The following is a 131,486-nucleotide window of genomic DNA, read 5'->3' as shown; positions in this document are numbered from 1 at the left end:
TTAATTGTTTTACTAAATGTTCAATAAGACAGAGAAATAATAGGATCAGAGTGCAATTTGAACCACCATTGTTCTATGATTAATCTGCAGACCATCACGAAATGTAAAAAAATAACAGAGTACTTACAAAGGGAACTTTTGCAGGACTACACAGTGGGACAGTTACATGCATGCTGTTATTGTCTTGTGTGGCAGGTGTAGTCTGGTCACTATAATCATTACTATTAGTATTCCTCAGTGGTTTTATATGTGAATGAACTATGCTGGTTATGAAACTTGGAACTGCCTGCAGACCTTTGACCTTACCAGTCAGAATGCTGACTACAAGGGGAACTCTTGTTGCATTTCCCACTGGCAAAAATACAGTTTTGCAGTTCCAACGAATTGCAAAACTGAACTGTGCTTAACTGAGACGTGACATCATTTTCAGACCAACTTCCAACACAAATCTAACAGCATGAAGCTTTAATATGGGGGCCAAGTATGGCCTCCAGCAAGTAATTATAATGTGAGTTTCTCTGGATTGCAAGTCAATAAGCTTACTCATTTCTGTCAGAAAAACAAAGGTATTTTTTTTCTTAGAATCTGGAAAGAATGATGTTGTAATGAGGTCTTGTGTTTAATTTTTTGGTGCAGCTCGCATGTCACTTTGGAGTGGTCCATAATGCTGATGCACTGATATATGTAGGATTTATACTATATACATACATCCTTAGTATATTGGTTTTTACAATCAAATTCTTCTTCAGCACTTACGAAAGGGGAAAATGAATAAATTAGTTGCAAGCTTGACAGTTCATATTTCAAGAAAGTCCTTCTAATTTGTTTTTCTTATTTATGTTTTAATCTACAAATAATATAATTAAACCACCCTCAACCCAAGATTTGGTTATTTTGTGGCACACTGAAGTAAATAACTCATTGTCTTTGGATTTTGTAACAGAAATAAATATTTTATTTAATTGACCTTTGACAGATTTTATACTTGGAAGTGTTTTGCTAAACTAATTTTAAACACCAAAAGGATTACATATTAACCATGTATTTATTATATGACACAAGCTGTCCGCAAGACAGACGTGAAAGAAGGTATTTTTCCCCACTCCTAAAGTAAACATGTCACACAATGGATTGCATCTCCTGCCAGAGAGCCACTTGTGATTGTGCTCTGGAGCGCCCTTTTGCATGGCTTTTTGTCAACTGTCACCAAACAGTGTAAAATCATTGGCTTTGTTCACTTGCGTGTGCAATTAAACAGCAGAAACGCCAGCTCGTAACAGAATGATGGGAGTCAGCTTGGCACAAATGCCAGATGCAAAAACATGATGTCAAACGGCCTGGAAACATTTTACAAGCTCACGTGGATTCGCCTTCTCGTTTGCATATCAATAGTCATAGACAGTACACACTCACACACACACACACACACCCACACACACGCACATGCATAATTGGTTACACAGGGAGCAAAGCCAACTTGCACCTCTCGTTGCCGTGGTAACCAAAGAGACTGATTTTTCTAGAAGCACTTACACACATCCCGTCTGTTATTTAGTTGTTTGTTCATTCATTCCTCCATTTAGCCTCCCTCCTTTTAATAACACTCTCTTCCTCCCTCTCTCAGTGGCTTTTCAGCCTATTTCCATTCCCACCTCTCGTCCAATAAGATGCCCTACTAGCATGCATATGCAAATGAGGAATACTTGACACCAATTAAGGAGAATTAGACAACGAACAGCATTGTGTCCAGCAGCTGGATTCATGAGATAGATGCTTCTATCCAACAAGATGGAATCTAATGCTTGTGTTTTACACTTTTGATGGGACTGAATGGGTATTTTATTTTCTTAGAGGGAAATTCAAATATTCCAGGAGTTCTTGCTTGATTTGATCCTTTTTCAAGTACAACAGACTTTAAAGTACGTATAGCAATGGAAAAAGTATTCACTCCCTAACTATTTCTTTTGTTTCTGTTTTTTTTCTGTAGCAATAGCTTTAACTTAAGAAATCTCGCATAAATTTCCCCTTTGACCTCTTTCTTATTGTTGAATACTGTACTTCAACAAGTGAGGCCTGCAATACTATCGATGACCTCTTGGAGTAATTTTGACTGGCTGAACATTTCCAGGAACATGCACTGTTGTTTCATGTGTAACCCTTTGTGGGTAATGGTTTTCAGCATGATTTGCTGGAGCTAGCTTTGTAAACATTTCCAGACTGATATGTGTCAGTGAGTATGTTTTTAATTTTGCTCTTGAATTTCTTTAGTTCAGGGCTTTAAGTGTTACCTTTTATATTTGTATGCCTATTTCATATTATCAGATGGGTTGTATTTAAGTGAATATTAAATTTTACAGAGCTGGGGATAAACAAGTTCAGGCAACACTGGAGAAAATTGACTAAACTTTCCAAAAATGTGTTTAATTTTGGATGATAAGGAGGATAAATACAGCAGAGTGTTGTTAATGAAAATCTCTCTTAGAAACTGTCTTGATATTAAAGTTTGTTTGATGAGCTGAAACATTGAAATGTGACAAAAATGCTAAAACAAAAACGTTCCTGTCTATAAAAATCTGTAAGGGGGCGAGTGCTTTGGACGTGTTTGCTTACTTGAACCTCAAACAGTGCCTTATGGCTTGTTTTATTCATTTTTTCTTTTTTGCACCCCATCCCTTTGCACACACACCCACCCATACACACCCCCACATACACACACACACACACCAACTCATCCCCTGCCACCACAGTTTTCTCCAGGGTGTATCAGGTTATCGCTGCTCGACAAAGCAGGAAACAGGAAGTACATTCTGCTCTGTAGACAGAACTCTGGAGATATTCGATGGCCAAACATCACACACGTTTATGCTAAGCAACCATACAGTGCCTCTGCACAAAAGTCATGAGAAGGACATCCAAAAGATCATTTTCATGACATTTAAAAATAAACGTCTTGGAAATTCAACAAAGAATAATTGAAATGTTAGCTTTCAAGCTTCTTTCAATAACTTAGGCAGCGTTCAAGCAATCTTAGCAAATAAAGTAAAGGCTTTAATACTGGCTGCTAGTCCCTTCTTTCCCCAGGGAAAGAAATGTTAATGTCCACCTACACATGCAAGAATTTGGAAAAGACTCATCCCAGAATTGTGTTCTTTAATTAGAAATTTTAAGCAGTAGATCTGCTTTTGATAAAAATTATAATAAAAGTGTGCTTTGCAAAAGTTCCAGAATACCAGAGAAATATGGACAGTAAAACGCATTACTTTGTAAAAAATGTACCTATTATTGTTTGACCGTTACTCAGACATTCAGCAAAGGAGATAAAGATGCCTCCCTTTTATGTCAGCATTCTGTCAGGTCGAGTCTGTGAAAGAAAAGAAAACCCGGGAGACGACAAGCTCTGATAGTCCTGTGTCAGCGTCCAGTAAGACCTCAGACCAAGGCGACCTGAAGGCGTCAATGGATGGACGCTAGCAAGATCCCCAGTCATAACCTTTAGTTTCATATGTTATGCCTATCAGCACACAAAACAAAGAGACACACATAAAACATATTACATTCACAGTACAGAGAGAGCATAAAGTTCACGGGGTAGTTAAGGTTAAACAGTGAGTGCTGATGGTGAATGGAGGGAAACACAGAGACAGACTGGTACATACACTGTCTCAGGAGGGTAATTAATATGTAAGATGAAGTAGATCTGCCATCTGAGTGTGGTGGTCTCCATCCTGCTTCATATCTTCAATTCTTTCATCACAGTTCTTCTGCAAGGTCAGTATGTGCTGTAGCAATATAAAACAATGGGAAAAAATGGGAAAAAAAAAACAGGACTCAGCATGGGATGTTATACGTAGTGTCTGAAATGAATCTGCTACTGGAAATATCCGGCCATTGTGCTTCGGTGGCTGTGAAACTCAGAGCAGATTGGGTGGCAAGTTGTTCTGAAATGATAACCTTATTTAATCGTATCGAAAACATTGAAAAAACACTAATAGTAAGTTAAAGGATCAGCAAAATATGTCGGCAATAACACAACAGAGACAAGAGAACAATGAATGACTAACCATCTGCTTATTTTGTTCAACTGTAATCTGAAACTTATGTTGAATCTGTATCTTGTACTGAGAGCAAAGGGGACGGTGTTTTCAGGGTCTTCACTTAGAAACGGCTATTTTCTTGCTTATGTGCAGAAAAGACTTGGAGAAAGTTTGGTTATGACTTATGCTCAGTGGCCACTTTATTTGGTACAGTTATATTACCCGTTAATGAAAAACCAAATCACCCAATCACATAGAAAAAGCAAAATGCATCCAGACAAGTAGATGTGACATTCAAACCGAACATCAGAATAAAACACAAATGCGTACCTATATTAAGTATTGCCTGTCTATGCTGACTAATATTGACCAGTTTATTGGTTTTAATTAAGAAGTTATCTATCATTAGTATGTACCAATTAATAGTAAAAAGGCTAATGTTAAGTGAAAAAAGTTTGCTCTTCAACTAAAGTGTTGCACAGAACCCACTGAAATTGATAACATTGTACAAATTAATTTGACCTTTGGCACAATTTTTGATCAAATATTTGCAGTAGGGTGAAACAAATAACCAACAAGTTTATGTGTGGATATGTAGAAAGGTTTCTCCCATCCCCTGAAGGTATTTTTAAGATGGAGCCTCTTTTATAAATGGTTTCCCAGGTGGTTCTGTCCAACCAACATCTGGCAAAATTATGCTGGGGAATATTAAACATCCATCTCAGGTTAATGGTACCAGTGGGAGTACAACATTTTCAAAGACTTCCCGTGTTCAGGAACATATTGCATGGTTCAATGCTTAACCAGAAATCAGGAAAAAGAAAATCCTCGGCTGCATTCTCGGACACTTGCTCATCCCAGGAAAACCTCCTTTTCCCCCAAAGCTCATGCTGATCAGATGTTTGTGTCGTGTGATTTGGTCTGTGTCAAACTGAAAGGGGAATTTTTACTTTGTTGTTGGATTTATGAACACCTTAATTTGAGCACTGGTAAAAAAAAAAATCAAGACATTAAGAAAGTATAACTTTAACTAACAAGAAAATCACATACTTTGTTATTTTTTGTAATGTTAAGGTACAGTACTGTGACTGCAAAGCTGAAACAAGATCAGCTTCCCTTCAAAGCACCAGAACTCCTCCACCTGAGATGAAAAGCAGAGATCTGACCTCTTCATTCCATATCACATATGTTTCTTGTCGAGCTTGTCTCACCTTGAAATCTCATTCATGAAAGTCACAAACAGGGATGAAAAACGTCTGCTGTCTACTCTGAGCAGGTTTGCCTTGAAGTTGAGAAAGGAAACAAAGCTTGAAGAAAACTGTCCTCAACATGTAAACTTAGTGTCTCAAGCATTGTGAGGATTATATTTTATCATTATTTATTTTTACTTACAGCTAGAACATCTCACACAAAAAATAATGCAATATGTGCAAAAACAATGGAATACGCTCTTCTAATTCCAGATATTGAATGATTGAAAATAAAGTAGGAGACTGCAGCATGTCCAGATCGTCCACTTGATTAGGTTTTATGACAACAGCACATAATACACTTACCGTTAAACATTTTGACTGAACATGCCAAATAATGTTGTGAACATGTCATAGTATAGCTTCTTCTAAGTCAGTGTTTCTCAACCTTTAGGGCCAGCCCCCCCTATCCATTATCCAGGTCCCTCACTGCCCCCCATCAAAGAATTTCGTAGGCTATTTTTCATTGAATGTTATTTTATTATTAATATTACTATCACTACTGTTGATGTTTTGATTTTTATGGTTGTTTCTGGAGTTATTGTCAAAAATAATTTCTGAGAGAACAAAAAAAAAGCCATGTGAATAGAAATTATTATTACAGGCATCTAAGAAAAATGCAATGAATGGACAGTCAACTTAAAATCGGTAGGCCTAACAGCAGCAACATTAAAACATGGATAGAACTCCAACTATATGCCAATCCTAACTCTTCTTCTCTTCAGTGTTTCTGTCAATTTCTGGTGGTGCAGCTCTGTGCTGCGTTCAGGACAATGGGACATCCATTTTTATCATCCATAAAATTTCACCCACACGTCATTTACTGTGCAAACCAGTGCTTTCAGTGGAAAAACAAAAGTTCCAGATCATTTTAATGCTATACAAATATGGGACAGAAACATGGATTATATCTTTGTATAGGCCTGTCTATTGATTTATAGATTAATAGTTTTATTGGACAGAAATTACACAGAACAAAGCTTGACTGGTTCTTAGTCAAATCCTAATGAGTCAGATTGAAAGTGTCATGGAGTCACTGAGCAGCCTCATGACATTAACACTTACATGAAAAATAATATTGAAGAAATAAATATATAAAATAAAATCTAATTAAAACCATAAATAAGTGATAAGGTCCTTACTGTTATCGTCTGTAAAATATATTTCTTCTTAGTGTTAGCTGTGGTCCCAACAAACCCATGGCACTTTAACAATATTATTTTACCTTTTATCTGAGAACAATGACTGTTTATTCTTGCCATACAGACCTCTGTGTTAATTATTGTTCAAAACGTCTTGCCATACCAGTTTATTCCTCTGTATTTACTTTAGTTTCTTAGTTTGTTCTTGTATTTTGTTCTTCATTCATTTCCATTTAGTTTTCTTGGATTAGTTTTATCCTCTCGTGGTTTATTGCTCTCTTCTGTCCTGTTGCTGGTTTTATTTTATTGTTTGTATTGACGCTCACCACCAGTAATCTTCACTCATCATGTCATTCACCTGCTGCGCTGCCTCATCACCATGTGCTTCACCTGATTTGCCACTCATATTGATGTTTCACTATTCACTGTCGGATTCTCTGATCCTGATTCACATCTAGTTCGTTGCTCCGTTCTACATCCCGGTTCTCCTGTTACAAAGTTTTGCGCAACGTGCGCGTCGTCTTTTTTTTTTTATTTTTTATTTTTATCCCAGTTATATCCATAAATAACTAAAGATTAAAAAGCTGACAGGATATGAGACCATGATCTGAAGGCTTTTACAATTTTTAGTCATTGGTGTCTCTACCAACCTAGTATTTTATTTCTTTAGAATTTCTTTAGAATGTATAATGACTGATTTTCTTATGAACCTCAGTTTGTAACGTTGTGGACATCAAGCATTCAGCATTTCTGCATTTTACATTAACATCTAAGATTTTCTGTGATTTGCTTTTACGCAGCAACGGGATTTGCCAAACAGGAGGAGTGGACCTACAAAGAGGATGATTTATTTAAAATGTAATTTTATATTAAGAAAAGAACACAAACCAAAACAATGGACAATAGGAATGTTTCAAGCATCCTGTACAGGTTCATTTGGTTCTGTAGCATCACAGAAGCAGTGACCTATAGAGACAAATAGTCATTTCAAGCACCTCCAATTTGTGCGGAGCTACTGAGGAGCCAACCATATACAAGGAAATGACTTTGGTGTCTTTATTTGTGCAGAGTGCAGTATATTCTGAAGAAAAACGCAGAAATCAGATTAAGACTCAGCAAATGTAGTGACGACCTGTGATGGGCGTACCCTGCCTCTCACCCCTGACTGCTGGAGTCAGTCACCAGCCCCCTTTTTGCCGCCAGAGGGTATAGAAAACAAATAGATGGATGGAAGATATTTTTTTTTCTTCTTGCATGAGCTCCCATCTTGTTCTTTAATTGAAAAATAATCAGTTCAGAGACGTTTAAGGATTTAATCTTAAACAGATGAACAGATGACGCTTCAGCAGGTGGGGAGTTATTGTGACATATGATGAACAGACGTGTTTAAAACCAAAGCATCCCTGAACTGCTCCATCAATGACAAAACACATATGTTTCTTATTTTCCTTTTAATCTAACTTGAATAACTGAAGAAGAGCAGTATGTTGTCCAAAAACAATGCCACAGCATTATTTATTAAAAGCTGCTCTCTACCTAAATCTTCTAACAAAATTTGTCTAAAGGTTACAATATGACCCCCTGACCTTAGTAATTCACAGAGTGACAATTTTGTTTCTTGTTGGGATAAAAGGAAGCTTCCAATCCCATCACCCAGGATGTTTTGTGACACTTTGTCAAGATTTAGGGGGTAATTTAAGGATTAGGGTAGACTTCTCTGTTTGATTGAAGAGTTGTTATTGATGGATAGAGGCAGGTTAGAGTGGAGCCAAGGAAAGAGCAAAAAGGCCTCTTCCTTGAATTATTGAGAGTAAAGACTTCCTGGAGCCAAAATGTGTCACTAATAGGCCTGTCACGATAGCAAATTTTGCTGAACGATTAATTGTCTCAAAAATTATTGCGATAAACGATAATATTGTTTGAAGACCTTTTTACACTGAAAATGACGTAATAATGCATGCGATTTCCTGCCAAAGATAGATACACTTTATTTTCAAAAGAACACTTAACGCTGGAACTGATAAACAAAATAAACAAAACAACCAAAAACAAAAATAAAATGGATTCTCAGTCTCCATTAACAAAAAATGTACTTGAAAAAAAACTAAACAACATAAAGCCAAAGTGGAAATAAATACTGCATTCAACCAAAAGAGGGCAGATTATGAAGTCTGTATATTATGTTGCCCTTCATTACATTTAAATAGAGAAGATGGGCACATCGACTACCTGATGCAATAATTCACACTACATGATTTTTTGCTCCTATTTTTCCCCATACAACAATCTTAGAACGTTGGTCTTTCTAAGATTGTGTGGTGTGTTATGGTAGATCGTCGTTGCCGCTCCAAATCAGGGTTTTCCCCGACTGGGCTAGTTAACTCAGCCTTTTGAATGTGACAGGTAGCCAATCAGAAAGCACGGATTGCTTTCTGAGGGGAAATTACGTCGGGGAATCCCAAACAGCTGACACGACGCAACCCGAAGTCCAGCGGACATCTGAGATGATATGTGTAAACAACATTAATGTTTATTCAACATGCAAAGAATATAGAAATGACAAGGGGAGGAGTTGGAGCGAAATTGCTACCGCAGTTGATAAACCCGGTAACTTTTCAGCTGTTCTTCGTTAACGTGACGTAAATAGGTTCTAATGATTTTCATTCAGTCAGGACTTTACGCTGACACTAGCCACATGCATTGCATGTAGATTGTAGTAAAGCATTGATTAATGCCTGGTTTTAAAATTAGTTAACTGGACTTGTAGCCATTATTTTGTGCCCATTGTTGGACACCACACGGCAGGAACGAACCCGATCGAACCGTTATACCTAGGATTTCTGTAGGCTAATGTGTGGTCTGTCAGGTTTTAAAAATGGGCCGACAGCTCTAAGATCGTGTAGTGTCCGCTAGGCTTTACACTAAGGAAATGAGGAAGGGAGGAGTCAGTGGAGAGCACCGGAGTTTAGCCCCTTTTCATTCAGTGTCATTAACAGAAAGAGAAAAAGGCCGGAAGAGACGACAATGCCGATAATTAAAATGACGTCGATAGTTTTAATTTATCGTACAATTAATTGATTTATCGTTTATCGCGACAGGCCTAGTCACTAAGCATGAAATACATGATCCTAAAAACGGGAATATTACGGCTAGATTTTAGTTCAGAGCAGGATAGTCAGGATAGTCATGGAAGAGCATCATTGTGATTACGCACTAACAGGGAAGTGTTAGAACGGGACAGGAGATTCTTAAAGAGACAGAGGTCATTTTCAGTGTGTCAAATTCCTTTAAAGTTATGATTGATATTTACAGTACTTTTAACAACTCAATGTAACATATTTACTTGATTGTACTATAAAATAGCACTATTTACCTACTAAATACCTTATACCCCCACTTTAAATGTACTGGAAGATCAATGGCCTGTTTTTACCTCTGAAGGTCCAGAAAACCCTGTAGTGTTCATGAAATCATGAACGTTTTAGAATATCCACACATCTAAAGGTAAAAATGGATCATCAGTGGATCTTTTGGTAGCCTTTGTACAGCTGAATTTGTCCAGATACCTAAATCTTGTATAAATCTTTATGTGAACAGAAGAGATGTCAGAGTAAGACAGGACACAGGACTTTGAATTATCTAGAGTACACTATATGCAAAGTGGGACGGTCAATGATGCCTCTCTCAGTATGCTTTGTGAAATGTTATAGAAGAAATGCTGTATCACTGTACAAACTTAACAGTGGGAATGCCAATACTTAAATGACATTCAATGTCAACATGCTGCAGCAATAAAAAATACATTTATTTGAATTACTTTTATAAAGATTTTCTTTGCATTGAACAATGTAAGAATGAACAGGAAATAGGGAGGAAGGACAGCGGGAAGACATGTAGCAAATGGCCTGAGACTGGGAATCTAACCCAGGACATCCACGCTCCACCATCTGAGTCACATCTGATCACCCCACAGTCACTTTTGATAGAACTCTATTCAGTATGCTGATAGGTTTTAAGTGTGTTGCATTATTGCAGTATCATTTGGCATTGTCTTGCAAGGACAAGAACGGTGCTCCTTGAAAACAACATCTTTTTGGTGTCAATATTGCTCACAAATCTATATAATGTATAAGCTCCTGCTGATGATCAAGTTACCCTACTGCACCCTCAGCAGTACAGACTCTTAAAGGTGAGTCATTATTTCAACATCCATTTTCAGTCCCAGTTCACAAATGCTGTCTACTCTTTAATGCTTCATGATAAAACATGCATTCAAATAGGTCTGCCAATGATAAGGTAGAGTTTTTACTTGCTTTTTTAGGGTTCCAGTCATTAATTATCTTCGAAAATAATTTGATTTTCAGAAACACACCACTTACTGAAATTCTGCTTTCTACCAGAAAATCCTGCGTTAGAATGCCCAGCCATCTATTTGTGACCTTTAAGCTCAAGCGCACTTGTGTTATAACACAGGGCAGTGATCCAGAGCACACCATCAAGTCCTGCTCTGGATAGTTCAAAGAAACAAAACAGAAGGTTTTGGAGCAGCCTGAATTAGAGTCTGAATTTAAATCTGATTCAGATGCTTTGGCCCTTTGATGTGACTGAATACAAAAAAAATGTCCAAAGAAGAGTGGGTCAAAGTTCTCCCACAGTGATGTAAAAGAATCATTGCCAAATATTTTCACTAACACAAAAACTTGATGACACAAGGGTGGTGTAATGTTCATTCTTTCATTATTTTTCTTCATAAACAAAATAATTTGTGTTTACAAAAGTCCCTTTTGTCTGATTTTAGAATCTACTTGGTGAGGTGAAATGTTTAATTGTATTAAAATGTATAAAAACAAATTATTTGTGCTGTAATATTAAGTACTTGTTCCCCACCACTGTACAAGCATTTTAAGACTATTATCAGTGTTAGATGTGTAAGAGCACACAGAGGCTGTTGTGCTACATTTGTAGAACAGCGTGTTTTTCTTTTTTTAAAGATATCCTTTTCTTTTGATGAAAGAAGACTTGGAATTAGGCATATAATGGGTTTGTTTACCCCTTTGCACCTGTGCTTTAGTCATTCTAATTACAACCATTGATGGGTGTCTTTTCCTGCATCTCTGGAAATGTGAGTTAAAGGTTTAATTAGTCTTTCATGACCCTCATCAGAGCCAGTCTGCCTCAATAATGCCTGCCTCAATCAAAGCAAATAACAGCCACACACAGGTGCACACAGATGCAAAAGGATACCAGGGGATTGTACGCATGCGCACCCCCACGTAAACACACTTACACATGCTCCTCTGGGTGAAGAGGCCCCTCCACCCAAGGATTATTAAATTATTAAGAGGTCTATCCCTCTAAGAAAAAGTGTTATTGATTGATTATCGCAATAGGTTTAATAATTTATTTGTTTTAATAGCACAGATATGGAAAAGGATGAGAAAATGAACAGACCGGGAAAGGGGTGGAGCAGTGGGAGGAGGAGACGGAAAGGGAGGATGGAGGCGAGGGGAGGAGATGTCATGTGGAAGCAAAAGAAGAAAGCAAGCAGTGAAGAGATGATAGGTGAGTAAACCAGAGTTAATAGGTGATGAACATGTCAATTCCAAGCAACAATCCTTTCCTCAAGGTTTATAACAGAAATCATTAATCCTACTTTCATTCTTTACTGTCACTATTGATGCTTTACTTTAAAGGTCAGTTTATCTTGTTTCAGTCAAGCCACCAGTCAATCAAAACCAGTCCTAACTAAAACCATGGTTTGCTGTTGCTTCTGGGATAAACATGTCTGCAGTCTCTGTCCTTGCTCAATCCAGCCATTTTGAGTTCTTCCCTTACCTCGGGTATGCCGCCTTTATCATTCAAATTAGCTACCATACCTTTTATCTCCAAAAGTCCTTGTTCATGTCTGAGAATTTGAATTGCTTGTGTCATAAATTCAAATTACCATTTCTTTTTAAAACCCTAATATGTCAGATGCTGCTACAAAAGTTGATTGAGAGTTTATAAAGTAATTTTAGAGCTTACTGTGACCTTTGTGGAGCACTTTGTATTTAGTTCATCCCTTAGTAAGGGTATACATTTATGTAAAAATTAAAAAAAATATACACAAAACAAATATTATAAAGACAGAGCATACACTGTTAACATTTAAGTAATAAAAGTGATTAACTTAATTAAATAATATTTAAGGAGATATCCAAGAGGAAGTACTAAAATGATATTAATCAGAATAGGATAATTGTAAAGATCTAACATCTTGGCTAAAATAAGCACAAGTCGATTTTCTTATAACTGAATATTATGAACACTTCTTTGCTGGATTTCATAAGTTATATAACAAATTACAAATACAAACATGTGAAAACCACATCTACTGTATATTTGATTGATCAGTGATGAAAAAAATAATAATCTTCAGTAATTAGAATAATAAAGCCTGATTACTCTTGTTACACATAAAATAGATGCTCTACAATGAGCACTGAATTTATGTCAGCATGGCAGAAGAGTTCAGGTCTTAAAGTTCATGAAAATTATTACAACAACACTGTTGTTGTTCTGGAGCAATTTTACCGAGCCATTATGCTCTGACATTTTCTTAAATAGCTGTTTTGATTGTTTTCTTGTGTGTGTGTTGCCTCTGAATAGAGAACGTGTGTTTGTGTGTACATCGTCCCCCCCATCTGTTTTTGTCCTTTATGCTTTTCCATCAGGCCCCTGTTTCAAATCTCCCCACTCCGTGCTGGCATTCATGTGAGCCAATAAAATATATTTTGTGAATTGTAAAAATAAGAAGACGCCAGGTCAGCTGCTCTTACCTCTGCCCTTTAAGTTCGTGGCATTTTGTTTGCTGTGTTAAAAATGCATGAGCAGACTTTACAGGAGAGGAACCTCACTCTGGAGGACTTATTGCTTTTCAGAAAATTCAAGTTTTTTTTTTTTTTCTTTTGTGCACCCACTGGTTTGTGGAAATTGAGTTGAACAGAAGGGACTTGCTCTGTGGTTTCAAGTTTGACCTTATTAATCTAGGCAAAAAAACATTTTAAATGGTATTGTGTAAAACTTTGCTCATTGTTGTCCAAGTTCACTATCTTAAGAGTTCAGTTTTTCAAGCATAACATAAATAGGTTTATGGTAAAAGTTTATTTTAAAATTCTAAACAAATTTCAAGCTCAATTTCAGGTCAGGCGTCAGTGAGTCAGTTTTCACTTTATTATCTCTTGGTTGTTTATGTTGCATTCAGACTAAGGATTGACGAACTCAGGTAAATATTTTCATATTTAATAAATTTAAATATGTGTTCAGATGAGGCTTGTTGTTCAGATAAAAAGTTTCTTTTGACAAGCAGCAACCCTTAAGCAGGTATTAAATACTGTTCTCACCAAACCAGCATTTCTGCAATAAAAATGTCTTTTTGATGTTGTGATGTAATATTGATCTGATGTAATATTCTTATCTTAAATATTGTGTAAGCAGAGAGTCAAAGCTAATTATGAAAGTTTTAAACATCAGTCTGTGTGTAATTAATCTGCATAATGTTTTTTCTGCTTCAATAATAAATAGAGTTTTCAAAAATATTCCAATTTACTGAATATGAGTTATAGAGGATTAAATCATTCCTTTTTTTATACAATGGCTGTAAAGAGTGACTCAGAGATGGGTGGATCACTTTTCAATATAAAAACGACTGAAACCCTGTTCTGTAATGACCGCCCCAAATAACAAAAACAAAACCTCTGAATAACTGAAATAACTGCGGTGTACACGCTATGCCTTTATTTGTAAAGTCATGCTGATATTTCAATCTGGAGAGACTCAGACGGAAAAAACAGCGATTAAAAAGGTTTATTGACATGCATGAATTTAAAGTTCTTTGGCGTTCGGGCCCCGGCTGAGGACATTGAGCTGTGAATTGCGATCAGCTCGGATGAGCATTCCCGATGTAGGTTAGGAATGTCATCCCCCGGGACCCGACACTGGTGGTGGAGGTCGGTGAAGGATGGGAGCCTGAAGAGTGGAGGTGGAGAAGGGGTGGAGGTGGGTTGAGCGCAGTTGGAAAGCGGAAGATGCCATGGATGGAGGTCCTTATCAACTGGGCCTTGGTCGGTGATTGGACGTGACGTGGCTTGGTCCAGCGTTGATAGGTCGGCGGTGATGAGCGGGACGCGCCGACTGGATGATGCAGGTGGGGCTAAAGAGTCTTCCAGTTTGAATTTGCGCCTAGGCTTCATTAGTGTTGCTCTGCTGTTGACGTGTTTAAATGATCTTTCCAGGACTAAAATATTATTCAGTCCTGGAACCAGGAGTCTTTGCTGAAGCTGCCTTTCTCCCTTATTTGTTTTCTTTATGTAATTTACTCTACAGTAATAAAGTATTGGTGTTCAGAAGTTACCAGCGTTTCGCACAGACAGTGTTACTATTGCAGACCTTGGTGTGCAACAACAAGTAATACATTTAGTTTGCTAAAACTTTCCAAAACTGGGCCAAATACCAAACTGTAGTTTCTTGCTGAATTACGTCAAGTGATTTGGTTTTTTCTAAGCCGAGACTGAAAATTCAATACAGTTTTGCTGCTTAGAAGAGAGTTTATTAATTATACTTGAAGGACCTGCAGAAATATATTTTATTTGGAACTCACTAAATTAATCTTTGTATTTATCCATCTGGGGAATCAGCATTCCTGTGCCAGTGCAAATATCGAACTCTTAGGTTATAAGTTTAATGCTGTAAAATGTTTTTCACCTGCAGGTTGGGCTTAGTCAAACACTGACTACAGGCCTGTTTCTAAATGTAACAGGCCTGAGGTTGCACCGAGTCTGACCTATTTCTCAAAGGGTTTAAAATCTGCACAAGATGTTGAATTGCTTACAAATGGCCTGATTATTCAGTCTTCAAGGGGTTGAATTTCTCCCAAAAGGATGACAGATAACTAAAATAAAATAAACATTACAGAGCATTTACACATGAGAGGTTTCCATTCAGTGGAGCTGTTAAGCCTCATATTAAGTCCCAGTAAAGTCATGGTGGTTCAGTTGCCCAACTGTGAGCAATGTCAACTAACGGCTCCGTCGAGGCTGCCGAGTTGAAACCCCAAATACTCTGCCGCTCCACTCTCGTCCCTTAACCACATGTCTCAGTCATTCTAACAAATCCTAAACATTCACAAGTCCTGCAATTTATAAAGCAGATAACCATTTTGCCCTTAACACTCACCATGCTCACACACCCGTACACACACGCAAACACACATGAGCAAACCCCTTTTCCCTCTGCAAAGGGTTGCTTGTGTGATTGCATTATTGATTGACTTGGATATGTTTTTTTTTCATTCTCTTCCTTCTTAAAAGCATTTAGCAATCTGGCAATTAGTTAGAGCTTAATGTAGGCTGTCAAAACAGTGCTATTGATCCAGCGGGGCAAGGAGAGATTGATCAGTCAACTCATTATGTTGCTGGTGCTGCCTCGTCATAAACACTCCAGATGAGACTCCATCAAAAGCCCATCCCCTGCTCACTGGCTCTGTTCTGCTGCTTGCTCCGTTGCTCAGGGTCCCTGATGTTTTCTGCTTCTGTTCTTGGCTCCTGATGCTTTATTGGACTGTCTGTACCTGGACTCGGTTCTTTCTGTTTTTTTGTTGTTTTTTTTTCTGTTTTTTGTTGTCATTGCAATTTGTTCTTATTAGATTTCCTTCGTTGTTTTAAGCTATACTTTACCTTGATCTGACACCTTCTTCTTTCCCCCTTCTTTGTTGATGTATTTACATCTTGTCCCTTCTAGTTCCTCTCACATCTCTCTACATATCACCTGATGTAGCAATAATCTAAAATAATTCCTCTAAAATTATGTCTGTTTGACAACAGGAAATAAACAAACATGTAAAATTAAAGTCACAGTAAGGACTGATTTGGTTTATAGTATCGCTATAATCTATACATTAAGTAATCTCCCAAAAACAGACTTGATTCAATTTGCGGAAGCATACTGTCATAATCTTATCAAGTGTTCATTTCAATGGTAAGGACTTATGGCTCATTAAGTTGACACATGCTGCAAAATACTAAGGGCTGACATTAATAGTGTTCTTCACATAAGGAATATTGATCTAATTGAAAGGATCTGCACGTCTAAGCTTGAGAGAAAAAATTAGCCCTCTCATTTGAGGGATAAAATGAGAAGCTTCTGATTAAAGAAAACCAAGATTTTTACATATTATGTCCTGTGAATCCTCAGAAACAATGCCAATTTAAAGACAACAGCAGAAAAATATTAATTTGTTTCTGGCTAAAATAAGTAACAATCAGAAGGTCTCAGAGAAAGAAATCAGAAAGACTCAGGAAACAGTAGGTGGGTAAAGGTCTTCAGAAATTCATAAATGTAAATATTAAACTGGTACAGAAATTCACTTGAATCCTGAGTTTGACTAAGCGGCCCCTGTAGATCCTTTACTAAGAAGTCTTACTGCATTCTTTTGAACAGACTGTAAATAAAACACAGTCGTATCTCACAAACAGAATTCCTGTGACGATACTAAACCATAATTTAGCCTTTTCAAATGCCAGCAGGATAATTCTGGGTGCTACTCTTTCTTATCTATCTTGTCTCCTAACAAGGAAACATGAAAATTACAATCTTAGATCTCTGGGTGTTCTGCAATTTTTTGTTCCCAAAGTACAAACGTAACTGGGAAAGAAAGCTTTCAGGTTTTAGGAACCTACAATAATGTACAATCAAAGCTTCAACTTCAAACCCTTGTTATAAAAAAATACGGACATTTCATTGCAGTTCCACTTTGTCTATTTGAGTATTTTCTGTGAGCAAATTTTGATGTGTATTGCTTGTTTTTATTACAACTATGCTGCTGCTGTCTTTTTCAAGTCCCCCTTATAAAATATATTTTTAATATCTATGGGATTAACCTAGTTAAATAAAGGTTAAATAAAATAAATTACACCTAGCAGATTTTCTTAGTTAAAACTAACCAGACTTGTCAAGACTGAGAGGAACATAGAAAATCTCCTAAGCCAAAAAGGTTTTGCTTCAGAATCCACAGAGCTTCATTTAACATCCATTACTAAGTCAGTTTCTTGCACACGTTTGTTTTCTGAGATCTTTTTATGTGCTCACTTATTTTGATTATGTTTGTAAAGGAAAAATCTGCAATTTAGAACAAGGTAAAAATAGAAAAAAAGCCAGTCTTTTTCATTTGCAGTGAATTAAATTATGTGAGACATATATCAAAAATTAGAGCATCGTCAGGAGAGTCTTGCATTACAACAGCTGTGTCTGATCTTAATCTGTATTCAGCATATTTAGCCGTTCATCACTGCTGCTCCATAACTTGTTTGCTTCAGTAAACATAACAGACCCAGCAGACAGAAAAACAGGAGAAAAATATTAAAAAATATGTCTGTTTTTGGGATCAAGACCGGACGTCTGTTAATACCAAAGTACCAATATTTTTTTTTATATCTATTTCTTTCTCTTTTCATTCTGATATAACTCATTGCATAACCCGCTCAACTTTTTCTCTCATTTTCCTCTTCAACTAGCACCATTTCTCTTTTTCTTTGTTTGACCGCTCCCTTTTTTTTTCCCAATCTGCCCTCATTCCCCAACAAGTGTCTTATATTTCCAATGATGATTTAGCTCATAAATCTTGATAAAGCCACTGGCTGTTCCGTTTCGGTGGAACAAGAAACCCTTGCAGGAGCAGGAGGAGACTGAAGATGAGGGATGGCTCTTGCTCATAAATTTGTCCTCTCTTTCAGAGTTTTACACGGTGTCCTCAGAGAAAAGAGCATTTACTGCCTCTTCAGAAAACCTTTCTTTATGAAGAAAACTACATGGGTGTTATTTGTTGGCATATCAGTATAATGCACCCCGTCCACTTGAAGCTTTATCCATGTGCGATTTTATATTAACTAATTACTGACTGGATTTTTAGATGCTTTTTAGACATACTGTATATCACAGATGTATTTTAAGGGACACCTGATGGAAGCAGAAATCACACATTTCCCTGTGTGCAAAATGTTGTGAAGCAATGGGATCATCATCCTGTTGGAGACTCCAATGGTCACTAACACTTGGTTTGTCAACAGTGTCACACTTTTCTTTTAAAAATTACCTGATATTTCTTTTATTTTTTTAATGGCTGGTGTGTGTGTCAGTTCCTGTCCCACCAAAACCTTCCTATAACATTAATGCCTGAATCATATTGTTATGGATTCATCATGTTTTGCCTTTTACATGCCAAAAATATAGCTCCCTTTGTCTCCCAAAACTCTGTCGTCCTACTTTAATTCTCCTGGGGAATTATAGTTTCTCTTTCATGTCCCTTGTATCAGTGTTATTTGTATATCACTAGACTTTATGTTGTTGCCAAAATTTTGATTTGAGTCCGTCCATCCATTTTCTGTACACCCTTGTCCCTAGTGGAGTCGGGAGTGGTGCTGGTGAATATCTCCAGCGAACATTTCGGGCGAGAGGCAAGGTACACCCTGAACAGGTCGCCAGTCTCATTGATTTGAGTCCAAAACAATAAAAAACGATATTATTTGTGGTTTTTAGCTCCACTGAGCTAGTGAGAACATATACATTGTAAATAAAATGGCCCCAATGAAACCTTGAGGAACACAATTCATTTTTTCTCACCAAGATTTATAATTTACCAAAAAAGATCAAGAGTAGTGTGACTTGTGGTTCATGAGGACATTCTCATGTAATTAGTGCAGATCTTATTGTTGCACCAGTCTTGATCACTCAGTAGGTGTCTCACAGTCAAACTATAATTTCTATTTCTAGTCCTGACTAAATACATAAGGCTCTTCAAGAATCTCTATAGGCAGAGAAACCCTCTCCTACTTAGGGTTTCTTTGAATATGTCACTCTTTGGAAGTCTCCTTCATGTATGATAAACACCTGAATGACTTTGATGCTTCTACTGAAACACTTTTGTCTTTTGGACTACTCAGTACCTTGAATGATGCCATTTATATAAACATTACAGCTGAGACAAATAAACGATGAGTTCCTAAATCCTTAATTTAGTTTCAACACTAGAAAAAGCTACAAAAATCTGTAAGTCGGCTTTAACAAACAACAGTCTTTTGGGGTTCAATAATTGGGCATGAGGTATCATTATGTCTTCTGTATTGTGTACCAGGCAATTCATAAAGATATATTCCTAAGCAGAAGCTTATTGTTTGAACAAAACTTGATCTAATAAATCCCTAAAACCTTTTAGTGTGTGCATTTATGACTCCAACTGCATATTCTGGACTGCAGAAACACATTGTTGTGCATAAGAAAGGGTGTGCTGCATATCCAGACAGAATAACTACATACAGTCATTTCTCAGAGCCACTGACCGTCATAGTAGATGCTCCTGTCAGGCATGAAGCAACCCAGTTGAGTGGACAAATGGCCCAACACGTGAGCCAAAGGGAGAAAGTCAGTAACACCATAGGAGCCAAACAGTACAGCTACTGGTTGACAGAAAATATCAGTATAGATTAAAAATCCAGACATACCTACACTCTTCCCAGGTTCACAGCAAGAGAGCTCCATGTTGCACAGATGTTTACTGGAATGGTTTCAACTGTACACCAGCAGGAAGAGGAGCAATAATAATCAGCAAGAAGTTGACAGAAATTATATGGAAGCAACCATTAAATGTGCCACAAACTTAGCAGATTTTAATGGCTACTGCAATTTCTTTTTCTATAAGGCTAAAATCTCAGAGTCAGATTATATGTCACATAATTGAAAAGAGTGACTTCAATTATCTGTTCTGCAGTAAAGCCATCATCAGCCACTTCCTCTGCGTGGCTGAAATCAAGCTCTGGGCAAAAAGCATGAGACATCAAGTCAATGGTCCGCCTCACCAAGATATATAATCAATGTATCCTAGAGGCATCCAATAAAGAAAAAGGATGACAACTGGAAGGTAACAATGCTATTGCTAAGAACAACTAATAACAAATAAACTGATCCTGAAAGCTAAAACTGATGGTAGATGTGCAACAAAACTTCCCAGAATGACATAGAAATGCTGTAGATTGTTATGAAACTAATGCAGATGGTATTTGTAGGAGGACAGGGAGAGCAGCATCTAAAAAACCTTCTTTGGTGAACATTAAAAATGCATCAGTCGCCTTCACAAAGAAATTAGAGTAATCAGATTTGAGACAATGCAGCAGTGCTGCTCAAAATCACTGCCAAAAAGCTCAAATTGACCTGAGGCTTTAGGCTCACATTAATCTGCAGGGTGAAGGGAGCAGAATTTGAACTGTGTAATATATGTTTTAGGTTCAACATATCTCTTTCTTTAATTTTAAAAAAATATTTATTTTTTAACTATTACTGTTATTTTCTGATATTATTTATGCTCCCACTTTTTTAAGAGTACTCTTTGAAAAGACATTTTCATCCCCAGGGAACTTTTCTTTCTAAATGTATTTAATATATTACTTTAAAGTTTAAGTTTGCAAAAAACAGACTTTTTTGAGCTTTTATCATGTTGTAATGTTATTCCCTCATCAAAAAGATACCTGGGGTGTTACCTTGGTTATTTCATGCATGTTGAAATAGCCAACATGCATGTTTGAGAAAACCTTTAATCTCCCATGGCAACCATTCTGCTGTGCAAAACCCCTGGCTGGATCTACCTCCTCCTTCGAGACGCAGCTCCTCCTCAGAGCTGCAGTTTTCAAGCTTTTGAGCGCCTGCATCACAAAGCAGAAGCTCAGTTCCTCCTCTCAGCTCCTTCAGACTAGCCAGCATCAATTAGCAAACACCTGTTGGAACTGTGCGTCTACTGAGCTCATTATACAAGCTTCTTCTCAGTGCAATACTAGTAAAAACAATGTTAGAGGATTAATAGAGCAGAGAAAGCAGAGCTTCAGAAAGAGCAGGACTTTTTAAAGAGACAGAGGCCCAATTACAAGGCGCTAAACCATGAAGTCAAATTTCTTTACGTCATATTTGATATTTATAGCATATTTATAACGACTGAAGAAAACTTGATTGTTCTATAAAACGTGACTATGTGCCTGGAAAATACATAACAAGGTATCTTTAAAAGCTTTTTTAAATATAAATTAAGAGTATTACACTAGGGCTAATGTGTTGTTGTCTAATAAAATAGTATGCCCGATTCATTCCTGAGGATATTTCTGTGCATGTTTCCGCCTGTGCCTGCACCTCTTCTAATAACAGCGTGTGTAATTATTGGAGTGACAAACCATCTTGTATGGTTAATGGCAGCTGATTCATCAAACCCCCTGCAGCTTCTCTGGCTGATAAATTGTGAAGCTTAATGTTTGCAATTTACTCAGTATTTAGTCAAGCCAGAGGTGCTTGTCAAATTAGTTCTAGGAGAGCACAATATTTATAATATCTTCAAATATTTCTAGAGAATTTTCAACATTGACTTTGGTAACAAAGAACTTGTGAAATGTTTGAGGCTGCATGGAGACCCTAATAAAGCCAGATGGGGTCTGGAATAATACACACATTGGTTTCTGGGAAGCAGTCTAGATTATGTTGTTAATTCAATGCCACTATTTTATTTGTTTCTTTTTACATTTTTGTCAGGATTGTCAGAGGAATACATTATAATTTTAGAACGAGCCGAACGAGAGACACAACAACAAAAAAAGTGACTCTCAGCAACAGAAAGCAACATTTGCGGAGAAACAACATCCGCATTAACTCCCCTCTATGTGTTGGCAGTGATGTCACCATGCAGGTGCAGTGGTGAGGGATTAACCACTAATGACTACTTGTCACTGCCTTTAACATCTCTAATTGGTCGCTCCTCTCACAAAGCAGCTCTGGCATGCCTCGTCTGTGCCGCCTCTAAACCGCTACTCTGATATGTGGTGGTCTGTAATTAAGATGCATATCTTCCCTGCTGATTTCAGGTCTTTTGGGATCACACTATTGCTAGGAGGCACAAACAACAGCCTTACCAAGGCTTCGATGTACAGCGAACACACTATCATGACTTTTCTTCTTCTAATACATCTGGGTACATGTAAATCAGTTTTAAACGTATTCAGTTAGATTGAAAATCAAAGACATTGGGATCCTCTTTGGAAAAAGTCATTTAAAAGTTATTTTTCTGGTGAGTAACAAATTAGGAGTCTCACATTTAGTCAGAATCAGAATTGAATCATCTTTATGGCCAAGCTCAGCTGTTTAAACCTCAGATTTAGGATCATTTGAAATATTTTAAATAACACCACAAATAGAATTTATAAAGGACTACATTTTAGATTTTTTTGGAGATTGAATATGATCACAGCAAAAACAAATGTACAGCCTCAATCAGTTCAGAGGTAAGATATTTCTGTTGCTACATAAACTGATGGTTTATGTAGCAACATTATGTATCTACCTTGAATTGTTTTATGGGCATTCACAAAAGCCATGGATGGCTTATGAAAATACTCACTTTTTGTCACATTGTAATGAGATATTTTGGCAACTTATATAGATATCTTATGTGATAGATCAAAACAAAACAGTCAACAATTTTTCTTAGTAATTCAAGTCTATTTTGTCATATATTCTAATTTGTCTTAGTTTGTACAATGAAAACCTGATAAATATTTTAATGTTTGTCATTGTAATATCTGCCTGTCCATGCTAAGGTCTCTTTTCCATAATGAGGAGCTGGAGTTCATGAACGTTTGTCCTCAGATGAGGCTGTCTTCAAGCTTATAATTTAAGTGTTACTGTGCAACTGTCTTTTGACACTGTAACGATAAATGGTTCCATACAGATTACCTTCAGACTTCCAAACAGAAGCAATTACATCGCCCCACAATAAAGTATGCCTCCGTCAAGGTTGCTTGAATTTTTGACCTTCACCATGCTGAAGAATGGCTGTTTAATATTTGGCGCTTGAAGATACTGTATAGGGTGGTACTAATGCTACAACTACACACAACCACAAAACTAAATAGACTGTTAAAAATAAAAAGAATGACTGAAAGAATGTCATTGTGGCTTTTTTGTCTTGTCATTATTAATCAGTCCCAATTGATTAATAATGGTAAGACTTCCATGTTTTTATTAAATGGATTAAGCTAATCAACTGATTTAATTGCTTCATGCCACTATATGTATCTGTAGCCTATATTAAATTAAAATAAAATAGCATTAAAGTCCAACTCATCTTGGAGTTGCTTGAGAACTCACAATCGTTTTAATAAAAAACAAACAAACAAAAAACTGCCAATAATGTGGGAAATGATGTGGAGGTTGGAGTCTGGAGAGCCAGAGTTAAAAAGCTGAAATGACAAAAACATTTTAATTTTATTCCACCCACAGTGAGGCTGACTGGCCTCCAAAGTCAAGATGACCATTATTCCTAATTCAGTTAATAATGAGATCTCAAAGTGTAGATGATTGTGAACACTTTCAAAAAGCATATATATATATATATATATATATATATATATATATATATATATATATATATATATATATATATACATGTATATATATATATATATATATATATATATATATATATATATATATATATATATATATATATATATATATATATATATATATATATATATATATATACATGTATATATATATATATAGCTATTGAATAAAAAAGTGTGGTAAATATGATTTTATCAATATAAAACATGACATGCCTAAAAAAAAGTTTGAGGCAGGGTAAGCAGTCTTCAGAAATGAAGAGATTTTAAAATATTTTACATAGTTCTAATTATTTACAAATCAATTTTATTTTTTCCTCGGGCAATTAAATTTTGCTCATAAAAATTCACTTTTAATTGAGGTCAGCTGAGTAATAGTATTGCCTCAAGACTGAAAAGGAAATATTATGGTGACAATGACATTAAGCAGAATTTAATAATGTGTCAAAATGAAAATGCCCTGCTGTCTTACAGAAGCTGGCGTCAGTTCTTCTGTTCGTAGATGTCCTCCATCTTCCAGCTTCATGCTTGTTTGTGTCTATGACCATTAAATTAAAGTGTTATTTATATGACTGAAGAGGGCAAGAATTTGTCACTGCACTAAAAAGAGCACCCACAATCACTGGGTGTTGTCTTTGCTGAGTCTCTGTTTTTTTTTATTCAGCTACATCCTCCCCACTCATGCTGACACCAAGGTGAAAATATATTGTGCATTTCTCATTTTCTATCAAGTACTTTATTAAACTAGGAAATAAATTGCAGAGCTCTGTGTAAAGAGAACATATTAATTCAGCTGTTGCTTAATTGCATCTGGGGTTTAGGCAAAACCTCTTGTTCAATTTGCTTGTACAATTCCCTGCAAAGCCCTCAGACTGATCCTAATTTATAAACCAAGCAGGTTTTTTTTTTCTTTAAAGACACTGGATTTATGTTGGGATTAATAGAAACTGAAAGAGGTAGTTTTGACTCTATTTCCCTGTCTCACACTTAGAGTGCATCTTTGTGCTATCTAAACTTTATAAAGTATGAGTCAGAAGTTTAAAAACACTCATAATAGCCATAAATAAAATATTAATTTGAGTATTTAAATGGTTTTTTTTAATGGTTCTATGTAGGCAGTTGCTAAATTAAGTCCATTTTACTTGGACACAATAACAGGACACTTATCCCGAAAAATAAAATAAAATAAAAAGGGCTAACAATAAGTTTATATGACAGACTTCCCATCACAAAATCTCATCCATGTTAAAAATTTGTAAATTAAGCTTGGAATCATAGTCTGTACCAAAAAAAAAGCACCAATTTCAATCTACTCTACAGATTCTGTCAGGAAGATTGGCCAATTATTATGCAAGATGCTCATCGAAGGCAAAGAGCATTAAAATTGAACTTTCTATGAGGAATTTATCTAAATATTACCAGGGGTGAATGTATATATGTATTTGAATAATTGTATCATTATGACCCTGTTTGATTTAGAAAAATCTACAAATAAAAATCATGTATCCTAATTTCAAGTAAAGATCGGGTAAAAAAAGAAAAAAAAAAAATCACCCAGTTGTTGTTGATAATTATATGCTGTGTAATCATTTGGCCATGGAAAAAGTCACATATCAATGTGTTTTTGATGTGTTTGCATCAAAAACGATGTAAACATATCACGCTAAGACCAGTGCACCTGCAGCCCAGAACTGTGTCTCTACACATCTTATTATTATTATTATTATTATTAAATAAGTACATTGATTTATTTTTATGTTAAACTTTACTTTAACTTAAACCAAACCCAAACCCCTGACATAATCGGTCTGCTTCAACCACACACGTAAACACACGCATTCACCTGGAGGATGTTTGATGTGACGTAACAGGTTTTATTAATTACATTGTATCACAACAGACTGGTCCACCTTCAGAAAAAAGGTCACATAATCATTACCATCACCATCATCATCATCATCATCATCATCATCATCATCACCATCACCATCATGAATAAATACTATATTATTATTTCCATCACTCCACTATAATCTGTCCAGCTTCTCTCTGGTGTGTAGGTGTGTGTGTGGGAGGAAGCACTAATTACTCATTTGCTAAAAAAAATACAAGTAGTTTGAATTTACAGTCTCTAACTAGAATTGACGTCAGTGTTTTGATAGTTGCATTCCTCCATTTTCATATCTTTGTGGATTCAGCAAAACAATTTAAGTGCAGAGGAAAACCATAGAACAAGAAAAAGATACTATTTTTAAATCACAGGTTAGATCTTCCCCTTTCTCTCAAAAAAAAAAAAAGAAGCTGTTTTTATGCATTACATTTTTCTAGGTACTCCAGAGCATCCAAGCACAAAAGTAATCTGAGAGATGACCTTTCTGATATTTCAGCTCGATTAAATCAAAGTCTGATGTCACGGTTGTGTGAGAAAGAGAGTGGGCTGTGGGAGCATTAAATGTGATGTGGATCAAAACATTTCTAAAGTTGTGAAGTACATACTGTATATATTGTACTGAAAATGCACCCCCGAGTCACAGAGTCTGGCCAAAAATACATTGAAGTAAGGCAACGGGGCAGGAAAGATTTCTCTAGGTACTGTTGTTGATATGCTAGTGTGAAACCCAGGCTTTGATAAATCGAGGCAAAAAGAAGGCAAATTTGAGCTTTTATAAAAAAAAGGGTACGACTGATTCTATTAATCATAGCTGCCATAAAAACAACCACATTTCCATGCGATGGTTTGCAGATATTTATCATGAAATTGGCATACAGCAACAATAAATCAATTTCTGCTTCCTGTGTTGAGTCTTATGACATTTGAGCTTGGATTTAGTCTGAATGGTGCAAATCAGCCAGCTTTTTACACACGCCCCCACACGCCCACACACACCCCTACACACACTCACCGAAACGGAATAATCAAAAGCCGTACAACTTCCCTGGGGCCACTGAATGTCATTTTTTTGTCTTGGCTGAGTCTCACCTACCCAACTAGCACCCCCTTGATTCAAACATGAAAGAGTAAAACAGTTCAGTCTAAATACCGGCACAGTCTGGGACACACCAGTTAACAATGCTTATTTCTTCCAGCAGCTTATTCACATTTTTTACATAAATTCTTGTTCATTCCTCTTGCTGTTATTTTACAAAAAAAAAAAAAAAGAAAGAAAAAGGACAAAAGTAGCACTTCTAAGAACCGGAGGTTAAGACTATCACATACAGTATAGGCAGCATAGAAGAGGAAAAATTGGTTGAATAATCTATCATACAGTAGGTCACTTGATAAAGAGAGAGAGAGAGAGAGAGCGTAGAGAAGTCTGTGATTGTCAGTCCCTTCTGTCTGAGGTTTCCATTCACACAGCAGATGTTGTTTTTACTTTTTCCAGGTTTTTTTTCTGATCAGAGGCATTGGTGCAAAGACTGCCGATCTGTGCAGACCCATCTCCTCCATCTCTCGCTGTCAAAACATCACCCCTGTCCAACGTCACGCAGTTCATTATTATTAAAAACGAGAGAAACAAACACAGCAGGTAAGTGCAGAAACAGTGCTGGGAGCTGGGGAGCTGCTTCAGTGTACGCTACTCTTTTGACATCAGAAGTGTCCGTACGCACTGTATTTATTTTTCACAGTTTTTTCCAGCTTACACACCCTGCCCTCTGTTATTGCACAGAGATATTGTGTGTCGGGTTTTGTTTTGAGTGTGGTTGGTGTGCTTCAGCAGGGACGGATTTTTTATTTATTTTTTTCTTTTTAACCCTGTTAGCATGCGCTGTCAATGCTGCAGCCATTAACCCTTGCAGCTATTCTGACAGGTGAGAATAATTTTGGCAAAATGTCAAACTCAATCGACATATGTGACAGAGTGGTGAGATATCCATCCCTGCTGCAGTGAACAGTGTCCGTGAGGACAGGCTCGGTTGTTATCAAGAAGGAACGGGATGTAAAAATACCCACACACTCAAGATCATCTTACACATTTGTGTAAACATAATCATTAAATTCAAATTCAGTTTGCAGTTGCAAAAAAGGCAACCCTAAAAATAGAAAGAAATGTACAAAAAGGTTTACAAGTTTATAAATTAGATAACAGGAAATCAAATCCACAAACATCAATACCATCAAGTGCTGCAGTTAAATAACAAATAAAGACCTACTATTCCAAATGAAATCTCTACATCAAATCAAAATGACCGTTAAGTGAAATTGCATTGGTAATGACTTTTAAATATGTCTGTAAAGAGTAAAATATGCACAAGTAAAATGCAAAAGCAAACGTTACATGTGTTTTCTTGCATGCATGTGAGCTGTATTTACAGTATGTCTGTAAGCCAGAGCAGAGCTGTAGGAGGAGTGAAGTGGTTCTGCTTTAACAGGATGTGTGATAGATCGTTACAGATTATTCTCAGTTTGTTAGCACATATGTATGAGGTGTGAGGCAGCAGGGTTTCTGCAAGCATCAAGACCTTTCAGTAGTCTTTTCAAGTCATTTATGATTTAAAATTAAGATGTATATGAAAAACAACCCAACTTATGTTGAACGTACTTTAGAGTATAAACAAGTTAAATCTAAATTTGTCAACATGAATGTGTATCTTACCTTAATGCCTTTCAATTGTTATAAACCTCAAATACCTTCCTACAGCATACCGTAACCTTCATAAAAATTATTTCAAAACTTCAGATATCAAACCAATTTTTATAAAGCTGAGTGTGGATGCTTCAATAAAAAAGTAACTACAGTTCTGTTTCTGGCCTAACGACTTTTTGGCAAGCAGCAACAAATTAGTTCATTGTTGATAAAACTAAAACAATCTCTTTAATTCATACCAGTCCAGTTTTTGATCACACCTCAGCAATGAGAGAACATTAGTGAAGCTTCTAAATGTCAATGTGCCTGACGTTTGTTTGTTGTTTTACTGGATCTTAACACAGCTGATCCAAACATTACCCATCCACTAGTAAAGTAGGCGGGTGTGTCTGGTACTTTCCTAGATTGGTTCAGATGTTACTCACCAGACTGTGATGACTTTGTTTCATTTGTTAATTATAAATCTGCAATCAAAGATCACAAGTGGAGTTCATCAAGGTTCTATTCTTAGGTCACTTTTCTACTTCCTTCCCATTCCTGATTCAGATTGTAAACTAATCAAACATTGTTTTTACCATAATGTTTGCTGATGACACACAGCTTTGCGTCTCATCATATCACCACATTTCATCATAAGCTTAAAGCCAGTGTGTCCATAATTTTAATGAGTGGTAGTCAGAATTGTATCTACTGTATATTAAAGCAAATCAGTAAATTGGCTCTTGGTCCCAAAAATAAAAGATTAGTGGTCAGCAATTAACTAGAGTATCGGCTAAAGATCATAGAGCGTACAAGAAACCTAAGCATCATTAATGACTCGGATCTACATTTTAACAAACTGGGTAACTTTAATTGCCACTACTGGTCTCTGTTAAAAAATTAGTCAGTGGCAGCTCATTAAAAATGAGGCAACAATCCTGACCAACAGAGGAAAATTTAATACATCACACAAAATCACAAGTTACTGCACTGGTTCCCAGTTTGTAAAAGAATAGATTGCAAAATCTTGTTATTGGTCTTAAAAGTACGGAAATATTTGGGCCTAGATAATTTCTGAGTTGCTATTCAGGGTTCATAAACCTCGACAGTAAACAGGTTTATCAAGTCATTTTATTATGCCTTAGGTATTTATTGTTTTTTTTTTTAATTTCTTTCTTTCTTTTCTCTTTATGCAATGATTTTGCTTTGTATTTCTTTCTTAAATACCAAGTATATAACTTGGTACTGCTACAGGTATACTAACAAACAAAAATAAATCAGTTGCATTTAATTACCTAGATATGAAATTACAAGTCCAAAGGTAAATTTCACAAGCATAAAACTTCTGCAGGTTTAGGAGGAAGGCTGAATGTCTGAGGACAAATTCCTTGCCATAGGGCTTATTGCTGTCCTGTATTATAGGGTTTGAAGTTTTATTATGGCATAATAACACAGTCTAGACAACCAATCACAAATACATTACACATTTCCACATGATAAAAGAAGTTGATGAAAGTTAAGGAAGGAAGCAATAAATGAATGAAGGTTTATATTTAAGACAAAACAGTGTTTAATTTAAGACCTATGGAAAATCTGACTTCATTAAAGAATTTTTTAGGACTAATACATTTAAGACTTTATAACTTTTTAAGACCCTGCAGAAACCCTGGCCTGCATTCAAGTGTGTGGCTGTGTGTACTGTCTGTGGTTGAAGGCAGCTGTAGGAATGTGAAGGGAGCGTAAAGTTGAAGTTGTGGCTTACAGAACATCTGCTGGCCATAGTAATGATGGATGTTCACACTTCTTTTTTTTCCCAGAGGAGATTATCACTTCTCTCCCTCCTTCATCCTGCCAAGTCTGTCTCCAGTCCCTTTCTTTTTACTTCCCTGCTTCCCCTCTGTAGTCCACTCAATTGCTTTCCAGGACGCATTAATACATCTGCCCGTATTCCTACGCGTCGCCGCTCCTAAATCCGGCGAGCCTAACTGTTTTCTTCTCCTTCACCTTTCCATCCCTCCATCCCTTCTTCTCGGCCATAAAACAATAAGTCTTGAATGTCTGTGAGGAGACTGTGCTAATGGAGCCCATTAGCTGTAATGAAATATACATTACACCATTACAGGGGACGGGGCCCGGCTAAAGCACTGCACCGCTCAAATAATAAAACATGTACAATTCAATTTCCTTCTCGGCCCGTTTTGAGTGTCTTTCAGTGAGTGGGGGTGGGTGGGGTGTGTGGGGATGCAGGGATGACGGGATGAGGTATACCATAGATGTGTGTGAGTGTGCTCTCGTGCGCACCCCCTCTTACGCAGATGTGGTTTTCAAGAATGTCTGAGTGCTGAGAGCTTTGAAGATTTAATAGGGGTTGACCAGATGAACCACACCTTCTACAATGCAGTCACCCACACATTTGACCATGGTCTGACCACTCGATACCCAAACTCCCTCAGCAGCCTTTACGCTACCCAACCCTCCACACACCAACCCCCAAACTCCCCCAACACTGTGATTTTGCGATTGTCGGACAGCTGCGGACAAATGAATCAATTGACCTCCGACACAAACGCTTGACATCACAAGTGGAGCATCTGTCGCTTTGGAGGTTTGGGGTGGAGTAGTTATCGTATTACTCTGCTCTGTATGACTTTGCATCTCAGGCCTGAGGAAAGTAAAATGCAACAGATAACAGTTGTAAAATGCAAACCCATGAAAGTGAGTACCTCAGCATGATGTCTGAAATCTCTTTTCACCACAGTAGTCGGTTGCATTTGTGTTGTCACCGATTGTTTTGTGCATCAGCAATATTGGCCAACCAGAAATGATCTCCTCAACACACCTCTTAATTTCAATAGACAGGCAAGGAAGGAGATTGTGTTTACTTTTCTTTCCCTTTCTGGCCATTGTTGTGTCACGCTCAATTTCCCACATGCGTACTGATGCCTCAATCGTTGCGTTTGTAGTCCTGCTGGTTGACTGCTGACTGTAATCCTCATTTTAGAGAGGGAGACAGAAAAAAAGACAGACAGGGCGAAAGAGGATAACACAGTGTCTTAACGGCACGGCATCTCGCAGAGCCGTTTCTCCGGAAGTGTCCCATCAGTCTCCTATTTACAAGAAAAATGGTCGGAGCTTCCAGAAATTCCTCCTCCTTCTCTTGCTGCTCCGCCTTGAGTTTCCCAGATGTTCAAACATGGCCTGTTGTCTTACAGGCAGCAAAGGGATAAGTCAATTAATTTTAAGTCTTATTCATCAGTTTGTTTGTTTGTTATTTTATCAGTTAAGCCCCAGCGAGTTTAAAGCATCTGAGAAGAAGTGAGAAGCTTGAAAGTTAAATCACTCCTGATAAAAGTCTCCTTGGTGAAGAAGCAGAACAAATTGGATTGCACACAGGTGAAGAAGTTGGTCGGTGGGAAAGAGGTGATCAAGGGAGGAGTTGAAGGAATATTTTTTGATTGCCATAAAGTGAGCTTCACGTCCTGTACAGTTACACATTCTGCATACACATACACACGCACGCACACACCCCCACACCCACACACACACACCCCCACCCACCTGCATGAGCATCAAACGCTTCAGTCGGAAGTGTCCCAATGCCCACTTTGACTCACATACACATGCATGCAAAATTTAAATGCACATATACATTTAAATATATCCCCACACACAGCTTGAACACACACTGCGTTTCATCCTCCTCTTGTTCAGCCCAGTATATCCAGATAAACAGGTGAGGCCTTGGCCAGATTAAGGAGTAGACCATGGATTTCTTTAATGTTGAGTCTCATGTGTGGTTCTCTTTGCCAGCAGCCCAGCATCAGGTCATACACCTCTTTGGGGCAGGTTCTTGGACGCTGCAACACCCGACCTTGAGTTATACACTCGATCACCTACAGAGGAGAAACAAACGAAGATCCAGAAACAGAGACGTTACCTTCAGCACAAGTTGGGTGGTTCATTTTTAGTATTTAAATCTTATACCTATACAAACGTAAGTTCTCATTCCCTTTTTGTCAGTTTTTAATATCTAGATACAAAACAATCTGCCAGCCTGTAAATATTTTCCCAAACCTATTCAGACCTGTGACAGGTTTAAATTAAAGGTTCAACTCTGGACACAGAAAACATCTCTTCCACTCTGAAGACAAACTTCTCCAATTTCCATCTGTGCAAAGTTCACTGAACAAGATAACTCCCTAAAGTTGTCACCTTGTCACAGGCGCATATAGTAGAAAAATGTTATACTGAATACATAATTCACTAAACTCTTAGCATAATGCAGAGGAGTAACTATCAAAATGCAAACTTGATGCTGAAAGCAAAAGCCTGCGCTTCAAACATAAATTTGCATTAACTTCATTGGCACCTAATTTACTGCTTGAGCAACAATTACTTAAATACACAGCAGAGTGTTAAGTTGAATAAAGGAATAGATTTCTGTACCCAAGAGAAGACTAAAGTTCTCCTCAGCACAGAAATTTATTTTTGTTTCCCATTTATAAATGATCTGCATTTTTGTTATTCTAGGAAATAACTAAGCTTGTTTTTATTTCCTCCAGCATTAAATGCGCCCTGTTCGTATCATGCAGTGAATATCACTTAATGACTTTCATTAGACCACTAGAATCAGCTGTGTCTCGCAAATTGCTAGATATAAAAGATCTAATCTGTTTTAAAGTTATCATTTTGGTGAGCAATCAGCCACAGAGTCCTCCCTCGTTCTGTGATTGGTATCAGATTAGATGAGCAAAAAAGTATTTGATACGTAATTGAGGAGCAGAACTCTATCTGATATGTAAAAGATATCTGAGTGTCAGACTGAGGTCAGAGGTGTTGACCTTTAAAACTGCAGAGAGTTTCCGGCTCATCACAGTAAAAGGAGACTGCAGTCTGGGGTGAAGGTTAATTCTTGGATGTAACTGGAGTTGAGAGCACCATTGTCTTAACATGAGGTTACAATTTAGATGAAGGCTGAAAAGTTCCAACACATATTATTTTTATTAAATCAAGTTTTAATCCAGTGGGATTCCCATTTTTGTTTTTAGTTCACCTGTAACAGTTCAGCTGCGGCCTACCTCAAAGTCTCAGCTTTACTACCTTGAAACATAAAAATGTTGCACTGAACTGAAGAAAGAAGAACTGCTCATCCAGGAGGAGTGAATGCTACAAGTCAGTTTCTCAATAAAATCAGCTTGGTTTATTTAGATGGCAAACTATTTAGAAAATTTGAATAATGAACTTAACTTGACTGTTTTGTTTAGGATCGATTGGGAATGTATGTGATTGATTTGTCTGTATGACTGACTTTTTAAAACACCTTGAGATAATATTTGTGGTTGATTGGAGTTATATGGATAAACTAAATTGATTTTAATTTTCAGTTGGATTATGCAATAGATTATGGTTAATAGAGAGGAAAGAGCAGAGCAACAAAGGAAGGTAATTCTGTCTAAAAATGCTTTTCTTTAGGTGTTAAATGTCATAGTGACAGTTTGAAGAACTTCAAAGTGATACGACTTAGATTGTAAAACATGAAAGGAGACACAGGCTCACATATTCATGAAATCATACCTATGAGACACTTCCCCACAAAACTAATAAAATATTTAGATGTACTTCTACAGAGGGGCTGTTTCATCACACCTTGTGGCTACAACATCTCGGTTGTCATCACTTATTAAGATGATCGCGCCCCACAAAAAAAAAAAGTACATATCTTTTATCTATACCGACATTGTGTACAACGTTCTGTTATCTTTAAAGGTTTCATGTCGGAGCACATTATATTCTCACTTTAGATATGTGTCTAAAAATGTGTTTAGAACTTGATATGAAGGAGTCAAATAGACAGAAGAATAAGTGTCTTTGTCTTACCTCATTATTGGAGAGCTGGTACCAAGGCTGCTTCCCATAGGTGAAGATCTCCCAAAGAACAACTCCTAGACTCCAGACATCGCTTTCTGTGGTGAACTTCCTGTACATGATGCTTTCAGGGGGCATCCAGCGGATTGGCAGCATGGTATGACCTCCGACCTTTAGGAAGCACAAACACACACAAGGAAATCAAAGTCATTTGAAAATGCATTGAGCAGACAAGAATACAACTTAAATAACTAATTTAATCTTAAATGGGTAAGCCGTTAGTATATCAGTCTTTTATTGTTTTCAAAGCAAAAAGCAATTTTAAAACACAAAGAGTCTTTGGAGTCACGTCTTTGAGACAGATGTCATGTGGATGGATGTGTATTGAATTGCAGTGCATGACTACCTGTTGTTGTAAACAGAGAAAAGATTATTTCCTTTGCAAAAAAGAGACATTTCTAAAGAAAATGTGTAGAATTGCTGTGTGGCTGTTTATTGGACATATACAGTAGAACAGAATGGAGTGAGACGTATGCTCTCCAAAAAAGAGAAAGAAAGTGAAGAAAGCAAGAGAGATTTGTGATAGCAAACAGGTGAAGATAGTGGATTTCATCTCTCTGCTGGCAATACATGTTAGCATGGATTCATGAAACAACTGGAAACTTGAATTATAAAAGGAAGAAGCCAAAGTTAATGGTTGAGACCAAAATGCAAGTTAGCAGCCAGATCACAGTGGTGTTGGCGGAATTTTTCAGCCAAGTAAATATGTTGTTTAATGATGGTTTTGAATTTTTATGTATCCACTGTCAGCATAAAAAGTCTCTTGATGAGTGATGATTGTGTTTAATAAATAGCCCCTTCTGCTCCAGGATAAACTAAACAGCATGGGAGTAGACCCGCACCTGGTCACCTGGATCCATAGTTACCTCACCAACAGGCCGCAGTATGTCAGGCTGAAGGACACCGTGTCTGACGCTGTGGTCAGCAACACAGGAGCCCCCCAGGGCACAGTGCTGGCCCCTCTTCTCTTCACCCTGTACTCCTCTGACTTCCACTACAACTCGGAGCTGTGTCACATACAGAAGTATGCTGATGACACAGCCATAGTCGGATGTATCAGGGACGACAGAGAGGAGGAGTATCGCTGTCTGGTGAGGGACTTTGCTCTCTGGTGCCACACAAACCACCTGGAACTCAACACTGCTAAGCCGAAGGAGCTGGTTATAGACTTTGGGAGGTCCAGACCAAAGCCGAGACCAGTCGCATTAGAGGGAACTGAGGTTGAGGTCGTGGACTCCTACAAATATCTTGGGCTGTGGCTGGACAGTAAACTGGATTGGTCAAAACACACTAGCCACCTGTATGGGAAAGTGCAGAGCAGGATGTACTTCCTGAGGAGACTGCGGTCCTTTAACATCTGCAGCAAACTGCTCTGGATGTTCTACCAGTCTGTGATTGCCAGTGTCCTCTTCTACATCGTGGTGTGCTGGGGAGGCAGCATATCCAAGAAGGACACGTCCAGACTGGACAAACTGACCAGGCGTGCCGGCTCTGTGGTCGGCATGAAGCTGGACTCTCTGGTGACGGTGGCAGAGGCGAGGACACTGAACAAGCTGCTGGACATCATGAACGATAGCAGCCACCCTCTACACGTCGTCATCAGCAGCCAGAGGAACCTGTTCAGTGACAGACTGCTGCTTCCCAAGTGCCGGACCAATAGATTTAAGAACTCTTTTGTCCCCCATGCCTTCAGACTGTACAATTCCTCATTGGGGGGGGAGGTGACACAGGACAGAGGGTGGAAGGAGTAGTGACCCCTTGTATTTTTCTCCATACTTATCAGGTCAAACCACATAGTGCAATACGATATCACTGGTCAATCTATCCGTCAAATTCTTATATTTTTTTTTTGTGTTGTATTTATATTTACTTATATTCTTATATTCTATATTCTTATTCCTTGTTTCTTGCATAATTTAAGGTTTTTCTTGCATAATTTAAGGTTTTGGTTACTCACATTTGGTGTGTACCTTAGTATTTAATTTGTATTTTGTATTCTTTTGCACTTTTGCTTACTGTGTGTTAACTTTGTTTTTTGCCTGGGAGCTGCTGGTAACTTCAATTTCCTGAGGGAGTCTTCCCAAAGGATCAATAAAGTACAAGTCTAAGTCTAAGTCTAAGTCTAGATTAGGTGTCAGTCTCTCCCCAGTCTTTAATTAGCTGAACTGAGAATTTGTTTTTTTTCTTTGAAGTGTCTGAGCTCAATAAATGACAGACTGTGTATCCGTATTTCGACCACCATTCCAGTCACCACTTGTGTATCTTCAACTCAAACTGAATTTAGTTCGAACTTGAAATGTTGTTAGTGAGAAAACTACCAAGGACAGACATAATGAGTTTGAGTGGTGTGAAAGAGGGTGTTCTTAGAATAATACCAGTAATGGAAAGCTACATTACTTCAACACATTAAACCCTATAAAAAGGACAAACAGATTATATGTAGAAAAAAATCACAGAAAGGGCTGCGAGCTTGCTTCTATAGGAGTGGTAGTACCCATCTGCCTAAAAGTAATAATGCTAGTCAGAACTGGAGCGGGAATTACACTGTCTGAATGCTACAAGAATTCTGTTTTAACATTTTATCACAAATGTAAAAGACTAATGGCAAACTTAAAACTTACTGTGTATCAAATTTTTATATATCTTGAAAACTATTCTATTCTATTCTATTCTATGTCGTCATCCTAAAGCTTTTCACATGTTTCACTGTCTTGTTATACTCTCAAATTCAGCACATTTTTAAAGTAGAGCTACAAACAGTTTACTGCTGCCCGAGGCATTTCAGTGACTTACATTTGGTAGCTTGGTGAAACAGATTGCATCACTCCTGTGACTGTAGCAAGCCAAACCAGCTGAGAACTCACTGCTTTGTATGGCGTTTCTCCAAACAAAGAGAGCATTCACACTTCAGTGTATTTGCTGGTAATCTCCTCAGGAGGGGACAGATATTTAGCAAGTAATTATGATTAGTGGGTAAATGTGAAACATTATTTGTCAATGATAAAATGTGGGAACCAGTATGTGGGAGACAGTAAACAGTCAGCAGCTACGCACTGTAAATTGCTTCAGTAGATTTGCAAGCAGTTATTTAATTATATACTTTAAGTTGTACTCTGGAATAAGAAGATACAGTGGTTGATGAGGAGCAGAAATGACGGGCTCTCTGTGAGACAGCCGGTCATTTTATTATGCTCTAATCTGAACTCAGCCGGTCGAGTCTGTAACGTTGTCAAATTCATTAGCTGTTGTTATTGTTCATGAAGACTGACAGTTCATTTCTACTGAGACTTCATACGCTGTTGTCAAAGGCTTGGGCCGGCTTGGTCTGGCTGAAGATCATTATTGTTTACTGCTGAACTAAAGATAAAAGGTATTTTATGGACAAACTCACATGTTTCTATTTAATAGTTCAATTCATCTACAAAGAAATAATCTCCTCCTCCATCTCTTCCACTTCCTTTCAGGTTGGAAAACATTCTACATAACCATTTATAGATGTCTGTGTTGCTGTATGATGTAAAAAAACCAACAAAAAAAACCATTCAAACACAGTCCTTCCATCAGATAGGGAAATGTTTTACATCCCTTTTAGAGCACTAAATGCACTTTTCGTCTATCTGAATCAAGCTCAAACAGGGAGAAGAAAAGTCATGTAACCAGGAAGAAGTCAAACATGTTTCAACGACTGATGTTTGACGGAGATACCCCAAAGCGCAACAAGCTATCTAGCGACACAAACACATTATTCGCTCTGCTGATTGTGATCTGCATGACTGAGAGTTAATCTGCCCTGAGTTTCAACAGATTTAAGCAGGGCTGGATCACACAGGATTCATGTCGGCTTGTTCAACATGATTCAGAGGAAAAGGGCAAGAATAGTGAAAGAACCAGATGGGAAATAAGAACAAGATAGAAAGGTCCTAAATATTTTCAAAAGGTTTAGCAGCTCAACTAAATCTTCACCCCAAACTGCAGAACTAAAATGCAGCAGTCTTTTAAAAAAACTATCATCAAAGGTACATTTGGGTTGGCTTCGGTATAAAAACTGTTAATTCTCATTTGTGGAAACAGAATGCACACAATCAAAACTTTTAGCATGATCATTAAACATTTATGTAGAACTTTTAGTTCTGTCTTATTAATAATTCAGTCAAATGGTCTTACAAAAAAATAAAACTAGATTTTTTTAAAATACATGATTAATTCTTATCCAATATTAGGCCTACCCACAAATTCAAATTGATAAATACTACATCTCATATTTAAACTTTCTGAGAGAGGATCAACGTCTCTTTTGTTTAAAACAGGCGTCGCTATTTATATATATATATAAATGGTGTCACTGTTTGCAACACTTAAGAAGGAATGTTACAAGAAAAGTTTGCTCTGGTACAAAAAAACATGCTGTGTGAGTTTCATCCTGAAGACAAGAGGATTTTTAGGAACGTCACGTTCTGTCAGGTCTTTGAATAATGTGTAAGCTGAATAGTCCATGTCTACTGGGATCAAAGTTGTGGAATTTAGTGTAGTCATGTTTATTTATTTCCATATTTAAGGATCAAAAAAACATCCAGACGTAAAATATAAATTCTTAGGGGTAAGGTATAATTTTTCAAAAAGTCTAAAAAATGTGATAGTCAAATCACACAAGATTCTGTGTCAAATGTGTAGTAAGGATATACCACAGCAATGATTTATTATGACATCATTTTTTCCATAAACAACTAAGATGAGCTTAGTAAAGGCATTTTCAGTCTTTTTCCAACTTCTGCAGAGAAATTTCTGCAATTATAGTGACTCAACTACTAATTGGCCAATAAGACTGCAGGAGATACAGTATGGTCACTACAGCTATTTTTGAAATTCGTTTGTAGGAAAGCTAAGTACCTTTGACCTTGTCTCTCCCTCTCAGTGCTTTGTGAAAATGTTCTCCCTCACTGAAGCTCTCCTCTACTTTCACTCTTTTCTCCAAACACGAATCTACCAACAGAACCGTGCTTCATTGCCCTGCGCCGATAGCACAATACATTTTCTGAAGTTTATGCCTGTTATTAATGGTCTGTCACTCTTCTATTTTAGTGAGTGGGTTATTTAATGCAGTCATAAAATGTGCGCAGTCACATAGATAGCCATCAGGCTCAGTTTTACATGGGAGGAAACATATCTGCCGACACCTTGGCAGTTTTTACACTTCATAACCAGGGCTGGCTCTTTCTGACGGTGAGGCTTTACGTTCTCCTCTGTATTTGGTTGTTTATATAATAAATAGCTTACATTATGCGACTCCTGTACATAAAGCATTTTCTTTCTTTAAATGTGAGCTGAATACATTTTCTGTGACTAAGATGGTCGTTCTACTCAATTTTAGATTAATAACTTCATGACTTAAAGTACACACACTTGTAGTCCCTTATCAGCTCACCCAGACTTTTGCAACATCAAAATGAAGGCACTGAAATTATTTTCACAGTTAACATGAAATAAGAAAAAAGACCTTGCTTCAAATTCAACTTAAATTTAGAACTACCAGCAAAATAAAGGCATTTGATGTACTATACATTCTTCAGTTTCTCTTCAGGTTTACAGTCAGTTCTATTCCAACTGGACAATAATCACAAACAAGCATCAACACTGATTATGGAGCTGATAGAAAAAGTTAAAGTTAAGCTACTGAAACGGATTCAAACCTCAACCCAGCACTATAAAGCCAAACCGATCTCTATTTTTAGATAAAGAGAACGGTCAAATGTACAGACAGAATTATTCCAGCACCTTCTGTAACCAAAGCATGTTGTGTCTCTGGATATTGCTAAGGTACATTTATCAAAAATACTTATGGAAGTGTATGAACCTGGATGAGTAAATTTAGAGAACTATATATATATATATATTTTTTTTTCTTTTTAAATAAAAAATCATCTATATTATCAATCCAAACCAAGACAGAACAACTTACATAAATCCTCAAAAGATAACCAGATTAGCAGATAAGTAAAGAAGTGTTAGCATGGTAGCTTGTTACATCCTGATAGGTAAAATATTTTCTTTAGCTCTGTTGATAGATTTCTGAGAGCTCATTGATGCATCTGGTCTTGCTCATACCTGTTAGTGTTTTTGTTTTATTTATCATGGCTAATAATTTCCTCTGATGGTTTGAAATAATACTGAACTGCTGCGCAGCAGTTTTTTTATGCTTGTTAAATGTGGTTCAGATATATAACCCAGATGAACCTGAAACTCCAAACCAATGATCAGAATTAAAGAAGCTTTGCATTTAAGAAGCAAAGGATCAATTGTCTCCTCAGGATATTTTTTGCATAGACAACAAAAAGAGAAATGATGGACAATCTTCTGTGAAAAGCTACAAAATCAAAATGGTAGAATAAAAAAAAAAGAAAACAACATTGAGGAGCCACAAAAGGGAAACTATCAGTGACGTGCGGTGAGGTTCATAGCTGGTGAGGCACTGACGTCATCAGAATCAGATTTGCAAATAGATGCATAGATTGACAGCAGTTTACAGGTTATGTTTCACTTCTGCATTCTTACACATACAAACTGTAGCTCACAAAACACACATTTCCTTAAAAAACAAAACAAAATAAACAAACCTTTCAGCTCCGGCGTTGGTCTTCCTTTGGTTATTATCTCCTGCTTCGATTGAAAGTCCACTTGAGAAAACTTTTTTAGTGTTGTAATGTAGTCATCCATGTCGAAAGTCGGGATAAGCGAGAGGAAAAAAATCACCATCTCTATTATAATCTATCGCTGCACTTGACTTGCTTCCCGAATCGTTTAGCCTAGCTCGCTGTCACTTACTCGGCAGTTGAGGAGTGAACAAGACGAACGTCTGGGATCTTGAGCGCCCCCTGCCATGAGGCAAGAGAACTGCCTGCCTCACCTCGAACCTGTTCTCTGCCGTTTATAATCGCTCATTACACGAAACACGTTACACAAACACAGTTGGTGACAAAAAGCACTGTACATTATATACATAAGCTAAATTATTGGAAATAAGTTCACATATTAAATTTGTTTAAACCATTTTATTGACGCCGTACAGCAACATGCTCTCTCCGCTTAGCAGCCAGCGCAGAGCCAGGGGTTGCGCAATCCAAGGTGAGGCAGAGCTCGCTGCTGCCTCACCGGCATCGCTTCCAAGCATTTGAATGGGAAAATAAGAAAATTCAGCGATTTTGAACAAATAAAAATCGAAATTGGTGAAGCTACATGAAAAATAAATATTTTTTAGTACAAACCACCGGATGAATATAACAATTTAAATTACTTTATGATTATATATTTTCTTTCTTTCCATGATGGCTGGTGAGGCACTGCCTCACCTGCCTCCCCTGACCGCACGTCACTGGAAACTATTAATAGTTTTTGTCAACCACACTCCATACCAGTAAGTGGCGGTAATGCTACTAACAGTTTGTTGCCAACCGCCAGTAAAACCAAGAAGAAGAAGAACATTAAATATTGAGTAAATTGTGGTTACAGGGATGCAGTCTTAAGACCAAGTCTTTGCAAGGACATCTCCCAGTATGTGAGCTGCTTTGTTGTTGATCTCTGCCTCCTCTGTTTTCAGTTCCCTTCCTCGCTTCCTTCAGCCCACCTGCCATTCCCTCCAACACACTGTTTCATAAATATTCAGCAGCTCAGCCAGACCTCTGGCTAGAGTTCCAGGAAACCCCCAAAAAGGTAGAAAACCCCCCAGCTCAAGCATGTGATCTGGACTGCAAATTCCCTATAGCTACGGTACCTATGGTGACAGGGTGAAGTATTATGGGATGTGTTGTCATGGGGACCTGTGAAATCTACCCTACTCCCTGTTATACAGGAAATTTAATATTTTTCATCTTATTTTTTGCCATGAAAAAAATACTACTAATAAACTATAATTAGTATCTGCTGCACAGGTGGAAGGGATCGTTTACAACTGTAGCCATTTCTTTCTATTTTAAGACATTTACTTAAATAATGGGTGTCCAGTTCCAGTTCTCAAGTGTCAATGTACTGTCAGTTTTAGGCCCCGTTTACACGACCACAGTTCCTGGTGAAAACGGAAGAGTTTTGTTGAGTTTGTACTGCACACTTACATGAAACCACCGAATGTTTTCTCTGACAACGGCACAGTTTGAGAACGGGTTCCAGAGTGCCGGTGTCCGTTGTCTTGTAAACAGAATAAATGGATCTTTTCTTTCAGGGAATCCCTAGCTCACAACACAACTGCTTCCTACAAGTAGAAGAAACTACTGACAATGCTGGTGTTACTACAATTCGTGTTTCCCCATCTGATACGGTTCCCCCAGCGACTCTTCGCCGCTCCGTTCAGCGATCTTATCTAGAAACTATGGAAACCGTGAAAGCTCAAACAAAGTGTTTCAGCGAAGTTGAACTTTTTCCAACTGCGCCCTAATCAGACACACATAGTGCGTGTCCCCCCCCCGCCCGTATCTGGGGGAACGGTATAGACGTGCTTTCAACTTTCTTTTTTAAATACATGCGCACTAAGTTTCAAAGAATCTAGCACCAACTAGTGGCGTGGCGACGGCATTACACTTCTTCAATGTGTGCCGTTACTGTGTAAACAAAGATTGTAATTAAAATGTCTTCATGTAAACGTGTTAACAGAAATGGAACAAAAATTCAATTTTCGTTGGATCGTTGTCATGTAAACAGGGCCTTAGATTTGCATATTCTACAAACCCACACCAAAGAGAAGAAGATTTTAAAACCTCAAACCATTGCTCTTCCACTCCACAAAGTGCACTCCATTGTATTGGTTTATCATATATAAACTTCATAACATATTTTGAAGTTTGTGGTCATAATGGGATAGATTATGAAGTTGTTCAAGTGGTATAAATACTAACATTTTATAGAAAAGCAGTAGGCACAGGCCAAGAAACGGATGCAGAAATGGATACAGTTCATTTCTGGGCTCTTCCTTCTTTTAGAAATGTCAGTTGTTTCATTATCATCATTATTGTTTCATCATTTCATTATTAAAATGTCACATCTTTAAGATTTTATGATGTGCCCAAATGGCACCCCCATGGCAGCCATTTGGGGGTGCCTAAACGGTAGCTCCCACAAAGCGGCGCCAATTTAAACAAATCTCCTCCTTGGAGCTGAAGTTTCCAGCCGAGATTCTGTCCCACAGAGCACCGGCCCTCCATAACTCTCCCACTGAGCTCCTTAGCAGCAGCAACAATCAGCAAACCTGGTGAGACTGTGTGTTTTCTGAGAAATTACTTCTCAGTCCAACGCTCCTTAAATAACATAATGAACGAACATTGTTGCAATGACAACCTGAAGGTCAAGGTTGGAAAGAGCAGGAGCTTCTTAAAGAGACAAACAATTTCAAGGCGTTAAATTGGGAAGATAAATTTCTTTAACGTCATGTTTGATATATATAGCATTTTTAGAATTGAAGGTGCTGATTGTGCTGTGAGATGGCACTATGGCACTTTAGAGATACTCTGACTCGGGGGAAATACCCGAAAATGTGTTTTAAAATCCACTTTGAAGGAAACTGAAACTGTAAGATAGAGTACAGCTACCATCAATGGCACATCGATCCACACTGAAACATTTAGATACCCTGAAATATGGCTGAAGGTTTGATACGAGGCAGTGCCCATCAGATTCATTGTGTAACAGGGGATTCGGTGACGTCACTGCACCCCCTTCATTTCATCGCCTCTGCTTCTATTTCCACACACATGCATGCGTGGTGAGAGGTGTGGGGGGCTGAGCTCCAATTCCTTTATGACTCATCTTTGCTCCCGTCTGACGCAAGAGCATGACTGGGTCCATACACACTACCTTCCCACCCACACACACTAACACACACCTCCGTCTCTTCTAGGTGCTGAGATGCGACCGCCATCCTGAAACTGCCCCTCTGCTGTGTTGTTGTTCTCCTCTGTATTTATTTTGTCATTCTTTCTGTCTCTGACAGAGACCCTGTTGCAATTTCTGCTTTGTTTTGTCTCCTGTATGATGCCTTTTCTAGGCTGCTGAGCCTCTACACTCTTCCTCCTCCAAATATGTCCCTTTATCACTCTATTACTGCCTTTTCTCTCCTTTTTTGTATTTGTTAATCTATTTTCTCCCCTGTCTGACATCTCACTTTTTCCTCCCTTTTTTCCTCCTGCTGCTTTTTGTCCCGTCTCGTTCCTCCTTTCATCTTTTTACTGCTGTCTCTATCCCTCCTCTCCTTCTCTCTTCCTCTACTACTGCCTCAGCATACTAAGCAGAAGTTCTCTGATTACTTTTCTTCCTGAGAAACGATGAATTCAACTCCAGAGCTCACCGCCACTACCTTCACCCGCTACACGTTGCCATGGATACAGCCTCAGCACTTGGCATTATTGAGGAAGGGGTGAAAGGAAGAGGGAGGAGGAGGTTATTATGTGTTGTCACACAGAGACCGTACTGAAGAAGCCCACTCAGAGATTTCTTTTCCTGATGCGTTTAATTTTCTAAATGCAGAAATAAAATAAATAAATAAATAAATAAATAATACACCCAAATGTTAGGTTGCAATGCTCAACTAATTGTCTCCATTTTGACACTGCAGCTGTACTTTGTGTTCATGAATCAATTACATATTACAAAGCATAATTTATCTAGCTAATATACTGCCCAGTATATTAGCTAGATAAATATGCAGAGTTATTACTTTGGAACACAAAGTACACTGAGCATTTCCTTTTCTGGACTCAACAAGAAGAAGAACAATACATCCATTGCATGTCATATAGATTATTATCTTTCAAAGTGTCATTGTTAATGTCATTATTTATTCCAAACAGAGATTTTTCTTGTCACTGAATGAGCACTCCTCCCTCTCGCGCCTCCTCGGAGTTATCTGTCACTGTCAGTCATGTCAGTATGTCACAACGGATGGGAGAGAGGGTTGGAAAGTGGACAGCCACTATCGATCAGTCAATACAGTTTATTAGGCCTTGGCCCTTTGGGAAAGTGACAGATAGTTGTACAGCAGGAGAAAAAAACCCACAGATTTACTCCTGACTCACTCATGTACCCCTGGGTTATCTTGACACTCCAAGTAAAGGCGGGGAATGACACAAATAAGGCAACGTTGGCAGATAAATGTGCGCTAACGCTGCTCTGTTTGTGTGCAGGCACATTTATTTTTGTCTCTGCTGTTTCTAGATATGCACTCATTACAATAAAACTAATGGATGCCCTTTGTGGGTGTTACGCCCCAATGATCTTTCTCTGTAGCATAAAAATGTTCTTTGTCCAACTGTGTGTCCAAGGCAATATTTCTATTTCCTTTTTATTTAGAATGTCTTCACATTTAATAGAAAACTTGGTTACAAGCAAGAGATTTTCCGCCTCACAACTGAAGATGTGAGGCGGAAAGATGGTAATCGTTTTATATGTTACTCTTTCTTATAGTTGAGGTCTTGGGATTGATTGCAATGCAACATTAAGTAATTATTTGGTTGTAATGTTGACAAGAGAAATTGCAAAAGAAATTACAGCCATGAAAAACAATATAAGTAGGTAGTTGAAAAGTAACATATCTGTTTAAAAATATAAAGTAAAACTTATCTATATTGGAGCAAAGTGGCAGACAAAAAGCTTACAGTAACAAAAGTTGACTCTTTAGTTCATGCCCATGCTCGGATGAGGGATGGCGGTGAAGTGTGAGGCGGAGGGGGGGGATGCAGATGGAGACCCATGCAGCAGTAAACAGGGGAAGGGTCGGTTGAAAAAAGGGCCAGAAAAGATATCGACACATACACCTACCCTGTAGTAGTCCGTGCTGTAAACATCTCTGGACATGCCAAAATCTCCGATCTTAACCAGCAGGTTCTCCCCCACCAGACAGTTCCTGCAAAAAGAATAACCAGATAAATAAAAACATTGATATGTTACAGAGGTGAGCTGGCCCTCAGAGGCTGACGTCTTGTGTGTTTTGATGTTTTCCTGAATCAAATACTTTATTTATCTATCTTTACTGTCACCAAGTTTTACAGAAGTTTGCTGATGAGTTATTCATTTGTTTTCAAGTGTTTCTCAGCAGGGAAAGATACAAAACATACAAGACTCCAGCTGCAGAGGGTGGAATTGATCACCATTGTGTCATAATCTTCCATAATTTTTTTTTTTTACTGTACATGGGTTTCCTCAAAAGGTGGTAAACTGTTAACATGTAATCATGCGAAAATAAATTTACTCAACCAGTTCAACTGTGAACAGGCTTCAAACAGGCTGTTCACACCATTCAGTGTCACTAAAGTCAATTATCCTGCAAAGATGAGGGAGTCAAAATTCCTCCACAGAGATAAAAAATTTTATGTAAGTTTGATTGCAAATTCTTGCAGGGTAGAACAACCAGTTCTACCCTGTTCTCGGGGGAATTACTTTTTCACCATGGTACAGACTGATTTGGTTAACTTTTTTCAAAATAAAATCAAAATGTATCACAGATCTCATGTACTGCACACTGTGTCCAGTAATTTCTATGGTGGCTGCTCTTTTCTAAAATATTTCAGATTTTATTGCCAATTGTAGTGATTGTTTAAGTCATGGAGATGACTATTTCGATGAGCTCTTTTTGGACACTTATGAATGTTTTCTTGTCTTTTCCAACTAAATTTACTAAAAGAACAAAACTTTTAAAAAAAGTAATTCATTTATGAGTGTTTCCATTTAATTTCACAGATTTTTTTTCAACATTGTCTGTTGATAAAAAAAAATGGAAATAAGTTCTTTCAGCAAATAATAACGTAGTAAGTGACGCACCTGGTGGCCAAGTCGCGGTGCACAAAGTGCTGTGATGCCAGGTAGACCATGCCAGATGCTATCTGTTGGGCAATATGGAGCATTTGAGACTGGGTCAGCTCCACGGGTCTGGTGGTCTGGCCTTCCGCCATCAGAACTGCATCTGGTCCGTGAGCCCTACGAGAGAACAGGTGACAAATGTTCAGATGTGCTTTGTAGCAATATTCAGCTTCTCTTGAGGAGAGTTTTTAAATGACAAACTGCTGCTGAACATTGTTTTCAATAGTCTGATTATGTGTGTCCACACTGGCAACACTCAATGCAATCAGGAAGAGAGACGTGCCTGAGGAACTTGTTCAGGTCTCCGTGTTTCATGTACTCAAACACCATGATGAGAGGGTCGCTCTCCACACAAACACCGTAGAACGTGACGATGTGCTCATGCTGCAGGTTGGTCAGCAGCTCGGCCTCTCGGTGGAAATCCTTCCTGGCATTTTCACTGGCCTCTTTCAGTGTCTGCAAACACATACACGCACATATGCACAAATAAAGAAACTTTACGCTTTTTGCTTTCTACACTACTGATGATTGGCAATTTTTCATTCTGGGCTTTCAACATATTATGTTGGTCCTTTTTTCTCAGTGGAAGCAAGCAGAGTGGTCTCCCTATCAAACTGCATTCCAGCTCAGAATACAAAGAGTTAAATTAATATTACATAGACAAAGACAAGGCGGGGAGGTAAAAGAGGCTTTTTCTAAACTAATCTTAACCTCTTCAGCGAATCAGGAAATCTTTGAGGGAGGTTGAGTAACACAAGCATCTGTGACGGAGAAAGAAGAAATGAGAGAAATGTCAGTGTGTGAATAGGGCATGAAGAGTTGCAGGAAATTAAAGTGATACGGGCTCTGTATTAGTTTCCCATGTAAAAAAAAAAGATATAGAAAAATTCTCTTGTCCTACATGAATAATAGATTATCTTCCTACATCATATGACATGGATATACGTGAGTCGGTGTCTCTCTGTGTACCAAAACACAGAAAGAAACTCAGATTACACACACAGAACAAGAGGTCATGAAGTAAATGGCCCATAACCCTTGGCCCAGAAACAAAGATGGTAGAAAACCTGACTGCACGCAAACTTCTGCAACATTAAAGAAAAAATGCATCAGGAAATGTTTTTATGGTCATGTACATACCAGTCTGTAATATGATACAGCATGAAGATTACATGCAGGACTATAAGAAGACAGAGAGCGAACGAAAGCCTGTGCTTCAAACTACGTTTGTAATCTAATATCAAACCTACAACACCTGACAATACATCCCTTGAACTTTTTTTTTTGTTGTATTTTTTAACATATAGCCAAGCAAACATCAGTTTATTTCATTGTCATTTTATGTGAAAAAACATTATAAAGTCAAGTATAATTCTGAAGTGGGAGAGAAAAAGATGCTTGTTTTTTGTCATGAATATGTATTGTGCTGCTTCGGAGCCATACAGTATATGCAGTATAAAGTATTTCTATCAAATTTGCATGATAGCAGACTGAATTTTTGTAAGTTGTTTACTCTCTTTCAAATTAGGTGAAAATCACCTCTGCCTCAGATTTTAAAAACGAATTTAGCTCTGGGTTTTAACTTGGTCATGAATATGCTATGATTTAAACTATTTCATTGCACCTCTGCATGTATGTTTAGACGTCTGCCTTAAAGGTGAAGCTCCACCTCATCTCAGGTCCTCTGCAGTCCTTTAAAGTTCAACATGCGCTGCATGACGATTTTAGTCATATTCAGCTCCAGCTCAAACTGTACAAACCAGAGGTGTGACCAAGTCACTGTGTTGCAAGTCTCAAGTAAGTCTCAAGTCTTTGTCCTCAAGTCCGAGTCAAGTCTCAAGTAAAGACAGGCAAAAGTCGAGTCAAGTCTCAAGTCAGGAACCTTTAATTTCAAGTCATTTCGAGTCGTTTTTATTTTATTTTTTTTTTATAATTTGCAATTATACAAAAAATTCAAATAATAGACCATTTGTACGTTTTAAAATATGTATTTATCTCAAATGATAGAACATGTGTAGCTGAACACAAAGTATAAAAAACATTTTTAAATTGGACCACTTTATTGCCCAGTTCTGTTAAACTTGATATTCAATAAAAAAAGACGAAAATGCTGACATTTCCACAGCACAATACAAAGAACCATAACAGCAGTTTTTTCCTCTTTTCTCTGACCTGTCAAAACAATATATTGTCAATATAATTTTCCAACGTAGATGTCTTCAAATACACCAACCATCCTTAGATGATACTAGACCCGGCTCATCATCATGATGGGACAGAGAGACTCTGTTCCCTGTGTTCAGGTCCAGAATCTGCTTTCTGTTCCGGAGCCCCGCTCACTATCCACCGGCTTCCTGAGCTAACACGGTGCACATTATTTGTGGAGGCATTTGAAGGACCGGATTTATGGTAAATCATCACCAATTTAACCCGGAGTACACATGCTAACACGAAGTTAGCTAAAGTCAACTATCTTACAGCAAAAGAAAAGTGCCACCTACCGATCTTTGTGAAGCTTCAAATGCCGGACAAAGTTGGACGTCGTGGCATCTCCATCCGATATTCTCTTCTTGCATGTTTTACAAGTTGCAGTTCGTTTTTTAGTCGAAAGTTCATAACCTACGTAGCCAAAAGAAATTACTCGCGGAAGCATATTCGAGCGGTTATTTCGTATTTCGTTCCCTGAGCTCTGTAGCTTTGCCGCGGTTTTTTAAACGTCCAAATCCTGTTAATTTGATTGGTTGTGCTGCAGCTACGTACACATACATACATAAGGAGAGAGGAAAAACATAGTGATGGTCTGCGCATATTGATACGGAATGAGTGAAATTAATTAATGACGCCACTTTATAAATAATGTGTTTTAAATTTTAAGACTTTGAGTAAAAAATATCAAGTCTTTTCAAGTAAACAGCTTCAAGTCGAGTCAAGTCCCAAGTCAATGGCATGAAAGTCAAAGTCAAGTCCGAGTCTTTGAGCATTTTTTCAAGTCAAGTCTCAAGTCGTGATTTTAACGACTCGAGTCTGACTCGAGTCCAAGTCATGTGACTCGAGTCCCCACCTCTGGTACAAACTAATAATTAAATAATTCACAGCTCACAAATCATGTTCTCACACCATACAACTCGATCCTTGGATGCAACCTGACTGCTCACAATGTATGCGCATTAATGGCACATTGAAGCCTTTAATCCAGACCTATGAGGAAGAAGAAATGTAGAAGAAGAGACTCTTCAACAAAAAACAAAAGTTCCTCCTTGCCAAATCTTGCCTTTCTGCGTGGAAAAACGGCAACCTAATTTCACTACAGTTGTCTATATGCTTTTACTGCAGTTGTTTTATGCTAATGTTAGAAAGATGAGTAAACCTTAAAGTAATGTGCAACCAGAAATGCTTGGGGGGAAAAATATTTTATGTGCCTTTGTAGACATCTGAAGTTCATAAACTTTAATATTTAAATTTCTGTCTTTTGTACTGACTTGTGTACTTTCAAGAAAGCAACATTCAATTATAATATTAGTATATCATATTGCTGGTTATTTTGACACAACAAAATGTGCAAAGGTTCAAGGTGAATGAATATTTTTGCTAAGCACTAGATATAGGAAGTGTGATTTTGGCTTCCTGCTTAATTCCAGGATGTTGAAACCAACAATTTCTCTCCAATTTTCAGCTTTGTAGATTACACAGAATGCTTCTATAAGCATGGATTTACAGCTGGTCAAATAAGGAACACATTTTGTTTCAACAAAGATCCTGTTCACTGCTTGTCTGTGCTTGATCATTGAAGAGCATCAAATAACCCCAATAAAATAATCATGAATCACTGCACGGAGCTGGTCATAATAATGCTGGATCCAGGGCTGCTTGCTGCCGCCGAGACTTTCCTGTGAGGCAGAAACGTCTATAAGCAACCTAACACGCTCTCACTCACTGAACTCAAAGTTGATTTAATTCCCAGGCCAAAAAGCCACAATATTACGCTGTTAGTCATTCAGTCTGAGCACATTCAGGTTCTTGGACAGATAAAAAAGCAATCAACAACCTCTAACTCAGAAACATGGTGGCTCATTTACATGTGAGAAAGAAACATTATTGGACGAGTTTGGTGTTTCTGATGGATGGGATACAGTCAAGTAAGTGTGCTGCATTCGTATGGATGTGAATATTTTACTGAGCATTGGTACTTGCTGCAGCGTGATTTTGATTGATGCCTCCTCCTTGTTTAATATACAGTAAGAGCAAAATAAAGTAGCTTCCATGTAATGGCTGACTGGGTGATTGATAACTGACTCCCAAACTGACACCATTAAACTTTCTTAGCGAGTGCATGTCTTAATATGGTAAACAATCAAGGACATGTTCTCGTGCTGCAGCGCAGACAGAGTGCAATGTACGGACAAAATAATTATGTGTAATTATATATTTAAATGGCGAGGCTGTGGCAGATTGTCAGCTTATAAACCGGTGCTCAGACAGCTCGTCTGCCGTGGTGTCTGAATTTATGAAAGGCGGAATAAAAAAATGAAAAGAGGGAAAGGTGATTTGTAGATAGAGACAGCATGAGTGAAGAGCATTGATTATTTATAGGACAAGCATAATATTAAACCAAAGTTGTAAACCACCCCATCTTACTTTAAACTTTGCTTTTCTCTCAGCAGTTCTACGGGGTTTCTCTCAACATTTTAATATTTCAACATTTTGGTTCTTTTTCTGCTATTTTTCTGGCAGATTCTTTGCACTTAAAATTTTGGATCATGGTGAGGATTTAAGAAATAACATAACACTTGACACAGGATCTGAAAGATTGATTGTTCTTGAAATTATTATATGCCATTGATCCACTTGTCAACCAGATTGTGTTTTATTTATCAAAGATTCAAGCAAAGAAGTGGAACAAATACTGTTGCTGTGTTTACAGTCAAAAAACCAGATTAATTTCACAAAATATCTAACATAGTTTTTGCAGTTTATTAATCCTCTCTGATGAGTCGTGTTGGTTGCTTTTTTCACTTTTCGCTTTCTTCTTACATATATATTTTCTAATTTTGTAGACGTGGACTGAGTTAGATTGCAATCTCAAATAAAAAACTGCATCAAGTTGCTGAAAGAAACGGACAACAGCCTGTATTGCAAATCATTAAGTGATGTTTGAAGGTTTGCTATAACATCACATAGGACTTCATAAGAAATTTAGTAAAGTGTGTGTCAGTTACTCACACAATGATGTTAAACTTTTTAAAAAATCTGTTTCTGGGTGCCGAGACTCCTGCTTCTCTCCCAAAACAATTAAAAAGATTGACATTTTGATTGTAAAAGGCGCTGTAGCAGAACAAAAAGCAGACGGAGCACCTTTAAGACTGGGACTTGTTTCTGGGACTTGTGAGGATTAAACAAAAGTCACATCAACTACCAGAAAAAATAATTCTATAATTTAATTAGGAAAACTGCGTAAGAGTTTTCTTTAGTTTTTATTCAAAAAGTCTGGTTTTGATTGACACTCTTTTTTATATAGAGCAATCAGACAATTTTCAGCTTCACCTACCTTACTGGTGATCAAATGATTCTTAGCTCAAAAATCTGTACTTACTTTACTAGTGAATGCAAAACAAGGTTGTTAAAAGTGGGAGTCAGACTCAGAGTTCCAAAACGATTAAAACTGTTTTAAATTAAGTCAGTGGAGGAACAAAGACAAAAGGAAGTTGTAATTTTGCAGTTTGGTGGTCTGGGAGTGCTATTTAAGTTCACGCAGCGCATCAATAAGCGCCGGCCTTGGGGACATTGTCGAATGGGCATAGAAGTGCATTCCTCTGAAGCCCACTTAATGCCCACCAATCTCTAACAGCCGTGACCTTTCTGCTCAGAATGCATTAAAAGGCAGGCAGCAGGAAATGTAACTAAAAGAAGCAAGTCACGTCTTTTACACCAGGAAAAATGAGCAAGAAGTAATATAATATATTGTAACTCAACCTTTCACCTACATGATGTAGGTGAAAATATTACATGAAAATATTAGCAGCAATGTCTCATTTATATTTTAATCTATGGACAAGAAATTAATTTCATTGCATCTAAACAAAAAGCAACCCTAATTTTAAAAATGTAATAAAATATATCAACAATACTTTTCTAGTGGAGTAAAAGTTCAGATATCAATAACAGGTACTGTTACACTTTTTGGTTAAACGGATTTTACTGGCACCTTTCTTGTGACCACCTTTTAGTCTCATTCTGAGGAAAGTTCGCTCCACTCCTCACTTCATTTGTGAGTAGTCTGAGGAGTTTTTTCCAGTCACCCCATTTCATCAAAACATCAAGACGAGGTTTTTGATTCACCACAGGACTCCTTTCTTTTAATGCTCAACCAGTTCTTGGTGGATTTAATGCTACGGTATATTTTGGGTCATTGTTATGTGGTAGGTTCCAGTTCTGCTTCTGCTTTATTTTTATTTTATAGATGTGCCCAATGTCCTTCATTTACACTGTCAAACTCAATGTAATTTAATAGAAGTGAGCTGGTTGAGAATCCTGAAGAAAAGCTTTCCCAAACCATGGCACTTCCAGCTCTATGCTTCACAGTTGGTTTGATTTCATTATCTTAGTATACTTTGTTCTGATCTGGACTAATCTGTCAAAAGAACATTATTCCAAAAATCTTGGTCTACACGCTCTCTTGTCTTGTTTTTTAAACAGAAAATGTTTACTTTATGTCCAACTTCTGTCAAAGGTAAACTTGTGCAGTCTCATGTACTTTCACATTATCAGGAACAAGATCCCCTGTAGGTCCTATGACTACTGTCTTTAATTTATTGGAGACTTCATTCAACTTCTTTCGGTCTGCTCACAGGGTGAAATTGTTTGGACAACCACACCTGGGCATGTAAGGCAGTTTTTGAAAATGCTCTCCACCTCTTTTGTATAGAGAAATGGCTGATTTAAAATTATTTAGATCTTTTTTACACACCTATTAACTGCCATAGTTTTCTTTCCAAATGCAACAGAAAGGTATGATTTTTCACTCTCACTTAAGCTGTCAGAAAGCAAAAAAAACCTAATTGTTTGAGGCTTAAAGCTGACAGACCTTTATCAAAAGTAAGGTTGCTCCAATAATGTCAACTTGATATGATACATATGTAAGAGGTTTTAGCAATTTTAGTCAGGTGAAATATGAGGGAATCCTAATTAATTCCTCTCCAGAAATTGCCTGATTAATGTATTTTATTTCAAAAATGATTTTTTTTTTTCTTCAAGATTATTGAACTTCACATAAACGTACACATAAATGTAGCTTTTTCAAGCTGTCAGTGGGAACTCCGGCTCTAGAGATTTTTCAGGTGAAAATTTGGTAGAGCAAGCTGGCTAAGCTGAAGCTGAGCTGGCAGGCAGCATCAGCAGGTGGTTTCAGTTATAAACTGGAAGAAAACAGGAAGTCCAAGAAAAGAAAAGAAAAGATCTGTGGGTTTTCATGAGGAGGATCTGAGCCAGGATGATGAGTCAGAAGAGGGAGAGAGAAAAAAAATACTGCATGTGCAAGCAGGAGGCATAGAGGAGAGGAAGCTGGAGGGGAAGGAGAATGGAAGAGGGAGGAAGGGTGGTCCTGTCACAGGTCATGTATTGTTAATGCAAAATTCTTCACCATTCAGATCCTGTTTCACTGCGGACCTGCACAGAGAGGAAGAACTGCCTTGATGGGGAGGCTGATGGGCAGATACGTGTTACAGAAGGATGCTTCCTGGGATGCCACTCAATTTCATCCTGGAAGTCAGCGGTTTTAGCTGTAATCCCACCTTACCTCTTACAGAGAAACCCTTGATAGGGACGACTTTGTCATGATAGCAGAGGAAATGGAGGTGGACATAGATTCTAAAAACGGCACCAGTGCCATATGAAGGATTATATCTCGGAAGGATGTGTATCTTTTTCAGTAATATAAGATTATCTCCTGTAAGTTGCTCAATATTTTGAATATATTGCAAGTATCAGATATCACTCCTTAATATTGATCTGGCAATAATTTCACCTTCAACTACACTCTCACTAACTAATTAGGAACCAAAAATCTTTTTAGACCAAATTTCTTTTAAAAAACTCATCATGACTTTAAGTTTATTTTCCATTGACCAGTTTTTTAATCAGGACACTCCAGTCTTTTTCTGCACATTTTGAATGGTCACAAAAACAAAATCTCACAATGAGTATTCAGAGATGCAATATCTGCTTTCTGACAGATGATTACATATGTCAAGAAGATGAGAGAGCAGAATAAGAAACACTGATAAAGAAGATAAAGATTTAACCCAGAACAGGATCATTTCTGTGCTATTTCCTAAATTCCTATACTGAAGCAGAAATACAGTATTTGCTCCTGTTTCTGCTTAAAAGGCATGCTGTGGTACTGTAAAATGCATGTAAGAAAGTAATTTCATGATTACCTTGACAGCAACGAGTATCTTCTCCTGGTCAGGTGAAAGGTTGTAGCACTCAGCCAGGAAAACTTTTCCAAAAGCTCCTTCTCCCAGTTCTCTCTTCAGCACGATGTTGTGTCGCTTAATGTGCTGGACAACTAGACAATATGAGACAGACAAGAGACACAATGTAAAAAACATGAACATAAGGCAAGTTTTGCTTATTGCTGAGGCATCCAGATTTTTTAAATCAGGTTTTGTGATGTTTATGACTGAGAAGAAAAGATATTTGACAGATTTACATATTGAAAAATGTCAAAACCAGAAGTTTGCATATGAACAACAAGTCCGTTTATTGTTTTGTTGATTGTTGTACGAATTGTACAACAATCAACAGTGTGTTGAAGCCTACACTGTTTCCACAAGGTAGGGAGCTAGAATTAATCCAAAACATTCTAATATGTTAGAGCAATGAGAGTTCCTTTCACTGGAACTAATGGGCCGAGTCTGACTGCTGAAAAACAGCCTCACACACTCAACTTTACTCTTGAAACGATGCATTCAGGCAAGTACTGTTCTCCTATCAACCACCAAACCCACACTTATTTCTTAGATTGCCAGGCAGAGAGGTATGATTCATTATTTGACTGCCCTGGACTCCAGTGGAGACATCCTTTGCAAAACAACGTCTAATGCTTTGCATTGGACTTGGGGATTTAAGCCATGAAAATTAATTTTATGAAGTCCTTTTTGCATTGTACCTCAGCTAATCTGCAGGCACCAGGAAGTGAAGGTTTGTAACTCCTGACTCTACTGAAAATGTTCAAACTCTGTGCACCAACATTCAGCGAATGGCGAATTGAAATGGCCGACCATTTTCTTTTTGGCAAAGTGATTGCTTACAAATGATTGCTTTCAATCATTCGTAATACCACTAAAAATTGACTGGAATATTTAGCAGTGAGGTACTTTATGGCCAGACTTAGACTGAATGACGATGTCACGCTTCAATTCCCCAAATACCTGAGAGCAATTCATTCTTTCACAAATCTTCGTAGAAACAGTCTGTAGGCCTGAAAGGCACTGAGTTTTACATACCTAAAACCATGAAGATTATTTAAAAAGCTGAATTTAATAGTTTGTTGAGTTTAATTTTGGCAGCATAATGTATATAAAAAGTAAAACCCCACAGTTTAAAGGGCATTTTTGCTCTTCTTACCATGGCTTTTATAGTTTCCCGTATTTCAGTTTTGGTAGCTATTTTAGATAATAAATTGCATTTGTTCAAATCTACCTTTCTAATCTGCAAGGGGAAAAACAATCAGAAGAGCAATACTGTACTGTTTAGTAGTTTTAAACTACTTGTAATTTTTTTTTTTGGACTTGCACTAAATTGTTCTAGTTTTTTAGACTTTTATGATCAGCACTTGTGCCTGAAAAATTACAGCATATTGTCTAAAGGAAAAAAAAATGACAATGGAGACAAATTGTAACAAGTAAGTGTCAGATACAACAAGTATAAGTAGTTACTTCAAGAAACAGTACAAAGTTTAGAATATCAGGAATAGATACATCATCCTTAAGTTGATTGTTTATGTTTTGCCTTGTTTTTAGCAAAGAGCTATTTAAAAGCTATATTGTACGGTGGTTTTATCTTTGGTATTTTTCAATGTTTAGACTAAAAATAGGAACAAATTAAGTATAAGTTGTTGCAGTGCAGGACAATGTTGCCCCATTTCTCTTGTTTTTGTTCTATACCACACAAAGAGAAAAGATAATAAATCCCTAGAGAGAGGAATTTGACCTTGACTTTTTTATACTGCATTTTCTTTCTGTATTAAATAGTAATGATAAGGCATGATGACTGTTATATAAGGTGCTGCTATTACCCTGTAATTAGTATGAAAACAAAGTAAGAACAGCTGGTAGCTGTAAATGAGCTTTCAGTGTTGTTTCTCTGTCGCTACATTCATTTAAAAAACTTCAAATATTTTTTGATGTCTTGTTGTTTCCTCCATGTTCCCCAAAGTGCTTAAAACCTACAAATTATTACTAATTGGTCATTTTTTCACAATTTTTTTTTTTTTTTCAGTGAAAACACATGATTTGAAAATCCTTCTTGCACCACATGTGGTTTTTGTCACAATAAATAAAAAAAAGCAACATTTTCCAATCCTTGCGAATTGTTTTTTTTTTTATTTTAAGCTTGGGTTTCAGCCTGCAAGTTTCTAAGAGAAATAGTAAAATTGTGAAAAGTAATCAGTAGTTTTGGTATTTATCTGTTCAGATGTACCATATACATTGTGGCTCTGTTTTGCTTAATGCATGTAATCTCCTCCTGCTTCCAGCTCACCCACAGTTGGCTCAGAGGGAGCAACACTGTTTTCTGTTGCTAAGGAATTTGTGACTCTATGTCAGCTGATTTCAAGAAAATTTGGCTTTTCACCGTAATTTTGACTCAATGTCTTAAGTTTCGGGATGATTAACACTGTGTTATCCTTACTTAGACTTCATTAACCCCTAGCTTTTATGGCCCAGATGTCGACGCATAAGAAAACATGAGCGTGGGAACGCCCTGAAACACACACATCAACACATGAAGGAGGATAAAGGAGATTTATGCATGATGAGATTAGGAGGCATATTTAAAGAAAAGCTGTCCGCTCAGAATATCACATTAAAGCCCAGCTAGTTCCTGAGAATCAGTTGCATTGATCCACACAGTAAACTGGCGATGTTAACCATAACAGTGTCATACAGATAGAAACAGAACAAAAGTGTTATTATATATTTAATACTCTAGAATAACAACATCAGTTTCAGACTACACAGTATTCCTTTCTTGTGATATTTTCACCAGAAAGATCAGGCTGTTATCAAAACCGTTATTATGGATGTCATTTGACCCAGATACACAGCCGGCCTCGTCTTCTCGCCGACCTATTTGATGTCAAAAAGAACACATTTAAAAAATGGACTTTATGAAAGGAGGACATTGTTTAAGACTGATTGCATATGTCCAGCACCTTGCCTGCTCCATCGCTATTCTGCCATGTAGCAATTTAACAATGCCTCAGGCGGTGAGTTCAAGGTATAAAAAATCGCTTTGATAAAAAGTTGATGTCATATTTTTAAGCCCATGACCTGATTATGATTTATAGAAGATAATATTTTCTGCTGTATATTATTCCTTCTGAAAGTGAAATGATATTACAAATAATAAATCTTGTTTGTGTTATTTGCATTCCTTTAAAACATTTGACAAAGCATCTCTGCTTAACCTAGTTTGCATCTGTGTTTGCAACAAAACAGAAAATCAGAAGAGGAGGGAACTTTTTCTCCCCAACTGGATAAAATATCTGTTTAATTTGTGACCCAAATCAAATGCAACATTAAACTGAGCTTTCACTTATACTTTGGTCATAGTGAGAATTTCTACTGAAATGAAAAATATGTTATTAATTACAGAGGGCGCAAATGCAGTAGCAACTGCAGAAATGTGCTAAACAAATAAACTTGACCTGATTTGACTTGGTTTAACTCCCGCTATCTATGTTTGTTTTTATTTATTTTTTGGTGGCTGGGGGAAGGAAGGGATCTTCTGTAGCTGTCTGTGTTGCAGCTAAGTTTAAACAGCTCCTCTGACTGAAAACTATTATTTGCTAAATTAAAGATTTGTGAAGGCAAATTATGAGGAGTCCACTGCAATTCTCTATGTAGATATTGCTATCAGGAAAATATGACTGACACACAGCAAGAAAGGCACCAAAGAACAGGAAGCTCATTCTGTATACATAAGCATAAATGCACGTCTTTTAAAATATTTACTTTACTTTTAAATGTTCCTATTAATGATCACCAAATGATCCATGTGTTTGCTGAAAACAATCAGCATGCTTCTTTGTGACAAGTTAGAAAGAAAAGACAAAGCCACAGATTTTTGTGGTTTCAAACAGCAACAGAGAAATTATTTATTATCACTTAAGTGTACATAATGTGTACAAAGGTTGATGCAATTTTGTGCTTTCTCAGTTTTGGTTGTAAAATAGCCCAAAGTCGCTTCAGAACTGTAGGAAAATTTTTGGTAACACTTTATTTGACGGGGTGTGCACAAGACTGACCTAATACTGTCATAAACATGACTTAACATCTGTCATGAACATGAAGGAGTCCTCATCAATGTTTATGACTGTTGTCATGAAGTGTCATTCTGTAAACAATGACACTTTAATGCAAAATTTACACTTTTAATGGACTTTTAATCAAATTTTTAGTGCAACTTTGCATTAACAGTGTCATTATTTACCGTATGACACTTAATGACAACAGCTGTAAACTTTCATGAAGACTCCTTCATGTTCATGACAGTTGTTATGTCAGTCTTATGCACACCCCTTCAATAAAGTGTTAACAAATTTTCCACTGATTGGAAAGAACCAACATCCCCATTATTGCCTAGAAAAGATAGGTTGTGAAATTAGTCCATTAGTAAAAAAAATATAAAACAAAGCTACATATGTTTGGCTACATAAATGTGGATTTTTAAAAAAACTATTTCTTCATCATCCATTGGATTCAAAACTCCAATCAAGGAATCCACAGTACAATGTTTTCTATTTTGTACCTAATGAGTTTTTCAGAAACACGTTCAGAAGTGTGTTTCTGATCGTGTTTTCCCTACTGTGAAGGAAAAAGCAGATCATGGAAATTTTCTGCAGAACAATATGCAACCGGATTCAGTTATGACATTTGGGTATCTACTTAATACATCAGAATATCTAAATAATAATAGAATTAATATGTTATGCAAATGGCTAAGCACAGATTTTCTAGGTGCAAAACAATATCAAAAGGAAATGGTGATTTCAAACAGGAAAGCGGCTAATTGGTCTGGCTCCAGTCTAAAACAATAACTTCCTGGAATCATGTTAGTATTTATGGTTTATCTTTGGTTTCATCAATATCTACGGAAAGAGAACCAATTATCTTTTCTACATTCCTACATTCTGCAAGAATGTAGATGTTTCAGTGTGCAAAAAGGTCATGGGCATGCACTGGTGTGATTTTTTTAATCTTCTTTTAGTCTTCGTCTCAGGAACTGCGGCAGCAGTCACAAATTAGTTACAATTCTCCATGCAACAGCAGAATACAATGAACCCATGTTCCCTAAAAGACAGCTACCCACTATTTAACCATCTAATTACCTCACCACACCATTTCTTACTGTGGCTGTAAGCATTTGTCCATGAAAGTGCCTTGCACCACTTCTCCTTAATTAACATCTTCAAATAGCAAATAAATTGATGTGTACAGACCAATGCTTCCTCTGTCTCCTTTATTTTCTTTTGGCGTGAAGCCCTGTTGGCTCTCTCAGCGTTTTTACAGTGGATTCTGTTTTTATTGCACAAGTCATGTGTCAGTGTAATTATTATTATCCATTCATAAAAGAAGGACATATAATTAAATGTAATTTCTGTACCTGGCAATTTAAGGTTTTTGTTTTACTGTTATGACAGCAATGACAGCTGCTTGTTAAACCTCTGCTCTGGAACGTATATGATGTGCAGTCGACCACATTTAATGCATTTCACATAAATGATATCTAGCATTAAAAATGAGTTATTTATTGTATTTACCTTCATTTAATGTTCCTCAATCTGTTCTTAAATTTACTCCTCTTTGCTCAGCAGTTCTCATCAGCATTCAAATTGTTTTAAAAGCAAAGGGAATGAATGTTCCCCAACTACTTTCTCCAACATCTTTAGCATGGACAGCTCTAAATGTCTTTATAAACTCCTAAGACATCCAACTTGATCAACATCTTCTAAGCACCTAAAACATTAATTGTAGCCTGTTCGCCGTCTGTCCTTTTCTTTACTCCTTTTCTTTACTCCTGATTGTCTCATCTGTCCAAAATACTTTTTATGGTGACATAAAACAACTTCAGCAGCTTGGAAATAGTGTGTCTCTTTGCTGGAACCAGGCAGTCCAACAGGTCAGATGAAACGATGTTTGACAGATGGTTAGTGAGAAGAAATCCAGCTATGCCAACTCTTCCCTGATATAATTTGCGCTGATCTTCTGTCTCTGGTTTTCCTCTGCATTTTTCTATAAGTGAGCCACCACATGCCCTCTTACTACGAGGCGTAACTAATTGTGACCTACATTTTTTGACGTGCAAGTGCACGAGGAAGTGTGCTTGTAAATGGGTGTTTTTGAACACTGTACTCTTCTGTTGACATATGAATAACATTTTCCAGAAGTACGGTAAACCGTGGTTGAAACAAAATATGAACCTTGAGATTTGACTGGATAATAATGATGGAACAACTGTGTGATTTAATACATGAGTCAGAGAGAGGAACATTGCTCTCTCAATCCAGGGCCAACACTCAAGACCTTGTCTGAGCTTGTTTGTAAAGTCTGATTTGTACAACAAAAAAAACTTTAGATATTAGTTGGCATAGCTGGATTTCTTCTCACTAACCATCTGTCAAATATCGTTTCATCTGACCTGTTGGACTGCCTGGTTCCAGCAAAGATACACTTTTCATTCATATACTTTAGCTTTTTGTTTCTAATGTCTGTTCTGTCATGTGCATTTTTTACAAGCAGTGGTTTGTCATTTGTGACACAAAATCCCCCAATGGGGTTAGTGCTGCTTTGCACCTCATTACTTTTGCATAAGGGAATTTTATTCCCAAGTTATATTTTGTAGCTTTTCTAATTCACATTGAACTTTATTGACCACAAATAACAGACCCCCTGTCTTAAGTTTACATAAAACCTAATGTAAATCACAGTAACGTGAAGAATATTGTACTTTGCATGAACCAGTTTTACACTAGCTACTACACAAAACATATTGCCTGCTGAGCTTATCTCCACATCACCCCACTTTCAAAAGCCTAAATAGCTTTTTAAAAACCTTGTTGTTTAAAATTACTGAATAGTGTTTATGCTGAAACCGTATATAAAGTTTGAAAGATAGAAAAATCATCTACTTCATCATGAAGATGTCAATAAAATGAGCAGCTTCTTAGCATGGCTTGTGGAGCATAAATAAGGAAACAATTATTTTTTTCAGAAAGCTAGTGTACATGGCCAAGAAGAGTCACCTATGTCTTGTTAAAACCAGTAATTCAGTTTTCCCAATTTTATTTTGTATAATTTGTCTTTTATTGATTCATTGGCAGTTTTATAATCTGGGCTGAGCCAAGATTTTTACGCTTGTATAAGTTTCTAATTTAACTGCTAAGTCCAGCAAACTGACTGTACAACACTAACCACCAGTGTTGTACTCTCTTTCAAAAATATACATTTTATAAAAGCAGTGGTTCCCAAAGTGTGAAGCACAGTGCCATTGCAGTGAGAGAGGGGGGAAGCGCAGGAAGCAGTATGGATGAAAAAAAACAAACAAAAAGAAAACAGTTACACAAAAGTGTGTCACTGTAAAGATGGTTTGTAATGTATTTTGTTGCAACCTGAAGTGTGAAATGAACTTCAGTGGAGTTTGAAAACAAAATATGTGTATAGGTTTATGTCTGGTAGAACAATGTGTGTGCCCAGTTGATTTTTTTTTCTTTTTTGGGGAGGATTTTATTGTAATCCACAGGGGGGCCCTGAAAATAACCACTGTATAAAAGGAATATAAACACATCCCTTTATTCTGAGCATATGCACCACTTAGTTAATTTAATAGTTTAAACCATGAAGGTTACTTAGAATTAGTTTTCTTTTACTAAATATTTTAACATTTTACAGTAAAACTAATGTCCGTAAACACAAGACTAGGTTGCTTATTAGTGACTCAAACTGGTTACATCTAATTAAAAATGCTTTTTTATTCATTGTTACTAATGATGAATAATGATAATGTCTGTCGTAGTATCTTTCAAAAAAAAAAAAATTAAGGCTTAAAGACCTCTTGAATGTGAAAGCATCCTGTAAAATTGAATGTAAAATTAATTTCCTCCACGAAAAAATGACATATTGAAGTAATTTTGACAAGGTTAATAAACACTGGAACGTTCAAATGACAAAAATTTGACCATCCGTAAAGAACTCCATTTTGTGACTCACACCAAGCAGCAATCAAAAAGACCTTCAGCCTTTATTCACGCCATAGTGTCTCTAAACTGCACAGTAAATTAACTATAAACTGAGTGTATGTAAAGATTAAACCGGTCAATCATTACCACAGCAAATTGTGCCTTCACAAACCTGCACGCTTTACAGTAACGGCTTCCTAATGCATCTATTATGGTTTCCAACAATCATGCCTCCTCTAATGTTACTATTGTTAATGAGGTGTTCATTTCTGAAGAAAACTGCACAACTGAACACATCTAACGTTTCCCGTGATTAAGCATGGATCCATCATCTCTGCACAGTAATTGTTGCTTCTCTGCTGCCAGGAACAGATCTCTGCAATCATTTAAGTAGCAACGCATACCCACTACTGAAGAGACAAGCTGGTTAAAGCCATGATTAAAGAGCAACCAAGAGCCACTTTGACAAACTGTCTCCATCAAAGCCAATTGTACCTGTCTCTAAAGGCCCCATTGCCAAATAATCGCTCAGATACAGGCTGTATTTAAATCATATTGCTTGAATGTGACTCAAAGAGGGACACAGAGCAATGATTGTAATGACTGCGATCTTTTTCAAAAATACAAAGAAAAGGACCTACACAGACACCATAGTATGCTATTGATTAGCATTGATACAGAGAACTATCATTCTTGTCTTTCAGATGTAAATCCTAGCAAGCTGCTCAGTTATATAGCTGGACCAAAGAGGTCAACCCGGAGTCTATCATTAGTATACCTTCTAACATACCTATCCTCCAAAAAAAGCACACGCACACGCACACGCACACCCCCACACACAGACAAATGCAAATCTATTATTTATTGCTACACAAGGCCAAACCCTGAAGAGGCTTTTATTACTCGCCAATAATCATAATGTCATATTGATGGAGCAGGTCAATATTCCTGCGTGTTCTCTGTTTGTCTGTTGCTTTGTTCCTTCTGTTCTCCTTGAGTTTTTCTTTCCTTCTTCATTTCATTGTATTTTAATCTCCTTTTCTTTTCTCCTTCTCTTTCTTTATTCCATTGCTATTTATGATGTAAACATTTTGTTCTACTGATTTGAAAAGATTTCCTTGTGGTAACTTCTTCAGCTCTTCTAAGCTGCATTAATAGATTCTGAGCTGGTGGTGCATGTTTGTCCACCAGACAAAGTTTCTGTAAATTTTGCAAATACCAACTCAAAGGTCAGTGTCTGGCAGAACCAAAGTGTTTGCATGGCCGCCAATGTATCCCATATCTATACTTACTAATTGGTTCCAACTTCAGTAGTTGTGCATGTGCAGGTTTACTTACAAGTGTCAGTCTTCAACAGGCTGTTGGTGCTCCTAAAATACTGAGGGTTTTCTATCACAGGGATCTTGGTCATGCCAATGATGACAGCATCAGGACCCATTTCTGAGGAAGAGGGAGTGTTGCTGCCATTGGAGACATGATGAAGAGGAGAAGCTGAGTCGTCATCATTGCTGATCACTGAAGACGGTCCTGAGGAAGCAAAAATAAATCACACTGTCAGACTGTAAAATGAAACCACCTCATAGTATTAGAGCTGCGTTGGGTTGGGGGGGTTGGAGGCTTTGCTGCTCACACAGATTGAGGTCCACAACTAAAGATTGATGCTAAAAATTAAGCATTTCCTGAAAGATCCATCCATCCATCCATCCATCCACCCATCCATCCATCCATCCATCCATCCATCCACCCACCCACCCATCATTGGAGCAGCAGGTAGCGTTGTGCAAATATCTATTCTTTTTTAACCACTATCACATTTTGGAAAAAACAAACAAACAAAAAAACCCAAATATTTCTAATAGATTTACAGAACATATTTTACATTCAGGAGGTTTGATGTATGCTATGTAAACTTCTAAAATCTCCAACCTTCTTCCTGATTGTTCAAATCAGTCGTAAATGTTTCTCTGATTTTGAATGTAGGTATGGCTCACATCAATCCTGTTTTTTCAGGTTCTGTTCATAATTTGAGTTGGAGATATTGGTATCCTCCCTAACAATTCATTGTACAACTTGTTAAAAAATATATTGCTTTACATCTTGGATGAAACAATGCGGCCACTCCTCTTTGCACAACCTCACAAGATTCTTCAGATTGCCCGGCTCTCTCTTCTCCACAGCTCACCTGTGACAACCAAGTTACAACCCATTTTCCCTTTGCTGGTCGAGTAAACCTTTTTTTTAACTCTTGACATTTCAAAGTGATCTTCATCTTATTCACTCTAACATGGTTCTCTGGACAATTAGAAGAGAAACATGCCAATGACGTTACAAACCTTTATGTGTACTCAAAAGCAGCCATGAAGTGCTTGTCCACATATTCAGCATTTGTTTTAGTGTTTGTTGAAAAAAGCTCAAACTTAGCCTCATGTGACCCAAGCACACAGTCCCATTTAAAGTCTCAGTAGAGGTTTGCAATATGATATTGTTTACCTTTGTATTTCTCACATAACTCCTAACAAACAGTTTGCATAAATGTGGTTTAATTGTTGTTATGGAGGCAGAATGATCTCGAGGAGGTTCTCTATGTGTGCTTGAAAAAAATCTTCTTCACCATCCAGCTTCCTGTGTGTGACGGCAAAATAAATAATGTCCTTGTTCAGCCTAGTGGCCAGTGCCTAAAACAAGAAGTTCTTAGAAACTATGGTCAACTTAAAAAAGTGAAACACAATGTAAGACAATGCTGAGGTACGTGTACACTCGCCCACTTATTAAATGCACAAATGTGCTCATATGAAAATGTAGTTTTTTTCTTTTTTTTGTTCAAAATACTACTTCACCTTAAGGTTTTTTATACACCTTCTTTAGCAGTGTTTATAATAAATGGTTAATATGAAGCAAAGCTGAGCAAATACTTAAATATTTCATTATCAGCTGTTACATTTAAACCTACAAAAATGTAGACTCTGAAATATTGATGTTAAAGTCAAAGAAAGGCAGCAGACAGTTTAAAAAAAAGGAAATTATCCCATTGCAAATATGGGCAAAAAAGACCTTTCACTGTAAATGAAAATGAATGCATCTACTTATGCAAATTGTTTTGAAAAAATGCAAAAGGAAAACATTAGGTGACAAAGAAAATATGAAAGGTGGGATGGCACCAAAGCCCAAACCTGTTAGAGGAAAAGGGTTTGTTTTGGCAGCACAACGGAGGCTGATATTAGCTTTTAATTAAGGAAATGAATACAGTGTCTGAAGTTTGTCAGCAACTATAAACCCTTGTGACACCACTGCTAATTTTCTGAAAATATAAGAGCAGGAATAAGCAAACTCAAACCCTTTATTGCAAACAGACTGCATCATTAAAGTGTAGTTACATTTTGCAGATGCATCTATTCTCAATTTTGGGCTTGTTTCCACCACCTTTAACTCCTGGAAAGTCACTTAAAAATGTGCTATCTGATTGTGCAGTTTTGTTCACTGAAACAATACAAGTTACACTAATGTGTTTGTGCATCAGTTTTACACAGGCAATAAAATGTGGATCTACAGTGAAAATCCCCCAATGCCCTCCAGTAAAACAATGAAGTGGCTGCTCACATGGTAAGAGGAGAAATGTATCTGTAAGAGTTCAGAACGCTAATGAAAATTTGTGATTTTCATTGTGTTAATTATCCACAGTTTAAATAGAACTGTAACACCTCCTACAACTTTCAATCCATAGTTTATTTATTTTAAAAACCATATAGAGATTCCACAGGCACCTTTTAGTGGCATCACTAATGATTGATGTAAAACGAGAATTAGTGATCCTTAACTTTCTTGGGTAAAGCTGTGTAAATACATTATCTAAACACTGCTTTTCAGTGTCTGTCTCTTCAGTAAACCAATAAAAATGAGTGAGTGAGTCTGCGTCATGCTTCCAGCTCTGTACTGTTGTCCAAGTCTTGTGAGCAGAGAGTGGGGAGACGGTCCAAATGGTCTTAAAATTTTTGCAACTCACTGTATAATGAAAAACACACACAAACATAATGGAAGTGAGCTCAGTGCCGTAGACATCTACTAGATAGAAAACCTCAACCAAAAGAACAGAAAAAGTGTCCAGTGACTTCAGATCTATTTCCCAAAACATGAAGCACAGTAGACGTTTTCCCTCTCATGTGTAGTTGGCTCCGTTGTATCATAATAATACTTCACATTGTTCATTTCCTCTGTCCCTGGCCTCATATCAGGCTCTAGTGCTGTTGACAGGGCTGGATTGAGAGAGTGGAGCTGAGAGATTGTGTTTGTGTGTGAATCTATAGCACCCTGTGTGTGTGTGTGTGTGGGTGTGGGTGTGTGGGTGTGTGTGTGCGCGGGGGTGGGTGTGTGTGTGTGTTGGTGACTCATGAGGGGAGAGACGAGGCCTTGAGAGAGAGAGAGAGAGAGAGACAAAGAATGAAAGCAAGAGCACAATAGTTTGTTTTTCTGTGTAGGGAGGTTTCAAGCATGTGTGTGCTGTTAAACTGTGTGTTGGCTGTGAAGTCTGGCACCATCACCTGAGTCCAACACCAAAATTTGTAATTTAATCTCCTATTTGCTTGTGTTATTTAAAAGTACTGTTTAAACAGATAATTACGGGGCATTATGCCTTTGACAAAAATACAAAAATGGTTTGAAAACATTTCCTGCACATCCAAAGCATCCATGTCTTTTTATACATGGAAGAAAACTAAAGTAATAAAATCAACAATATTAAAATGCACAACAATTTTATTGCAGCATGACTTAGCAATGTTAAATTCATTTTCATGTCCAATGCACTATTTCACATCGACATAAATTAGCATACTAGTTAAAAATGGTTCTCAGGAAGCGATTGTCATGAGGTGTTGATCAACCAATCAAAGACAAACTTGGGTTGAAGTTGGAGCCATTTCTGGTTAAGTAGCCGGTAAAAAACACTTTTCAAAGTAAGAACTCTTAAACTAGCTCATTACGGTCAGAATTTGTTTTGAAAAGGTCAAAAGCAAAAAGGGAGCCTGGAGAAGAGAAGTTTTTGTAGGTGAAAGGTCAAATCTGAGGTGTTTGAAATGTTAGGTTGTCTAATAGCCTCAGAGACGTAGCATATACAAAACCGGTAAATGGCCCAGAGAGTCTATGTTATCGCAAATATGTTTTAAGAGATTATCCATCTTAACCAGAAACAAAAATGCTTTTTACATTTTTCTGGAGAAAGATACCTGTCTGTAAAAGCTTTGAACAACTTTAATATGATTTGTGGAAATGCTCAAAAGCTAAACAGATTTTATATTTTTATAGGAAGAAGCCAGAATGTTTAATTTACAACAGATATGATGAAGAGTAGTTTCACTAGAATATTAGTTTCCCAAACGCCATTAAAACAACAAAATGTGAAAAATTCAATTTGTCACAGTTCCTCCAAATTTTCTCACTGGGGAACATTAATAACTCTAATCCATCTCAACATAAGGAAGAAAACAACATGATGGAGACAGGAGTGCAGGTTATTGTCTGTCAGCTTGTGCGTGTGTTTGTGCTGGGAGGGGCTGCAGATCATTACCACAGAGAGGTCCCAGGGTCAGATCGTTATAAATACCGTTAAGCTCAGAGCTGACAGGAGCCTGTGTGCATCTGGAGACAGAGAGAGGTGGCCCAGCCTCCTCTGGGAGTTACGGTGTAAAAGGGGGATGAAAAGATGTGAAGAAGAGAGGCAGGGAGAGATGGTAAGCAGACACAAAGGCATAAGAGGGGTCAGGTCATGACCCTACACCGTTAATAGACATGGAACTGGTGTTTAAACTGGTGGAGAATGGAGGCCTGCACAGCTGTCAATAAACTATGATGTCTAGTGTTCAAAATGCAGGTCACAGCTCAGATGTGGGTGGCAGGGAAATGAGCTCTGAAGCTGCCAGAGGCTTTATGTCATTGTTTTCAGATCAGCAAGTGTAGTAAAAACAGGTAAAAGCTCTGCTTTGTAGAATGACTGATGTATAGTCAAAGGGATGCTTGAGAGATTGTGGTTTTAAAAAGTGATCCTTCAACCTCTACCAATAATAACACTTGAAAACAGTGGTGAAACATCATTATGAGCCTTTGCCCTTCTGAAAGGGACCACAAAAAGTCCCATTCAAAGATTAATCTGGTGGTAGACAGGGCAGATCCATGAGCAAACAGATGGGGCCTCAGTAACACTTGGTTGGTTTAAACCTGAGTTTGACTGTAGATAGCCTTCTGTGAAAGAAGACAAAGGATATATAGATGCTGAAGATTGAATCTCTATAAATGCTTTCACCTGCTAGTCAGATATCAATTTGCACATCAATGTCACAAAGATGTTGGTCAGTTTAAAGATATTTTTTCATCCTCACAATGAAGAAAGGGGGTGTCACATAACATTTTTATATACATTTTCATTTCAACAAGGGAATAGCGTGATGTGGGATGCTAACTTGTGAAAGCAGCTTTACAGATTCATGTAAAATTTGTGTTTCTAAAAATCCCCACATAGCTGGGCATATTGTGGAAACTCATATTGTGAGCCACACAGACTCAGCACATACTGTCCGCGTAGTTCAGTCTTCATACTCGAGCGTACCGATTGCCTAAAATTCTCTCGTGACAAACTCCTTTATTTCCTACAATCCTAATGGGTGCTAGCAAGTTTGATGAGGTAATTGGGTGCGTAGCCCTGTTTTTTTCTCTATCAGGGAATCCTCAACACACCCGTCAGCGCGTGACACTAAGTGGAAGTCACGCTGCGCACCCAGTCTCAAGACTGGGTCTCAAGTCTCAAGACTCTTAACTTTATCAGCTTGGTGTCACATGTACAACAATTCGATGCAAATATTGTTTTCCACCAAGCAGTTTACTGTGCAACACTTAGTACGTGTACATGGTCATAAAAAATTATATTTGCAGACGTTCGCTTTGAGTCAGCCTCAAGAACACAGGGACATCAGTGGAGTGAATTTCCACCACACCTGATCTGTCTTTACCTGTTTGAACTCAGTCAGGTAGTCCTACAATTTATTTATATGGTATCTTTAAGTGAAAAGGTGCCTTTATGTTATGTACAGCAGGGACACAAAGGGGTACAATCAGGGATTTTGGAGACAGTAGATTGATTTTCTTGACACTGAATATCTTGTTAGAGATTTTTTTTGTCATTGTTTTGATTTAACTAAATATTCAATTCAGGGTCTCTAAGGAATCTCAATCATAGCTTACAAGACATATATCCATATTTTTATGTTTGGTGTTTAGAGTCTCAAATATGATTGACTGAAAGAGAGGAAAAAGAAACATCCCTTATACACATTATAGTCTGAATTACTGCCAAAAAGAAACTGTCCTCAAAACACAGACATTTCTATTGCAGTTTCTGTCATTTTTTATGTTTCTTTTTTCTTTAAAAACCAACAATGATTAGAGTTGTGTTTAACTGATTGAATCAATTAAACATGAGATGGTGGTTGGAGCTCTTAGGCTATATACAGCACACTCTCTCCTATGGTAATATTATGCTTCCAGAGTTGTTGAATCTAATTTGTCTTCTCATTTACATTTTCATAGTAGTACAAAGCTGTTCAAACAATCTCAAGAGTTTTACGCCTCGTGGAAGAGTGGGGTAGAGTGGAACTCAGGAGCTCACTTTGCCCATCAAAACCAGTATCAATATAAACACAAACTAAAAGCAAAGGAAAATCATGTTTGGTTGATTTCTTTTTCTTTGTTGTCACAGTTTTCTTTGCAATGGATTTCAAGCTGCTGGAAACTGGGTTTGATTAACCTTAAACATTTGCAGGAAAATATTTTTCTGTTAGTGGAGCTGTAGAGTTGAATGTGTGACTTATCAAATCCTTTCTGCAATGCCAAACAGCTTCTTCTGCAATTTGGTCTGTTCGGTATTTGTTCCTTAGATTGACTGAAGTTTGGAGTCAACAAATATTGGGAATTTAACAGTTTGTTCATTTAAGAGAAAACAATAGTTGTGGGTGGGAGAACCATTTGAAAGCACAACAATCTGGCACCTCCTGTTAATATTGGTCACCAGCTTGAACTCACATTTTTGTGGGATGGCATCTCATTCTTGATCCAGCAACCAGAGAGGCTTTTTAAAAAAAATAATTAAATGCTATTTATAGAAAAATTAACAGACTTCCAGTAGCATGAAGTTTGTTATCAAGAAACTTTTGAAACAAACATAAATTTCCTTTCTAATAGTAGCTTACCAATAGAACAGTAATGATTTATTGATAGAATAAGGTTATGTTTTGACTTGATTTGACGCAGCTACCTTGATGGCTTCAGAAAATGAAACTTAAAAAGATTAAAAAGGGGTTAGTCGGGTTTTTCCACCGTGTTTTAATTGTTCATGTGGTTTTCTCCTAGACCAGTTTCATGTCTGGTTAAACATCTGTTTCTGTCAAATAAACAACAGGTGCTCTTCAATCCAATCATTTGCGGCTCTTGAAGTATGGTGCTGTTAAATTAAAGACGTTTCCTGGGGTGCAGATACTTAGTTAAACTGACCAGATGTGGTCTGTGGTAATAAAGTAGCTGTCAACAAACCAAGGCTGAGAGACAAAACACAAAATAAAACACAAAAAAGTCCAGTTTTGAAAGAGCTGGTATGAAAATTATGAGACATTTTAAAGCATTTGAACAAAAAGCAAGATGAGCATTAGTCTGTTTAGACAGGGTAAAGGGAAGCCGGGAATTAAATCACCTATTCAGCCAAAACGCAACCCTGAAGCATTCTGCAGGAATTCAGAGTTATTGCATTAGCTGCAGGAGAAATGGGTTTGACAGAGCAGAAAGAGCTGCTGCACACTGTTATACAATTCTAAATATGACAGTGTGGACTGTCATACTAAGTAGATTTTTTACATTGCTACTGTGGCACAGCTTGGTTGAGTGTGCCCTGGGGTTCAGGTCTTACGTGAAGCTGAAGTTTTATGGCAGGAACCCACGCTGGAGTCGAGATAAAATGATGATGGTCAGGGATTGCATTGATCTCTCTTTGTGTCTTTGGGTACACTCCAGACAAACAGAAGCCATACACCTGTGTGTTGCCAGGGGCGATAAATATAAGGAGGATATTATAAGAGTTAAGCTACCTGAGCTTGTCAGTCTATCTGTTAACACAATTTGGTTGCCACAAGCTCAGAATACAAATTGTAAAAAGATGAGAAAATATTTCATGATTTGAGACTTTTTATAATCCTTGACAGCAGAAAACCGGCTAAAATATGGTTTTCAGGTATTCCTTTCTGATAACCTAGATTTCAGGTTCATTTGGGGAAATAAAAACCGACTGAACAGGAAGTTGTTCATCTTTTAAAGCCGTCTGTACCAAGACCATTAGGCATATTTGTAGTCTTAATCTTGACAGTCTAAGGGCCAGGAGAGCTTTTCTGTAACCAGATAAAGAGTTCATATGATCAGAATGAATTATAACAAATGTAAAAGCCAACAAGGTATTTCTTTTCCTTCAGAGTTTCTCTGTAACAAATGTTTAATCCCAGCAGGCAGAAGTCAGCACAGCCGTCACTTAAATAGTTCAGGGCCGGGACTGGCGTGCTGACACAGTTGACCCTCAAGGCCATTGTTCGCAATCTGTGTGTGCAAACCAACACACGCTCATGCACGACTAGTAACATGAACCCCACGGTCTCTTTACTGTGCTGTCACCCTGCGGAGCACAGGAAGTAATCAATTGATCCAGGAGGAAGAGGAATGGAGGGATGGAGCGGAGACAGACGGGAGAGGAGAGCATGCAAGGAAGTTTAATGAGTGAGGTAAGAGGAGCTGCAGACTGACCACAGAGTGTTTGGTTAAAGACATAAAAATACACAGGAGCAAACGACTCTGTGTAGTGTCTGCCTTCTCTGCTGTATAAAATGATGCATTAATGTACACGGACAGTGCTTTGCTTTCAAAGCACAGGGGTTATTCCTTTTATGTACTATGTATTTTATGCTTATTTGTTCATATTTTCACAATTCCAGTGTATCTGAAAAATCAGCTTTTCTTTAACTTGCTTAACAGATTTAATGCTAATGATGGAGTCCTACACTACTTTGGGGGAATTAAATTTTAGCAATTAAAGACGTTTGCATTTTGATCTAGATACTTTGCTAATTGCAATATTCAATAATAGTTCAATTCTAGCAATGTAAACCATAGTTTGGTAACAATTTCTACCCAGACATTATTAAAATTTGACTGGAGATGTCAGCAGTTATTCTCATTTTGTTCAGTGTTTATGTAAGTTTTCACCGATTGTGAAGTGTATAAATACATCAACTCAATAAAAGAAAAGAGCAATATTTGCAGCACTATCATTTGTAGGAAATACTTTTCAGCAGCAGGAACTGGAAGCGTAATTACCTTTAATGGCAAACACAGATGCTAAAACATATTCGTGTCTCTGAAAGGAAGCCTTCTTCTCAATGTCTCAGCATCTCAAGCTGTGAACAATTCATCATTTCAAAAAATCTGAAGCATAGCCACCAAGGAAACAAGGGAGTGGCTTTGGAAAAAAGTCTCAAGTCCAAAGTCTGGACTGATATGCATGAAGTGGAGAACTCCTTCTTCAGTTTGGGTGTGTTTAAATATTTATGCCAACAAAATCAAATAAATTTCACCAAAAAAAAAGACATGTCAAACTTGCACATCTTTCACAGAAAACCAAAAGCCATCAATGTTGCTAAAGAAGTTCAAAGCAAATAGTGAGGTGTTTGAATATTTATGCAAATCAAATATTTCAGTTTTTCCATTTCAAACTTGCTTACTCCACTCCAGGAACCAGCTTTTTTTTAATGAAAGTAGAGAGCAGGGGGAAATAAACCAAATTCAATTTAAATGAGTCTGGAACATAAGAAAATAGAAAAAAGCTGATATAGTTTTAAAACGTCCCTTTAGGTTTTGGAGAAAATGCAAGATTTTATAGAGCCAGTAGAAATAAATAAAAAACAGCTTGCTGCAGGAGGGGAAATTAGAATGAAATAGCAGGTAAAATGCTGCCAAAACTTTTCTTCACACAGCAGTTGGGTTAAATGTTCATTTAACAGCAACAAATCCCTCTTCCTTGTTTTGTCTAACACAGAGGCCTATCACATTTCCCTTTTTGTCTTTTTCTTTATCCAACCGCCCAGTAAAAATAGACATTTCTTCTCTCCCCGTCTCACATTGTGTATCTTCCTTCTCACATCCATGTGTGTGTCTACCACCTTCTTTGCTTTCGTCATCCTCTTCTTTGCTTCCCACATCCTCCTCTCTTCATCTCTTTCTTCCTCTGAGCCCCCATAGTCAGTCCTTTTCTATTTATAATACTCAACCCACATTCACCTTCTCATATGACACACTGCAAGACCAGTTCCTCTAACTCAAAGCAGCCAGTGGTGGTCAGAGATGTGAAAATGAATAAAAGCGGATGAGGGTGTTAGAAAAAAAAAAATATATATATATATATATATATTAGATTGAGGAGAATCGCTGTGTAATACTGTGGAGGTGTAGAGGATAAAGTGCTGCCAAAGATACTAAGTAGAGGGAAAAACCACTTAATACTTTTATATAGTAATGCCATCAAGTTCAATTGCCTGGCATTATAACACATTGACGAAAATTAAGAAATTAAACATTGTTCCATTTACAGACATTTTCTTTAATTATAATATTCTATTATAAAAAATAATAATTATTACAAAAGAAAAAGAAACTTTGTAATACTAAACTGACTGAAGACGTAAAATAAACTAACCTTCAATATTCTATTTGACACTGAACATTTAACGTCCATTCAAAATTATCAACCACAAGAGGCTGTTGCAAAGACTTTAACGTTGAACAATTTTAGCACTAACTAGATGATGGAATGGAGATGATGAGCTGGTTTTTAGGTATGTTTTGTCAAACAACAAATATACAAGTACTAGAATTGTTGTTGGGATTCCTCAAGGTTGTGTGTGTGAACTAATCCTCTTTTGTGCTTTAGAACACAAATTCAGATTCACAGAAAAATGTACTGTACTTACATTGATCAGGGTCTACATATGTGTTGGTGAAATGAATGGTGCTCTCAGAGTGTCGTATATTATAACACGTCACCTTATAAACCTTCTTTTAAGGTGGTATTATAATATAAAAACTGTAGTTAGTTTCTCTGCATGACATTAGTTGATTTGTGCTAGCTTAGCTATAGTCATTTTTCACCCAGATATCCTTTCTGGACTTTGAGTTTTTTTTAAACATTTTAGATTTAAATGATTTATTTGTACAATAATCACCAAATTAGACTCATTTGCTGTTCAAAAAAATATGCATGCATTTGTTACTCAAGGGTTTTTAGTTTATTGATGATCTGAAAAGCCTTCAACAGATTCAAGGGAACTTGCAAGAGAGTCAACATATTTAACAGATTTTGTTTGTTTCCATTACTCCCTTAATAGCCACAAAATCTTTAAATTGTGCTAATTAGACAGAAAACTCAAAATCTCTACAATCTATCAGATTCCAAAAAATGATTATTTCAATTAATCTAATGTGTTGCTTCACTCATTGGATTTATGATTCCTGAAGTTTATACAACCAACCTACAGATAGAGCCTTCGGGTATTCAACCGATGTCTCTCTTTCTGGACGAAGACACTTAGTCTGCATTTATTTCAGGAAAACATTTAGTTAATAGACAAGGCTTGAGTAATCTATGAGCGATCCATCTAGTTAATGGTTCTCAACCTAAGTGGTCTTGGAATCCCCCATATGCTGACCACATCGCCTCACTCTGCTGTCTTCACTCTCTATGTACATTAATGGGTTTACTTTTGTGTCTTTCGTCTTTCCTGCAGGTATAGGTATTTCCTGATATGCTTGGCTTGGTCTCCTGGGTTTGTTTGTTTGTGCCTTTTTTTGTCCTTGCAACCCCCAGCTGGTGGAGGCAGATGGCTGCTCATCCTTAGCCTGGATTTGTTAGAGGTTTCTTCCTGTTAAGGGTTTTTTTTCCCCTCCGCTCTTCTCTGATGGTGTTTGCATGTTCTGCAAAGTAATTAAACCTAGGCACCAATTCCGGGTCACCCACTGAGTTTTTTGGTTTTTTTTAGCTGTAAAGCTTTTCTGTTGTTAAAAATTGGTATTTAATGACTATAAACATACCAGATATGACTGCACAAATATCGAGCTGATCAGGGATCTGTAACAGCCCACAGAGTTCGTGTGAAGTGGAGGTTTTGCTTCAATGTCATCTTAGGTGAACAATGTAAAAGTCAACTTCAAAACCATCTGCAGATCCTCACACACTGCTGTTTGTTTCTGCATACACAGATTTTATAAAACAAAAGGAATACATAAATAAAATAAACAAGGTCTACAAAGCTGTCAGAGAGAAGTAATGGAGTGAAAAGTACAAATAGTTATTCTAGAAGATTTAGCTAAGAAGCAATGCAACATACAAGCACCCACAAACTGAAAATATATGCTTGTATTGACTGTTATTTTACTCCACATATTGAATGTAACAGAATATTTTTTTTATTCAGCTTACATATTTTATAAAATTAATAATTTTTGCTGTAGTTGCTGAAGTTTGCTGATTTAAATCCATAAACGTATACAGTTATAGCCTAAACTTTCTTCACTATCTCTTCTCATCAACGTAATTTGATTCTTGTCAACAAACTTTTTTTCAAAGTGTTCACAAATCTCTTCAACTGGTAGGAAAAGGCAAAGCCTCGATGATTTACACATTAATGGCATCTACAGTTAAAATTTCTGAGGCAAGTGAGCAAAAGACGACTCAAAAAGAAGCAAAGAAAAACAGATGTTTTGATTCCAAAGGCAGAATGTCCTGATAGATATAATGAGCTTTATTTCAAGTGTTTAACTGAGTCTATTTTTAAAACTGAGAAATTAACTCTTTTCAAAATGCTCACTGATAAACAAAACCTCACCTGAAAGCACTTTCGTTTTCAGATGAAAAGGACACATTTACACAATATACATGACTTCATTTATTAAAAAGAGTAACACAGTCTGTCTTCTGAAAAAGGAAATATAATTTTCAAACGACTCCTTCAGGTAATTATTTAAATGAGCTTCTTGAACGCAGCTTTAAAGTAAAAAAAAATAAAAATACAGCTTATGAAGCATGCAGTGACACGTTTTTTTTTCAGCAATGCTACTTTGCCTTTTTATAGCTTAGATGTTCTTCCGTTTATCAAAATATCTGGAAAAAGTGAAATAACTTTGTTTCTATGTTGTGAAGACGGGTACATATCAGTGAGGAGGCAAAAAATAAAAACAGCTGTGATCATAGCGTTGAAACATCTCAAATATATCAAAAAACAAATGTATCACAGAATGTACAAAATAATTAAAGAGAACAAATCAGTCATACTTATCTGAATAACTTTGATTCAATATTACAACATATCCCTCTACATTAAATGTCATATTTTCCAGTGTTAATATTTTTTTAGTTTATTTTAGATAATATCTTTTGCTTTCCGTTTAAACTATTATCAAAGGTGTCTAAAATATAGAGCGGCAAAATATGTACAATGTGCAAAATGAAAAAAACATTCTGTCAAAATAATGTAAGAGATGAACAATAACTGTGCTAGCTCTGTGCTGCGCTAACATACATAGATTCTTGAGATCTACGGTGTTAAAAAATACAAAAATATTTAATTTCATTAATTTGTACTGCTCTCTCATTTACCAAATTACAAATTAAACTGTGTCCATCTCCCAGCAGCCATAAAGCTCGCTTTATATTTATACATGATTAGTTGTGTCATTTGCCCATGGTTAGATTTGTATGCAGGACTCGGAAATTACAACCTCATTTCACTTGAAATGGCAATAAAGTTAAAATAAACGAGTAAATTATTAGGTTTGCAGATCCAAATTCTGACTGAATTATGACTTTCAATCATCTTAAGTTTTCAAATATGCCTCATTACCGTAATTCTTTCCCCTTCTTTACTGCTTGCATCATATACACCACAATGATCTTATTCCTTTGATTTCATGATTACGCTTTACTTTTGTTTTTTTGCATTAGAGAGTTTTTCTTTTTAATTAAGTTTTTGAAAAAACATTATATTGGTTTGTTTCTTACCTACTACAAATGAGCAAATTGACTATTTGATTGTTTTTCTTTATTCCCAAAGTCCAAAGCAGCTGCAAATTTGGCTTTGATATGAATTTATATTGGTTTTGTGTAAATATGCTGACAAAGTAAGCTGACAAAGTTGAAACAGGAGGATTGAACGAATCTTGCAGTTTCATTAAATCAATCTAACATGATAAAGACTTAAAGAGAAGTCTTATGTCGTAGTAAAGATCAGGGTTTAAAAGGTGGGTTAACATCCCTAAAAGAGCAGGAACCCCTTCTTAATTGCACTGAAATTTGTCTTGCATTTTGCAAAGATTTGATTTTGTTTCCCTAGACTTAATTTAACCAGCTTCCAGGGGTTTGGAATAAACAAGGCTGTTCTCTGTTGAATGGTGACTCATTTCACACCAACAAAAGCATCACTATGCAGATCTTTAACCAAACATTTCCATAACACCAGCTATGACTTCAGGATCCGCTCTGTTTGTGTCCTCATACATATAAAGTGGAGTCCAGGCAATACCTTGCTACCGATATACTGTCATATTATATAAATTACCATATTTGAAGCAATTTTGAGGCTCATTAAGTGTATTTTACATTATCTGAATGTGGAAAATGGTCAAGATTAGTTGAGATATAGGCTTTAAAACATCATTCCATTTTCCTTAATAATTAAGTTACTGTAATAAATAAACTTTGCAGTAAAATTCAAATTTGTTGAACATGATTGTAAATTGTGCACACCTCACCAATTAGACAAACTCTGAAGAAGGGTGGATCCTCACTGGATTTGTAGCTGTGATGATTAATTATTAGATGAACAGAAAAATGCAAAAGGTCGAAAACATCAATGATTTCCTCATGCTTTTGTTCCAAGGCTCCAGTATAAAATGTAATCATTTGAAGCAATCTTTATCACCAGTTCTCCAGACTTCCTGATGGACTTCAATGTTTCTTTATACTTTGGCTGCTTTTTTACATAATTTCAGTCTCAGCCATGTATCCAACTCATATTGTGCAGTGTTTGTGTAAAAATACTTAGAACATGACCTCAAGGCTGTTTCTGTGAGTAATGCTCACCTTAGCAGACCTACCAGTTTCAGTGGACAGTGATTTCTTGTTTGCCGTTGCGTAAGTGACCATTTTTCTGATGATTGACAATGCTACAAGAGATTCTGAAAGCCTGGGACATTGTTTTACAACCTAACCCTGCTTTAAATTTCCCCACAACCTCAAGCCTGACCAGTCTACTGTGTTCTTTGTTCTTCATGGTACTGTTGTTTGACAATGTTCTCCGACTGAATGTCTGAAGCCTTCACAAAACAGGTGAATATTTACTGAGGTTAAATCACAAACATTGGGGTGCATCGGGGGACAAATGGAAATGTAAGCCAAATTGTCAAATGAAATCCCCCCAAAATTCAACAAAGTCTGTGAATATAATGTGGTAAAAAGGTGGAAGAATGAACTGAGTGTGACTACTTTTGCAAAGCAAGTTACATGCATCTGTCTGCTACCATGGACTAAAACTCAACATGAACATAATGTACAAGTTCCTCACAGCTTTTTATGAATCTTCCTACCTGTCGTTATTATAGCAGTGTTCACATGTTTGAGCTATTTGCTGCATGAAGTGTTAGCATGACTGTATCATCTTATGGTGAGGTTTATTTCAGAGAAACATCAGATGAAGGTTTCTCTGTTCAACACTGACAATGTTTACGTTCTGTAATTGGCTACAGATGAGTTATATGCCATCTTATGTTTGTTTTTACTTTTGAAAAATTAAAAAAAACAAAACCAGTAGCATACACTGATTTCCGTAGCGCTTAAATCCAGCTGCTGGTAAAGCAAGAGGAGGAAACTGTTTCATGGTGGATAAACTAGATGTTTTGACAGCCGTGCTTGTTCGTACCTGCAAAACTAATTTGATGGCCACATGGCAGTTTGAAAGTGTAAACAGTCGGCTGATTTTCCCTGCCGCTCCTAGTTGGTGACAGTCTGTAACAAAGACTTTCAGAATCTTGCTCAGCTCATCAAGCAGTTATCCATTTCATTAATTGCTCCATGCAGAAAGCAAAGCCATTGGAATTGAAGCCATTCTTTTTCAAAGGCTCCCCAATATCTCTGATCACTTTTATTATTTGCTCTAAATGAGACTCACGAAGCAGTGCAGACTCCAGTAATAGGAAGCTGGTGCCAAGTTCAAATAAAATCACTTTTCGTCTTCAAAGGGGAAAATTTTCCTCCCAATCTTGAGGACTGTTTTTAAAACCCTCTCCTCTGTTCTCTAAGTAATCTCTCAGCACCAGTCCTGAGATTTTGGCACTATTATACTGTCTCAACAGGAATTAGAACAAGGAAGTGAACACAGTATGCACTCGCTATTAATGTGTGGAATACATGCATAAATGCAATGTGCATGACTGAATATGGGCAGCAAGCAACTGGGAGGTAACTGACTCAAACGGGAGAGTAAACCTGCAGAAGCGTGCGTGAGTGTTTTTATGTATGATTGTGTATTGAGGAGAGTAAAAGCCTGCGTATGTTAGGGGAGGATGTAGGTTAATGGTCGTCTCTGTGCCTCTGATGTGAATAATTTATCCAAAGGGAGGCTTTTATGTGTCTCTGAAAGCTCGCTGTGATTGGTTGATTGTGCTGCTTCATCTTCTACCTGCTTCCTCCACTTTTTCAGATGATAATGGAGAGCTCCACCTGACAACTGGCACAGCTTCCACTCTATTTATTTCACACGCTGTGTTTGTTTCCTTCTGTTATCCTTTTCTCCTTTTTGTTACATCCACTGTTTTACATTTTCACTCTGCAGTTTCTTAGAAAGACACGCAGTGGCACACACTCACATAGATATAAGCAAACACGTAACAATCTTTTCAGTCTCTTGTGTGTTCGTATCTGCGTGACATCACCTCCACCGGGATGTTCTGAAACAACACACAGCCTGAAGGAAAACACAAAAAGCATGAACAATGACAAAAAGAAAATTGACAAAACAACAAAGACTGAAGCAAATAATAATAATAATAATAATATATGAAAGGTTCTAGGTCTTGATATGTCAGTGTCACAGAAAGTTTTAGTCCTAAGGAATGAAAATGTTATTTATCCATCCTTTAGCTAAACGTAAGTAAGTAGAAAGAAAAGAGCACTAAAAGTGTCCAGTGTTAGAACAGAGGGGTTTAGTATATTAGGTAAGTAACACAAAACAACCCTGATAAGACCCGTTTTGTGTGTTTACTGAGATCAAGATCCGACATAACATATAAACATGTATTCAGTTTTCGAATCACCTTCTTCTTAAAACATTTTCAAGTATTGTCAGACAGACCTGTGAAATAACATTGACATACAAGTACTCCTCAGTGAGTCAGACAGATTGCAAAGAACCATTGCTCTAAAGTCCATAAATGGGAGCGCTCAACCTGTTGTAAAACTTCCAGCGCACAATATTTCACCGCTGAAACATTAAACAGCTTGTTACAAAAGCAGCAGAAGAAGAAACCTCTATTGGTACCCAGTCGCAGCCAAAACTCAATGCAAGAGTGAGACAACAACCGGCAATGTGCAAATGCAGAGCAAAGAAGTCTTCATACAAAAAGTTTGCCCACTGCTTTTTCTCAAAGAAAAAAAAAAAAAGAAGTAAAATCTAAATCTCTGTTGAAGACTGTGGCGTATAATTGATGAATTAAAAAAGCTCCCACTTGGTTTAGTTTTACTTGCGTTACTAATAAACAAAGACGTGATATATTTGTAATTTTTCTGAAATGAAATAAGAACAGAGATGCAAGGAGCCATCTGGAGGAGCTCAGACTGAGAAATTCCTGCCATCTCTAATGTAACACTGACCTGTGCCAACATATTTCAGACAAAACACGCCACAAATTCTCATGTAAGATTTTGCGTCCTAAAATATTGCTTTCCTTCCTTACTTTTCTCTCTCCCCAGCGTTTTCGCAGCTCAGATGGGATGAAGCAAACTGTGTGATGATGTAAGCTATTTTATCATTAAGGTAATGAAAAGCTATCCACCTCCCTCATCAGCTGCCTTCCACCCAAATCAAGATTTCGCTGCTCATCATTTGCTACATTGTCTGAGCCTTTCAGACTCCTCGTTGCCAGCTTTGACCCCGACTGAATCCCTCACTAATCTCTCCTTCATGTCTTCCTGCCTGGATTTGTTCCTTGTAAGAAACACTTTGATGTGAGTAAACTGAGAGCTCACTTCTTTTTGGGACTTTTTGCGTCTTGCTTGTGGATTTTTTTGTCTAGTATTTAGACTGAATGACAGAAATCTTGACAAAAAAAGTCTTACTATATCATATTGCTGAATAAAAATATGATAATTTCAGGGTATTGCCACACAACTAAAAACCAGAAATGTATTCCAGGTTTATTTCTTTGCTCCGGTGAGCCCCGATCAAAACGTTTGATAAGAAGACCAAAATAAAAAAAAAGGTTAAGATAAAGATTCAAAGTACTAATTCTGCAATCTAAGGTTTTATAATGGGAAGTTTTAAAACCTGCTTGTTGGTATGCTAATAACTTAGCCATGCATATGACAAACATGTATTTATTCAAAAGTACTTAAACATATTTCATTACTGACAATAAAAAGCTCACCAACTTACTGCTAAAACAATAAAACCTATCTGTTTTATTAAATCTGACAATAGTAATGTCAGATTGAAATAAGAATACTCAGTACCCCAACCTCATCAGAACAAAGCTAAAAACACCTAAACTTTAATTTAACGCTGCTTTAAATTTCTCTGAAACATTCTCCCTGGGATGTCTGCTGTGTTTCTTTATGATGTTGTTTGTTCACTAATGTTCTTGAACAAACCTCTGAGCCCTTCACAGAGCAGCTGGATTCTCACTGAGACATTATTACACATAGGTAGGCTCTATTTGCTATCTAGATGATCCATGATGGCAATTGGTTTCACTACATTTCATCTAAAGGTATCAGATTAAGGGCTGCTGAATGCAACTGCATTAAAAAAGTTAAAATGTTATGAAAATACTTTAGCAGGTTACTGGAATTCATCTGCTCAACTGGCCTTCAAGATGAGAGTCATAATGATGCGAGTTTTCATTAATCAATAATGCAGCAAAGGTCACACTCACTCTGATATTTCTCACAAAATCACAATGGAACATTTTCCAGTAAACTGGTAAAAAAAAAAAAAAACAAGCACTTAACCTTCACCAGTGTGTGTGCGCACGCACGTGCATGGCGTGTGTAGGGGTGGGAGTGTGTGTGTGACCTTTTGTCAAACATGTAGCACAAACACATTGATTCTACGCATTTGAACTTTACTTTACAGTACATGGACTTCCCACCGGACTTCAAACAAAGGACACCAGGATAACATGTCCATCACACTGAAATGTTTCACTGCCATTCCAAAGCAAACTAAAATACCATCATGTTCTTCATAGACAATGAGTATTATTATGTTAAAAGCAGCAACATATGGCAACGGACAGAATCTGTGCCTGCTAAGCATTAGCAGTGTTTGCAAAACAGGCTCAATTTACAGACATGTTAGAGGTTGACGCCAAAAAGAAAAAACAAAGCAAGATAAAAACAGAATCCACCCGATATGGAGTTATATAGCATCGAATGGTGCTGAAGATGATAAGCAAAATTTGTATGCTAACGCCATGATTTACTGTTGGTATAATGTTTTATCTTTGTTGCTGTTGAAATGTTGTGTTTGTTATACAAACACAACATTTCATTGATATAATAGGACGCACACTTTCCAAAAAGCTAAATCTGTGGCAACACATCTTAGCTAAGGCAAAGATGTTTTCTGGCAAAAGGTGAGACAGGTTTTCTCCTATGAAAATGTTAACCAATTTCATTGTTACTATTTAAACATGAACACTAACTTTAACCGAGGCAAGTGAGGTCTGCAGTGCTTTAGATGCTTTGAGTTCGTCTGAGTCAATGAGTCGTTGATTCACTCTTAAGAATAATTTTGGAAGGTCAGCCACTCACAGAAAAGTTCACAACTATTCTATGTTTTTCTTCACATTTGTGGACTGTGGTTTGCCATTCTTAAAAAAAAAACAACTATATAACATTTTTGACACAGACAGATGCCAATGACTTTCTTTCTGGTTGCTTGAAAAGACCAGTGTTATTTTTCAAGCAACCCTGATCTTGAAAAATGTTGCTCTTTAAGATTTTTTTTGGCCTCCTGGTGTGAGATAAGTTCAATGTAAGATCTTAACTTCTGGAGGCACTGGTCCTCATCCTGCTGCTTCATACTCAGCTGGAGATCACAATTTCATGAAGCTACTAGGGCCACATTATCTGCAAAAAGCAGAGGTGTGATTCTAAGGCCATGCAATCCATATCCAATGTTTTGTGGCTATTTTTGCCATTTATGTATCAGATTGTTTTCAAATTATAAAAGAAGTCTGTGTTATGAATCACATCACAATCACACCACTCCTGGTTTGACTTCACATCCAAACAGACTTTTCTACAGAAGTTGCCATCAGTTCTCCACCAAGGCCCATTGCTATTAACGCTGCTTTCTTTTTATTAGCTTCCCTCGTCTTCTTGTGATTTTGTGACAATACTCTCAGTGCTGAATAATTGTATCCATAGATGGTGGCATCCATTATTATGGTAGCATCTATGTTATTCTTCTGTGCATGGGTGTCACTTTGTGGTTATAAACTATTGACACAGAAGTATCGCTGTAGTCACAATTAGTTAGTAAAATGAACAATAATGCAAAAAAATTGGATTGTAGCAAAAAATAGAAATTGAGCATTAAGACCTGCTGTGTGACCGTATCTTTAGTTACTTAAAAAAAAGTATTTTCTGGTTTATTAATCCTCAAAGAACATCAATATTAATTGAGAGTTTGGAAAATAGTAGCAAATCTGGTTATTAAAAAAAAAAATCATGCCGTTACTGAGCCTTTAAATTATCTGTGCCTGGAAGAAATTGTGATTATTGCGTTTTGCAAGAAATTAAAACTTGGTTCAGGTCTAACAACGCCCACGACTTTGCAGAGCAGAACAAATAACTTTTTTTCCTCTTCCGTGTCTGCAGAACATTAAGATTATAAGTTAACTGTGTGATGTGGATTTGTCTGATATGGCAGTAATTTTGCAAACAGGATGAGATCTGCAGAGTGGAATGAGATAATTGGAGCAATTACAGAAACTTCCATCCAAAAATACATTTGAAGAATAAAGAGAGCTTAGGATGGTTGCTCCACCATGCCATCTTACTGACACTGAATAAAAGGCACTAATTAGAAGTCACCTTAAAGAGTGAAATGTTCAAATTGTGTTTATGTAATCCATAATTGCAAGCATGCTTGTTAAGTCTTGTACCTTGGCAAATGTGTCCAAAATACAAGATAATGTATTTGGGAAGCTTAAGCAGCAAAAATAAAGCCAGATCAGGAAAAAGCAGCAGCAGGGCGATGGCTGATTCATCTGTCAGGACTCAAAGGAGAACCCCATTCCAGGCAGCTGACACTTCAAGATAAAGTACATACTGAGTTGAGGAAAAAAACAACCTCTCCTTCCCCTTAAGCTGGCTTTGCCATTTCTGTCTGTGAAAACTGAGGGACTTTTGCAGGCTGGCAGTGGACTAAAGGTACACAAGCCAAAAACAACACACTCAGATGTTACTACCAGTAAGCAGTGACCATCAGACAGAAAACACACTGTGTTTCCCAGTGGGACAGAGATTCTTCAGCTTCCTTGTGTTCATGTCACACAGCAACAGAAAGAAAATCCTCCAGGGAGCTCTTTGAGGATCTAATTTGCAACTTCGCTCCAGGAGACGACAATCCAGTAACATTGGCTAGCCTGTGTACTGTGAATGTTTAGTGGATTACCAGTCCCAGGATACGGCAGAGGAATGTGACATCAGGGGGTTTATTGGTATTGCAGAAGTAATGGTTTATGCATTTAACGAAGCCACAACAGGGTCTGGGGTCTATTCTGTAGCTCCAACTTCAAAATCTGAGCTGCAATAAGATAGATGCCTGATATTATTTTAGACGCCATAAAGTGACACCTGAAATAATAAGTGAACAACTTTACAGTACAATTTCCATTACAGAGCTAGACATGAGCTCTCTTTTTTAATCCTCCACCTCGTGAAAACAGAATTGTGGTATATAGAAGGTTTCAGCTTTGGCATTCAGATAAATGAAAGACAGAGCAACATCTCAAGTAAAATAAATGAAACCTGTTTCATTGAATTTTCTCCTCTTTTTTTGTACCTATGTACACTTTTCAAAGAAGATTACATCAGCAGCTGGATGTTCGAATTTCAACCAAACTTTCAAACGGGACATAGTCCAACTCTTAATGTACCAAAACTGTGAAGTTTTGTGTTTCACTGACTCAAATCAGCTCCAATTCATCTTCAAAGTTCCCATGTCAACTTCAAACATCCGTACCAGCGCCAAGCCTGGCTGCCATTCGTCCCCTGCCCCTGTAGAAGCAGTGAAAAACCTGTTTCTGTGCTGTGACTCAGTCTACAAACAAAGCCGACAAATGGAGCAAAAGATGCCTCAGCTTGAGGCAAGATGGAGAAAAAAAAAACAACAAAAAAGCCCGAACTTTTTATTAATGACTTGACGTCTTTTTTGTCTCGACTGATGACTTTAGCTGGTTGCAGGTGTTGTTTCATCTGTGTGCGTGCGTGCGTGTACTTGCAAGTAGTGATTCACTTCTCTCCCAGACACAGCTAGTGATAATGATTTCGTTTTGGAGCAGCGCAGGTTGGCAATGACGTAGGTTCTCATGGCAACAGCATGCGATGGGCAACGGAAGTTGGCCATATAATGCTGTAGACCTTTTGACAACTGCACACGTGTACGCCGCAGCCGTTTTTTTCTTTTGTCTTGTTTCTGTCCACATTTTTTTTTATTTCTCTGACACACAGACAGACACCAATGCTCTCTACACAGAAACAGAAAAACACAATCCAGTGTGTCACAGCTTCTCACACAAGCAGCACTAAGCAACTTTTCTTTCTTCCTTGTTCCCTTTAAGAGAAATTCTGCATTCTGCTATCTACTGATGATGTAACCTCCCCTCAACATCATGTTAGGTAATTTCTTACATTTTTCCCCTCAATTTCCTTTTCATTAATCTTCATAATTTCACTCGAAACTTATACAACAAAACAGTTTGATAAAAATGTGAGAAAATATCCTTGCAACAGCTGTTGTCTAACTATAGTAGCCAATGACGACCTGTACATTTATTCTCCCTTATGCATCAAAGTCACTTTCATAAATCGGTCTCATGCTGCATCTAACAATTATTTATCTGGCATGCATCTTCTTTATTTAAAATAAGGAAGCCGACATTACAAAAAGTATCTTATAAAAATACATTTATTCTGAGAATGACTGATTAAGTAGCTAAGCTGTTAGTAACCACAATATTTCATAACTTTGTTAAATAAACTAACAGGACATAAACTGGTTCCGATCATATTAAAAATGTCATGATGAAGGGTGTTTTCACTCCTCATCAGAGTGAATTGTCCCATTTCTGTTGTCTACGATGTTGTTCCCAATTACCAATTAAGAGAAGATTGATCAGTCAAAGTGAAATCATTGGCAATTAAAGTTTAATTCCTTATTATATCAAACAAAGGGTTAGATCAAAACAATAAAAAACAGCTAATTGAAAAGAAAATAAATATTTCCTGTAGCACTAATCTAAACATAAGATCTATCCATCTCAGGCTCTGCTGATTGAAATCCTGGGGTGGACAATTGTCTACTCAGAAACAGCATTTCTTCAATTTCATAGATATACCTGGACTTGCAGGTTATTGCTATTGTTAATAAAATCTGCTTCATTCCAGCACAGATATTTTTTAAAAATGAAAGCAGAGGAGAGAGCAGGTGAGGGCAGGCAGCTGTTTCGGAGGCTGGCTGCATATCAGATGCTATTTTATAAAGACTTATGTATTAAAAAAATCCAACAGCTACAAAGACACAGAAAGAGAGACAGAAACAGCAGCTTTAAAATTGAGTTTCAGGCACCTTATTGCCCTTAAGTGTGTTTATTATTTTTCTCTATAAGCCTTTGAGATCTGCTGTAAGGCAGGTGACCCAGCTGCAGGACAGCATGAAAGTAAAATTATTGAAGACTCATATTAGGTTCAACTTTTCATAAACACATTAATTTCACAAGTTTTCAGATCAGAATTATTTATTTCAATGAAGCATTGAGAAAAAAACACACCAAAAAAACCTCAATGTAACATAGAAGGTGAAAATTTCAAACAAAAACAATACTCAGCTTCTGTCTTTTTCATTAATTAAACCAGATAATTTTACAATTAATTTATCAGTAAATTTCTGAAGATATAGGGATTTTTTTTCATTAAGCCTAATATCTATCCAGTTGGCAGGTATTCATATTAATATTTCATATTTTATGAGCTATTCACATTTTAATTGATATAAAGGATATATCAAAAAAGATCTGAGCCTGGCCAGTTAAGAAAAAGATACTACAAGTGGCAAAAACAAATGTTAGAATACACTTCAAACAGCTTGTGTTGTATCAGAGATTGACTTTTTTTTAGTATTATTACACAAAGTATGTCAGTGTTACAATTTAAAACTGTCAAACAGATACTGAATGGTATTTAATATGTTGTGAATAAATTCTGCATATTAAAAGCTGAATAGCTAACAAGGTTCCCAATTCAATACTACAATGGTTTAATTTGAGATGAGGTGCTACCACAAGTAAGGAAACTCATGCTGAGGGTGATAAAGGCCAAGAGTGAGAGTAAGAGAGGGAGCAGAATAGGATACTGTAAGATGGATTTTTCAAATTAAAAGCATTGCTCTTTGTGCGCACAACTGCTGTGACATAAATATCTTGGCAATTCAAATACACAGCTGCAATGAAGGGAGCAACTAATGAACATCATCCACAAAAAACTTGCATTCTGTCATTATGTTTACTACATTTGTTGAGACATCAATCTTTATAATTCGGTTTTTTTTACTGCTTTGTTTGACAGCAGCAGATGGACTGGAATGGTGATGAATCTAGTACAGCATTTTAGCACAATAAGGCAAAAAAAGAGAACAGACTTGTATAAATTAATACTTGCAGAAATTCTTCATAGGTATTAAAACAAATGTAGAAAAATTACAAGAAAAAATTAAACCACTATCAGTTTCCTCACAAATCTTTTCCTTGTCTCCACACATACACACAGAAGAGCTGTGCTGACCTTAGCACTGGACAGTTCTCAAAAAAAGCAGAGCTATGAAGACAGCAGCATCTTGCCTCAGTCTGGACAGGCAAACGATCAATCGAGCCATCAATAAACTTCTATCTGTTTTAGTGCCTTTCCATCTGGCCCAGCACTGCTGCTGTCTCTGTCCCTTTTTACCATCTTTCACTGCACAGCAGATCTACACACATGCAACAACAAAGCAGCCAGACATGCTAAATGACATTGGCAAGCAACTTTGCCAACTCTCATGCATATTCAGGACAATAAGGACTTTGTGTCTTGGCTACTTGAGTTTCTACCTTAGTATAGCAGGACTAAGTGCTGATTGATGGCAATAGCCTCATTAACATAGATTCTGTCATACAGATATTTACTGCACTGGCTGCCAAGAAAAAGTCACATTGATGCAACACACTCGCTCTCTGGCAGCAAAGACCTTTCCGGGCTAAGCGGCGGCGCCTTGAGAGCCAGCTCACTGTCACGGTGTCTGAGCAAAACTACCACGCTGACATGCTGTACATGTTTACACGGTAAACTTGCCTGCGTCGGCAAATCTCAAAGGTGTGAATACTCATATGGCTCAGTCTAAATTCTGAGGGCTCATTTCTGCTTCACTTGATATGGAGGAACATTGGAAATAAAAACACGGAAAATAAATGTATTACAGTTTTAAATGCAATAAACATAATGATTTTGCATGTGTAAATAATTTGTAAATTAATCTGATAGAAGCTTGGAAACACTTGCAATCTCATGATGTACAAAAACACCTAAGAATTTATCTTCCATCAACGAGACGTTATTTTTTCCAGACCTGTTCAAAATATAACTACCTCATATATTATGAGTGATAATAAGCAAAAGATTGATTTCCCATTCATAAATATTAGCTACTTTAAATTTGGATTGTTTCAAACCTTAAATGTGGATCTATCTTTCAGTCAAGGGCATGATTACGCGTCTGTAATGTTTAATAAGCACATCCATGCAATAGTTATGTTGTATCTTCGTCCTCGATGCTCAACACAACATAACTCCAATGCTACACAAAATTAAGCTTCTGACTGGCGGTCCTTGTGATTACTCCTCCGCTGGAAGAACACAGTGACAAAAGAGGAGCCGAGTCTGAGTTTGGTACCACAGACATTTAGGATCCATCAAAAAGCCCTGCCTGGTCAAGCCTGACAGAACCAATTACAATTTCAGATTCAGTACTGACTGAATCTGAAATGTTAACACATACAAAATAATTGAAAGTGCTACAATACTAAATATGGAAAAAAAGGTAACAGATATTATCCACTTAAGTGATGGTCTTCAAAATGTTTAAATTAGTTTTTATTCTCTTTCAGTTCCTTAAAGTAATTTCTTATGTTGAAGTAAAAAAGAATAAATTAATAAATAAGATGGAAACTAAACCTGGAGTGACTGCAAGCTCTGTTTGGTGTAATTTTGTGGTCTCTGCTTCTGCATCTTTCCTCCCTTTTGGCTTTCTCTCCAGCTGGCTTATTTTGCTCCCGTCAGTCACACCTTTGTCTAATTGCCTCCTTCCCCGTTGTGTATTCATTTTTCATGCTCCCTTCCTCCCGTGACAGTTCGTCTCTGTTTTTGGTGACAAGTGTTTCAGCTTTCTCCTAGAGTAACTCTCAAGTTTTCTGGGGTTTGTTTTGGATTCTGCGTCAGGTTTTGTGATTTAAATATCCCTGCCTGACTGATTGCTCTCCTGTGGGCTGCCCAAGCTTGAATAAATCTCTGGTAGTTCAACTTGCCGACTGCAGTTGAGTCCAAATTCCCTACTGCTGTGAAAAAGTACAAACTAATCCTCTGGCTGCTGCACTCCAGCTTGGAACAAGCAGATCAATCAACAAGAGAAGTACTTTCACCGTATGATAAGGAAACTGGTGGTAGCAATAGAGTACATGATGGTTTCACAGGGTGAGCAACTTTTTGAAAAATCAGATGCAAATTTCCAACTAAAACAGAAACATTCTTAAACTTCACAGAAAACATTCAACAGAAAAATTTAAATTATATTAACAGAAATAAGATGCTAAACAATAAGCAACTTGTCCAAAATCCTTAACACTTACCTCTAATAAACTCTGCCCCAATAGTTCAGGGTAAATGAAAGAGTACACTTGCCACCTAAAGCATTTTTCTGGGCTACATTTCAATCTGCTTTTATCTGCTTTATTATATACAATTATATACAGCAGAAAATAAGGGGTTAAAGAACGACCCAAGAAGACAATCCTAGTTCCTGGAAATGTTTCTTGCAGGTGAAACATGTCTCTTGCAAGCATCACACTTTTCTCGCTTTCCTGGAAAACCTTTTCATCTGTTCTCACAACAATCCTTTATTCTGGATTTCCTCTGACTACACAACAATCCTCAGATGAACTGACCTTCTGGAAATTTCTGTCTTGTTGAGGGAAGGCCACAGGAGTTGTTTTTCTCTGTAGACTTCTGAAAAACCCAGGTGTTTCTTTTCTAAAGAAGCTCATTGAGAACTTGATTGATTACTCTGACCTCTCTGGTGCCCTTTGTTTCACATAAGTTCTTCCAGGTTAAGCAAACCTTTTCCACTCACCATCAATCTGTGTGTTGGATTGACCTCCTATATGGCGCTTCTTGGTCCAATGAGAGACTTTATGCATATGCAAAAATCCACATCCTTCCACCTTTTCTTCCCCTGAGATAGAGATGACGTGGATGTTGTAGATTTTTGGTTGGGGGCTTGCTGCATGTTTCCTTAATTTTCACAATGGTCCAATTCTCTTTGAGCAGAAGGCACGACTCTTTTTCTACATCAACTTCTAACTGCTTATTACACATATTTTCTTTTAGTGATGCAATGTGGACTAACTATACCGACTCCCAGGCTGTAGTTAATGATGTCTTTAGAGAATTGCTCAATGTCTGTGTTTTAGTTTCTTTGGATGATATTGTAAGCTTATGTTTTTATGGCCATATCCACACTCAGAGGAGCAAAACAAAACTCAAGGCTCAATTGCAGTGAACTCAATCTGAACTCAAGCCTTCTGACATGGTCCATTATTTCACAGAAAGTAGCCACCATGATGGTTACACTCTGGACTCTACTCTGTTCCCCCTTTTGTTTCTCAGCTTGAAGTTAAACAACCAATTTTCACCACATCTAGAGATCTAAATGCATTGAGCACCTGCCATTTGATTGGTTGAATCCCTCCGAACTAGTCCTAAAAAATGCTGTAATCAGACCGCTAGATCTTTTCTGCCCACAGCTGTCACCATCTATGATAAATCTTTGAAGAATTTTGAAATAATGCGAGTTACAGCAACATTGAATTTCCCTTTGGGATCAGTGTTGTATTTTTTAATTTGAATTTTAATTAGAAAAGGAGTACTTAATAAAGTGACCAGCTACTCCCTCCTCCATTCAGGGATAACTGATGACCTATTTCCAGCTGGACCGATCATCGTAAAGGATGAACCACCAGGCACACATGCCATTTTAGAGAGACCAATCAACTTGACATGATATTTTCAGACTGTGAGAGGAAATCAGAGTAACTGGAGAGAACACACAGTTTCAATGGGAGAATATGCCAACTCCATGCTAAAAGGCCCTGCCTGGGATTTGAACCCAGGACCTTCCTCCTGCAAAGCAACAGTGCTACCAGCTGTTTTACTTGCTAATAGTCTAGACAACAACATAAAATGTCTGTGTTTCTGAGAAAACCAGATTACAAGAATTTTACATCGTAATTCTATTGTCTCCTCACAAATAAAAAACATTGTGCTGGTGCTACAATAGCCTTTCTGAGTCCCACCAGCAGACGTCATGCCCAGGGCATATCAGCATATGCTCGGCACTTACAGGCTCTTCCACTGAACCAAATTATGTTGATTCTTTTGGAGTGACTGTGGGACTGTGAGGCTAGACTTTCTATTTTAATCCATCGTCCAGGACAAACAGCTGCCTGAAAATATGATTAAAGGGAAAGAAATATTTGCATTAATGAATCGGTGCTGCCGCCAGAAAACAGCACGACCCAGACTTTAAAAGCTCTAATGTTTTAAATATGCACATTAGATAATCATGTGTTGTTTGAGTTTCATGATCCCCTGGTTTCCTGTAGGATCATTTAATGTCCACTTATGGTGTCTGATTTTCAAAATGAGCTCATGCAGAACATTTCAAAGTGCTATCTGTTTGAAGTGGCAAGTAATCAAATTGTAAACCCCCACATCCCTCAAACTCATCTTTCCAAATGGAAACAAATTCTGAAGATTCAGCTGCTCTGCAATAATTTCATCTGAGCCATGCTTTGATTGTATGTATACACCATGTCCTGTTCCCACACTGCTCTCCTTGTTTGAGTCATCTCATTTTTCATTGCTTTGACAGTTCGCAAAGGTCAGACTGACCAACGCAGGACAGGAAATGATGTACAGCTGTACAATAGACTCCCTAACAAAGATGAGGGAGACAACAACTAATAGCAACTATTTTCAAGCTTTTTGACTGTTAATCAACCAACAATGATTCCTCTTTAGAATATGTGCTTTTAAAGCTTCTATCTAGGATTGCTTTCACAACCCTACAAAAACAATCAATAAGTTAATACTTTCCTTTTTTAGACTACCCAGTAATTTATTCACAGACTATTTCTGACAAAATTATAAATGAAAAAGCAATTTACAGTTAAAGCAGGGATACTGTATGTATTCACTCTGCTGAGAGAAAGATGAAGAACACACATGAGAAATGAAAGTGGTAAACGCTAAAAAAACTGATCTGAACCAACAAATTCACTTAACTATTTCAGAACTATATCATAAAAACTTAAGTCTTTGATTTGATGTCTCTCTTTTTTTGCCTAATCTAAATGACTCCTAAACATTTATTGCAATTGTAAAAAAAATCTTATGTTGAACTTACATGATAATAAAAGAAAAAAATGCCAATTGTGGCTGAGTGGTTCTGGGAATAAATCTTCACAAACCAATTTTCAATATAAAAAATTCTCATTCCTCCAAAGATAATATATTTGTCATGAGTTGCGGTGTGGATGGTGAGGCAGAACGCTTGAAGACCCAGGTAGAGGTGAATAATGATGATTTAATGTAAAGTAATCCAGAATTGCACAGTCCAAATCTCTAGCAGCACTGCTGAGCAGAAGCTGAGGCTCAACACAGGTAGCAATAGAGAACACGACTGGACTAACCTGACACACGGCAGAACAGACGCCAAATGAGACGAGGACCCGACCAAGACACAGACACACAGGTGACACTAAATACACAGGAGGTATTCAGGGAATGAGACACACCTAGGAACTAATCAAGAGGAGGACAGGACAGCACGGAGACTCAGAGACACGGAAAACTCTAAATAAATACACAGAAAAACTCGGAACACGACAATATTCACAAAATCACAAACATAAATAAGTTGTTCATTCTTCTTTGAAAATGATAATGAGCTCACCTGCCTTCAAAATAATTTGAGATCAATAACTGTTTTGAAAAATGACACAAAAACATTGCAGTATCTAAAGACATATATATGTTTAATAGAGATTTAAGGTTGCTTAAGGACAAAGTGGCAACAACGTCAACAAAGTCACTGTTTTATCATATCCATTACTGAACCCTGAACTCAATCTTATGAAGAATCTGGAGGGAGATCTTAAAAGGCATGTGTGAACAAGGCAGCCTGCAAACCTGACCTAGTAACACATGTCAGAAGGAATCGGAATAAGAAAATATTTGAATGCTCAAAATTATGTCAACTGTGAACATTCAAAGATTAATAAAACCTAAACCAGTGTCTACTACTATCTTCACAAAATCTTTCCTCAGATAAGAGAAGGTGTCTCTTTAAGGTGCTCAAAATTGTCTGTTGGTTTTTCTGCTTAAGAAGTTCTCTCCAGAAGTGTATTTTACTTTACTTATGAAACGCTTCACTTTACTTGTAAAGCACAGCAGGAACAAAAAGCCGTCAGGCAAGTGCACAGACAAGGTCTCCAAGCAGCATTTGACGTTGTAAAAGAGCAGCTTCCATCTTCAGAGCACTTCAAACAATCATTGCCCTGAGGTTCTGCCATAGGTTTTAAAACTTTTCTTCCTCCTGCTCTGCACGCTAAAACCATTAAACACATTAAGTTGACTCAGGATATAGAATAAAATAATAAAACGGAAGTCTGAGTCCTCTTCCTCTTTCATCCAGCAATACTGAGTGTCGAGTTTAAAGGACTAATGCAAGGCACAAGGCGAAACATCATTAATAGCTGCATTTGTGTTTAATACACTTAGCAGCCACAATAATCACTGCACAGTATAACTGAAGTTTACTGTGGAGGTAAATTGCTACAGTTTTCTCCATTTTCCTTCCATCCATCCATCTATCTATCCATCATGACCATGGTCTCAGTTGTGGATAAATTAATCCCCATCCCGGCTGTGAACCACCCAGCAAAACACAGACACATTCAATGGGTTTTCTTTATTTTCATGACTATTTACAAGACAAGAAATCCCACTTATTAACCTGACAGGGCACAGCTATGAAGTGAAAACCATTTCAGGTGACTACCTCTTGAAGCTCATCAAGAAAATGCAGAGTGTGTGCAAAGCAGTAATCACAGCAAAAGGTTGCTACTTTGAAGAAACTAGAATATAAGGGGTATTTTCAGTTGTTTTACACTTTTTTGTTTAGTGCATATTTCCACACGTGTTATTCATAGTTTTGATGCCTTCAGTGTGAATCTACAATGTCAATAGTCATGAAAATAAAGGAAACTCATTGAATAAAAATGTGTGTCCAAACTTTTGGTCTGTACTGTGTATATATATATATATATATATATATATATATATATATATATACACAACAGAGTAGACCCACCAAGGCTGGAGACTGAACAATACTGGAAAGGCATATGGGAAAGGGAGGCGTCCCACAACAGCAATGCACAGTGGTTGATCTCTCTACGAGAGGACCATAATAACCTCCCTGAGCAAGCCTTGGTAACCATCACTGTGACAGATGTCCAAGAAAGAGTCTCAGGTATGAAAAACTGGACAGCACCAGGGCCTGACATGATCCATGCCTACTGGCTAAAGAAACTCACTGCCCTCCATGAGCGACTGGCAGACCAAATGAACCAGCTGCTACAAAGTGGGACTCACCCTGAATGGTTAACTGAAGGGCGGACAATCCTAATCCAGAAGGATCCATCAAAGGGTCCAGTCCCACCCAACTACCGACCAATAACCTGCCTCTCCACAACATGGAAGCTCATGTTAGGCATCATAGCGGCCAAGATAAGCAAACACATGGATAAACACATGAGCACGGCACAGAAAGGTATCGGTGTAAATAGCAGAGGAGCCAAACACCAACTCCTCGTAGACCGCACAGTTGCCCGAGACTGCAAAACCCGACACACCAACCTGTGCATGGCTTGGATTGATTACAAGAAAGCCTATGACTCAATGCCGCATACTTGGATCATTGAATGCTTAGAGATGTATAACATCAACAGGACTCTGAGAGCCTTCATTGCAAACTCGATGAAGCTGTGGAAAACCACCCTTGAAGCCAACTGCAAACCACTCGCACAAGTGTCCATCAAATGTGGCATATACCAAGGAGATGCTCTGTCCCCGCTACTGTTCTGCATAGGCCTGAACCCCCTCAGCCAAATTATCAACAAGACTGGCTACGGATACCGACTCAAAAATGAGGCCAACATCAGCCACCTTCTCTACATGGATGACATCAAGCTGTATGCCAAGAGTGAGCGAGACATCGACTCACTGATCCACACCACCAGGATCTACAGCACGGACATTGGGATGTCATTCGGACTAGAGAAGTGTGGTCGGCTGATCACAAAGAGGGGGAAGGTCATCCGCACAGAAGGGGTCTCACTCCCAGAAGGAACAATAGCAGACATAGAGGACAGTTACAAGTACCTAGGTATACCACAAGCAAATGGCAACCTCGATGAGGTCACAAGGAAAGGAGCCACAGCTAAATACCTCCAACGAATAAGGCAAGTCCTGAGAAGCCAGCTCAATGGCAAGAACAAAATCCGCGCAATAAACAGCTATGCCCTGCCAGTAATCAGATACCCTGCTGGAATAATTAGCTGGCCAAAGGAGGAGATAAAAGCCACTGATATTAAGACTAGAAAACTACTAACAATGCATGGAGGATTCCATCCCAAATCCAGCACCCTGAGACTGTACACGAGCCGCAAGGAAGGAGGCAGAGGACTAGTGAGTGTGAGAACCACAGTCCAGGACGAAACAACTAAGATCCATAAATACATCAGGGACAAAGCCTCAACAGACAATGTGCTCAGTGAATATCTCAGACAACAGGGAACGGAGGTTGAGGTGCCAGAGATACCATCATGGCAGGACAAGCCCCTACATGGGATGTACCACCAGCAAATAACCCAAGTGGCTGATATCAGTAAATCCTACCAATGGCTGGAAAAAGCTGGACTCAAGGACAGCACAGAGGCCCTCATCCTGGCCGCCCAGGAACAGGCCCTAAACACCAGAGCAATAGAGGCCCAGATATACCACACCAGACAAGACCCAAGGTGTAGGTTGTGCAAGGAGGCCCCTGAGACAGTCCAGCACATAACAGCAGGGTGCAAGATACTGGCAGGGAAAGCGTACATGGAACGACATAACCAAGTTGCAGGCATAGTGTACAGAAACATCTGTGCAGAATATGGACTGGAAACCCCGAGATCAAAGTGGGAAACACCCCCAAAGGTGGCGGAGAACGCCAGAGCTAAGATCCTGTGGGACTTCCAGATCCAGACAGACAAAATGGTAATGGCGAACCAACCAGACATTGTCGTAGTGGATAAACAACAGAGGAAAGCCGTTGTGATAGATGTAGCAATACCAAGCGACTGCAACATCAGGAAAAAGGAGCACGAGAAACTAGAGAAATACCAGGGCCTCAGGGAGGAACTGGAGAGGGCCTGGAAGGTGAAGACCACAGTGGTGCCTGTGGTCATCGGGGCCCTCGGGGCAGTCACCCCCAAACTGGACCAATGGCTACAACAGATCCCAGGAACAACATCAGACATCTCAGTCCAGAAATGTGCAGTCCTTGGCACAGCCAAGATACTGCGCAGAACCCTCAAGCTCCCAGGCCTCTGGTAGAGGACCCGAGCTCAGAGGATAAGAACCACCCGCGGTGGGTGAGAAGGGAATTTTTATTATTTTTTTTATATATATATATATATATATGATGATGGAGAATGGAGATCAAATATGTTTTGGAAAAATCAAAACATATCCAAGGCAAATTGTCAGCTGGCTCAGCTCCATTATTGGACAGCATGTAACAGTGAAAAGTACTTCTATGTTTGGACACTCTCCAACAATAAACTGGAACATGAACAGGCTGAGAAACAGTTGAAGGTGTACACATCCATCGACAAGAATTCAGTAAAATGTTGTTTCTTTTTAGTATACATGCATTTTCTGTCTTTTGTTTTTATTGTTTTTACAACCAGGCTTGTCAGCTGCACAATAATTGTGCATGAAATTGTACAGCACTTTCAAGGTAGGCCTTTAGAGCAGCAGAGGAGTATGAGCTTCAGGCAATTTACCTTAAATAACCCGTTGTCCTTTAAAAATGTTGTTATGGTTACTGAAGAGAGAGTCATTTAAAGAGGTTTTCATGACGTCTTCCATTCAAACTTAGGTTTGTGAAGACGCTAAACTGGTGCTTAAGAAACATTTAACACAACAATAGCTTAGAAAATATACAATTTTCACTGAAACAGGAAATATTTAATCAAACAGATACAAGAAGCTTTCTGTTTCAAACCAGCTCTGTCTCTGCCCACACTTTAAAAAGTAGAGGGTCAATAGTTTTCACTTTAAGGCTCTCTGATTGTTGTTGCACAGCAATCAGAGAGCCTTAAAGCTGGAGGCTAGAGCTGCTTTTCAGCAGGGACTGAAGAAGAAGAAGAAGAGGAGGAGGTGGTGGTGCCAGTGGATGTGGTGGGTATACTGAGCATGCTCTGTGAAGCCTGGGGCCCAGAACGAAGCACCACTGACCTTGAGGGTGTCATTTCGATCGATCGACAGAAAGGAGCGGTGTATGCGTGTGAGGGAGACAGAGTGAAAGAAAGATGGAGGCGTGCAACTCCTCCAAACAAGGAGAAAACTGAAACCTGCACTAATGATGAATCATTGATAAGTGGACAGAGGAAGACTTTGTCTTTCATCTCTGAATTTTTTTCTTTTTGTGCTCATTGCCTTGTCCCATCTTTGTTTTTGATGCCTGCGGTCTGTCTCCACAATCTTTCAGCATTTTATTATATCTTTCTTTAAATCCTTTGATATTCTCCCATTTCTGTTTTTCTTCTCTGACTTCCTGACAAATGTCAAATTTAGCATTTATTTCCCTCTTCCTCATCTTCTTCCTCTCCACCAGCTGGCTCTCACTTTCTCTACTTCACAAGTGCTGATTCACTTTCAGTCATTTTGGTCTGTCATGACATTTCAGTTTCACTGTTGTGTCAAAAACAGTGTTGATGATGGTACTTGTGTTTCTACAGAGACAGAAGTACCACAACAGCAGCTGTGCACACAAAACGCAGCTACAACAGCTGCTGATACACCTTGAACACTTCACTTTTTGTGATATTATTATCAAAAACTTGAATATATTTTGTTGGAATTTTGATCAATAAAACTAAAGAGACCCATAGTAACTCTGAAGCTGCATGTTGGCGACACAACAAGCAGAAAGTATCCCCGTCTATGCAAACTTTTCATTCCCCTTCAAAATCATGAAATGCTTTGCATCAGTCAATCACATGAAATTGTAAAGAAAAACAGTAAGGCTTGTGGCTGGTTTGGAAGGGATTTTATCCACAGATGTTCTTTTAAAGACAGCCTCCTGTCATGGTTTTTTCTTTGTTCTACATTTTTTGACTTTCATTTTTTTAAGCATCGTGTGAATATGTGTTACTTCCTCCAGGGCAATTATGTGAACATGCATCGTCTTTTTAAACATATTTAATTTTTGTATGTCTATAAAAAATACATTAAAAAAAATTAAAAATAGCATTGCCATGCTACAAATGTGAAAATTGAAAAGCACATTTTGATGTATTACTTTCTAATCCAGTGACTGATAATGTGGCACAATTACTCCAAACCTCATTTCTCTCAAGAACCTTATTGATTCAGCACGTTCAGTTACTTAGAAAACTAAATTGGTATGCAAAATCTCCCCTTTCTGCATCTTAATCTTAAATATAGGTCCAAAAGATGATTTGATTAAGTTTTTGTCACTGGTTAGTTAGAACCATATTTACCAAGAAACAATAAGGGCCAATTTATGGGTGATCACTAGTGTTTATTTGAAAAGCTGTCTGCCTATGCAGGGAAGATTATGGGCATAAAACCAACACAGAGACACATTTGCATGCAGGCCTCCATTAAGCCAATGGGGTCTCTCTGCTGCAATGATGTTGCACAAAGGATGCCTTGAAGTTAAAAAGCACCAGCTGCAGCACGGTTCCTTTTTACAAGATGGGATATCTTCATCTAATTAGTCCAATCAATGTTTTTTCGGATTGATCAGCATAAGACTCACAGAAAGCATTTTGGGTCCCAACCTATCTTGCTTAATGTTATACTAACCACAGGAACAGAAAGAACTTCTTGTCATTTCTGGAAATTATTTAAATATTAAAACATAAATGATCCAACTTATTTTGTGAAGCATATCTGCCTTTAAAAGTACAGTTCTTTGTTGTGGTCAATTTATTGACAACAAGAGTTCCCAGTTTGGAGAAGCAGGCAGGGGTGCAGACAGAAAGAGGAGAAGAGACATCTAGTAACCAGAAAAAACTCAAGTAAATGTTTTAATGACTCTTTAAGATCCTTAAGGGTAATCACCAACAAAACCACCAAAATCTTACTACGTAACACATATTTATCATCCTAGTGCCTCCTAACATCTGCTCAAATGCAAAGCTTGCATGTGAAGTTTGGCTCATGCATCTGCCCATTACAACCTGATAGGTCTCTCTTCAGACATCCAGAGTTTTATGACTGTACAGACTTAACAAAATTCCTATTCAAAACATTGCACCAAATACACCGTCTTCTTCTGCTTGTGTTTATTATTTTTGCTTACTAAGAACTACGGCTGACCATCTTCCTTGTATCTGATATAAAAAGCATTCCCGCAGTATGATACTGCCAACACTATGTTTTGCCCTGGGAATGTTATGCTTATGGGTGACATTCCTATAATAGATTCCACCACACTTACAGCATTGCGTATCAGAATTAAAATTACAGTGAGAAGAGCACTTGCTTATACATTTCAGGACTTATTTCAACAATGGCTTTCAACTCAGAGTTACCATGGGCTTTAGAGTGAAACTGTTTACCAATTAAATAGTCTAACAATTAGTTTGTTAGCCCTGCGTTTTATTTATGAATTTGAAAGTAAATAGGACTTTCTACAAGACACTTTCCCTTCTTTTCTGGGGTGGTGGTGGGTGTTTGGGTGGAGTGGATGTTGTGAAAAATATGTATCCCTTCTTTCTACTTCATTTTTATGTAATACTTTGCATTTGCTTACCATGCAATATCCAATTAAAATATACTTTGTACTGTATAATTTGTGGTTGTAACATGACAAAATGTGAGAAAGTTTAAGAGATGTAAATACATTACATTGCACCAAAAATTGTAATGTATTTTTCCTATCAAAAACAATCCTGCTCTAAATGTTTTCTGTGGTTATTAATGATGAAGAAACAGAATGTTGCACTCATTACAAAAATGTAAACGAGCTACTGCAGCTATTTAATTTGCAATCAGAAAGAGATACTGCCAGCATCAGAGGCTGTGCTTATTCACTGCACATCTGTTGGACAAGTCACAGGGCCCAATATATGCTGGTCAATGATCAGAATGAAGAATTTTAAGCAAACAGCAGTTGTGTGGACTCAGACCTTAGCCTCTGTCTGACTCCAATCTGCTCCTGCTGATGCTACAGTTATTCCCTTGATAAAGTTCCTCCAATCTCAACATGCTGCGGGCCACACTCATCAGGCTGTTTGTGGAGCATAAGGATGGGGCCGCATCATAAGACGAAGGGCAAGAGTGGAAATAAGAAAAGATAAAGACTCAAGGCGAGCAATCAGAAGGAGAGAAACAGCAATGGGATCTAACATCTTTCTTTCCACATGAGTGGAAGTGCATAGTCAAGGAAAAGTGTTTGGCTAGCAAAAAAATACACAACCATATACATTTTACACAGTATATTAAAATGCAGAGAGGATATGTCTTTCATTTTTGTTCAACCTCATGTAATTTTGCAGGAGCAAAATAAAACTATGCAACTCCATAAATTTACAAAATGCACATTCGCTCCCCCTGCCTTCCCTCCATCTTCTCTGGAGGCCAAACTACTTCACTTCAGCAGTAAAATGCACATAGGTTTGGGAAACACATTTATTAAGTCCCTAAATATCTAGATTTACATTTACTTTATGTCTGCTCATTTAAATTTTAAAAGTTCAAATGCTAGCAGAGCAGACGGTGCCAAAATGTAATATAATTTTGAAACAACTATATATGTAAATAGCACAAAATGACTTCCTCAAAGCATTGCTTTAATTCCTCACTATATAGGTAAGATGAACCAAGCTAGAGTCAGCCGAATGGCAAACACACAAAAAACAGCATCAACTAAAAGGTTCATATACTGTAACTCCGGTTATGTATACAAAATTTATCTAGTATAGATGTTACTGTTAGTGCACAAGAAAAAGAAAACATCTACCGAAGAGTTCAGCTAAATCCATTCTAATAAATCAGGAGGTTAATGCCTACAAGAGGAATCTGATTAGTTTCTTAAGTAGACAGTGCAGAAGTCAGTGAGTGAATGTTCTTAAGATACATTCGAAAATAAAATTACAACAGAAAACTTAAAAAGCAAGCATCTGAGTGTGAAGGATTCAACAATGGCTAGAGCAGCAGACTTGCATTACCATGACAAAGGTTTTGTAAGTTTAACCTGCATGCATGTTATTCACCAACAGACCTGAGACCCAGAAGAATGACTAAACGATAGCAGTTTCTACCCACCTAAGGAGGATTCATGGATACATATTGATCTTTGTATAAAAAAAGTCAAGAGTTAAAACTGAAATTAGGCTGCTATTTACAGAGTCTGCTGTGTAATGTACATTGAAAATAATGAACCAGTCCGAACAATGCAACTTTTATGTGAACATTTTTTAAAAATAATAGACAATTATGCAATTTAAGTCATACACTGGCAAAATTTCCTGGGATGTTACTGATTTTTTTCTAAAATGTTTAAGATAAAATTGAACAGAAATACAGTAATCAACCCTTAAAAGTCTGAGCGAATAATTTCAGAATACATGATAAAAGTTAGTTAAGCTAGTTCAGCTTCAGGTTTAAAGGAATCTTTTAGTTTTACTAAACTGTTTCTACTGACTGCAAATAATGTTTTGGATAGGCCCAGCCAGAGTCCTGACATGAATCTAAAAATTAATCTATAGAGGGAGCTAAAGATCAAGATGGTTTCAAGGTCTTTCAACCTCAACTACTTGGAGTTTTTCTAAAAATGAGTTTCCAGTGGAAACATGCAAATAGCTGGTTGGAAATTGTAAAAACAGGTTTTTCCAATGAATATTGCACAGGGTATAAATAATTTTTGGCATGGTAATTTATAATAAAATAGAAATAAAACTATAAATACTTTTTTTCTTCAGATCTGATATTTATTTCACATTGTTTGATGACATGTTTATCTCAGTCAATTTCAGATAAATCATTTTTAAATCTAAATCTCCATGGGTGGTATCTAAATTTACATGCCACCCTTCCAACCAGTCTCTCTCTGGTTTTAGCATCTGTCATGCCTGTTGGAACAGAAACAACTGTTGATGGTTAAAATGCCTTTTTAGTTATTGCAGGACACATAGTGAATTTTCTCCAGTTAGAAAAATAACATATTTACCTTTATGTTATTTAAATGTAAATCATCTCTTCTCTAACCTACAACTTTACATTTGCAAGTTTTTACAGTTAATTGAATAAGACTGAATGCCTTTTACTCAATACAAGAATAAAAATTATCTGGATTATGTTCTGCTGTCATCTGTACCAAAAGAACACAATGTCCTAGCATTAGAAAATAGGACCTTGCACCATTATAATGGTAAGGGTGACCAAAATATTCATATTTATTTAAAGTAAATGTTGTTTAAAAAAATGACTTATTGGGCAACAGATGGTAGTTTCAGACTTTCATTCTTTTAGGTGAAACAAACACAGGACCTGATATTTCTACTATTATCTGAAAACAATTTGCTTTTTACTGTACTGAATAACTTCCAGCTTAAGATGGTTGTGTTTGTTTTTTGTTTTCTTTTTCAGATTTTGCACGCTGAGGACGAGATAAATAACAAGCCCAGCTGAAACTGTTTTGCAGCTCCTCCATCTTGTGACTCATGTTCAGATTGGTTAGTCTCCACTGTTAATTTTCCCACTGTCAGCAATTATTGCAGCAGACAAGGGCAGGAGACTGTGAGGATAAGCCCCATGAAGATGGAGTTGTTCTAAGAGATAAAGTGAGGGATTTCTCACCCACATACATATTAAACACCTGATCTCACTTTCCTTTTCAGTCCCTATAAGTAATATAATATGGGCTTTTTAGTAATTGGAAAAATCAAGAATCCAAATGATATTCTGACCAAAGTATCTTATATTTTAGTAAGGCTTCAGGAATTTATGTCAACAGTTCTTAAAATGGCATAATCTATATTTTTTATGATTAGCAGTGATTAAAAAAAACTAAGTTGTTTCTGATCCTGGTGTATGATATATGCAGGGAAGAGGGGGTATAATTATCCATGAAACCACCTTCATTTTACCACCCACTTTCAGCAATAACCTTACAAGTATGTTACAAATATAAATTGGGAGACATACCTTTGATGCCAAACTTGGAATTTCCTCCAAACTTTAGGATAACCAGCATCAGCAAGAAACCAGTGAAGGCTACAGCAGCAATTCCCACGACTACGTATACCTGCAAAAGGACAAAGCAGCGATATGTCTCCACATATCTGCTGCAGAGAAGCCAGCAAACAAAGTGACAGCTGCACAAAATCAAATGCAACACACAGCACAACAAAAGACAGAAGACGCTGGTTGTTCTTATTTCGCTGACAGTAAAACAGAATATTCTTATCTGGGTTCATCCAGTCAGATCTAACTTTAAGAAGGAGATACACCACTTTTAAGACAGGAGATACAAAGAAAGACACTTACAGCAACTCTGTCCTCAGGTGGGTCTAGAGGAGGATTTTCTGTGGATGAAAGGACAAAAAGGAAAACAGAGAGTAAGTTGTGACAAACTGTCACTTCACTCTTTGCATTTTGTTTTTATCATTGGTAAAGAATATAATTCGGAGTGACTAATCTAAATTCAGTGATTCTTGAGAAGAGGGACAAAACAGGTCCCATGGATAAAGCACAAGATTTGAATAAAATATACACAAAAATTTTTTTTTCAAATAAACTAAACTAACACATTTCCTGTATGTTGCTGAGGTGATGATCTTGTTGACACAAGAGAACCAAATCAGCAGCAGGATTCAGCCTTCTGCAGTTCGATCTCCAAGGCCAACTTGAAGGACTTAGTGCCAATATTTCCCTGCCTCGATAATACTAAGGTACTGAAGCACTGCCACATTGACACCTTGACAAGAGTGACTGAAGTCTTCTTCCAAACACAGTGGGAGTGTTTTAGATAACTGACCAATTATTATTTGTAGGTGAGAATAATGGGAAAACCTGACAGTAACTGTGATATAATCCAGGGTGATCAAATAAAGGGTATAGCTGTACCTGGGGTTACATCTGCTGGCAGGAGGGGGCATCAAAGAAAAAGACAGACAGAGACAAATAAGATCCAAAAGAAAAATACATTTTAGTTAAAAAATACTTTTGACATGCAGCACTCAACAAGTAATCTTGTGAACCATGCTTGCTTTTAGAGTTATTATAGGAAAGCACAACCATTTCAACACTGCACACAAACCAATAAACAACACACACCAAACATGCACAGCGTCTTAAAGGAAATATAGACAACATCAAGGAGACAGTGAGGAAAAGAACTTGTGTAGGTATGTAACGCACCGTCAGGACCTTTAAAGAAACATAAGAAAACAAGAGAAAAACAGATTTCTAAAACAAAATTTCAGTCAACCAATGGGGACAATGTGAAAAAAATCTAAACACAAAGACAAATGAACAGACAGGTTATATATTTTACATTTCAGAGAAGGAAGGAATGAGGTACAACCAATGAGTATGGGATCTTACGCCCGTCTATATCCTTGCTGTGGTCACCCCTAATCACGCCTCCTCGGCAAATGACAAGATGACAACAAGTAATAGGCCCCACCTGAACTATACCTCTGCCTTTCTTCACCACCATTATTCAGTTCAGTTGCTGCTCTTCACCAAGCTCAGCTGAGAAGCGGGGCAGCCATGTGTTGTACCTCGTTCCTCTTCTTCAGGGAACAGTGGTTATATACATAACATTATGTTTCCCTTTCAGTTGATCCACTCAGTACAACCCGAGTATGGGACATATATAAATGTCCTGCAGAGCAGCCATCAAACCTGGGTCAGGCACAGCAAACTAGTCCAGCACTTTAGATCCAGCAGAAAGAACGGAGTGAGCCACAGAAGCAGCTGCAACATCCAAACCGCAAAACTGTCGAAATGTGGGCGGTGAAGACCAGCTCAATGCAGCACAAATATCACTTATGGACACCCCTCTAAATAAGGTCCAGGAGATAGCTATGCTCCTGGTGGAGTGAGCCCTCACACCTGAGGCATTGGGAGACCTTTGCTGCTATAAGCCAGAGATTTGGCCTCCAGCTACTAGTGGGAGAGTCTCTATCTGGATAGAGTCTTCTCCCTTGCTGGGTTAGCAACACATACAATTGATCGCACAACCTCACATTCTGTGTGAGATCAATGTAAAGGAGCAGTGCAAGTACAGGGCAAAGAATGTGTGACCTCCTTTGTTCCACCGATGCTAAAGGAGGTGGACACAAACTAGAATGCTCTGTAGTCATGGAGTATGTAGTCCAAAGTTATAACTTTAGTAAGTTATTCTGCATTAGGTTGCAATGTGACCTTGTAGCCATCTGAAGGAAAATCATCACAGGTGAGATTTACAGACAAAGCATGAAGGTCCTAAACCCTCTTTGCAGTTATCAGAGCAACGAGCAAAGCAACATTACATAAAAGAAATGTCATATTTGCTGATTCCAAAGTTTCAAATGGAAGTTCACAAAGGGCTTTGAGTACCATCATGAGATCCCAGGAAGCTGGGTTTACTCACAGGTATGAGTCGATGCCAGCACCTGGTGTGACTTCATCAAAACCAACATGGTAGGCAGAAACTGCAGCTAGGTAAACCTTAATTGTGCATTAACTGCACAAAATTTGTACAGTACTTGCAGAAATGTTAAGAGTTCTACCACTGAGCACTGAAATGGAACAATGTACTTATCCTTACACCACTGATCAAGACGACTTTGCTGGCCAATGTGGCGCCAAAATCAAGGACAGATGCTGTTTGTGAACTATTCCGCTACAGGCAGTATCATTTACACTCAAAAGTGCATAAAGGAGTACACACAGGACTATCGGTGTGCTACAGCATCTACGCCACCTGAACATTCTAATCCAAACCCAGAGAACAGTGTGTTTTAGCCCTGGTGGACTCCATATTTGTGCCACCAAAGAAGGGTGAAGCCTATAATCGGTCACCTGAGGGGCACTTGTGGAGAGCAGCTCTACACAGATTCCGTTGTCCAGGGACATGAATAGTCTTGATAGACCGTCCTTCGGAAGCTTTTATTAAACCTTGGCACAACAGACTTGGTTTCCACCAAGGGCACAGAGTTGGCATGCAAGTAGCAGTTGTCGTCAGCTTTCTGTGGAAGTGACATCATGCACAAAACTGAAGGGGGCTGATCTACTGCTGACATGGATGCATCTTCAGAAGACCATGTGGTACCACTGCAATCATAGTTTCCATCAACCCCATCAATTTTAAGATCATCTGGAAGCTCAGCTTGTGTCCAAACTGAAATTGAGCATGACAACCATGTAACGCAAACAGTGAAAGACACGCTCTGATTGTCAGGGAGTATAAAGGAAACGAGTAGCCCCATTTCTGGGGCTACTCCAGAAATTAGATCTGCTGATTTGGGATCATTGAGCTTTTCCAGAAATTAGCCAAAAACCCCAGAGCCTAAATAGAACCTGAGAAAATTGCACTGTTGTCTGCTTTCCATAGCTGGCTATTGCAGCCCAGATAAGTTAAAATGCAGACGGCGGTTTCCCTCAGTTTTCCCTGAGGGGTGCCAGCGCTGCCTTCACACATTTTGAAAAGGTGAAAGGCACTACAGACAGTCTGAAAGGGTATTAAAGGTACCCAGATGCTTTGCCCTCTAAGACGAATCTCAGAATCTGTTGATGGTCATCTTGTATCACTAGGAATCTGTCAGGAAAACCATCTCACCAAGATAATAGCACTTAAAAGCTGTTTGATTGTTAGCATTATGAACTTGTTTGTTTGGAGGTATTGTTTCAGAATTCTCAAATCCAAGTTTGGACAAAGCCCACCCACTTTCTTCAGCGCAACGAAATAACGAAATTCATCTCTGATTTAAGAACCGTAAAAACCGTTTCACTAGCTCTTTATGCAAACAGCACATTTTTTTTCCTAACGCACAACCTCCATTGCTGTGGCTGTGACTGTAGAGTTTCCTATGGCGATAAAACAGGGCAGCATCTGGCAAAACTGTAATTGCAACTTCCATTCAAGGTTGGAGTGTGCATGAGCACCAATTGTGAAGATGTGCAGCTGGACGACCAGCCTGCTGCTTGATTGGCAGGTAGGTTCTATATCCTCTCAATGGCTGGAAGAGCTGCAGCCTCAATTGACTGTAGCCTGTAGCTTTTTTTTCATAGCAATCTTTATTGAAATGATTAAAACATTTCTACAAACATTGAGAACAGTTATTGCTATCAGCAAACTTATTAATGCACCCGCACTGGGGGCATTTAGTGCCAACATGTAAGTGGGGGAATACCTACACAACGGTTATTGGACGGGGCCAAGTATGCTGCCACTGGAGGTACTTTAAGTGGAATATTCACCAGCACAGCTTTTTCAGTGCCTTCCAGATCTGGATATTGTCGAAAGCCTGGTACAGTGACTCTGGAGGATAGTGGTTTGTTCCACGAAGACGTCAGTTCCGAAACAAAGTCTGGGAACAGGGGTAGACACCTTCTGATTGTGGCAGCTTTTTGGGGAGATAAAACTTGCCCAATCACTATGATTTGTGGATGGCCACTCCACATCCAGTTTTACATCTGGATGTGGAGCACACCAGTAAAGAGAGAAAAAGGACATGTTGTCCTGGTCTGCCGGGGTGGCGGCTGACCCAGCCTGAACTCATCCTCAGACAAATCCTTCGATGTCTCTGTCAATGTCCAACACGTCCTTTTCTCCCTAAGGAGGGTTCAGTCAAAGCTGAAACTGAGCAACTTCATTGTCAGTTAAGCCATCGGCATTCTCCATTTGGTCTGCCCAGTAGAGATTCTGACTAAAAGGTCATCCTAATTGAAATTGGATGGAACCAGGTTTCCTGATGCTGAAAGCCGTGGGTCTTGCTGAGACAACAGTCTCTCCCAGAACTTTCTCTCCACGGTCGAGTGACGAAGCTGGCATTGGAAGCACATGCTTCAAGCTCCACCAATGCTCTTAGAGTATGAACAAACCCTAGGCAAATGGGAAAGGCTTCATGCTGGTCCTTGCCATTAAGAAAGAAACTGCACTCCTGAGGACAGGGACAAATTGAAGGCTTTACTTGTGTTAGTTTTCTGCTCATTCTTAACCACAAAGCTGGACCAGAATACTTGAAATCAGCGCTTCATTCGCAGCAATAGTTAACTCCTCACAAAAACACAGAACTCACCAGCTGCAGCCAGGTAGCCTGAATCCAAGAAGTGTGCTCAGCAAGATGAAGAGCATAAGAACTGAGTAATGATGGTGATCACAGACAGATATATAGAGCAGGTGGGACCTGTTACTTGTCGTCTTTTACTTAGGAGGCGTGATTAGAGGAGGCTTCAGCCAGGTTAGACAAGGAGATGATATCCCACACTCATGTGTTGTATTGAGTGAACAGACTGAAAGGGAACATTTTACTCACCATAGTAGGAAGGTTCATTTTCTACAAATTGGGAGATCAAAGAAAAAACACATTAAGTAAAACCTTTTCATTTCTGTAACACACAAGCTTTATGTTTTTCTGATTAAATTACACACTTGTTCTGTTAGCCAGTCGAAATGAATAAAACAAGACACAGGAGCACCTGCAGCTGTATGGCTGTACGCACTGTGTGTACCTTGTGATTTTCATGAGTTAAAAGAAGTATCATTCTTATAGTTATTTGACTTTTGATTATATTTCCCCTTTACAATTAACAAAATTATGGACAAAAATTAAAAATGGTCTTTTTGTGTCAAAACCTCTTGTGCGTCTTTGGGGTGGGCCTAAACCTAAATTTTATTGGTTAGTTTACTTTAATTTATTTGGTGGTTTGACACGCTAAGCTAAATGTGAGTGTGCATTGAAGCTAGCTAAAAAGTAAGCAGACTTTTAAACAGACTGTATTCGGATTGTTTGTCAAAAACAGTATAAATGAAACACACATTGTTGTTTCACCTCTTCCTCTGGATATCTCAGGCAATCCAACTGAGCCTGGGAATCTATCCTCCTCGTTTTGTGGAGTACAAGGAAAGGCTTTGCTTTCCTGTTTTTAATAATTAAGGTATTTGTAAAAATCAGTAGGCTATGAAAGTGTGTGTGTCGCATTGTGTGGATGACATCTAGTGTGGGTTCATGCACCCCAGTTCATCAATATACTGGTCAGTTCATCAATATACATTACATATCAATGGGTCGGGGTTCGGAGTCAGGACCCATCATTGAGCATGTTGTGAAACATTGTGTTTCAATGTGCCAAGCGCATCGAGCGAATGTGCCCTGTATTTGTTTGGATTAGGTTTGTGCTGGTTTTTTACACCACACACATGACTCTTGTTGAGGATGTGGTTGTGTTCATGTGGGTCAGGTACAGTGATGATTTTGTGCGCACCCTCCGATAAACTGCAGGCACCCCTGACCAGACAGAATAAGTTCCAGTATTGCTCCTCACCATCGTCCGGCCTGCGCATAAAGTGAGCTGTGATCTCCTTTTCGTCTGAGCCATATTTATTTTTAACCTCTAGGCGATAAAGACCGTTGTTGATGTGTGTGGGATTGTCCAGCTGGAGGCAGCCGTGGTATTCTCTCTCTGTGATGTCGTGGATCATTGTCATAATGTACTCCCCCTCTGTCACTTCCACATTGTCCCGGTACCACTTGATTTGTGGTTCTGGGTTTGCTGAAAACAGAATAAAATTTGTGCAAATGACTAGTTTAAGAGTATGGAATTCACAAGGAAAATATATTCAAAGTATATTTAAATAGTAGCAAATGTTTTTTATTAGATTGTCTTCCATACCTGCTACACTGAAGGGTATGCACCAGTGATGGTCTGCGATGGCGTCACTCAGTTTTGTGATTTGGGGTGCAACTATGAGTATAGTCAAGAGAAGATAGATTTTAGTGGCAAACTGAAAGTAGAATAAGTGAAAAATATAAAGTTATGGATTAAAAGATAAAAGACACTCCGTTAAAGCCTTTAACTCTGTTTTAAAGTCCACTTATGTTAGACTTGAATTAAAACAGCATGGCAGAAGATAAACGTACAAAGTATATCCAGCAGCAAAGAGGACTCTCTCTCTCCAACAATATTTTCAGCCGTGCAGCTGATCTTCTTGTTGTGGTCCATTGATGACAAGTTTGAGAGCCGCAGCACCGAAATCTGGCCAGACGTCTCGATCTGCAAGATTAAAAAATATAACTGATTAATATTCAGTGATTAGTTTGTTTCAATTTCATCTGCTTGTCTATAAAAAAAATTTCAGTAAAGTTTTAAAAGGTGGCCAAAATACAAAATTTGTTTAGGGTTGTACGGTTTATCAGTAAATTTGAATAAATGTTTAATAAGTATACATACTGTAAGTAAATATAGTACAAAGCTTTCAACAATGTTTCATATTAATTACAAATAGATGGATGGTAAATTTGGATGCCTGGTGGAACAGTTGGTGGTTCTTTTATCTTGGGTGAAAATAAATACTGGGCCTCGGTTGTGTGAAGAAAGACTTCACACGACAACAGACCATCACATTCAGGCAGGGCAGAAATTGTTGCAGCCAGCGACACAATGTAATGATTTAGATCAAACAGTGATGTGTATTAAAATGGCCCACTCATAGTTCAGACCTAAATCCAAGCAAGATTTTTTATCATTACTTGAAAATTGTGGTTTCCATACAATATGATGGGCACAAATTTCACTTCTAGATGAGTAACGCAATCAACGGATTACCCCAAAGGACTTGCAGCAGTAACTGCAGGGAAAGGTTGTTAAATGAACTATAGAAGAGTTTTAGAAAGTTTTATTATTAATATTTAAAACCACATATGCTTTTTTTTTTCCAATTTTCCAATTTTGTACTTTGTGTTGGTCTTTCACATAAAATTCAAATAAAAATAACTTGGAAATGAAGCAACTGAAAGCTAAAAAAAATGTAAACCTGCATTTATCTTTAACAATTCATAGTCTAAAGTAACCTCACATACTGCTGCACATTGTGTGCGAGAGCTTACCACGTAGTTTGTGACAAGTGCCATGTCCCAGATCAACTCAGGTGAGGGCATGCCCGACGTTGTACAGAAGAGCTCAACATTGTCCTTTTCCATTTTGGTCACTTTGGATGGGCTCAGGGTTGCCATTGGAACCTCTACATACAAAGAAAGAGCAGGAAAGAAAGAGTCAGTGATGGAGATGGAGAGAGGAGAGGAAGGAGGTGCAAAAAGGAGCGAACTTAGGATTCCTGACCAACTCTTGTTTATCCAGTTAAAACACAGGGCACGAAACAAGCTCAACAAGGAATGTGGAGGAGCAGCCAAACATACACCCAGCAGAGAGTAAAAAGAAAGATACACAGGGAAGAGAGTTCAAATTCAATCTCCCTGTCCCCCACTCTGTTTCTCCTGCTTTCATTATTGCACACTCACCCCAATCACACAATAAGACAAAGAGACAGAGTTCAAACACAGTGATGGTTACACTGATTACCAGTGTACGTCTATAGCAGGCCAGGCACTAAATTGATTGGACACAGTCTGAAGCCTCTGTCAAAGCAAAGACACTGGTGACTCTGTGTGTGTCTGCAGCTTTGACCAGGAGGTGACCTGGGTATGACCAATCAGTTTCAATAAGGACTTCGCCACATATAAACTCTATTGGAAAGGAGAAGAGGAGCTCAGAGAGGAGAGGGGAGAAATAGGCATTGACAGCTTCTGCAGATAAAACTGAAAAGATTTCTTATCAGATCTAACTGTCCAACCTCTTCTGTCCATCAGCAGACCGCTTATCTGCAGGGAAGCCCACTCAATCACCATGAGATGCTGTAAAAACCGGTCATTTTGCTGGTGGCAGGCCAGCAAGCGTATCAGATTCAAATATCTTAACAGCCTCTCAATGAATCAGCTTTCTACAGCCACTGCAACCGTCTGCAGGTTAGATTAAGTGCAATACAGCAACATGGACACATCTCTAACCACACACCATTCTCCTGATTCAGTATAAGAAACCTACAACTCACTTTGAAAAAATATTACACGTTGCACAGTGAAAAATATTATTAAAATTTGTGGAAAATTAAGTATATACCACTAAACACCTAGACACAGAGGGGTCTCAGCTACTGAAAAACAATTGCTTCCTGGAGGCGTGGATTGTGTTGAAGTTTTAAACTTTACCTAAACGCTACCGTTTGGCCTTGACGCCAGCTCAACGCTATGAAGCTTACCGGAAATTGCCTGAGCTGTAAAAATTTAAGTCAATAGGAAAAAGCTCAGACTATTTATGAAGCGAGATTATAATCAAACAGAATTGTGCATTAAGGTAATGAATGGGCTAGTAATTTAAGATTTGCATGGTGCTGAACAAATTTATCTGCCAAACTGTGATTAAAGTTAACCCCATGGATCTGAAGGCATCAACTGAATTGATAGTAGTACTTCTTTAGCTGATAGATTTTTTGCAAAGATGGACTCCTACTTTACAACTACTGTGTGTAATAAATCAGTATTATTTTGTGGAGAGAATATAACACCAGATAATATTTTTGTTTGTGACATAATTTTCATTTTATTTGCCTAGATGTTACTTTTTCATAAGGAGTATGAATAGTGTAGCAGCATAAATGGTACGCTGCCACTTTAAGGCCAATTTCAGCTGCTGCATATAAGCAGGTCTCTACCTGCCACAAGGCTACTTGCTTCATGACGTCAACTCATTCTGCTTCCTTTGTTTGCTAACTGTGCTGGGTAAGCGTGGCTGTTTCTTTGTTTGTCAGCTTTAATCGTAGCAATTAATGCAAGCTGGTCTGATCTGTTTAGCCTCCCTTGCTGCTCCTCCAACACCTGGACCAATCTGTTCGTTTGTTTGTTTGTTTGCTGCCGGGAAGGTAAGCGCTAGCGTGGCTAGGTAACATCCACCTCATGTAAACGAAGCCTTTACGTAGTATTTTGTTACAGCTGCGCTGCATAGGCGAACTTGTGGATCTGTTTATCTGGCAGTGTGGTAATTTACAGGTAAGCAGCTACCGTAAGTTATAGTTTTTATCACCAGTTGTATTAATAATCTACTCTATTTTTTAGCCTCCTGCTGAGTCCCTGACGACTATTATATTTGGATGTACACTCGCTGCTGTTTTGCCTATGACGAAATGTCTTAAAAGATTTGTATGAACTTTCCCCCGCTGCCGGGAGCATTGATGGCACTACGACCGGAATGAGGAGCAATGTTGTAGTGCTATTGTATCACTGTTTTACTCATATAGTTTCATTTTTTGTCTTTTAGGGACTGAGGCTTCTGTGGTGATCCCTGGTGGCGGTGCCTTGTCTTGTGTGTTTTGTTGGAGCACCTTTTTTGTGTGTGTGTTTTTGTAGTGTCTAGGGTGATCCCTTTTCTTCACTGGATGTTGCCCCTTTCCTCACTGGTAAGCCTCAGTTTCCTTTGAAATTTAAACATTTTATTAACTTCATTAAAAATGCATTCACTGTTTTAACCATTCAATTTCAGGTTATTAATTTAAACAACATATTGAAGTTTAATAATTTTTTTTGTAGAACTGTCTGAATCTTGTCTCATTTCCAGTAGAACGTACCTGTGTCCTTATTACTATTCTATTTTCCTGGAGTTATTCCAGGTGGCGTTGTCGGTTTCCCCTATCGTAAACTTTAACATCTTACATTTGGGTTTCATAATAAAGAAAATCCACCCCAGGTTGCCACAATAGCTTTGCCAGGACGTACCAGGAGCATTATAAATTCTGATTTGATTTTGCCTTCTTTCTTCAACTTAATACTGCTTTTATTCATTTAAACAAAGGCTTTTTCAGGGGAACAAATTAAGGTAAAAGGCTTTTAGTTGTACAAACTGTAGAAGTATGAGGCCCTTGTTCTTTGACTCATTACAGGTAATTTCTGCATTATTTTCATAACTTAATTTTTTTTCCCCTCTTGCTTTTTTTTTTTTTACAAGATGATTTTTTTAAAGTTTGCTGTAGAGAGGAGGCTTCTTATCTGTAAACAATGACTTGCATTTGGAAAAGATGAAAAATAACTTGCATACATACATGCAGTCTAATAGTTTAACACTTTCTGCATGTTCTGTGATATGTCACTGACATCAGGACACTACTGGTGAAAAACATCCACTGTGCTCTGGTTTGGAACCTCTGCCAAAAAATACTTCACCTTTTTTCCTTGCAGTGCCAATGTTGCTATTGTGGTCGGTCACAATAAGCACATCAGAGAAAAACAGTGTGATTTCTAAGAGTAGCAGACACAGGGAGCAGACAAACAGAAGCAGGTTTCTCAAAGTAATTCAGAGTTAACTATAAGTTTATTTGATTTGTTTGTTTAAACAGTGAAACAGCTGCTGCTCTCCAAGAGGGATAATAGAAAAATAAAAAGTATAAAGGACAGAGATTTGCTGAATTGGGATACAGATTTCTTTTTGACAGAATGTCACTTGCAAAACTGATCAAGTCTTTCAGGAAACTTGATCCGCTTCTTTTTTGTATTTTTTGTTTCGTATATCATTAGGACAATGAAATTTCTTCCGTTTGTCTTGTCATTCATTTATGCTATTATAAGAAAATATATTTGCAAAGACATAGTAAGTTATGTGTAAACAATGTTCAAGGAGAAGGAGAGAATCGTATGTTTAAACAGTCACGTCCGCTCACTTGTAACAGTATGGCAAGTTAGTTTATCATAAAATATTAGTCTAGATGTGCAGATTAGAAGTTTCTAAATTGACCAGTCAAATTAAACATTTCATCTGTCTAGAATATTGATGATCCTATGAAAATGAAAGATTTCTCATGTCACAAAGATTATTCTTTCTCACTGCCAACTATTCTGCTTTTTCCTTTAAATGTCTATGTACATTTTTCCAGTCTAGACTGAATAAAATTCAAAAACAGGCAGCTAATTTAAGATAGAAGTTGGCTTTGAATACTTGTTAGAGCGTGCCATACTTGACCCTCACCTGCTTCTGCAATGCACAAAGACTTATATTTCTTGACACATTCTAAATTTGCCTCATTCAGAATTGTCCAATAAAGGTGATTCACCTAAGAGTTTTGACGAGATAAGCTCTTCAGCTGTTGAAGGTACTAATAAACTAAGTCACTGTTAACAAGCCATTACTCTTAAAGAACAACAGTTTAACCTTATAAGGAAGTCAGGAGACCCAACGGCTTGAAGGACAGTATAAAAAAAAAAGCAATCTTTTATCTTTCATTGATGCTATAAATAACATAATGAAACAATATAACGAGTGAATCCTAACCAACTTTTAAGCTCCTCGGTTGGTTGAAATTTGTTTTTGGATCTCGCTTTTTAGTTTGTAACTGGTTTACAAACTGAAATGAATGAGTGTGTCACAAAATTTCTGTTTCTAAAAAAATCACACATGAACATCATCTCCTGCCTGCTAACACTAAGAAGAGCCATCTGGCTTTGCTGGGTAATCTTCCATTAAAGGCTTGTGTCTACATGTTGCTTCCTTGTTTCAAGACATTAAAAGAGGAATGATTGTGGGTCAAAGTCATTCCAGTCAAATAGATGAAGTGACAGTGAGACCGACAAACACAAAAGCAGACAGATGAAGATAGAGTATACCTGTGGACCAACCTGCTTCCATTTCTGCTCCACATTAAGAAAGTTTTACCCCCCAAATGTATGTTTGTGGTGGGCCAGCCTGAGTTATAGGCAAACAATGCTGCAAGTGCCAACAGGCCTCAGGCCCCAGTTGAAAATCAGTTTATTAAAGGACATGTTGAAAAATTCCACTTGTATGGAGATATGGGTGTCTCTCATCAATTAGAAAATTTATTAAAAAATAATGTTTTTAATAATTTAGTTTCAGAAAGTGAAATTAATCAACTATGTACATTAATTACACAGAGGAAAACAGGAATTAACAGATTAGACAGAGAAGTACATGTTTGGCACTTTTACAATCGGTTAATTTTTACAATCAAGGTTTATATTAGTAATAAAATCTCAAATTCAACTTTGGACATAAAAAAAAACAGCACATAATACCAATAAGACAGGCTTTTAACCACACTTTTTTTTCTTTCTCTAGACTTACTGTGCTAATGCCTGGATGCATCTACTTGTGAAAGACAGTTTCTTTAGTGATGACCTTTTCTGTCTTACTCTTGTTGTCAAGGGTGTCAGTGACCGTCTCCTGGGCAACTTTGATGTTTTGTCATGATTTTGTCGGTCACAAAAAGGCCATATCATTTTATATAGAAAAAAATGACCCAATAAATCATCCATATCCATTGCCTTGAATCAAGAAAGTCTTTCTTGATTCAAGGCAACAGTACTACCAGCTGTGCAGTCCCTGAACATATATATATATATATATCAACCCAAAAATGCTTAGAATACATCAATCTGTACATATTGATGATATGTACATGTTTAATTTATTAAATGGAACTGAATGCACAAATTCTGCTCAGGTCTTTTCAATCTTGGGTCAGCTCTGCAGTGGTGAACTTTGCAGACTTTTGTAAGCTTGAAACAACCCTAAAAAGTCAGATATTTAGATTAGCAAGTAAGTCACGTACAGCTGCAAGAAGACTGTTAGAAGCAAATTATGCTGCAGTAAGAAGTTCATAAGTTTTATGTGCCTGTTTTATTGTTTCAGACACTGTGAGCCTTTAACACCTGCAGCTGTTTGAGCTCTAACATTTTTTATGTGTTGCACAGTGGATTAGATTTTATATTACACGAGCAGGGCTGTAGTAAGTCAGAACGGCACCTCTCCGTAATAAATTGCATTGGTCAGTCGTCTTTTCAGCAAGCTTTTTCGAGCAGATCTCCGGCAGTATTCAGTCAGTGGACACTAACAGATAGAGATCAGTGTCAGCTCAGCCCCGGGGCTTCACTGGGCATTTCCTCTCTTTTGTGCCTCCCTCACAGTGTCAGTCAGAAATGCTCAAGCACACAGACACAGGGACACACATGAATCGGACAGACAAATGGAAAAAGAGAAATAGAATCGGCCCAACAACCAGCAGTTTGGCCAGACTGAGAGGTTCTTTGGTGTATCACAGTTCGCCCTGGGGCATCATTTGGCACTCCTTCCCCTCATATGTCACTCTACCGGGGGTCCCCTGCCCACCTCTCCAGAGGCCCTGCTGTGACTACGCTAATGCCAAAAATAACGTCTGTTAATGGAGGGGATGCAGAGGGGACAGATCAATAGGAGTTATCAATGACATTGTTAGCTTCCTGTAAGCGAACTTATTGTTTGTGTTCTAAGTGCCCTGATGGCCCTGGGCTATTTCTGTCCAGTTTACACTGTCAGCAAAAACTTGAAAATAATCTTTCTGAATGAATCCTTTTGTTTTTTTAGACCTAGCTGCTAAAAGTCTAGTTAAATCACAAATATATTTCCAAGCACAAATACCTAATAATCAGAAAGCAGCCCTGCCATCAAAAAGACACTAGCAAAGATTTGTGAACATGAATAGTTGAAGATAGATTTCTCTTCAATGACCAAAAACAGTTTTTTGAATTGTTCGAAATCCTTTTTGCTTCAGGATTATGATTTTTTTTTTTTTTTTACACAAGGTATGGACACAGCACAGTTTGTGCCAAAGGCAGCTTTAAAGAAAGCAGCAGTCAGGTTAGTGAAGGAAACACTGGGTTTTGGTTGTGGGGAAGTTTCTTCGGTAAATAAATGCAGTGTTTATTTCTTTATGTATATTCCACAGATCGAGCTTTCAAATTAAATCAATAACTGCTCTCCCAAAATGTTCCTCCCACATGTTAAGCCACATTTTTAAAAAAACTCTATTACCTATAAAAAAGGCAGACTTTCAGCTGCTTCCTTTCACTGCTGCTGTGTCTGCAATGCCCATACATTTTTCCATAAACGGCTATTTATAATTGTGATGAAATTTAGGTAGACCAGGTTTTTAAATCTCAACATAGGGCAACATACTGTTGGAGCTACAAATTACTACAAGTTACAAATCTTCTTTGAAAATTTCATCTCATGAATTCACATTGTTGCTGGAAACTTTGGCATCATAACTATTTTTTTAATCTCTGTGGCTAGTTTGTCTTTTCTATTTTGTTGTTTTTTTATCTTTCTTGCACAACTGTAATGTAAACAAATTATATAGGTAATGCTTATTAGGAAAGAAAAAAATTATAATTTGTAGCTAAATAAAATTCAAATCCTAAATCATCATCAAGCATCAGTCTTAGTCTTATACTTATGGGATGCTAAAATGAAATAGAGCAAGAGTTGGTCCAATGCAGACATCCGCAGAGAGGTCAAGCTGTAATTCGACCCTATTTATGAGCAGAAGTGAGTCCAAAAGAAGAAGATTCATGAAAAATTCATGCAGCGTATATAAAGCAGAGAGGAATAAAGTGTCAATTAACTGCTGACATTTATACATTCAAGCTTGATAAACCTTCCCTTATGCAGCACATAAAAGACACAGTCTGTAGGAGTCTGCCATGCAGTCGGAGAAAACTTGTGGGTAAGGTTCATAACACACTTGTGCATAAATCTCTGCTCTGTTAGGAAAATATTTGCAAGTTATACAACATAATTATTCCTAATAGAGAAAGTATAAACTGTGTCACTCACTGCCCTTGTTAATAATGTTTTACAGTTAAATGGATATAAAAATATTTTATTGTTCTTGCAGTTCAACATATACATGCAGCTCGCTATAAACACAGGAAGGATTCTTCACTTCATGAAGAGGGCATGATAATTCAAGGAAAAATGGGGAAATAAATTCTGCTGGATGAAAACACGTCACTGCTAGTAAAGGACAAAGTAAAGATGTTCCTTTTTACAATAAACTTTAAACAACTTGAGATTCAATGTTATCTGTGGAGTTTTTTTTATTGTAAAGTGTCTTTTCTAAGCCAAACAGTAAACATTTAAATTTTGATCTTTAAGAGCATCTCAAATAATTTACAATTTATACACAACACTGAAGTCCAAAATATGCCTACAGCATAGAGGTATACATAAACCTGTTTGATGTCACCTTAGTAGAATAAAGCAGCAATAAACACCAACACTTGAAGTGTGTGTGTGCTTTCTTTTTATTTGTTGGGGCATTTATGTGTAGGACATTGCAGCTTTCTCTGCTCTTTTGTGTGTGGGGGGTGAAATTAGAATATACAAGCTAAGCACAGTTCTGTGTAATTGAAATAAAGTGTGGGCAGCATTTTCTTTGCAGCCTGTGCAAACATAACACACACATGCACACACAATCGCAGATACGGATAACTGATTACTGCAGAGGCTGATGTCGCTGTGTGAATTGTGTTCTTTGTACAGTTATTCTCTTAGGTGATAACAGCAAAGCTCTGTTATTCACTCATACATTCTCCACACCCACTGTGAACTGACAAAACACTTAGCACATTTGGTTCACAGCACCAATTCTCAGCCCATGCTTAATCACCAACACTTCTCTGCAACACCACAATTAACACAGCACATTAACAGAGAGGAGGCAAATATTAAAAAATGCATAACTTCATACAAACATCTATATCAAGGTAGCGATTAGTATGACTGTGTTTCCTCCAGATGCTGAACAGCTTGTGAATGTTTTTTTTTCCACTATCCCTCTCTGTCTGCGTGTGTGTGGGTGGGCGTGCGGGTGTGTGCAGGCGTGTGTGTGCACGTGTGTGTCCCCTCACCACATTTCGGTAGTCTCAGTCTTGACAGTGGCTTGCGTGCTCCTCCATCCTCGATGCAGCGCAGCTCCTGAGTGTCTGCTTCCTCTCCTAACCACAGCTTGATCCACATGTTCTCACAGGAGCAGTGTAGAGGGTTCCCTGACAAGATTCTGGATGGATACGTACAAACACATGGTGATGAACTCTGACAAAGACTGAGTACCAAAACAAAAGAGTGCAACACAGACTTAAAAGCAATCTAATGGAAACTTTCTGATCTCTGGTTTCAAGAAACCTGAATAAAAAAAGCTAATATTTCAAGTAATTTTATATATTCATATTCATATCTTTTTACAAGCTAATTAAAAGGCTTCAAATATGAGCATATGAGATTTTGATTTCCTACAGATAAAGTCAATAATTAATAATAAGAATAATAATGCTGTTAAAAATTAAATACCTTTGTTTTAAACAACAATTTTGATAAAACAAAAATATTTTTGACTACTCTTGATCTTTATCAGGGTAATTGTGTGGTATTGTAAAAACACCACCACCTCCAACTTCACCTTACGTCTAAACAAATACAAACACAATTTGATCACCAGGCAAGCCAGGCAGACCTTGTTTTCAGCTTTATGGGTCATGACAACAAATGTTACTGCATGAGTGCAGCATTTTTCACATGCTGTGTACATCTAACAATATGCACCACTTCTACAGAACTGACACAACTGGGTCTCAAATATCACAGCAGTGACTCGATAATAATATTACTTATTCTCATGCTGCACAATACAGATTCTTCATGAACCTCGGTATTCTGAATGCTTGAATTGAAAATTGATGACATGACTTACTTTATTGAAACTGTAAATTTCAATTTTATTGAAACTGTAAATTTTAATACATGTGCGCTATTCACACTAGAAGAGCTTGTCAATCCACACACATGCATTAATATGCATTAATGATATCACAGGACTCAATGATTCACAAAATCACCTTCATTTTCTGATGCTTGGTCCAACATTACATGTGTTTTGGAATATACCAGCATATATGTCATATTATCTTAGGTTTCTTTAGATTAGTTTTCATAGGTGTTTGGCTAAAAGTGGAATTTTAGAATAATTTGGCAGAAATACTGTTTTGGCCATATTTAAAAAAAAATATTTGTCACTGTTCTGTGGAGAAAATCACAGTTGTTTAAAATAACAAAATGTTGTTTTTCAGACCTCAAGTAATTCATGGAAAACAGGTTGATATTATTTTTTAAACAACACAATTCTGATGTTTGATCGTTTAGAGGTTCAGAAATCAATGTTTGGTAGAAAAACTGCCAAATAAAGTGGAGTTTGGCCTCCCCCCAATGGGAAGACCAGATTTAAAGAGTACTTAAAAATTGATCTGTTGAAATAACAAAATATTATGTGAAATTAAGAAAAGTCATTGTGACTGGCCTACAATGTCAACAATCAAAGCAGCAATCATGTTGGATGTATTTCCAATCAGAAATAGCTGCAATAAAAGATCACTGATATGTTGGAAGTAGATAGTTGGTGAAAGTTCAGGAAATAGAGGAAGTTAGTCACTGGTGGTGACTAACTGGAGCATGAGATACATGGACCAGCACAAAGGAGTAACGGAGAAGGAGTGAGTGCTGAACTTTGGGCTTTCAGAAGACAGACGGCTGGGCAAAAGAGGGAACTCAAACTGCTGCCACATTAGTTTTTGGTTCATTTTATTACTTATTCTGTATATTATTTAGTAAAAAAAAAAAGTGTTCTAATGTTGAAATGTATCAGATACTAGAAATTAATGGAAGTCATATACATAGAGATGCTGAGATGAACATTTTTTCCCAAAACTTTCAGATTTGTAAATGATGGCCTTAAAGAATAACATAAAATAGGTAAGATAATTAACTAAGTTTGGTAAAACAACAAACCTTATCTTTTAAGAATGTGAGGCTGAAGGACCTACGTATATTTTAGCAATTTTCTGTGGGATTTGCATTTCGATATATTCCTCTTTCTGGCTTTTACACTGATGTGTTAGCTCATTATGTTACTACTGAGAGACAGAGAAAAGCTGTTTCCAGATGTTGCTATTCTTTCTGAAGACAGATATGAGATCTTTATCAATCCTGCTGATCTAATTCTCTTCCAGAAACCCAATTACAGTTTTCCTGCAAGTGCAAAACAGCTCATTTAAAAGGATTATGGGAAGTTCAGACACCGTGAGACATAATCAGACACTGTGAGGTAACTCTAAATGTTTTCTTTGGGCAAGCATGGGATGCATATTTTTCAACTCACTATATACTAGCTAAACACTCCTCCCACAATGAGAGGCATTGATCCTGATGGGTATTTTATGAGTTATGGTAGTTTGGAGCTAGGTGGCGCAATTACCAGCTGATATGAGTATGACTGCATTTTTGATATTTTTGCTGCCTAAATTTAAATGGTAAAATAACTGCTTTAAGATTTTTTAAGGCTGACAGCCAATGAAATCAACTCAAAACAAAACTTAAGCTAACATCAGAGTTCATCTCATGATGAAGGTGAAGGTTTCTGTTAACTCACAGATATGAGATGTTGAGGTGCTTGAATATCCTCCAGGAGAGGGATGACAGGTTGTTGTCTTTCAAATTCCTGTATATGAAACCAAGAATCAGTGAATGAAGTTCAATATAAACAAACGAAAAGTATTGCATCAGGTTGTTTTAAAATGTTTCTACATCCAAACCAGTTAGATATTAGAAATATGGTTTTATTTATTACAATAATATATCAAATGTATGTAATAATATGTAAGTCTATTTTCCCATCACCCTTAAATTCACTATACAACAAATCAAATATTACCTTTTTATATAATGATAACTCTTAAATGCTGTGTTAAAAAAATGATGAATTAGCACGTAAAAAGTACAGAACTTATCTGCACAATCTTTGTCATGTTAATAGAAAGAAAGAAAACAGCAGTTTTACTTACAGATACTGTAGCCTTAAGTTGCTCTGAAATGCCAGTTTTGATACGTATGTCAGCCTGCTGTTGGTCACCGTACTGACACAAAGCAAACAAATACATCAGTATCATTAGAGTTCTTATGAACATTAAAAACCTGACACATTATTAATATTCACAGCAGGCAAAACCTTTCAGCAAATTACAGGGCACCTGCTGGGGTGTTTATAATGAGCAAAATGCATCCAAAACAAAAACAGGCTCCAAAACAAATTCACTTTTCATTAACTCTGATTTACTGACCTATAATACAACTTTAGCGAAATCTTTTAATAACCAGGTTATACGTCTACTCCTCTAAATGCACAATATGACGATAGTTATAATAACTATAAGTGGAAAGCTGATCCAGAGGCATGAAACTAGCAAAAAGAAAAATTAAAAGTTCAGCTTGTTTGCAATCAACTAATGTTTGACTGCTCTTTGAAAAATGAAATATGGCATACCACAAAAAATAACTAATGTACATGAGCCCAAAATTATTGAAAACCCTGGTAGATTTAGGTGTAATTTTGTTTTCATTCATCAAAGAGGTAAGTTAGTGTGTGTTAATGTGGCATTACTCAAAAGATAATAAACAATGTACAGAAAATGCCAGAGAGATAAAGAGAAGGCTTGCACCAAAAGGCGCGGGACTGGGATTCAAACTGGGAAGAACTGCGTCGAGGATTATAGCCTCTGCTTATGATGCACCTGCTCTAGCACTGAGCCACAAGGTCCCAAAACTTTCTGTGAATTTAGAGTTATGCCACAGCAGGTCAAACACCACACTGAAATAATATACTTGGTACTAATTTCTTGGTTTTTTTTATTCTTTTTTAAGACCTTGTAGTTTAGAGATGGAAACTACAGTACATATACAAACAAAAACACAAGAAAAGCTTATACATTATAACATTTTAAAACTTTTATTATAATGAGGCACATATGTTTAATATGTCTCTCTGTTAAAAGAAGAAGACAACACTTGAACTTAAATATTACATGCAGTTTCCCATGTAAAATAAAGTCATAAAGGACTCACAGGTTCCTGAGGTTCTTGTAGTAGTGCAGGTCTTTGTCATTAATGGAGGAGAAGCTGCTCTGGTTTGCAATGTAGCTGTCAGGGGATACAAGCATGCATAACACAAAGATAACTTGTTAGCATGGGGAAGTACAAGCAGAAACTTGTCATCAAGATGTAAATGTGTTAAACCGACATAAATGGACATGTTTTTTTTTAAATATACATTTTGAAGGACTATAGCTGATCCACAGCACACAGGGGAAAATCGTTGTAGCTTCTCAGAGTGAGGAAGCAGAATGTGTTATCGTCTCTTTTCCTCAGCAGCATCTGAGCAAAACACTTGACCTGTTTGTGTTTGAGGGGCCACCAGGAGACGGTTTCCGAGCAGCTCCCATGTGTGCATGAAAAGAACGGAGCGAACATACTCTGAAAAGCAGCATACGTACTTCTCGTGTAATACAGCTCTGGAATTAGATGTCTGAGAATATTTCAAGCTAAACAAAAGACTATGAGAGAACCAAGAACGCGCTATTTTACTGGGATTACAGCTACAGCAGCACTTGCTGAATGGGTCAAGTTCTCAGGGTAATTTTACATAAAAAATTGAACAAAGGTTTACTAATACTACTGAATTCCCATCAGCCAAAGCAACAAAAAATTATCTGAAACTGCTTAGCACAGAGATGCTTTTGCTGTTCTTATTTTCCTATTAGATTATGTACTGAAAGTTAAAAGGTGTGCAAAGACTATAAAGGCAACAAAATATCTAGTTTTGTAATATAATACCTGAGGCAATTCCCCAATCTATTTAATCTCCTACCTTCTCTGTTTTTGATGTCATGAAACTAACTAATGCAGTTACCAATCAGACATAACATTATGACCACTGACAGGTGAAGGGAATGACGCTGGTCATCTCTTCTTTAAGGAGAGGTGACTATTGTGTCATCAGAAGCTGGGCCAGACCTTAGAAAGAGCTCAAAGGGAAGCAGTCCAGGATCCCAATTCTGTGGGGGCCTTAAAGATTTTTATTTATTTATTTATATATTTTACAAATGTGTGTTTTACTGTAATTTATATAAAATGTATAGGCCTATATCAGATGACTTGTATTCATATTTAAGAATTTTTATGAATATGAATAATATTCAACAATTTGAAAATTATGACGTTATAGTAATTCTTTTAGGAACAACTTACGTATTAAACCTACCATGCATCAATTCATACTGCTAATATACAGGACTAACTCTGGACATGGACAGCAAGACTGGCGCCAGCCCAGAGGCCCATAGCTTTCTAAGTTCAGCTCTGATACAAAGCGATGTGCAAGAAACAGGAGGAACACGTCAAGAGTAAGTGTAAAGGTTCTCCGTGTTGGTCATAATCTTATGCCTTATCTGTGTATGTATATGACTCTCAAACTTAATTTCAAGAAGTTCTGATTCAGAAGAAAATTCAAATTAGTGTTCTAACAATAACACTACAGAGGTTTTCTGTCTGGTAAAATTTATTTAAGATGAAAAAAATAGCACACCTAACTTTACCCAGTGACTCAACACAGATTATATATATATATATATATATATATATATATATACAAGCATATCAAAATTTTCTCTTCATAACCAACTATATTTGAGTGCAGTTGCCTGACTTGGACGAGCAGCTCATTAAATTTTGACTAAGTGCTGACATCTCGAGGCATATTAAAAAAATAAAAAATAAAAATCAGGACATCTCAGTAATTAATGCAGACAAGATAAACCATCTACACGGATTTTGGCAAGGTCGTTTTTGGTTCAAACCCAAGCCAAGCACTTCATGATTGCTTCTCATGCTCATTTAAACAGCCTCCAAGGCCGGTGATAAGGATTGTTTCTTTCTAACCAAGCATATCAACAAGGCCATTTTAACCTGTGCCAAAAAAGAGCTTATCTTCAAGTTTTCCTATCTAAAATGTGTAAATTTACGAAGTTATGACGCAGGGATGCTTCAAATCCTGAAGTGCACAAAAAAAGAATACAGTCATCAAAAAAGAGCAAAATATTCAGTCTGGGTAGAAAATTGTTGCCTAAGCAAATCCCCCCCCCTTTCAGCATCGATTCTCTCATCTCAGCTCATCCAAATACTCATATTAGCCATCTTGGGAAGTGTCTGTGATAATATTTGGACTGTGGTGTCTGATGAGAGCGCAGCCAACTACACACAAGCAAACACAGATTTGTTTTTAACAGACTTTTCTACATTGATCGCCCCGTGGTTGCAATGGGTGTTCTATGCAATGCAGGTTAGGCTGCACACTAATCGTGCAGATAGAAAGGGTTGCTTGCTTCCTCACATACCTGGACTATTTCAAAGAGTCATGAATGAGGTTAAGGCTCGTTGAATGAAATGATTTTTACAATCCGCCTTCTATTCGGGCTCCTTCGTTGCTGTGCGAATGATCAGCAACAGATGATGTTTGGAGGACTCTTTCTTTATTTGATGGAAGCGCAGCCGCGATTAAGTGCTCTTTTAAAAGAAATAGGTTAGGCCAAATGGAGATGCGGTTCTGACAGCTTCCACACTCACATGTCGGTGATGTTCTCCATCTCCGCCTCGCTCTGCAGTACGGGGAACGCGCTGATCCCTCGCTCCGGGTCCACGCAGGAGATCCTGGTGCTGCTGCAGGAGCAAGTCGAGGGGCATGCCTCCGCGGACATCCACGGGTCCCCCGAGCCCACCGTCACCCCGACCGCCACGACCCACCACCAGAAGCACTGCCACGAGCCCGAGGTTCCCCACGCCGAGGGGAGAGCCCAGATCCCTGGTCCCGAAGCGCACATCTCGGGTGTCCCAACTCTCAGCTACAAGGCTCGCCGAAAAGCCCCACGGCCCGGCCCGGGTTGGCTGGGATCAGCCCCGGTTCGGCCAGTCAAGGAGAAGAGAGGGGAAGAAAGGTGCGGGGTAACAAGCAGAATCCGATGCTGAGGTGGCAAGAAGCTGTGAAGAGACGCTAGAAAACCATCAGAGGTCTCCGAGATGACAGACGAGACGCAGAAAAAGGTGTGAAAAGGATTAGAAGAGCTGCGTTGTCCTCCAGAATCCTCCGTCAGACAGCCAGTCAGTCAAAGTCTCTCTGCCACAGGGGCGCTGTGTGCCAAGTAGAATCGCTCTCTCTCCTCCTCTCTGTCTGCCTCTCTCTTTCTCTCAGATGTCACTGACCGGAGCGTCCTCGGCACAATGTTCTCTGTGTGTGGATAATTGTCTGCTGCTGCTGCTTTCTGCTTGGTGCTCGGGTAAAATGCGCGGCGCGCAGAGATAAAGGCTGCGATGAGGACAGATGAAGGAGGAGAAAAAGGGGAGAAGGGAAAGGATGCGTACCCGCATCAAAGCAGATCATGTACAAAGTGAGACACCATTGATCTCTTTTTAAAAAGGAGATGTTCTTGATCTGCTCTCAGGAAGGTCTGGGGACAGAGCTGGAACATTTCATTGCTGAATACAGCTGTTTTGACTTGAGGTTCTTCTCTACTGTTTGGTTGTACTGGACCAATATTATTTGGGGACCAAAGCCAAATTTAATTTGACATCTAGTATAGATTCATTACCATACAAAGTACCACAAATCCTAATTGTCCAACTTTGATTGCTTGCATGTTGTGCAATTACCATCCTCATTCTTGGTTTACTTGCAACCCAACATATACAGTATATTGAACATATTATGAAACGTGTCACTTGACTATCATGCTTTTCACATTAGTTATTAAATAAATATTAGTATTAGATAAATATTAGAGTTAGCACCTATGAAGTGGACATGGAGGTGGTCTCAATTTTCAAGAAAGAGGACATGATCAATTTATCAAGGGATCCCAATTGTCCATCAACCTTGGAAAGAGAAAACAGTTTTCACTGAGTTTAGGAAAAGAATAATAAACATCACACAATATGAATAAATTACAAATGCAAATGTGAAACAGTCATATTGTTCCAGAGCTGATGAGCGTATAAAACTATGGTTCTTCCACTTGTTTAGTTATGGTGTCGGGAGCAGTGGGTAAACAGGTTTCTCATGACCTGATGGGTCAATATGCGCCATATCAGCAACTCTGAAATGTATCTAGGCCCAATACCAGCACAATACTTTAACATAATATTATTTTATTCACAGGGGATCAGTGCAGGTATTTAAAGGTGGTGTAGTACAATCCCTCTTTCTTGCTCAGAACAGTTTCATGTCGCTGGAGGTAGTTCTATCCAGGAGTATTGACTATCTGGGCATCATTCTGGTATGCCCAAAGTCAGACCTGTGTCCACATTCTCAGCACAAGTCCCAGTCCTTTCTTGTCACTAAAATTGTTTATTGTTATCATAGACCAGAGCTCAAGGCATGGTCATTGAGAGACTTGTGTCTGCTTTGGAGCTTAGCTCAGTTTTTTGCAGATGATGGGGTTCTATTTTCGTCTTCAAACCATGACCTTCAGAGTGTATTTATGTAGTTTGTAGATGAGCATGAAGCAGCCCTTTAAGTCTGAAGCCATGGATCTCAATCAGGAACAGGTGAATTGTTTCCTCCTGCTTTGAGGTCAGATTTTGGCTCAGGGTGGGGGTCCTTGTTAACAAATGATGGAACAGGACATTGATAGTTGGATTCAAGCCTCATCTGTATGAAGGTGGGCCCTGCTTCAGTTGATTGTGACGTAAGAGGTGAGTCAAAAAGTAAAGGTCTCGTCTTTCTGAGTGACATGAGACAATGGTGTATCAATCTAAATATCGATACTATCAATATTGATATTGGTACC

General features: G+C 37.7%; 1 protein-coding gene and 1 long non-coding RNA gene across 5 annotated transcripts; one reads left to right on the top strand and one right to left on the bottom strand.

The window, feature by feature from the left end:
- Nucleotides 1-32,009: 32,009 nt before the first annotated feature.
- Nucleotides 32,010-130,154, bottom strand: ntrk2a (neurotrophic tyrosine kinase, receptor, type 2a). Of its 4 annotated transcripts, none has more exons than XM_032577770.1 (21): nt 129,271-130,131; nt 126,715-126,789; nt 125,658-125,729; nt 125,246-125,314; nt 122,676-122,824; nt 114,000-114,133; nt 113,034-113,166; nt 112,786-112,857; nt 112,438-112,665; nt 111,429-111,449; nt 107,323-107,331; nt 107,029-107,040; nt 106,450-106,487; nt 106,108-106,207; nt 65,007-65,195; nt 55,645-55,775; nt 47,496-47,668; nt 47,174-47,329; nt 46,169-46,259; nt 34,334-34,492; nt 32,010-32,349 (listed from the first exon to the last, which is right to left on the bottom strand). In XM_032577770.1, exons 1-21 carry the CDS (start codon nt 129,522-129,524, stop codon nt 32,164-32,166), a joined length of 2,451 nt encoding a protein of 816 aa, XP_032433661.1. In that variant the 5' UTR covers nt 129,525-130,131; the 3' UTR covers nt 32,010-32,163. The 4 variants fall into 4 exon arrangements, with proteins under 4 accessions (XP_032433661.1, XP_032433662.1, XP_032433664.1 ...); XM_032577771.1 differs by having other exon boundaries at nt 46,175-46,259; nt 129,271-130,127; XM_032577773.1 differs by lacking the exon at nt 107,323-107,331 and having other exon boundaries at nt 107,029-107,043; nt 129,271-130,154.
- Nucleotides 115,597-116,195, top strand: LOC116729329 (uncharacterized). The gene is made up of 2 exons (XR_004341134.1): nt 115,597-115,727; nt 115,800-116,195. It is a non-coding gene; the product is annotated as an uncharacterized LOC116729329 (long non-coding RNA).
- Nucleotides 130,155-131,486: the final 1,332 nt, after the last annotated feature.

The sequence above is a fragment of the Xiphophorus hellerii genome, chromosome 12, assembly GCF_003331165.1.
Source record: "Xiphophorus hellerii strain 12219 chromosome 12, Xiphophorus_hellerii-4.1, whole genome shotgun sequence".
In the NCBI taxonomy this organism is placed as follows: domain Eukaryota; kingdom Metazoa; phylum Chordata; class Actinopteri; order Cyprinodontiformes; family Poeciliidae; genus Xiphophorus; species Xiphophorus hellerii.
Note: the sequence above shows the minus strand (reverse complement) of the source record. Positions and strands in the feature narration are given on the sequence as shown.

Coding starts and splice junctions, on each gene's coding strand:
- ntrk2a (XM_032577770.1), bottom strand. CDS start 129,524: ATGTGCGCTTCGGGACCAGGGATCTGGGCTCTCCCCTCGGCGTGGGGA. Junction 126,790..129,270: donor ATGGAGAACATCACCGACAT/GTGAGTGTGGAA, acceptor ATCCCCTGACAG/CTACATTGCAAACCAGAGCA. Junction 111,450..112,437: donor TATGCGCAGGCCGGACGATG/GTGAGGAGCAAT, acceptor CCCAATTTGTAG/AAAATGAACCTTCCTACTAT.